Below are 121,896 nucleotides of genomic sequence, written 5' to 3' on the forward strand. Positions count from 1 at the left end.
AGTCGTATTAAAACAGTGCTCTAGTATATTAGCATTAGGTGTCAGAGGTCAGTAAAAACAACATGCAGTAAAACAAACACAGTAATGTCAGCATGGACACGGTATTTCCCACTTTAATGACTTTTAATCCCTTCTCCCACTACACTTCTCTTTTCAGTCCCAACCAGTCATACCCTTCCACATCTACCCAGCAGTGAAAGGATCTGTCAGTGCAGGAGATAACAGTGGGGAGCTGTGAGCCAAACCTCAAACAGTCAGCTCATTAATTAGAAGTGTTCTACTGTCCTTGATATAACTAAAGAGAAACCATTCTAATCCTTAGAAACCAAATGTTTCGGGCCAGCAAGCTTCGAGTCAGCCCAATTTAGGACGATAGAATATTTGAGTTACCTCAACTTAGTTTAGTCAAAAGTTCTGCATCTCAGCTTGGTCAACAAAAACATTAGTAAATAAGTTACAACTGATTTTTGTGTATGATGTTTAGCCTGTGGCTCCTCCCCCTCAGTCTTTTTCACTGCTTATTACCATCTACAGGTTAGAACTCCACCCTATCATTTCTCAGACTCCTGATCATGGAGGTCTGTGTTGTTGACGGGATTCGAAATTATGATCTCCTGTCGCTTGACAAACAGGCAGTTAGACAGTCGCTCCACTATAGAGCTGTGAAGCCATGTACATTTCTGTGTCCATGAAAAGAACCGAAAGGTACATTTACTCAGAACTGTGTTTTTATGTACTGGAATTTCACAGCTGTCAGGTGGCCCAACCGTCTAACTGCTGCTTATCAGGTGTGAGAAGTATCAGGAAGTTCAAATCTCAGCAAGGGCTTAGAAGCATTGTCAAAAGTCTCTCAGTCTGGAGATGTTGTGTGATGGGGTAGTTCTAACCTGCAGGTGGGAATAAACAGTAAACATATTGAGGGGGAGGAGCTATAGACTATCTTATGTTATATATCAGCTGCAGCTCATTTACTAGTGTTTTTCAAGGCTTAACTCAATATGTACTGTTGATGAACTGAGATGCAGAAATAAACATGAGATCTTTTGACAAAACAAAGCTAAAGTAACTCTGAAATCAGAATTGGAAAGTTGGTTTGATTTTGAATTTTACTTATTTTTTTGTATTTTTCCGCAAAAATGCAAAGACAAGACTATTATAGTCCGTTTAAGGCCTCGACTGCACAGTGCTGCTTCTGGATGTCCCCAAAGCTTCCCTAAAGCAAACGGCTGCAATGTGAACAGACCAACAATGCAGTGCATGTGAATGTTTTAAGGCTTCCTTTTTTCTCACTTTACAACCTCACTGACCTCTCTGATGATGATGAAGATGATGTAATGGTGCATGTGCCCCGGTCCAAATTTACATTTACATTTATGGTATTTAGCTGACGCTCTTATCCAGAGCGACTTATAAGGTTACTCGTATTACAGAGGTGGGCCAACGTAGTGTTAGGAGTCTTGCCCAAGTACTCTTATTGGTGTAGCGCAGCAAAGTCACCCAGACCGGGAATCGAACCCCAATCTCCCACACAATGAGGTAGCTCACTAGCAGGTAGTGGTGTTATCTGTTGCGCCACACCAACCACAAAATGAGGGTCTTCACTGTGCTGTGCTCATCACCAGACGCAGGGGTCTGTGGCAGTTAAATATTAGCGGATACGATAACAGTGTAAAATCATGGCTTTATAATATATGAGACTGAGGGTTCCTGTCATTTCTATAATTTGGGAAATGACCAAACCCAACTGACTGCTTATGAATATTTCTAAGATTTCAAATATTTTTGAGCTCTAATGAGCAGGTATAGTGTGAAAAGTGCAGAAACCAATGCACCTGGAGTCATTCACTGAGTAGTGAGTAAAGGTGGTGTTTGTGTGTGTGTTGTGTGTCGATGGCGTCTCCTCTGAGCTGCTATCATGTCCTCCCAGATGGCAGACGACTCAGATTACAGCACTTTACCACACCTCACCAAGCACCCCAACACACACATATACTAATGTTTACTGACCACATGCACACACATCCACACACATGCAGTATGGATTCCTCAGGAGGCCTGTGGTGGGGTTAGAGGTTTTTTTGGGGGCGTCTGTGCGGGAGTAAAGAGTGAGCATGATGGGAACAGCCTTTTATGCAGAGCTCCACAGTAAATCTGATCTAGCTGAGTTCACACTCCCACTTTTGCAGCACAGTGGGGTAGAGTGTTGCGCAGACCATTGGCAATTTTAGGGAGCTTTAAATGTCTTGATTGCCCATTTTAAACTAGTACAACTTTGCATGTAAATACACATGCATCATTTTTAAGGTGTTTATACAAACATATTGCAATGCCTGGCAGCATTTTCATGAGACATTACACGCCAATTAGCCATTACATTAAAAATTCCACTACGGGGTACAGTAAATAACACTACCTAGTCACAAAGGCACCTGTCAAGGTGTCTATATATTGATGCTGGAAGCAGAAAAAATGGACAAGAGTAAGAATCTGAGCCACTTTAACAAGGGTCAAACTGTGATGGCCAATCGACTGGAAGGTCTTGTGTTCCTGGCATGCAGTGGTCAGTACCCACCAGAAGTGCTCCAAGGAAGGACAATCAATAAACGGACTGCAAGGTCACGGGTGCCCAGGGCTTATCAGTGTGATTCATGGAGATCCCACCTCACAACATACAGGACTTAAAGGATCTGCTGCTAGTGTCTTGGTGTCAAATACCACAGGTCACCTTCGAAGGTCTTGTGGAGTCTGTGACTCAACAGGTAAGAGCTGAGGTGGGCCGACACAATACTAGCCAGGTGGTTTTAATATTATGGCTGATTGGTGTATAATGTGTCATCATCAGAATGTTGTCAGGTATTGTGTTATGGTTTTGTCATTTTGCCCAACCCTACTCAACATAGCATCAGTAACGTATCAGTAAAGTTCTCAGCTAAGCCACCACAAGCAGGAAGGGATCACAAGAAGAGGGGGAAATTGGATGAGAGGCAGATGGGTCTGGCTGAGATGAGTTTCCACACAGTGTGTTTAGATGGGGTCAGGTTGAAGCCTAAAGTCTCACACACACTCACGCTCATGGTACATCTCGCTGAGATTACCACTTCATGTTAACACTCTCTCAGTGTTGGATCCGTCCTATCAGATGGTCTGGAGCTCATAATGTTCCCGCTCAGCTAACGGTGGAGCCAGAGGAAATTTCTGCGTCTTATCAGGGTTGGGTTTGGTTCATAAAACAACAATAAAAGCTTTATCGTCTAATATTATTCCACACAGTTAGGTCTGTGAGGTGACAGAAAATATGAGTGCAACCCTTTTTAATCTGGCACTATTACAAAGCGCAAAGTAATAGGTGAAATGTTTTGAGAAAGAAGGAGACAGAGAGAGAAAGAGAGAGACTACATCACAATTAAAGCTGTATAGGGGACTCTATACAGAACACAGCAGATTCATACTGGATATAAATCAGTCCGCAATTATTCGGGTTAAGTGTAAAAATGACACACTATAGATTCATATACTAAAGGTAAAGGTGCATGTATTTGTCACTGTACTATGTACAGCGAAATGTGTCCTCAGCAATTAACCCATCTGTAGTCTGTAATATCATCTTCAGCTCTGCTGCCTTTTTTTGTTACTCTAATTGAACAGCTCAGTGATAAGCCCTTAGAGATTTGACCTGTAGTCTGAATGTGTGCTCACACTCACAGTGCATCCAACAATAAGGACAGCTTCATGCAGTGATGGAAAACCCAGTAGCACACAGCCAACACTGACATGCAGCCCAACTAGTCCGGGGTCAGATCTGAATTTAAAGGGGATAAAGATAAAGCCTCTGAAAGTTTCAGTGAGTGTATGTTTGGTAAGACTGGGTTAAGCTGATAGGCAGGGAGAGAAGGGAGTCCTAATCTAAATGATTCTCGCCACTATAAACTCAGTCACATGCTCATGCTCAGAGAGAGAGAGAGGGAGAGAGAGAGAGCAAAAAGGAGAGAGAGCAGAAGGCAATAAAGAAAATGATCGCATTCCTTGTATGACAGCCTGGGCTTTGCAGATTGGACACACAGTTCAATTCTGCACCTGTTACTGTACAGTACAGGCCAGCCCGAGACCTGGTCGGAACAGGCCGGAACGCTGTACACACACAGACCACATGCTTTACAGCCCCATCACATGTAATGCTCCCGAAACTGGGAGGGTAAGAACTGACACATGCCTCCCGTGCAAACAGCCGCTGCCTCTTTTCAACCTGTTGCCAATTTAATATCACCAGGCAACCAGCACACTTGGAGGAAAGCACCAGGTACCCAGCTCTGATGCATTGGCTAGCAGATAGCCATCGTATCTTTACAAACTGCTACCTATGCAGCATCGCCGGGCAGCCAACGTGCTCGGAGGAAGCCACAAGGATGTGCCGGCAAACATTGCTTTGGAGTGATTTGGGAGAGAGTGCAATCTAAACCCCCCCCCCCCCCCCCCTTTTGAGTGAACACAGCCAAACATGCTCTCTCAGACGATGGCAAAGCGGGTGGCATGGCTCGGGATTTTAACTTATGACCCTCTGGGACATAGTGGTAGAGCATTAGACCACTGAGCCAAAATGGTTCCCCACTATATTTATGAGTCACCCTTTCTCAATACTATATAAAACCCTGTTTGGCTTAGAGTGTGCTACAGAAAGCGCTCTAGCATATTTTATGAATTAGTGGTTTTAAAAAGCCACATCAATAAAGCAGTGAAGTATTAACTCATAATGTACTGCTACTGACTAATAACACAGTCTCACTGTTGGTTCTTCTGACAAGGTCTGTAGTTGTATTTATAGTCTCTGATATTCTACAGAGCACAAGACAAGCTGCCAAGTGCAATTTTCATTTCTACAAACATGGCCCTGCCATCCAGCAGCAAATGTAAACAAACAAATTGCATGGGAACGACTGCAGTGGCATGATCTGAATGATAGTACGACTTAATTAGATCCAAAATAAATGATAACTGCTTTAGTTCCCATTATTGTTTAATGCATCAAATCTGAGTGAATGTTCCTCACGTCCCCAGTATGTGTGTGAGAGTGTGTGTGAGATGGTGTGTGTGTTTAAAGGGACCAGTGCGGCATGGAGGGGATATGATTCTGGAGGAAGGAGCAGGATTTCATGTAACCCCCCACCCTCCACTCAACAGCTGCACTGGGCTAGTGAGCGGCACTTCTAGAAAAAAAATCCTCTTGTGCTTCATTGTTAAAAATGTTGAGTTTTTCGCACCGTTTCCCTCCAACAGAGTCTCACCATTCTCACCATTAATGTGTCAAAGCGTGAGGAACAATGAGGGAGAATATAGGAATACGGAGGGTAGAGGGTCAGCAGGTCTGCAATGGGAAACACACTACATTTCCTGTTTGGTCTCAGTATTGTTTCCTTCCACATCAGTGAGTGCAGAGAATCGAGGTGGATTTGTGTGAATGTGTGAAACTGAGCCCGTCTGCATGCAACCTTTCTTAAGGATGTGAGTGTATGCTTGTGTGTGTGTTTGCTAGATGGAAAGGGTCTGGCTCTCTTACCTTGATCTCCAGCACACTCTTGCTGCCTCTGGGCGTCAGAGTGGGCTTCTGAAACTCTTCAAACTTGGGGTCTTCCACGTAGGTCAAGTCGTACTCCCGCGTCAAGAAGCCGTCAAGCACAAACTTCATCTTGGTGGCGACCGGAGGCCGAACGTTTAGGCCTTTCAGTGAGGGAGTGATGGTCAGCTTGTCTTCATCCTGCGTGCAGGTCTAGACACACGAAACACAAACAGCACATTTAAACCACATCCTCTGCTCCAGATCTGAGCCAGAACCTAAACCATGTCCAAACTAGTTAATCTCACTCTGTTTATCTACTGCTATCAGCAGCAAACAGTGCAAAGCTCAATGTGGTTCTCTCACTTTCATCAGTATCAAGCATCTCCTTTTCATTTGCACTAAATTTCATAACATGTAATCCACTCTGGCCTTCATCTTAACTCACTCATGACGGTCTGAGAGCGGGCATTCATTAAGTCCTGCTATAAGGCGTATTGCTGTCAGATGGTGCGCTTCATTTACAACTCAAAGAAGACAGAGCCATGCCAGAGCACACACTGCTTCGACATTCTGACATTATCATAATGACTTCATACACGCAAGCCTCGGGATACAGCACACACACATTCCACAGGCTCTAAAGCCTCCAATGCTAGCAGGCAATGAAACTGATGCTAAATCAAATAAAAGATGGAATATTCAGCACACGGGATCCAGATGAGGAGCTCCATGAGAAGCTGCATTCGGTCTCAGCAGTGCTGGCATGCAGAAGATAATCTTCAGGGAAAGTGAACAGGGATTCTTTGTGAGCGTTGGGGTCTGACTCCAAACACTGTGTGAGTTATGACTCGAGAGGCCTTGCAGATGCCAGCGGTGACTCTATCTTTTGGCAGGTCTCTTCAGCCCATCATGCCTCCTGTCCGTTCCACACTCTCCTCTGCCCATAACAGAGCTGGATGGTGGCTGGCTTTCACTTTACGCTTGTCATCTTCTTGTCATTTCTAATGTGAAGGACGTTTTGCTTTCTGGGCTTATGAGGTGGCCCTGGAGCTCCAGGCACATCCTGAAGCCGCTGATGAGATTACATTGAAAAATCAGAATGCAAAGTTCTAGTCCAGCTTTTTGGATGAAAAAGGTAATTTTAAAATCATAGTGTCGCTTCAAGTATTGCATGCAGGAATTAATAACTGATATTTTAATATATACCAATCAGCCATAACATCATGACCAGGTGAAGTAAATACCATGGATTATCTTACAATAGCACTGGCACCTGGCAGTGGGTGGGCTATGTTTGGCCACAAGTGAGCAGTCAGCTCTTGAAGGTCATGTGTTAAAAGCAAATGGGCAAGCATAAGAATATGAGAGACACTTTGACAAGGGCCAAATTGTGATGGCTAGACAACAGGCCCCACCTTTCAATATACAGGACTTAAAGGATCTGCTGTTAACTCTGTCTTGGTGCCAGATGCCACAGGACACATTCAGAGGTCTTGTGGAGTCTCATGCCTCGACAGGTAAGAGCTGAGGTGGGCCGACACAATAATAGGCAAGTAGTTTTCAGGAGATCTTGTAGATTCCATGCTTCACACTTCATGTGACTAGTTTTTAGCCACTTGCAGTTACACTGTGTAGATGAATGTGTTTCTATTTAGCCAGACTGAAATTCGATCGCTGTGTGGGATTGAATATTCAAATTCATTTACATTTATGCTATTTATGGTCTTGCCCTAGTACTCTTATTGGTGTAGCGCAGCATACCCACATGGTGTGGTAGCTCAGTGGCAGGTGGTGGTGTTATCTGTTGAGCAACACCAACCACCAAATTCGCCTATTATGCAGCAATTATTATTAGTTATTTACTGGTGTTATATCAAAGTCTTAGATATCTGGTTTAAATGCACCCTTGAAATTCATTTTCTCACTCTGATCAGAAGAATGTCTCACAATCTCCATCTACTCAGACTGATCTCAGCTCACACCTCTCAGCTGAATAAGATTCATATTAGACGTGTAGACAAAGACCTAATTTCTCATAAAGCTCTCTTCCACCTCTCAGAGATCTTTCACCAGTCTGTCAGAGCAGAAGGAGATCTCATGCTTTTCTCATTTGTGTCCAGAACGCCCTCACAGTTCCGCGCTGATGTTGATCTCCTCTTTCCTCCTAAGGGGGAGTTTAGGAGACAGATTTCAGAAAACAGTGAAACAATATTGAGATCTGCTTTATTTTTTTCTCGTTTTTCCTTTGGGTGTGCTCTACTATTACTGTTACCGCTTCACTATGAAATCATTCTGGACATTTAGATTTTTACAGCCACAGTCTTAAAGAAAGCTGTGCTGAACAGCTGTAAATAACCTTGTTCATTTATGCCATGTCATGGACCAGGTCAAATATATTTAAGACCATCTAGGATTTTACTGCTGACCAGCAAACTACTTAAATCATGACTGGATTAAGTATCTTTAAACAGTGTTAATAACAACAGCAGAGTAAATTAAGCAACGAGAGAAACACTGGAAACTGAAGGACACTGGTACATGAAGGAGATGGCTGTCCTACCACATGGGCTGGACGAAGAACTCAAGGAATCTATTGCAAGATCTTCTGCTTTTAAAGTTCTCTTTCTTCTGATGATATGCCAAAATTCAGCAACATGATACAGTCCCTTATGCCCTTAATATGTTGGTGGAAATGCATTCCATTGTTGATTAGATGAGACCCTGGAAGCCCTGGAATTAGTATTGGTTATGCAGATTTAGAAATAAGCTCCTGAGATTTCCCCTCTACTGATTTTGTTGGGGACAAAGTTTCAGCTCTTTACTCGCCTTCATTTTTGTATCTGGGTGTCTCTTGTGTGTGTTAACAAATATCCACTGAGCTCCTCATCTCCAGATCCACGAGCGGCCTGTCACCAACCAGAACCAAGCTCTGGCCCAGAAGCACAAATCCTGAAACTCTAAACCACATTTCTGTTTCTGCCATCACTGAGTAAATAACGGATGACAGGTCCACTCAGGTTACGTGACTGAGACAGATTTGGTGCAACTCAGATTCAAGACAGGAAAAAAGTTTTTTCTTCCATGAAGTTTCCCAATAAAAGCACAAAAACAATAAAACACTTGTTCTTTATAGTTCAGGGTGGGAATATTGGACCCCACGTTGTGTATGGTGAAGAATTTACTGTCCAACAGCTGGGGAACCATCCTAAATCATTAGCAAGGATAGTGTGGCCACAACCTACTCAGAACTAAAGCGACTCATTCTAATCAAATCATTCAGTAAGTGTATATAAGGTTAGTAGATAATAATCCAGCCTACGTATAAGAACTTGTTGAACAGTATTCTGTTCTGGAGATAAGATGGTATCTGGAAATTAGTTCTATAAGACCTTCATCTAACAAAGGGACTGTTTGTCCAGGTTTAAAGAGGGGTTTGCAAATATTTAGGCCACAATTTCCTCAAGTTAAGTAAAGAAGATTTCTGCCTTCGAGACTACGGCCAAATATGAAAAGTAGTCTGTTGCAATTATGTAAAATAATGATTTCAGCGGAGGTTGAAGTTAAGGTCAGATACTTTGAAGGAAAGACACTTCCAGAGAGTGCTGAGAAATCAGGTGAATAAACAGGTTGGCTTCCACATTGGGAGCCAGAGGTGATGACTATATGGAGCATTACGCATGTATTTTCCATTTCCTCTTCACATCTGCAGTTCCAGCACTTTCTTTTTCCTTCATTCTGAGAGCTCTGTCTCCTACAGTGGGATTAATGGCAATAGCACCTGTTTGAAATGGTCGGTGTGGGTTTTTGATATAGTGTGTGAGCACAGTCTAACACACTTACCACATAAACCTCTTTATTCTTGGTGAAGAGAGGACCACTGAGGACCATCTGAGGCTGCATGGCTGAATGAAGGTAGACGCCAGATGTTATTACTGTGCTGCCTCCGCCGTAGCATAAAAAGTACATAAAAAATCAAAAAACATCCAATGAGGCAGATAAAAAACAAAAGTAGAGAATATTTGGCCCAGGCACACAGGATAAATAACCTGCAAGTAATAGTAATGTTTTGCTAGGTATTATTATTCAGTACCTACAATTTTTACGTAACTATATGTAAGATATGTATTTGTGAGAGCATGGACCCAATATATTTAAATTTAAAGCAGCAATATGCAAGAATTGGTATTTCATGCTCATGGGCTCCCCCTACAGTTAGGAAGTGGAATTTGCACTTTGATCCTTCTCTCAAAAAGAACACACTAACATGTATTTCTGGACTACAGAATCTCTACAGTATGCTTCATTCTTCCTCCACCAGACATACCATGGATCCACAGTGCTTCTGGCTCCCCAGGAGTTTTGGAATTCTGAACGTTTTCAGCTTACGGATCAGAAGTATGTCTGGAGGTGAAAGAATGAAGCATACACTGAAAAGAACACTCTGCCAACAGTGAAGCATGGCGGTGGCTCAGTGATGCTCTGGGGCTGCTTTGCTTCCTCCAGCACTGGATGTATTTAATCAAGCATCAGGAAACCCTAGGAGAGAACATCATGCTTTCTGTGAGGAAGCTAAAGCTTGGGTGTCATCGAACCTTCCAACAGGACAATAATCTCAAGCATCCCTTGGTTTCATAAGAAGTCCTGGAAGGTTCTAGAGTGGTAATCACAGTCGCCTGACTTGAACTTCATAGAACATTTTTGGTGGGATTTGAAGAAGGCAGTTGCAGCCGGAAACCCAAGAATATGTGAACTGGAAGCCATTGCCCATGAGGAATGGGCTAAGATTCCTCAGGAGTGCTGCCAGAAGCAGGTTTCTGGTTTCATCATGTTTTCAGAAGGTCATGACTGCAAAAGGCTGCTCTACTAAGCGCTGAAGTTGCTTGTCTTAAAGAGGTGAATAATTCTGAGACTGCATTCATCATTTAAAGTGGTATTTTGTATAGGATTTGGAGAAAACACTTGTTATATTAGCTTTGTTGAGCTATTTTAATTGCTCTTGTTTGATAGTTAATTGTAAAGAGCTGAAAATTTGTTAATAAATCATGCAAATATGCAATTGCAATTGTACGATGTGGCTCTAAGGGTGAAATGCTGCTCTGTAGGAGTGGTTGTAATAGACATAGTGGTGTGTGGGATGTACTGCACCTAATGAAGGAATGTGTGGGCTGGACACCAGGGTCGCTGTAGGGTTAACAATTGATAAACTGCTTTAGTCATTTGAAAAATGCACTTTAGATTCAGTTTATTGGTGATATTTGTTTACAAGTGCTGGTTTTCTGCTTTTGGTGTACTCTTACCACCAATGACAATCCCACAAAGAGATCTGTCCCTTCTCCTACATCTGTGTACTTTGACACAGTGGTCAGAATTGGACACACTCATATGATCCAAGCTGCAAACCCACCTAAACCGGCCAAGCCACCCAAACTAAGACGCAAACATCTCCCACAACTCCAACAATAAACAAGCAGCAGTTTGTACACTTGTGGAGTAAGCAGGCATTAGTGCTGGCTAATTTATCAATGATGATCTTACTACTATGCACAAACAACACAGAAGCTATTCTTTCAGGGAAATTTATCCTCATCCCTAGACAATGAAGTGGCTGTGGAGTGTTGTATCCTGTGTAGATCCAGAGTTTGGTGCATTTGTGTTAAGCTAGTTGGCTACGGAAGCAAAAACTGCATCGTGCAGCACTTTTTGGGCCTTGCAAATTGGACACTATGCTGGGAATGCAGCCAGGCGCCCTTTCTGAAGTGTTTGACACTGTCTGTGGTGCAGAAGAACGGATCGAACCCTTCAAATCTCTGAATGGATAGCGTAAACAAAGCTAAATGTTTGGCTAGGCCATTAGCCCATTTCCAAATCCTGATCTCACAGTCATTTCAACTCCATAAAGAGCTTGATAATTACTAAATGAGTGGAATAGGTGTGTTGGGAGTGGAGAGTAGAAGTTTGATGACTAAAATTAAGCTGTTTTCACACCGAATGCTGTACACACTACTCATGTTGGCTCAAGTTACTTTACACACCATTCACGCTGTGCTTGCTCAGCTCTGCCGAACCATTGAACATTACACTGAAACTCTGTTGACTGTTGACGCATGCCTAGCCTATTGTTACTGTGTATAGTGTATATTTTCAACGCTTAATCACAAAAGATATTCACATTAGTGGCTACCATGCAATATACTGGCAAATTTGAGCTAGCTAAATAGCAAACTAGCTAACTAGCTTGGTTAGTTTCAACTAAATGTTAACTACACAAATGTACTCTGTGTCCAAATATTCATGGACACCCCTTCTAATAGATGAATTCAGCTACTTTAAGTTGCATGCATTGCTGACACAGAAGGGGAAATGCACACACACAGCTTGTCTAGACCCAGTAGAGAAGTACTGCCAATAGAATAGGACCCTCTGGAGCAGATAAACATGAACCTATTGGTGGGCTAAGGGTACATTGAGGGGTACATTGAGTGAAACTGTATTGTCCGGAATAATGGTGGGTGCTCTATCCAATATATTTGGTACAAGTTGGGGAGCTGGGAGTGAGGTGGGGTGGTGATCATCCAACATCCTGACCTCACTAACGCTCTTGTAGCTAAATGCAATCAAATCCTAAAATGAATGTTCCAAAATCTAGTAGAAAGCCTTAGCAGAGACAGTGACTTCAGCAAAACCAGGACAAACTCTTTTTAATACCCTTGATTTCAGAAGATGATGAACAGGTGTTTCAGTACTTTTGTCCATAGAGTGTATTTATTAGCTGGTCAAGGTTCTTACACCACCTAATAATGTATAACTATAACTATATTCAGCATGGGCAGCACTGTTAACATCCAGTGGTTCTCCTTGTTGATGTGGTTGAGAAAACAAAATGTTACCAAATAGAAGAAAATATCAAAATATCTACAGCAGCCAAAATCAGTGAAGGTCAGAGTTTAATCTGTAGCCTCCTTCTTTAAAGTACTCTATGGCATAGCAATGAGGTTTGAGGTTTGGCATGGCAGATCGTTTGGTGATGAGGATGAGGCAGGAGTCCAAGGGAATCGTCCTCTAAGGTGATCGGTTACTGAAGTGCATCATCCCTTTTCAACCATAGCTTCCTCTAAACACATGTCTAAAGACCTGAAAACAAAATTAATCAATACCAAACAAGAAGATAGCTATAAAGAAATTGCAGTTTAGGGGAACTGTGGAGGTCAAGATGAGAACCGCTTGTATGTCGGCAAGACGAGTAAATCCAAACACCCATATGACCACCAAGAACCTGCAGAAAGGTTTAGCTCAAGTCAAGAGTAGTGGTCCACCATTCCACATACATACAGTCACAGTCTGTTTATATACCCTTTCTTAATCAAAAGCTGCAAAATGTTACTTTTCTCCAAAATGCTGAATACAGCAAAGTTTCCTGTAACCAGATGTATGGAGGTATCTGGTCACTGTGGAGACAGCAGGGCTACCTCTGAGGACACAGGAAGAGCATCCCAGAGGAAGTCCACATGTGTGGGAAACCACCACCTGCAGAGGATGCCAAAAAACACAACATAAGCATAAACAATAAAGCATACAAAATACAGTAAATGGCAGCATTTTGTGTCAGCGCTATGATAGAACTGGTCTATTTACCCCATATGTTACATTTACAGGAAGCAAATAACAATAAGTTGTAGGCTAGGAGAATTAGTGCCAGTGACCAAGACAGTGCATCCCAGTTCAGTGTAGCCCAGGCTGTTTCAGAAAATCCAAAGCTTGTAGGTCATAAAATGTTAAATTACAGCTTGAGCACAGGAACTTTCCTCAGGAGAGAACCTGAATCAAAGGCTACAGCAATCCAGAGGCGGCCGCTGTAAAGGGACGAGGCTCTGTTTGCTATGGATCCTATAATAACTGCTGGTTTGCTGTCTTTCAAGGGATGATGACAAATTGCAGCTTGACTGCGGCTGATGGCAGGGAGTGGGAGCAGACAAAAGCCCTGGCCTCAGGCGAAAGAACAAGCTAAAGGCTGCTGCTGATGTGGCATGTTGAGAGGTGTTGGAACACTGGCTCTGTCTCCACACACCTGGACTAACATTCATCATCTGCAATTACAGGCCTCTAAGCTAGGCCTAGGTCTGAATAGAGGATTACAGCATGTTTTCCATTAATGATAACTAGATCCGTGCTTTGACACACATGCGCAGTGAAATGCGTGTGTACGTATTGTGTAGAGAAGGTCTGTACTTGCACTATGTATGTGTCTAATCATGCTTAAGATAAAAATGGACTCGACTACAGCCTTAGAAAATCAACAAAACAGATCAGAGCGAGACTGAAGCCTCAGTTTTACCAAACATGACCACATAGCAAACGTGATATGCTACAAAAAATGAGCCTACAGACCTGGCAAGTGCACGTTCGAATAGACTTTCCAGTAATAAAAGGCAAGAGGCAATAGAGCCTAGTATATTTAAGTCTAGGAAAACCAGAAAGTGGCTATAAATTAGTGGTTATTGTGGGAAGAATGCTGTGCAATCAGGGCAATTACAGTTTGCTTGTAAGGGACTCCAGCTCACAAACACATGGATGAAAGTTCAATCTTTGAGACCCGCTGGGAACTGAGAGAGAGAGAGAGAGAGAAACATGTCCTTTCCCAGTAGAACACTTTCTGTCCACTCATGTACGGGAGCTCATGGTTTTTGGCCTTTTTTGGTCATTTTGCTTTTTCTATTGTCCAGGTGATGTTTATCTCCCTATTACTACAGGTGTTCTCTCTAAAAGTGTGACCTCTCTGTGTGATATCAGACCAAAATAGATGTGTAATGAGTTGGAGTTTCTGGTAAAGGGGTGCTGCAGGTCAGAGATGACCGTGGAGCAAACAGGAAAAGGCCACATTCCTCAAAATGAACCCAGCACCTGCACATGAATTCTTCTGGCAATTTTCGCTGGTCACGTACCAGCATCCCGCCCATTTACAGCACATGTACAATAAAAGAGGGGAATGCTGCTGGCCACTTCAGACTTCTGAGAGTCTACTAAAATATCTGGAATGCCTTCAAGTTTGGTTCAATAGGTTCATGTTTATCTGCTCCAGGGAGTCTTATTATTTTGGCAATACTTCTCTACAGGGAGTAGACAAGCTGTGTGTGTGTGCACTTGCTCATCCGTGTCAGCAATGGGTGCAACTTGAAGTAGCTGAATGTATTCATTAGAAGGGGTGTCCACAAACATTCAGACATATAGTGTCTCTATTCCTCATCTTAATGACCGGCCCACAATGTAGCTAGCATGGTGGTGGTGAGGAGAAGAGGTGAGGGTCAGCAGGTACTGACAGCATCCAGTTAATAGCCCTTCTCCTGTTTTCAACAGCCAGAAGAATCACCATAAAAACTCTAGAGAGGAAGAGCAATGACTTTTCTGTAACTTTGAGAAGTATGATCACATCAGCCATAGCTCTGATTACCTCCACTCTAGGTTGAGATGCATAACAAAAGTGGTCCAATGGAGGTGGAAACTCTTTATGGTTGGTTTAACTGATCTTAACCATGTGTCTTCTCCAACGGAGCTCAGATCATCCTTGCCGCATTCGGATGGCTGCGCTCACAGATGGCAGAAATTCATGAGGAACTCAGTGGAGAGCTTTCGCTCGGTCCAGCTTTCTCTGGCTCAGATCGCCACAACCTGTGGAGCTTGGTGGCTCATCTAGTGTTTCTTGCATAGTTTGAGGGAGACTTGAAGCAGTCTGGTCTCTGAAGTCTTCACTGAGTAGATTTTGACAGCCCTATGGAAAGTTAGGCCGGCCGTTCCAGCTAGGACTCAATGTCTGTGTTTACTCTGTAGGATTCCAGATTACCTGCTATTCAAAGTGGAGAAAGAAGAGACTTGTGGCCCATTCTGTGTTCAAGCCTCAGGGTCACAGACCCCAGCATGAGGGCCAAGGAGTCATCAATAATTAATGAAACTGGAGCCTGGCACTGCAGGCCATGACTAAAGGGCCCAACCAAATACAGGGAGCAGGCGCAGCCACTCTGTACAGCTGGTGTACTGATACACTGCATGATCACTACAGTTGGATAATATAATAACTATGAATCCTTTTTACGTAATACTCATACATAATGATAACATGTAACACTGTTAACATTTGGTGTTTCCTCATGTTTGGTTGATTCGAAACTTAACTAATGTGTCAGTTGGCACCCTTCTCCTGGAGGTAAAAGTATGTTTGTAAAGTCACTTAGTTCTGTTATGTTTCGAAAGCCTATAATTAAGACCAATAAATAACCATAAGAACCAAGGTGAGAGTAAAAAAGCCAGGCACTAAAATTACATTGACACGACACTTACCTAAATTATTGCAATATTTTAATATCAAATATCGGCCAAAGGCAAATAATAACAGGGGCAACCTAAAAGGACTATTGACAAGGGCCATAGGGACTAGCACAAATGTCCACGCATCCCTATGGGTGGGTAGATGGCGCTCCGAGTGGGTGGTGTTGGCTGGCACAGGCGCCTTTTAGCTGGTGCAGTGGAGCTGGGGACCTGGCACTTTCCACCGAACATGTTGGCTGCCTGGCGATGCTGCATTGGTGGCAGCTGGAAAAGAGGTGGTGACCGCCTTCGCATTTTAAAAACATGCAAAAACTAAAACCTTATAAAAAGCCATATAAAAAATACCCACATATTCCCACACAGCCACAAACCATTTTTATGTTAGGATGAGGTGGAAACGTTATGATAAAGCCAAAGTTTTAAAAAAAGTGATAGAAAGGTTTTTTTTGAATAAATGATGACGTGTATCGATCTGTAAATCACATGATTCTCTTATCAGTTGGCACGAGTGGCCAGTAACTGGAGAAACGTCTGGCCATACGTATGATCCAGTCACAACACCTAACTTCCCAGGGATTTCAGTCCTCATTATGTAGGCCACTGCTCGTTCTGCCCGGCGTCTCTGGACTGCAAACAAAACAGCCATAAAGAGATTACAGATGGCTGTAAAGATGATTCTGCTAAAGGTGCACGTATTTGTCACTGTAATGTACAGCGAATGTGTCCTCCGCATTTAACCTATCTGTGGTAGTGAACACACACACACACTAGTGAACTAGTGTACACACACACCCAGAGCGGTGGGCAGCCAACTCCAGCGCCCGGGGAGCAGAGAGGATAAAGGGCCTTGCTCAAGGGCCCAACAGTGGCAGCTTGCTGAGCCCGGGAATTGAACCCACAACCCTGTTATTGATAGCCCAGTGCTCTAACCGCTGAGCCACCACTGCTAAAAGCAAACATTTGCAAAACATTTGAAAAGAAATCAGAAAAAGACTATGACATCAGCTTCGTAGCTCCAGTACAAAACTGAAAAAGGTCAAATTATATCACTTATCTATTGGATTTTTTGGCAAGTTATTTACTACTACATTTACTACTGCAAAACATCCCATACACACAATTACAAGTTCAAACAGTCAGAAGAAGCAAGTTCAACACATGCCAGCCAAGTGAGTGTGAAAAGGAGGAGGTAAAGCTTCAGCAGAGCGGGGCAACAGTACTTACACTAATCCCATAATTCTTTCCAGGGAATTCTTTTCACTCTCTCTCTCTCGTCTCTGCAGTGAGTAAGACATATGAGTCACAGTCAGAGAGAAACCAACAGCTTCATTAGAGGTCACGCCTTAAAGGGGATCTTTGAAGCTACCGAAAACAATACAACCAGGTCAGAAGACCACTGGGCCCAGCTCCCATTACAAGCTTGCGTAGGCTCACTTTCTCTAAACCAGAGCCAGCCACAGAGGCCCACACCATACCCCCACCAGATACAGCCTGACTGAGGTGGCTCTCTGCCCATTTCTTGGTTGAACTGGATCAGTTCTTCACCAAATACAGCATGGTGAGGGAGAAGGGTGGGGGAAAGCTCTAACCTCTGCGATTTTTTTTAGATGGGGACATGAAGAGGAGGTACAGGAGGACCACTGGTGTTATAGTCTTTTAAAAGGACTTGGACACAAGCTTATCACCAGCTGAGAAAACCACAAGATTACATCTCAACTTTATGGCAAAAACAAGCTTGGAAGGATTCTTTTCATAGCCAATAAACACATCATTTGTTTTGTGGCTGGAGAGGAAAGTAGAGAAAATCAAATAAATTAGGTCAGGGAATGAAGGTGGATCAAGGGCAGAAAAACACCTGAGCAGTGTTTTGACAGGCTTCAGCAGCTGTCACACCAAGCCTTTCTCCACCGGCCTGCAGCCACGTCTGTCTCAGAGGGCCTGATGTTGTCAAAGCAGTGAGGGGTTTCTTCAGGTTAAGTATGTGCTTTCTGCACGCCGTCAAACTGTGCTGAACTGAAAATGTGCCTTAATCAGACCTCAGTTTATGTTCACATTGCATCTGAAACTAACACCCACTTTCCTAAAGCTGCAGCCAATCAAGCAAACTGCAATTAAGCTGCTACAAAAGCTTATAGAAGTGACGCCATAGAAGAGCCACTTTGGTAAAAGAGACATACAGTACACTGTCCAAATGTTTGTGGACACCCTTTCTAATGAATTCATGCAGCTACTTTAAATCACACCCATTTCTGACACATATGTGCAAATGCTAACACACAGCTTGTCTAGTCCCTGTAGAGAACCATTGCCAATAGAATAGGACTCTTTGGAGCAGATAAACATCATTCCAAGTCAGGTGTAGGCTAAAGGGTTATAATAGCCCCCAAACATTGAGCTGTGGAGCAGTGGAAGAACTGTGTTCTCTGGAATGATGGCTGGTGCTCCATCCAATACTCCCCAGGGATTAGCTGGGGAGTTGAGGATGAGGTGGTAACAGTGAGATAGTGACTGTCCAACATCCTGACCTTACTGACGCGCTTGTCGCTGAATGCAATCAAATTCTCACAGCAATGCTCCAAAATCTAGTAGAGACAGTTACTCCAACAAAAGCAGGACAAACTCCTTCAACTCCTTTTTTCATATCCTTGATTTCAGAAGAAACAATGAATGAGCAGGTGTCCCAATACTTTGGTCCACATCGTGTATGTGTGAAGAACGTTGCCAATATTAAGGTTCTTTCCCATTTTAAAGGTTCTTCACACTCATAGCCTTACAAAAAATGGTTCTATATTAAGCCAAAAGTGGTTCTTCCTTGGCATCTATCAAAGCACCTTTATTTTTTAAGAGTTTGGGAGCACCTGCTAATTGCACCCTCCTGGCTTTACTCAGGACAAAAAAGAAACTGAAAGTTCAGTGAAAGTTCAGAACTACACACCTGGGTCTACAAGAACACAGAGAGACATTCGATGGCAAAGATATGACTTGTTGCCCATTTTTGTACCTTTGTTACAGTGTATAATGGTGGAGGCCATTGTATTGCCAGGCTCCAGCGTCCAAAAACTATTTTCCTGTTGAAAACGATACCTTAATGTTATTACCTTGATGAAAAGCAAGAGCTGTGGTAAAAGCAGGAACAGCACAAACGTGGCTCTGGTTCAGTGTTTAAAGCAGATCGTATTGTGTCCAGGACAATGATGGGGTGATTGGGTTACAGAGACCAACCTTTGGTGTTTTACAGCTTTATGGCCTTTGGCGTCACCTCGGTGAGCCTAATGTGAGTGAAAGGAGATCTGCAGGCCAAAATGTCTCTTCCACACACTCTCCACTCACCCTCAGGCTGAGATACAGTGAGGTACAGTCTGCTGCACCCATACACAGGGCTGGGGCCAATGAATCTCAACACATCAGCCACCCCTTAATTATTTCTTCTACAGGAGTCTCGGGGTCAGGACCAGCGCTTTCAGCCTTGCTGATGCTGGACTCACATTCGACTTTGTGACAGAGAGATCAGTCGTATCAGCCTTATGCAGAGCAGAGGTTTACAACACATGTACAGAAGCACTCCTGATCCATGCTCATCCATCCAATTGGAGAAAGAGACAAACCAAAATAGATGATAATTTAGTGTTACAACCACTCCGTAAAGCAAATCTCTCATCATTCATTGCTTCAGCATGCATCCGTTCAAGCATTAGTGGAAAATGACCCATTCATTACAGCTGACAAGACGAGCCGCAGTTAAAGGATTCCTCCTTTCCACAGCCATGTTACAACATACAGCCAATCAGGAGGGAGTGGGATGGATGTGGTTGAAGGGCAAAAAGCTTAGCCCCAAAACTGAAGTAGCGTTACAACCTTTTAAAAGATCAAATCCAGCACTCAAAACCAGACAATAACCAAAAAAGGGGACTTTCAAATGTGCGGTTTGCAGCGGCCCAGAATAATCAATTCCACTCTTCACTGTGAGGACTTGGCAGACTGTGTTTCTCTCTGATGATCTCATGGTTCTTCATGTCTGCAAATTGACTAAATGAACCAAGCATGAGTCTTTTTGTAAGTTCCAGGGTCTCTGGACTCAATGTTCATGCAACACAATCAGGACAGTGTGTGGCCCCTCTAGACAGCCACAAACAACCTGGCTCCAGCCTCCTATTGTACTACACATTGTAATATTGGCTCCTGACAATGAACCTACAGTGTTGTGCAGCATGGTGCCAAAATAGACACCTTACACGCTTTAAATTACCTCTTATCAGGGGCAGGTAGAAGGTGGTGCTGGCAGCCATCCCTCAGTAGATAAAGCAGCAGATTCTGTAACTCAGTGTGACTGGAGCCTGTTGGTACTCATGCCAGTGTGCAGACTGTCGCCAGAAAGACCACCTGAGCTGAGGCTCATGACTAGCAACGAAACAAAACAAGTTGTAGTGCTGGCATAAAGAACTGCATCAGCTTCCTCTTGTCCCTACAGGCCTCAGACTTGATTTGAATGAATCCCTGCGGTCATTTTTTTATTCATGAAAAAAAAAACATCAGATTATTTAAAAGTGTCCAAAAGTATGTGGATACCCCCTCTTTTGAATGCATTCAGCTACTTTAAGTTATACTGACACAGATGTGCGATTGTACACACAAACAGCTTGTCTATTGCTTGATGAGAGGTATGGTGGGGTGGTGATCATCCAACATTCTGACCTCACTTACATTTTTGTCACTGAATGCAATCAAATCTTCACAGCAAATCCTCCAAAAACCTAGTAGAAAGCCTTCCTCCCTGGACAGTTCAAAAAACAAGCACTATGCAAATGATCATTCTCTGAATAAACATCAAAGATTTAACCCTTTGGCAAGTGAGTTTCATACTCAGGTTTTGTGACGGGGTGGTTAAATTATCAGAAGCACACCTGACAACATGCAACATTTCTGTGCTGTTTCAGTGAATAAGGAAGGAATACACAGAACTTAAACAAATATATGGAGCTTAGACAAGCAGGGCAGCAATGTGTGGCTGGTATAGCAGTCGATTTACACAGTTTACAGTCAGTAAGTTTTGGCAGTGATTTAGAGACACACTGTGTACTGGGGAAGCAAACTGACTAGATAAACTAACCCTGAATGTTCTAATCCCACGGGTGGGGCCTTACCCACCAGAGGTCAGCTACAGCAAATCCCACTGGTGGGACCAATTTTGTGAACAGGTTTGCCGTGTAATGACTGGCCTGCAAATGCTTTGTATCCCTGTTATCACATTTTTCATCAAACAGGGCATTTCTTATGTTTTATGACATACTGTTGTACTGGCCAGCCTGCAACGAATGGGAAACAAACATGGTGGTAATGTGTGAAACACAGAAAGGTCGAGAAACAATGGCTCATTGTCCAAAGTTTTCACACATGTAAAACCACTGAAACTGGAATCTCATGCAATCGTCTATTTTTCCCCCTTCAGGGGTCTTCGGGGATCGTGTTCAGAATAAGGCATTATAAAAACACATCTGTTTGTTTTCTGCCTTTGAAAGTAAGGGCACCGGTCCAGCATCGCCACGGGCCGGGACAAGTGCTCTGTTCTGGACATCCTGAATTAAACACAACAGTCAGAGATTCTGGTCTCAGTTTACTTCAGTTTATATGTTCTGACAAGCAGGGTATGGACAGAATCAGAGTTCGGAAACACTGAAGAAGGAAGGAACAGAAGCCAAATGTGCTTGCAGTTCAGGGAACATGGTGCAAGAAGAAAATGCAAGAAAAGGAAGAAATCAGTGATGCTTGATGATATTAAGATTAACAATTGCATGGGGAACGGAAACCTAGATTTTTTTTTAAAATTAGGCTAATCTTGCTCTTGTGAGCTAACAATATACAAAGTATGACCAATATATTATATTTCAATAGACAAAATAAATTAATCTTAATATAATGAAGAGAAATGGGTGGTCATAAGCAGTACCCTCACCAATCACAAGGCTCATGGCTAATGTAGTTTGCTCAATTTAACAAAACTATTAATTCCTCTACATTGCACTTCTACAGAAACTTAACTAAGCTAAATGAAGCTAACCCAGCCTGCATAGCCTAAAGCAAGTAATCTAGCTAATCTGACTGTCTCTCAGACTGTCTGTTTGTCTACAGACCCATCCATGCATCTGCTTTATTCAACGGGCCAGGCCAGTATTCTCTGTGTCTGTTCTCTGGATGGAGATCCGGCAGTAAAATTAATAAGAGCCTTACTTTTTTGAAGGCCACAAAGAAACTGGATGTTTTTAGCAAGCGAACACCGGAGTCAGCCTTAGCCCACAAATCCTATATTGGTGCATCCTAAATCAATAATGTGACATGCTTAAAGATCTGGGGCTCTGAGTTGTCCATTGGACTAAGGCGCTGCCACCATGACCTGAGGGTCGCTGGTTCAAGTCCCAGGTCATGCTGCTTGCCATCAGAAGTTGGAGTACGAGAGAGCACAACTGGCCTTGCTCTCTTATTGGTGGATTGATGGCACCCCTAGTATGATGTTGGTCAGCACAAGCGTCTGTTAGCTGTTGAATCACAGCTGGGCAGCTGTGCTTTCCTCAGAGTGTGCTGGCTACCTAGCGATGCTGCATCAGTAGTTCAAAAAGAGGCAGTGGCTAGATTCACGTGTCAGAGAGGATGCGCTAGTCTCCAAAATGTTGGGGGCATTGCTAGTGTTAAGAGTTCACATGAATGAGGATTGGGTAATTGGCCTTCCACATTGGGTAGAAAAAAGATGACCATGCATTACTTTAGCCAAAAATATTAGAAAATAAATATATTTTAAAATATGAAATATTATAAAATAAGTTTTTGGTGCTTCTAAAACAGCTAAATCTCCAACAGAGACCCTCAGCAGGACTATCTGGCCAGGGTGCTCATATCACACAGCAAAAACTGGCATATCACAAAAAGCCCAGGAATAAGCCAAGCAGCAGGCATTCTAATAGCTCAGTCAAGACACACAGATCTGAACAGCTGTCTGACAGGTAGCCCTACTAAAAAGAAATACATTGACCCACAGCACAACGGAGTCATAAAACATTACTGCTCCATTCAAAGCTTGCTTTCCATTCACAGAGCGAACTGGACTAGCTGTGTTTGGCGCTGAGGGATAAGTCTGACAAGGGCTGAGTGACACTGAGAGACACCTTAGTAAAGGTTTGGACAGCTCAGACAAGCCTGGCCATTTACAAAGTGTGTAAGTTTAGGAGTAGATAAAAGCTGAGACAACCTGAGATCATCCATTATTTACGGTCATACATTCATTCACACAGGATCCAACAGGCCCACTGTGTGCGTAATTATAGCTAATGTTCAAACAGTGGGGAAAGGTTTAGTCATTCCTGCTTAAAGGTGGGTAATGTGCTTTCAGAAATAAGAACCGATACTGTACTTAGTCAGGATCACCACAATTGTTTAGTGCTGTAAGACACTGTAAGACCACCGGACAGCAGAACAACATAATTCAACCTTCGGGTTTAACCCCCTTCCGTGGCAGTTAACACACACACTCTTACAGTGATTAGGGCAGTGAGAATACACACACACAGGTACTAATTGGGGGATAGGTGCTTTGCTTAAGGGCACCTCAGCCGTAGATGCCAGTCCTGCATATCAACACAATGACTTTTCTTGTCCCAAGCCTGCATCTCTGAAATGTAGGCTGCGGCTGCCCCCCTGTAGTGATGTTGTGTGTTGCCTGGCTGACCTACTCAGAGTCATGTGCTTTTTAGTGTGTTTAATGATTGAGACACAAGCAGGGGGTTTGTAAGTTAACTTGACAATAAGGAGTGGCATTAAGGATGCTCAACAGATACCCCCCCCCCCACACACACACACCTTCAGCGAAACCTCCAATGCAAGAACTCAGGAAATTGCTACAAGGAAGAAACTCTACAGATTAACAAACATGCCTGTAGGCCAATGACTCATCAAGCTTAGCCAAGAAACCTTTCTTTCATCCGACTCTACATGCATACCTGAATGTAAACAATGTCAGGAATCTTGTGCTGGAGGCACCAGCATAAAGTGCAGTAGACACTAAGGAATGCCGGACATGGTGTAACCACAGATTTTATGGTAAAGACTTACTCTGTTTAACCGCTATGTGACTGATGACTGAATTGTCATCATCTTCAGTCTTCCTACGTTCAGCCATGTAACTTCTCTAGTGTGTTCTCTTCACTGGCTTCCTCAGATTTTAAACCCTGATTGGCCTACAAAACCAAAAAATGGACCAGCCCCTTACCTTACCTGATGCACAATGGCTCAGCTTGGTCTACCACCCCTCGAGATGTATGGAAGACAAAAAGCATCTAGACTTTTCCCTATCATGGAGCCGAGGAGGTGCACTGGACTTCTCCTGGGTGTCCGAACTGATGACCATCTCTTTCAGAAACAGCACTAATCTTGCATATATTAAAGGTTTGTGATTTTTTGGATGCTCATGCCAAGTGTAGTATATGTACACTATATGGACAAAAGTATTGGGACATCTGCTTATTCATATTTCCTTCCAAACTCAGGGGTATTGCTTTTTTGGAGTAACTGTCTCTTCTGTCCAGGAAAGGCTTTCTACTAGATTTTGAGATTGCTGTGCAGATTTGATGGCATCCAAAGATAAGTGCATTAGAGCGGTCAGGATGTTGGATGGTCATCACACCATATCTTCCCCAACTCCCCAACTCATCCCAAAAATACTGGATGAAGCACCAACCATCATTGCTCCTCTGCTCCATAGCTCAATGCTGGGGGGCTTTATACCCCCTTTATACCCATAGCTCATGTATGGAATTAGACATGCCAGATGCCAATAGGTTCATGTTTATCTGCTCCAGAGAGTCCTCTTCTGTTGGCATTACTTCTCCACAAGGACTAGACAAGCTGTATTTGTGCACTTGCACATGTGTGTCAGCATTGGGTGCAATGTAAAATAGAAGACTACATTGATTAGAAGTAGTGTTCACAATGTTTGAAACATATAGTGTTTGTATTTAGTTGTTGAGTATTTTTGAGCATTTTTGAGTTTTCTGCTGACTCCAGCCTATTCACACTAGCTAGGGAGATTTTCTAAGTGACCATAAGTGAGTGACTTCTGGAAGAGCGTCTGCTGAATGCTGTAAATGTATATGTAAATGTAAGTGAGGTAGACATGTACAGCTGGAGCTGACATATAAATCTAGACAAATACTAGACACACAAAAACATAAAGGAGGCTTTACCACAGGTAAATGTTAGAAAACAGATAGAGTAGGGCCTCCATGTTTAAAGCTTCTATTCTGAGGTCAGTAAAACAGGCCGCCACTTTTACAGGTGTTGGCTGGGGTTTTAAATCAAAGGGAGCGTCCTGCACCTGGCCTCCAGCTGCCCACTCTCCTCCTGCTCCTGTTATGGTCCAGAGTCACGCAGGGGCGTCTACCAGGCTAGAGCTGCCAACACCACAGGGCCTGACGCTGTGAGAAAACATGCAGCTGCATACATCCACCTGCTTACAGCTACTACATCAAGGTGTGTGTGTGTGTGTGTGTGTGTGTGTGTGTATGTGTGTCTGTGTGCAAGTATTTAATAACAGCAAGTCAAAGTGACTTACTCAACTCCAGTATAGATATTACACCCAAAGACCTCTGATCTCAAAGTATGATCATACATTACAAATGAACCACAAATGCACCTTCGCAAGGAACAGGACGAGCCCATCAAAATATGATGTTTTGACAGTATAAACTAAAATCAGATGTTTCAACATTCAGCCTTAACCAAAACATACACTGGGAATACTGAATGAATCAGTGAGGCTGAAATCATTCAGGCTTCGGGTTACAAACACAATGATGCTTTTTTTACTTGCACCCGACCGCTATATTGGTTGTTCCCCTTATTTTGCCACAGACACTTTCAACAGTTTGTTTCTTCCACTTGTGTGTTAGAATAACCAGTCATTTTTTATCAAATGGTTTATGGTAGTACTTTATTTTAAATGAATGCAGACTGGAGTAGGCTACTTACAGGCTATTTAGCATTATTTAGATCTATGTAAAGCAGAACCTGCATCTGTGGTGGAAGACGCTCCAGTGAAGTGGATGCACCAGGTGCTTGTAAAGATGTTGGGCAAGACATTAGCCTAAGAGCTAACTCTAGAGCCTCATGAGCACCCAAGGCGGCGGCTTCGCCGGAGCTTATTTGTAACCCAGCCATTACTCTGGGTAAGGATGTTCTGGTGTTGGTTTCTCATCCACAAAATGGTAAGATGATCATCTTCTTTGGACGGTGGTGGATATAAATGACATGGTGCTTCACAGCACACCGATCTTTTTGTGTTGAGAACACACACAGCCTCTATTTTGTGGACTTCACACCCCGGACACTGATGGCAAAGCAGCATGGCTCGGGAATTCAAACTCCATAGGTAGCCCACACATAGGATATGTAAAAGGACCATCTGAAGAACCATCTACTGAAAGGATCTTCTGTGGCAAATGGTTCCTCGATAGTGGATTTTCTACTGCTAAGATACGTAAATGGGACTTTCCAGTAGGAATTTTTTTTAGGCCATTGAGCAACTTTCTACAGTGATATTTAAATGTCTAAGTAGGTCATTTAACAGACACTAGCCCCTAAATATACAGGCTTGTTTGCAAAAGTACTGCACAATTCAGGTTTGGCACAGTTTCAAAGACAGTAGTCAGGGAAGCCCTGTTTGGCCCAATTCATCATATTTCTCTGCAGGCCAGTACTTATAAAACCTGTTATTTATTGCTCTGATAAGGAGTTACAAGAAAAAAAGAGAGTCCATCTAGCATATGGTACTCAACATGACATGGTTATAAATCCAACTGCTGGCACCAAGGCCCTGTCCCCATTGGAAAAAAAAAGATAGAGCTGTATTACTGGAAAGCTGGATCTAAGTCTTCCCAAAGAAGTGGGAAGTTGAGTGCGTCTATCTGATTTTTTTTCTTGGGTCTCCATTATAGAATGTGAATATGTCTTGACACCTCAAAGCATTGACTCTCTAAGAGCAAACATGTCCATTAAAAAAAACTATCCTTGGGCAGAGCACTTATCTAGTGACATTAAAAGCTATTTTGGCCTTGGTGCGTTCATATAATGAAAACTGATAGAGGTTGTGCTGATACTGAGCGGATGACAATGTTTAAAGGAGGGGAAACGCAGAACAATAATATTTGAGGTGGCCAAGAGGACCTCTTAGTTTTCTAATGTGATAAATTGGGAGATGTAGAATTTGGACCGAGGAAGTACAAGGATACTGAAAAACATTCAACAGACCGGAGAGCAGAGGCCATGGAACAGTCCTTGGAACGTCAAACCACCTTCGTTTTCAGTCTTCAGACCACATAAACTGTCAAACCTACCAGTTCAAAGACTGTGACACACAAAGAACACCTGTTGGGTTATCTAAGGTCTTGGCCCGCCCATAGTTTGGAGAATGGTCATTATGAATCAGGATAGTTCAAAGCTTGAGTCCTTCCTGCAGGCCCAAAGCAAACATTCCACAGGAGCTACGACGGACTACTGAAAAAACACTGTCAATGCATAATCAATGACCGTAGCAAACATGGACGTCACTGTTCCATTCCCTTCCATTCTGAAGGAATGAAGCCAACATTGTCCGCCATGTTGTCAAATTTGCAACCAGAGTCTGCGCAGTAGAGACCAGAGCCAGACCAAGACCCATCTCAGATTGCCTTCATTAAGCTTACAGTGCGGAAGCACAGTGTTTTCCCCCCTGGATTCCCAGTTTGTGGATGGGTGGAAGTGAGCTAATGGGAGTTCGGCAACAACTTAGCTACTCCATGTAATTAACAGAAAGGGCACCATGCAGGTTCTGCAGATGACCGGTCTCTTCCAGCCAAGGCTGTCAATTACTTAATTCCTAGGTGTAACTGTTGGAATTAGACTCTGGAGATGGGAAGACAGTTTAGAGGAGAGCACAGTTTGTCATTGAAACATATGGGGAAAGCCTAAGCCCAGATTATCCATTTGTTGTTTTTTGGGGGGCACATGCTTAGGGGCCCAAGCCACTAGTGGGCTCATGCGAGCAAGTTTAACAAAATAAAAGAAAGAAAACTTGCTTTTTTTGGTTACACGGTTAATTGGAAAACATAGTCAGGTTAATTGACAGTAAATGCAGCAATTGATTGGTAAAACAGGGTAGCAGGTGGGTCTAAGATAATTAAGACTAAAGGGTAAATGTGCTCATTGACTGAAGGTGCGTGGAAAGTGGAACACTGATGTTTACCAACTGTTTGGAAGGTGTTTAAAGGATCTATCCTTTCTTTTTGTTGGTGAAGAGCCACACATTTCAGAGTTGTCCCTGCTCATACACATCCACTTCAAGTCAGGGGGCTTGTTAATTAGGGACTAATTCATTGACTTGGACCAGGAGTGCTGGAGCAGGGAAAACTCTATAATAAGGACAGGGATCCCACCGAAAGTCACAGCCAGCAGTGATAATAGCTGTGCTAATGGGCCGCTGAGTGCCCAGGTGACGCTTATCTCAACCAAGCCTGATTTTCTACCAGGCTGCCCATGCCATGTTTTCCTGTCAACATTCATCACAGTTCACAGAGCTTTAGCTATGCATGCCACCCCACTGCGAGGCCCAGTCTGAATGTCTCTGCATGCTCATTACAAGCCATTAACATTTGTGGCTAACTATGCAGATCACGGTGCAATATGGCCATATAGTGGTAACTCATATAACTCTGTTCTGCAATGAACTCTGATTTCTCTAAAGGCTTGTTTGGGAGACGCCAGCAGTTAAAGTCATGAAATACTGACTGATCCAATTCAGGCTGATGGATGAGCCAGCCAGACAGGGAGCTCAGTGATTTATAGCCATCTACGTGGCAGAAGATGAGGCTGAGGAGTGGTGACAAAAATGTCACATCTAACTTATGGTGGTTTGCAACATATTCACTGGTGTTTTAAGGACACAGCCTCCAACCAATTCCAAACTATGTGGGAGGAAAATGATTTCTTTACTTGAGATACACTATATATCCAACTGTTTGTGGACACCCCTTTTAATTAATGCATTTAGATACTTTAAGTTGCGGTCTTTGCTGACACAGATGTGCAAATGCACACACACACAGCTCGTCTAGTTCCTGTAGGGACGTATTGCAAATAGAATATGACTCTCTGAAGCAGATGAACATGTTGGCACCATGCTGCCTAATGCCAGGCATGGGCTAGCAGTGTATAAAGCCCCCAGCATTGAGCTGTGGAGCAGTGGAAGAACGGTGTTCTCCAGAATGATGGTTGGTGCTCCATTCATTACTTTTGGGTGATTATCTGCTCTTGTCTCTGAATGCAATCAAATTCTCAAAGCAATGCTCCAAAATCTAGTAGAATGCCTTTCCTAGGTAGCAGAGACAGTAACTCAGACAAAAGCAGGATAGAGTATTTTTAATACCCTTGATTTCGAGAGAAACAATAAACGAGCAAGTGTCCCAATACTTTTGTCCATAGAGTGTATCTGGGAGAAGGCTAAAAAGCATTGAAGCCACGTTCTCCAGACTGATAAATAGGTTTTTCTACAGGCGGTCAGACCACTGAACGCACCTGCATATCCTACACCTGCACTGCCTTCTGCTGTCTGTATTGCTGTGGGTTCAGTAGAATCAGGCAGCACATAGCACATCTTCTCCTTCATGTACATCTGTCTCCTTGCGCAGGGCACTGCCAGCTTTGGCGACATGTGTTTTAAATGTAGCACCATGTCCTGGAGGAACTGTATTTCTGTCCCTGCTGTTTTCCGCAGAGCTACGCAGCAGCATTGTTTAAATTTATGACAGTAATGGAAGGATCTATGTCTAACCTAAGAGCCCTGGTGTGCTTTCCGGTAGAGCTTTTAAACACTGTCCTCACATGTGCAGGGTGAGGGAACTTTATCACTGGGCCAGAAATGTCAAGGTTCTTCACAATCACACATCATGTTTGCAAAAATGTCTCTTTGCATTTTAGTGATTTCCCAACTCCTCCACATTCCCACACCTGATCTAGCTAATCAGCGAATTAATAAGCTGTTTCTGAGCTGAAGGAAGTATTTTAGAGCAGGAAACCACCGAAATGTGCAGGGACAGGGTCCTCCAAGACCAGGATTGCGAACCACTGTTGTATGGCATGGCTTAAATGACCTTTAAGTTAAACAGAAAGCTTCTGAGGTTTGTGACTTTGAGACAAACATCATAAAATACCTTAAAAAAAACAACACAGTAAGATCATTAGGTGCTTTCTGAGTTCAGGGCTTTTGTACCTGAAAGCTGTTCTTGAAGCACTCCTAGGATCTGCAGTTCTGAACGGCCAGTCATGGATAACAAAATGAGTGAAATTCAAATGTCTAAATTGCATTTCTGTGCTTCAGTAACAACAGCCGTGAGTCACAGCAGTGGCAGCCTCCCCAAATTGCACTGCAATGGCAAGACTAACTTTAGACAGTGTGCTCAAGGGAGCGGTTGATAAACTCAATTAAGGCAGAGAGACTGAGGATGCTGGAGCAGTGATTTATCTTTGGTGGGCTTAAACGCTTTTCACTTAGAGGGTGGTTTTGAAGGGGGATGCAGACAGACAGAGACAGAGAGAGAGAGAGAGATGCTGCTACTGCCTCGGACTGGCAGTGTACTGGAGTGGGCAGTGTACTGTCTCTAATGGGAAGTAACTGTTTAAAAATATTATATAAAAAAAAGAAGCGATAGATTTTAGCGGATTGAGAGACGCTTTTCAGCATGTGCTTAAACTTGTGTTAAGACAGGTGACAATCTGAGGGCGTGTCCCAATTGCAAACTAAGTAATACGAGCTAGTTTTTGAGTATGTAGTATAGATAAAAGTGTCAAAGTTGAGTATACTCAAATATCTACCATGCATCCTGGTCAGTGGTCAAGTGGTCAAGTGTGGTTTTGATGGACAGTTTTGCACAGTGCGGTGCGAAACAGAAAGGGAGGAGCTAGTCACATGTTTTGGAATGAGATCAATATCTGAATGCAAAGCCTAAAATAAATGTGGATATATTAGCTGTGTTGCTTCATTTTCATAGAAATAATATCTCAAAAAATAGATTCTGAGAATCTGACCAGCTTAAAGCATTTTTACACAAAAACCTGAGGGTTAATGCAGTCGGAGTACACACCGACATTAAGCATAACAGGCCAGCAGTACTAACACTAGCAAAAATACTAACAACTAAGAAATTTTAAAATTCATGTTAAAATTGGTGGGGCCTGGAGGGGCCTGGAGTTGTGGGTTCAGTCCTTGCTCTGAATTGTGTGTGGTACCCTGCAATGGACTGGCGCTCTGTCTGATGGTATTCCTGCCCTGTGCCAAACGATTCATGGTAGGGTCTGGAACTGGTGTGACCCTGACCAGGAAGAAGTGGACAAGACAATTAAGGAATGAACGTTACTTACATATAATGCTCCCAACACTGGAAGGGTGAGCACTGACACATGCCTCCTCTGACACATGTGCAACCCGCCACCGCCTCTTTTCCAAATGACACCAGTGCAACGTCACCCGGCAACCAACCAATGCAATCGTAGAACAGCGTTGGCTACCCAACTCGGATGCATAGTCTAGCAGACGCCCGTGTCGGCCAGCATCACACTGAAGATGTGGATTGAGAGAGAGCCATCTACCCTAACAGAGAGAACAAGGACAGTAGTGCTCTCTCAGGCTCCGGCTGCTGATGGCAGGTACCGTGACCCGGAAATTTTAACATTTGGTTTTTTAATTCCAGATTCATTACTGACTTTGAGACGATTTAATAAAGTAACTGATTGTTAAAGATGTTCACTTTGGTGCATTGTTATACCCAGTTTCCTCTACCCATACTGTATGTTCCTAACTGTATTCTGACTGTGAGTGACCCTCCCTATAGCTATAAATCTGCTGCTCTCATAAAGCACAAAGAGAGGAAAGTCACTGCTGTGGTCAGCCTCACTTCTCCACTCAGTAATCAGACTGTGTGTGTGTGTGTGTGTGTGTGTGTGGAATTCAGGAGCTATGACACACTTGGCAAATATGTTTGTTCACTCAGACTCACCACACCACCTGCTCCTGCCCTGCACTTTCAGACTTTAGAACCGTTTGTAATAGAGATGTGTGAGAGTGAAGAACCTTTTAAGGATCACTTGACGTAAAGGTTCTTTACCACACACACTTCTCTGTTACAAACGTGGTGCTTCATGAAACCAAAAGAACTTTCAACACAAAAGTTGAAGCCACCACAGAAAATACTAATATTATAGTAAATATAAAATTTATAAGCAACAACTGTAAGCAGGGGCTGTGTGTTTATGTGACTGTATGAGTGAAAAAAAACCTCTCCTTAAGGAAAGCTAGTATTGATTGCAGTTATCATCAATTGTGGTTAATAAGTGCTTAATTAGGTTAAATCAGGTGTGTTGAACGAGTTCATTACAATATTTTTATCATATTATATCATATTTGATCATTTACCTAATGGCATCAGGGAGAAATCTAGAATCAAACATGTGGTCTTCTAAGTAGAAATAGCCACAACACCACAACTACTACTTTTTAAAAATTCTATTTATTACTTTTTGTATTGAATCTTATGTAATATTGCTATTTCTACAAATATAAACAAGGTTTTGCTAAGGTGCTTAAAACTTTTGCACAGTATAATTAACTAATTAGTAATTAACTCCTTAAAATTCCAAGGCTCATCAAACACCAAGGTGTATTACTCAGTAACTACAGGGACTTCTGTACAAAGTGGTGGGGCCATTCTGTGGTAATAGAAGTTTGTAATAACACTTCCAGCCTGTCGGCGGGCGATAGGCTTTATAAGGGGTTAATATACGAGGGAAAATACATATTTGCAGGAATATGAAATTATGCACATATGATACTGCAGGTATTGTATGTGCAGGCTCAACAGCCTCCACTGGTCATTCAAATCATTTTACTGCCACCTAGTGCTGATAAATACATGGAGCACCATCTACAGTACTGTCTGAGATTCCCCTTCAGGCATCATGAAGTACTATATAAACACTGAATGGATATGTAGCACTGGAGAAACAACAGCCACTTCTCCAGTACAACCAACAAATTCTCTGGGTTTATTTATTGTGTAAAGGTCAATACCCTCCAGGTCAACAGCTGACTAGGCCATTCTGTTAGTGTAACCCCTGATTAATGGTTTACCTCCACCGCCCATCAGCACCACAGTGATTTAGCCATCCACTTCATTAGTCAAGAACACTGTTCCCTATTGCTCTTCAGATGAGGAGCTGGCATGCATGAACTGTCCATCTGGACTCGACCCAGGCTGTAGAATAATATTACTTGGCCTTTAAAAATGACTGTGTTGAGCACATTTGCTCAGACTACAGATGATATGATGCCATGAGTCATTCAATTCAGCTGTAAATTAAACACACAAGTGGCTAAACATTCAGCAGGTCTCTTAAGGATGTCTTTTGTTGTTCTACAGTATGATGCTGCTCCCAAATGCAATATTTTTGGGGTTAAAGTTAATTCTATTCTTAGTTCTCTTAGCCTTTAAAAATGTATATATTCCTTAAATGTTATTATTATAATTCATTGTAATTATTTGTCTTATCCAGTTACGTAATACATATTTTATATTCATATTTGTAATTATTTGTTTTTAACTAATCCTACTTTATTAACTATTACAGTTAACGTTAAAGGATAATACAAATAAAAATATTACATTAATTAATGATGAATTAAAAATGATAGTGTACATTAGATGTCATTCATTAAATTAGAGCCAGAATAAAGTCTAAAAATTAATCAATCCATATTCAATAGTATCCTGGTGCTTATGTTTCAGAGCTTTTCAGAGCGTGAAGATGATGATTATGAGGGGAGAAGGGGTGGCATTGTGGGGGGCAAGGGAAATGAGCATCCTAAATGTAAATGTAAACAATAATATTAATAAATAACATAATAACATTTTTTTATAACTGGTTTAAGTTAAATGGACAAGACTTAATGAAAACACATCCTTCCAAATAACCATGACTAGTGACAAGAAGCTTGTGCTATATGTGCTATATGTGCAAATATTTGATAGAGACAATATATGCAAAATACAATTAGAATATATTTAATTTAATGTTTTAATACTTTTGTTTATCTGAATGAAATGAAGTGTCAGAGGTTGTTTTACTCTTATTTATTTATTTTAAAAATGCAGTTTATCACACATGAATTCCCAATATTCAGCAATTACATGGAAAACAATGCAAATAGGTTAGAGTTACTGGAGTGAGGAATGGAAACCTGGTAGCAGAAGTAGCAAGTGATTGGATCCTCTGTATTGTGTAGCTCTAAAGATCTGTGAGCTCAATACTAAGCATTCACATCTCCCACATACAGGAGTATACACTTTCATTTGAAAACACCTAGCCTGGGGTATCCCGTCCGAATATCTGCTTGTGATCTTCCTGTCAGCTGAATAAACAGCGTTAAGGGGTGATGTTATTGTAGTGCGTTTCCATGGTGATATGATTCAGTTATCCAGAACCAAACACCTGGTGGGAAAACAGTGAACTGGCACTGCTGACGCTCCTCTCTGAATCACAGAATTCTGTCATCACCAGACCCTGAGGTGCGATAAAATGGCACAGAGTGAGGAAATGTTACAGACCTATTGTCTCTGCTCAACACAAACACTCATTCTTCTGTGCAGGACTTGGATCTAGTGAATGATCCCGAAACCCTCTGGCACTGTAATGTAAACATACGACTTCAGAAAATAGCAAACTGAGGGGTTTCACTCTCATTCCATCCTTACAGGATCACTATGACAAGATCGAGTAAACTGTAGGGTAACGCAATGTTTCTGTCAAGCTATTTTAACTTGCATGTATTCAGCTTTGTGTCATTTAAAGGTCTGACTTACACTATACGTCCAAATGTTTGTGGACCCCCCTTCTAATGAATGCATTCAATTACTTTAAACAGCTGAGCTAACACAGATGTACACAACGCAAATGCACACACACAGCCTGTCTAGTCCCTGTAGAGACAACTGCCAATAGAATAGGACTCTCTGGAGCAGTTAAACATGAACCTAATGACACCGTGCCTAATGTCATGTGTGAACTAGAGGGGTATAAACCCCCTCTGCATTGAGCTGTGGAGCAGTGGAACTGCAGTGGAGCTCTGGGATGATAAATGGGGTGATGTGGGGTGGTAGTCCTCCAACATTCTGGCCTCACTAACACTCTTGTAGCTGAATGCAATCAAATCCTCATAGCAATGCTCAAAAATGTAGGAGAAAGCCTTTTTTCCCTGGACAGTAGAAACAGTGACTCCAACAAAAGTAGGATGATGTTTTTAAATACCCTTGAAATGTTTAATGAAGTATGTCCCAATACTTTTGTCAATATGATGGAGCTACTTAGCAAACATTTCTATTATTATTATTGTTATTATTATTATTATTATTATTTACACTGTGTTATGTGTAATATGTAATATATGCCAGATAGATCAGCTATATCGCCACAAAGATAATAAACTCTACCGGCAGGGGGCGCCCTTACACAACACAACCGCACACAAACTATGTATATTTCATAAAGTTATGCAGATTACTAGTACATCCTAGTAAGGAGCCCCCAGACTCCTCCAGCTATGGGCTCTCTGTCCTCTCATGCAATCTTTCTTGCTATCAGATAGCCATAACCAAACCAAACCACTAGCCAGGGTCCTTCTCATCCAGCTGATATCATACCATCCATCCAAGGCCTACAGCCCTCCATTATCAAACAGGGATGACAACATCTTTAGAAGTACCAAAAGTTGGAAACACCCCTCCAACCTGGCCCGAAGGTGCCAGGAGCCGGAAGGAAGGAGCCGGAGGAGCCATCCAGAGGAGGAGATGCTGGAAAGTTAAAAAAAATAATAATAAATCAGCAGGAGAATTTGCTACTTCAAACAAGACAGACCAGCAGAAGATGATGAGGATGTTCAGAGTGAAGATCAACAGCAGGAAGAGATAAAAGAGGACCTCTGAGGACCTTTCTGACCGCTCAGAAAGACAAGGGTGGAACTGATTTTACACCTCTATGGTCCATCTGGACAGGATAAGTGGACTTGGACTTCTTTTAGACACCACTGTCCTGTGTGCACGTGTCGGTCACACTGAGCCTGTCTGAGGTAGAGGAGGATGAGGATGAAGAAGACTTGGTCTAGATCTAGACAAAGTGTGAAGAGTACAAGATACCACCTTCTACCTTGATGTAGATGAACACGTGTATTCACATTAAACGTGTTCTAAGTAACGTGTTCATGAGGGGTTAGGCCTACTAACGACTGAAAACTCCATTACCCACAATTCCCACGATGTCTGTGGCGCAGGAACGCTTTCGTCATCCCTGCGCGCTTTGTTGTTGTGACCTCGTGATGTGAAGCTGCTGTAAACTCACTGTCTGATTAAGCTGATTCAATTGAGAAGCTCTTGGATTCAATGCCACGTTTATAATGAAGCTCCGTTTGCTTTACGGGGTTGTTCGTTCGGTGTACCTGCAGGGCCTCTCAGGACGCTTCACCCTTCAGACTCTCCGAGCGTGTTCCGATTCCTCTGCTGTCCCGAGCAGCCCCCTGAAACAGTGGACTGTAGCAGTCAGTCCCTTTCTCAAAGTCAAATGCCATTTGCACTGCAGTGTGTCAATACGACCACTAGATCCACACACCTTTCCTGGAGCAGATCGGGCGTTTATTGCTCTTCATGGACTTAATGGAAGCAGTGATGGTCAGGATTTAGGGCTGGACAGTTTTCAGGTCCACTATGATGACCAGAGCAAGGAACTTAGGATTAACTCAGATGAGACCACCAGTAGTATGTCTGTAGAAGTGACAACTCCCATTAAAAGTGGTAATTTATTTGTGACTTTCTCCCTTTTTTCATGACTGTTTATACCCATAGTCCATGTCCCAATACTTTTGTCCATGTAGTGTGTGTGGAAATGTAGTTCTTTACAATAGGGGCCTCTAGTTTCTGTATATTCTGTGTATATTTCTGTATATTTAGTTAGTTCTGAATATGTAGAGGCAGTTAGCAGGCTCAGCAGTTAGAGATCCGGGCTATTGATGACAGGGTTCGATACCCGGGCTCGGCAAACTGCCACTGTTGGGCCCTTGAGCAAGGCCCTTTACCCTCTCTGCACCCCAGGCGCTGGAGTTGGCTGTGGCACACACACACACTGCTCTAGGTGTGTGTGTGTGTGTGTGTGTGTGCTCACTGCCCCTAGGTCACTAGTGTGTGTTTGTGTGTGTGTGTGTGTGTGTGTGTGTGTGTTTTCACTACCACAGATGGGTGAAATGCTGTAGAGTAATATCCTGAACATTAATTCAAGCATTTCCATACATTTATGTCCTGACCTGTGCACCTGTGACCTGTGCACATAAAAAACTTGAAAATGGGGAAATTTGTGTAATATTATTTTTATCCAGGTCATTTTTGAGCATTTAAATATGCCCATTAATAATTACAATTTGACACAATGGAACGGACAACAGCCAAAATCCAAATTCTATGGAATTTTTTTGCATAACGGTGATAATACAGTGGTTGTCTAATTTTGGATGTGGTAGTAATCCACTGTCTCAGGACCTTGTCTAATCTCTACGTTCTCTGTAACTAATAGCTTGGCAGACAGAACTGGAACTCAATCAAGGAATCTATCCTTAATCCTTCAGAGGTGGTTTAAGAAGGTTCAGTTATGCACTGCTGATCTCCGGTTCAGTTTTGTCCCATCACAAAACATCCGCACCCGCCTGATCTTTCATGTTTCTGTTTCTGCAGATCTTCAAGTTGTTACTCGAGGAACAGGTAGTGTGAGGATCCAGAAGATGGAAAGTGATCTCTGTCAGGTTCAGACAGAAAATGGTCACTGTGTCCTTCAGTCTGTAAAGGTAATAAATTCTTGAATCTAAAAACTCCATGTTAGTCTGCATTTACACCAACCAGCCATAACATTAAAACCACCTGCCTCATATTGGGTGGGTCCCTCCTCTCATACCTGTCAAGGCATGACCTCCACAAGTCTTAGCTAGCATTAACTTCTGCAGTGGTTTGTGCTACAGTAGAGCTTCTGTGGAAACAGATGGGCTAGCCTTGGGCACCCGTAACCCTGTCGCCGGTTCAATAGCTGTCCTTCCTTGGAGCACTTTTGGTGGTACTGACCTCTGCATACCGGGAACACCCCACAAGACCTGACAATTTGAAGATGTTTTGACCAATTACAGCGTCTGGCCACTAGAATTTGGCTCATCAGAGTGGCTCAGATTCTTCCAGTGAGGGGCGCCAGTGGCCTGAAAGTTAGTAAGGGTGGTTGCGTGAAGCCCCTGAGCAGCCAGGACATGACTGACATGCCTTTAAACAAGGCACCTAACCCCCAACTGCTCCCCAGGTGCCGTAGCTAAGTCTGCCCACCGCTCCGGGCACTTCACTCACTGTTCCCTAGTCTGTGTGTGTGTGTTTACTGCATGGATAAATGTATGTATCTATCTCTGCATCTGTTTATGCAAACTGTGAGGCTGATTTCAGTTTTCTGTAGTAATATGTCATTATAAAGAGCAGTGAATGTTTATATTTTATATGTTTTGCTTATGCAGTATTAATTGATCCTATAATTGATTTAATTTTCAGAGTCACAAAGTACAGGTGCAGTCCAGCAGAGGAAACATCACTGGCATGGGCACTATACACGGTGACATAGAGATCAGTACTGCGGGAGACAGTGTAAATAGCACACCCTTTATTTCACAATCTGTACACATCACTAACATTGAAAAATTAACAAGTCAAGAGCTTCACTGTTTGTGTGACTTTCGCAGAGTGTCAATATTAAAAAGATCCAGGGGACTACCATGAATGTGTCCACAGAGCGGGGGCCACTGAACATCAAAGCCATTTATGCTGAGTCCAGTTCAGTGTCCTCTTCCTCCGGGAAAGTCCACATTGGACATTTACACGGTGAGAACCAGGAGCACCAGTCTACTGTTTTATTTCACATCCATTTCTCAAGCAAACGTGTAAGTGGAACTGCACCAGATTTACATTCTTTCTCACGGATTGAAATGAATATTTATTGGGCTATGGAAGACGTCCAGTAGTTATTATACAATCCAGAACAAGCTTTCCTCTTCCTGTCCTTTTAGAATTTTATAGAAAAGTTGTACTGTGTATACAGCTGTTATACTGTTTATTTGATGGCACAATGGCACTTTTCCTTTTCTGATACCAACACTAAAACCATGACTGTCACATATTTCTATGATATATCTTTATAAATCATTTTGAGATGAATTGAGGTGAATTTCCGATGTCCAGTCCAGCACTTTCTGCTGCTATCAGCCCAATTCTGACACCCATCGATACGGATATGCCATCTCTAGTTAATACTCATAACTTACATGCCGTTATGTATTGAACAGGTGAAGCACATGTTCAGAACAGCACAGGAGACATCATCGTTGGTATGTGAATGTTCTCTCTCAGAAATTCACAAATGTATTATTGTATTTAATATAAGTCATAAATAAGCGCTGTGATTCTGCAGACAGTTCGAGCGGTGCTCTGACAGCCTTCACTGCCGCTGGAAACATGGATGTATATGTTGACCAAACGGGAACAGCTGTACTTCATACCCAGCAAGGTATTTCATCCACTTAGTAGTTAGCTCTGTGTGTGTATACTGTACAGTAAATAATATTCTGCACATTTTTGTACATACTTAGCTCCATATTCACACTGGAAAAAATAAAGGTGCTGCAAAGAGGTCTTTAAACAATGAGAAAGAAAAGCACCCTTTTTGTGAAGGAGCTGTAAGTGTGAAGAACCTTTACCAGGACCCTTCGACTTCCTCAAAACCTTTAAATAGTTCTGCACACACCCATTTACAAATATGTTCCTTTATGGTTGTTCTATGGCATTGCTTATAGAAACCTTTGTAGCAACTTTATTTTTAAGAGTTTGTGTGTTTGTGTGTGTGTTCCAAGATCTTGGGTTTGCAAAATACTGTATAATGTGTTATCAACTGGCATTGCAAAAAATTCAAACCTGGGACCTAATTTGCCATAGAACACCTGTATGGGATTGTGAAAGCAGTTTTGGTAAACTCCAAAGTTTTGTTTTGTTAACTGTTTTTTGGAAATGTTTTGAAATTGTGTACAATTTTCGGAACACAGTTAACTCAGGTATGTGCTCTGACACCTGAGGTAAATTAAACTCAGCATTAATCCAGTGTATGCATTTATTTAAATAGTTTAGATAGTGATGTATTCTTTTCTGAATGTATTGTACATTTTCAATCAACTGCTTGTTATGAAACACATTTACACCAATGAAACATTTTCAAAGTAAAAATATAAAATTGAATACTAGGCTCTTCACTTTATTTTATTATTTTATGTTAATAATGGTATTTCTTCCTTCTACTGGTTTGCAATAGTAAATAAATACATTTACATGTGTTGGCAAAATGTGACCAAGTATACCGTATTTCTGCCATCTCTCATTTTAAGGATTAAATTACTGTAATTCATTCCTTTCTCTGTGTGCCAAACACACACTTCTACAAAGGTGCTGTGAGGATTCGTGTGCCAGCTACAATGAAAGCAGGGGTCCAGCTGTGTGGGACCACAGTGGACATCAGTTCAGAAATCTCTCAGGAGACAGAGCGCCACTCAGTGGATGGAAAAACTGTAGTTATGGGTGAGTATTCTCTTTATCTCTCTATTAACTCGGATGTTATCCCAGCCACCAGAATTGCAGGCCATCTGAGCGGAAACCTTTGGATGTTCTTTTTTATTTATTTATTTTTTTATTATTGTTTTGCTTGGTTTTTCATGCATACACTCAAAGACCACAATCCATGAATAGTTTTGCTTGACATCTCAGTGGAAGTGGGAGCAGCAGAGGTCATTCATTTGAACTTGATGCTATTTTATGCTTTATTTACAGCGTTTTTATTTATAGTGGTTTGTTGCCATGTAAACAGGATCCCACTGAAATGAGACCACTGTTGTCTCATTGGGACTTCCTGTATAAACAGGTAAAGACCAATAAAATAAGGGTAAATAAATGTATTATATATCCCTGAGTAATATCGGTTTTACCATTCAAGTCAAGGAACAAGGTTATAAATGATAGAAGGAAAAAGAGACTTAATACACCAGACCTAGACTAGCTTAAACAAATGTGCTATAATTGGGATAAAAACACACAAAGATTGGCATTACTAATAACACTCTGCCTGTTCTCTGTGCTGTTGATTTTGTGTGTGTGCTTTTGCAGCCCAGCTGAATGGTGGCACTCAGGAGGACTGCTGGATCAAGGCTACTGCGGACAGAGGGGCTGTGAGCCTTAAGACCCAGAGCTGGTTCGAGACACTTAAACTGGGGAGCCGAGAAAGAAATGGCCCTTAAAATCGCACAAATTTCACTGGTGTCAAATGACAACTTACTGAACTTGCATAGAGTCTTATTTGTCTGAGTCTGTCTTATTAGGTATGACCTGTGGACCTGTTGGCTGATGCAGGTGAAATGTAGATTGAATCAGACTGACTTTGACAACTGATCAGATAAATCCAAGCAATGATGCATGTTCATAAGCTCCAGATCCTGCACTTGCCTGCAGTGTTCCTGCTCAGTGGGTGACATTATGTTTATGTTTATAAAATTGTAAGAATTATTACCAAGGCCCAAGCGATGGTTATTGTTTATTTGTGTGGTCACTAAAAGTCACACCCAACTGCTGGCAAAACAACCTCTGTAATAAATGTTACCATGTGATAAATAATGACTACTCAGGAATAAAAAACAGTTGAGAACAAATTTGTGAATTTGCTGATGTGTCTCTGTTCCAGTATTAGTTATCTATTTACATCTAGCAGCAGTCAGCTTTTACAAACTGTGGTTTGTACAAAGAGTTATCAGACCCTGCAAAGGAAATACATGTGGGGTTTTTCTTATTTCAGTTTATTTAAAAAAATATTAACTGAGCTGAGACTGAAGAACGGTGGCCAGTATGGATGTAGACCAATTTTAAAGATCGTATAAGCAACAGCACCCAGTGTATAGTAACTGCAGAAACTGTAAATAGCTGTTCGGAGGTCAGCCTATCATCCTGTAATCTAATATGACAAATTTCCTTTAATTATTTGAATTATTTCCACATATACTGCAAAATTTCATTGTACTAAATAGTGAGTGTTGTGTTCTCCACAAGTCTGCATGGGTTTCCTATGGGTACCCCAGTTTCCACCTCCCACAAACACCTGGTAGGTGAACTGACCATGCTGAATTACACCTGTCCAGAGGATTTTCCATCACTGTACCCAAATGATTTTGGGTAGGCTCGGGACCCACCACAACCCGGTCCAGAGGATTTTCCATCACTGTACCCAAATGATTTTGGGTAGGCTCCGGACCCCCCACCACAACCCGGTCCAGGAAGAAGTAGCTATGAAGATAGATTGAAGGAAGGATGCTGTTAAATCATATGGTCCTTGTGTGTGGATACTACGTATGCCCAGTCTTATGCAAGACTGAGGCAAGAACCAGACAACCCCATGGTCAGTTTTGATTGGCCACCAATGCGCGAGTACAAACGGATGCGTTCCAAACGCCGTACACGTGCCCTAACTAGTGCACTTAGCTACGTAGTGCGTAGCACTCTGGCCTGGTTCTACACTATACCTACGCCCTAGCTAGCTAACATAGCTACCTAGCGCTACCTACAACATACTATTTATTCCAGCCAAATCACACACTGGACCAGTGCTCTACTCGTTTACTATTTAGAAAGCCTAGAAAGTTTAGGTCTTCTAGTTAGGCCACGAAGACGACTCCGATATTGGGCAACAGCCAGAGACTTTGGTAGATATCTAGCTAGCTAGAAACAAATGCGGAGCGGAGCTACCAGGCATGTCAGAAAAGGGCTCCCTTAACAGAAACTATTATTTAAAACGCCCTAATGAAATGCTACGTTGACTGCAGGATGGGAGAAGATGGCCTCATACCGCGGCTGGGTAACGTTAATATGAAGGCTATATTGGGGATCCTTGCAGGAGCCGGAGCCTCGTATGGGCTCTACAAGCTGTTACGCGGGCGCGGAGGAGATGCGCAGATAGACAAAGCGAGCCCCGGAAAGAGTAACGTTACAGCCGTGCAGCCGGGGAGCCTGGTGGCCAAAGTGTCTGGATTTAATGTCGTTAGTAAGAATGACAGAGGAAACCTGACCACAGAAGTCGCTTCAGGTAAGCTGTGAGCTGAATTAGCCTAGCTAGCTCACTGCACTGAGCACAGGCACTCAGACGAGTGGACCTACCTGTCTACTAGGACTGGCTGGCTAGCATGCATATAACACTCCTGGTAGCTGGCGGTTCTAGATAGCTATTACCATGAAGGTTAAGCTGAACTGAGCTTTTTTCATACCTGATGTTGATGTAGTTATTAACTTGTCAAGTCCTAAAGATCATCAAGATTTTCTAAAGATCAAGATTTTCCATATTACAGTTCATAATTGCTAACAGTGACTTCCAGATCCACTCACTTGTCCCTCTTCTTCCTCCTAAGGTGAAATTCTCTCCAAGTCTCCTGGGAGTCTGGAGCCAAGGCACCTCAGCATGCTCCTCTCTCTTCTCCAGAGTAGCCCCAACCCAGCAGAGAGGCGAGAAGTCCTCATAACCTTAGGAAACGCTGCTGCATTCACAGTAAACCAGGTCTCAGCACCCAACACTTGCTTCGTCCAACTTATTGCATAAGCATTGAAAAGCATTGAAAACCTCTACCTGGTTTTAGTTGGACTGTGTGAGGAAATCTGTTGAGGTATGAAGTAAACCAGGTGTCCCCAGTCCTGCTCCTGAAACACACCTGGCTCTGATCTTCAGATGCCCCCTCAAGTCCCACCACTTTATTATTTGGATTAGACAGTTCTGCCGGGTGCTACATCCTCAGCACCGCTGAATTAAAGCCATTTCTCTTTCTAGGACCTTCTACGAGAATTCGGAGGCCTTCACATCATAGCAGGCTTCCTCTCTGACCCTTCGCCTGACGTTAGAGTGCAGACTCTGAATGCCTTGAATAACCTGAGCATGAATATCCGAAATCAAGAGCAGCTGAAGGTGAGCTTCAGGGTCTTGTGTGTTTGTGTGTGTTCATGTTACACAGCTCCTTACAGTAGCTTTTAATAGTGCCTTTTCTCTTCAGATATATGTTCCCTCGGTGGTGCAGTTGATTGAGATGTCCCCTGTGAACTCAGATCTTCAGCTGGCAGCACTGAGGCTGCTTACGAATTTGACTATCACAGATGACCATCAGCATTTAATGAAGAACTCCATCACCCTCCTCTTGTCGCTGCTTGTAGTGAGCAATGAAGTCCTACAGGTACTTTACTGAGTATGGGTTTTGGATCAAAAAGCCGCTCAACTTTTTAACAATTTATTGAATCACTCTTTGTGGTTTCCTTTGCCTACAGATCCAGGTTTTGAAGGTTCTAGTGAATTTATCATCCAATCCAGACATGATGGATGACATAGTACAAACCCAGGTAACGTGTGAATACATTCCCTACAGATTACATACAGTATGAATATAAAGGAATCATTTTTGGCAACACTCTTGTACAGCGTGCAGCAGCTTCCATTTATTGTAGCTGATGTCAGTGCAACCCCTTGTTGCCGTAAGTCTGTAAAAATAGATTTGGCCTGCTATAAAAGGTTGACTTTAGTCGTGACTTGGCCTGTTTACCCCACCGTCTTAACAGAGGTATTCCGACCTTCTCCTGTTTCCCTTCTCTTGTAGGTCATTTTTAATTGGGAATGATCTTTTGCCTTTTAGACAGGATGCCATATTAAATATATATAGTACATGTCCAAACCCTTTGTAATGAGTTCATTCACCTACTTTAAGTTACGATACTGTAGAAAAGTATTGCCAGTAGAATAGGACTCTCTGGAGCAGATAAACATTGAATGTATTGGCAACATGAGCTAGAAAGGTATAATGACCCCCAGCATTGAGCAGTGGAGCTGTGTTCTCTGGAATGGTGGTTGGTGCTCCATTCAGTAATTTAGGAATGGCTTGGGAGTTGGTGGGGGGTAATGTGGGGTGGTGATCACCCAACGTGATGAGCTCACTAATGCTCTTGTCGCTGAATGCAGTCAAATCCTCACAGAATTGCATGAGAAGGTGTCCCAATACTTTTGTCCATGTAGTGTAGTGCATTTCTAGTCAAGTTTTGTTAAGTGCTGTTTTAATTTTGTGTGTTTTTTTTTTTTATAGGCTCCAGCATCCCTGGTGCTTCTTTTTGATGGCTGCACAAGTTCAGATGTGCTCCTTCGCTTGTTGTTTTTCGTGGGGAACCTGCGGGCCTGGAGGCCATCTGCGCAGGTGGCTGAAGCTCTGAGGAGGCAGCAGGACTCTCTGTACTGTGTGCTGCTGGACAGCTCCTCACAGTTCCACAGCAGGCTCCCCCTTCTCCTATCCCACCCAGATGAGGAAATAAAAGCTCAGGTGGCACGGCTCCTTACCTAGTCTCTGAAGTCTGCTTTACCTTTGCCTTCAACTGCCAAAACTTTACGAGGTCTCCTGCCTGGCCAGTGCTCTTAGAAGTATGCATTTTAGAGGTGGTCAAACATACATGTGTTAATATTATTGTTGGGTTGGGCAGAAGTTCTGGAGACCTGTATGTTGTTGAATAGTAAACAATTTATAATATAGGTCTATATATGGACATGATTGAGCAGATTTGTTCTATAAACTTGCACTGATGCAGAGGAGAAGCTTTAGCATTGGTTAGCAGAAGGATTTCTTTACATCTAAGAGATTTTATGGAATTGGAAATGGATGGGAACAAAGAAGAGCAAATTAAAAAGGAAACCGGATTCCTCCAGCATTGCAGGCTCATGTTCTCACTGCCAAACCCATTTCTAACCAGTCGCATGAATGTGTCACTAGCAGGATTCCTACATCACACCAAGTGCTTCCTATAACTTCTCTTTAGTCACTGAGAAAAAGGACTGTAATGTGTGGTTGCTGATATGCTTGCTTTGCCTGTGAACTCATTGAATGATGGTTGCATGAAGTAAAGGGTGACTTTTTTTTCTTTTTTTCTTTTTTTTTTTCTTTTTTTAAACATGGTCCTAGTACTCTATGATTCTCCAAAGCTGTTCTAGATCTGCATGTTCTGAGGATTATTTGGGACATGTCTTTGGATCTCAGCTGCTGATTTTATCCTGTAATGCATAACCACACTCTTTGTAAAGCAAAATGTGTAATTGAAGGAGCCGTTTGGTCCTTTTGTCTCTCTGTAACTGGATCCCAGGTAGCTTTGATCAAATACCAGTTATGTGAAAAAGTATTGTAGTTTTGAGCACTTCACCTCATTGATTGTACTGTGATGTTGCACATTTTGCAGACTAGTGTAACATGATAGTACAGTTATTGCCACTGCTGTTGGAGGTTGATGCTCACGAGAGACAGATTGCTTGCCTTTAAAAGAAAAAGAAAAAAAACTGACATCAGATTTTGAATGCTTGTTAAATAGGTCTGTTTTAATTTATTTGTATTCAACTTTGAAATAAATGATTTATTTTGAATGGATCTCTTCTGCATGTGTTTTTTTGCATTATGTAAATAAAACTGTATTGGCTCACAGGTAGAGTTTGGGACAGAGGTCTAATACTAGTGGAGCAGAATTTTACAAAGCTTTTTAAGAACTGTATGTGAGGGACTGAAATGGAAATCAATGAAGCAGATTATTTTTTGTCACAAATACACTAAAGTCAGAATGATCATTTTCAAATAGTAGAAAATTACAAAATAACACCTGGGCACATAAGTGAGTGGAACTATTTGCTATAAGGGTTGTTTAGTCCTTCCACTTTTTTTGTTAGTATGTCTAACAAACTCAAAATTTAATTTGATCACATCAGTAATTGGTTAAGTGCATTTATGTAAAACAAAAAATTATAACAAATGCTAATATAATATAATATTGCAACTTTGTGTCTAATCACCATATTATTAATTTATATTTCTTATTTTTCAGTATTTCTATATTTGCTGGTAGTAATTACATTAACACAAAATGTTAGTCAGACTTGTGATCTGTGAAAATAAATGCATTTATTTTATTTTTTTTATTAAATAAAAAATAGTGCAGATGTGTGTTTAGTAATCACATTATTATTTCATATTTGTGTTAATATTCAATATTTCAATATTTATATGGTATTACATTAACAAATAAAAGTTTAGCTGGACTTGAAATGCATTTATTTAATGAAAAATCATGTTAATATAATTTTATATATAATATTGCAGTATTAATTATCACAATATTAATTCAGTGATGTGTTAGAAAATCAATTTTTTTAAATACAATAAGTATTTTAGAGCCTATATTCAATGTAAAACACAAAACAAACTAAAAAAAAATTTGCCAACAAAGGTAAAAGCAATTACATTGCCAAATATTGCTAATCTGTGTTTAACCATGACAATATCAATATCTTTTTTGTGTTATTATTGTGTTTTTTTTTCAGCATTTCAGTATTTTAATGTATGAATATATTAAAACCTGATAGACTAGGTGAAAGTAAACATATATAATTATATTATATATAATTAAAAAATAGGATGTCCGTATTTAACCATTACGTTATTAATTAATAGTTGTGTATGATTTAATAATAATTAAATGTGCTAGTATTTTGCCCTGGTTCCTGCCCACCATCAGTCACGTGATGCAACGTTTGGTCAGCAGGTTCAGGGGCTGGCTGCTCAGTCCCACAGTCCAGCGTGAAAACTACACTTCCCAGAAACCCCATCGTGGGCGCACAGCTCGCCCGGAGGACGCTGGAATCACATGAGGTTCATTTCTGTGCAGCAGCTGTAGAGAAGCACTGGGGCTCAAATGTCCACAGACACAGAAACTCGGAGAAGAGCAGGCAGTGACAACAGTGAAAACCCAGGTAAAACTTTAAGTCTTTGCAATAAAACGACATATTTGTTGCTGCATTGTCTGTTTACAGAAACGTCTATCCGTTTAAAGTGAATTTGTGCAGTGGAGGAACCATAATGCACTCTGTCTGATCATGGATGGGTGCAGAAACATCCCAATTAAAGCCATTTCACTGCTGCACCTGTTAAACTACGCTGTTAGTTAATCTACTATATTAACTGTATATTATATTATATATCCTTCTTCCACCACTCTTCTCTCTATTCCAGTAGAGGATGTGTTACAGGTGCATGTCAGATAAGCTCATGCAGTTAAGCTTTACCTTCATGACTATAAATATATATGCTAAAGCCTTGGTTCAACTGTCCTTTCATTAGACTTAGCGGTCAATATTGTCTTGATGTTAGGTAATGTCTGATCCGCAGTGTAGTTCTCGGTTTTGAAATAGCTCTGAGACCTCAAGCCTTTCACAGTTCCCCTGCTGATTTCCTGTACTTAACACCATCGAATCATTAAACACAACTAGGCCTGAGTGAAGAATGATTGATAGGTAATGGATATCTCAGATTATTATATGTGTAAAAATGGAGAGCTGTGAATTAGAGCTCACACTGGCTGTACGAGTGGTTGTATGTGAATGCAATATTCAGCATTTAACAATGTCTTGATTTTACAGAGCTCCACTTACGTGTCATTATGTGTCACATATTCGGTTTAGATCTCAGATCAGTCTCAGTGAGACTACTAGAGTTTGAATTGAGTATGTGATTTCATAAAGTAAGCCCAGTTATTTGAGTGTGGGTGTGTGTGAATAGCATATGGCCTCCCCCCCTGCCCACCCACTTGACTTACTCTGAGATGCACCCAGATGTCATTGACGGTGGAAATACTGGAGGTATCGTTTTTCAACATTCACTTTTTTTATATTATTTTGAAATTGTGAGACCTAGACTTAGATTACACAGCATACAGCAATTGTGAGGCATGTATACATCCTGTGGTATCTGGCAAGCAGGTCATTTAAGTCCTGTAAGTTGGGAGGCGGAGCCTACATGGATCACATCACCGGTAATGACCACTGAGTACTGGATACACCCCACAAGACCTGCCTGCCGTTTTGGAGATGTTCTGACCCAGTCGTCTAGCCATCATAATTTGGTCCTTGTCAAAGTTGCTCACATTGACCCTTTTTGCTGCTTCCCACACATCAGCTGCAAGAACTGACTGTTCAGTTGCTGCCTAATAGATCCACCCCCTGATAGACACCACTGTAGATAAAGATAATCAATGTTTTTCACTTTACCTGTCAGTGGTACTAATGTTATGGCAGATCGGTGTATGTTTCTATGGTCTAAATTGCATTGGAAGCTCATTAAAGAAGTTAATGTTATTGAATATGCACTTTATACTCATGTATGCTTTTTAAACTAAGCTGCTAAGCTGTATTTGAAGCTGATTAACCTAAAAGAAGGAAATGTACTTTATGAGATTTCCTCTTAATCTCATCAACATCTCAACGTAGTTACGTTGTGTTAAGTTCTGGTCTTAGCTAAATAATCTTTACAAAAGCAATAGGTCTGTTCTACATCTCAGAAATGAACAGTCTGTCAGTATACGTTAAGGTATTATGCTTGTCTTAGTAATATCTAAAATAATGCTTATGTCAATCTCCTCCTTTTCCTTAAAGGAGAATTTAAGTGACACTTCATTAATACAGTATTGAGATCCGTTGACCTGAAGAAACATGTTTTTTCTTTGAGAACTTGAATGGGAAAGAAGTTAATTAAGTTAAATAAAGTTACCCAATTAAAGGTCTATAACGGTGTCCATTACTGAGACGTGTTTTTCTTTACTAACCTCAGAACCTCCGTGGGACCATGTTGGAGTTAGGAATAATGCTGGTGTTAGAGATCACCTACCGGGCTCCTGCTGTGACCGTGTGTGTGTGGATCACTCACATGCAAACACACCTGAATGTGTCCTAAATGCACCCTGCAGCCTCCATTCCTGCTGCTCTTACACTCCCAAACACATACACAAAGGTGAGGAGGTGTAATTCATCAATACGGTGGTCAGTGCTGAAAACCATTGTAGTGATATGGCATATAGAAATGGTTCAGTATAGAGGTGGGCAATGTGGCGTTATTTTATCGTTCTATGATAAATGTTGTTATCATAATGAACAATATATTTTTTTATTTATATCTTTTTTCGAAAGTTGATACTGCCAATTGACCCACCCTAGCACTAGCAATGCTCCCCACACTAAGAGGGCAAGGACAAGAACACATTCTTGTGTATATGAGGAGAGCCAGCCATTGCCTCTTTTCACACTGCCACCGATGTGGCATTGCCAGGCAGCCAACACACTCTGAGAAAAGCACCAACTCCCTGTATCCAACACACCAGCTAACAGACGCCTGTGCAGAGGACAGAAAGCACCGCCTGTTCACCTGGAAAGAGCACAGTCCATTGTGCTCTATCAGATTCTGGCTGCTGATGGCAAAGCAGCATGGCTCAGGATTCAAACTCACAACCCTCTGGGCCATAGTGGTAGACAAAATGCCTTTTAAATCATAGTAAGGATATCGTCAGTGTAATTATCCCTGTTTAATTAGATGAAGATCAGCACGGTTTGAATAGAAACACTGTACTGAGTGCAGGAGAGTAATCGTTAGTATAGTAGTGAATAGTAGTTTTTAAGAACGTTATTACTGATGTATTTTTTCTATTATTACATATATTGTGATAGACGTGTATTTGGAAAAGTCTTCAAATATCATGATAAATTCTTTTTATAATTTTGACAATCTATATGACTTGGAATAAAATCTGTTTAGAAACAGTGAGGTTAAGGATGTTTTTGTTGATTGGTATTATGGGTTTTATGCCTGCTGTCTAACAAAGAATGGAGATCAGTAACATTCAGTATACTGCTTCTGTATCTGAGTTAGTTGTTTAGTTAGTGTTTTGCATATGAGTGCCCTTTTCTTCTTCCTCTTCTTCATCTTTCTGTTTGTAGGTCAGAGCACACACTCAGCTGATGAACCATGGGAAGAAGTCCTATGCAAGACCACTATAAGTGCAGAGAACGAGGTGGAGGCACAAAAACTTGCCAATAATTACAAGGTGTGTAACTGCATTCTGTAGCATTGAGTGTTCGTATTGGTCAACATCCACTGACCCTGATTCCATTTTAATGGTCATTTTTGTGTTTCTTCAATGTCAAGTTTGGATTCAGAAAGTGGAAGAGTCATGTGACCGAGCGACCCTTTCAAGACAGATCAGAGATTGTGAAGGAGCTTTACTCAGAACTGAACGTCATAAAACTGAACACAGGTCAGACTCATTTGACTGAACAAAGGTCAGACTCATTCGGCATCATTAAACCCAACTCTGGTCAGACTTATTAACCCGAACACAGGTCAGACTCATTCGGCATCATTAACCCGAACACAGGTCAGACTCATTCGGCATCATTAACCCGAACACAGGTCAGACTCATTCGGCATCATTAACCCGAACACAGGTCAGACTCATTCAGCATCATTAAACCCAACTCTGGTCAGACTTATTAACCCGAACACAGGTAAGACTCATTCGGCGTCATTAACCCGAACACAGGTCAGAGTAATTCACCACCATTAAAACTAACACAGGTCAGACTCATCCGCTACCATCAAAACGAACACAGTTCAGACTCATTCGGCATCATTAACCCGAACAAAGGTCAGACTCATTTGCCACCATTAAACGAAACACAGGTCAGACTCATTTGCCACCATTAAACGAAACACAGGTCAGACTCATTCGCCACCATTAAAACAAACACAGGTCAGATTCTTTCTGTATCATTAATCCAAACACAGGTCAGATTCCTTCTGTATCATTAATCCAAAGACAGGTTAGATTCATTCGGCATCATTAACCCGAACACAGGTTAGATTCATTCGGCATCATTAATCCAAACACAGGTCAGATTAATTCGGCATCATTAAACCGAACACAGGTCAAACTCATTCAGCATCATTAACCCGAACACAGGTCAGAGTGTACTATGCTACTAACAAATAATTTATTTTATGTATTTAGGTATTTAGGTATATTTATGTGTAATAACACTTCTGCCTCTTTCTCTCCCGTGGTCTCTGTTGGATTTTATCAGGCTCTTTACTTACCTGCGGTAATGTTCTGTACGTGGTTTTATTCGGTTGGTGGGTCTCTCTGGTGTACCTTCTCATTGGCATACTGATGTGTATTACCATTATTGGAATCTCACATGGTAAGCTATAGTTCTACTAATGTTATTGTCTGTCTTAAAGCTTTGTCTACCTGAACTCATTAATTTACTCTGCTTCCTTGTCTCTTTTAGGGCAGTTGTGCTTCAGACTGTCTTGTTATTTCCTATGGCCGTTTGGAAAAGCAATTGAGAAGGTTGTACCATTAGCATATCTGTAATTTGTTTCAATGGCTTTACAGTCAAACCTGTTTCAAATGAGGGCAGTAAACCCCCATTGATAGTTATGCTGGCCAGCTTTTAAAACCCTTCATACTGTGTAGTCTGCTGTTCTGTGTCTACTCTGTGAAAATCAGGTATGCGTTATTGCTTGTGTATCACTGTTTTGTGGTTCACTTAGTAGTAGGTGCTGTAGTAGGCTACTAAGTGGCAGCTATAACACTGACTGCTCACCTGTTTGTTTGGGTCTTTACTGAGTTCCTCTGGCTTTCCTCCTCTCAGGTGAGTGGCTCCCTGTCTAGTTTCAGTGTAATCCTCCACAATGACAATCTTCTTGATGACGGTGATGAGGTGAAGGCAACCTCGTCCCTCCTGCTGCCTACCCCAGAAGAAGGGTACGAGGAGGAGCAGCATCAGCAGACGCTCAACTGGGTAGGGAGGTGTGAAATATACAGAATGTAAACTTCAGGGTCCAAGGGTCAAAAATAATAATGATAACAGTGAGCTATAATGCCAGTCATAGGCTAGAGGGGTATTAAGCCCCCCAGTAATGAGCTGTGGAGCAGTGGAAATGTGTTCTCTGGGATGATGGTGCTCCATCCAGTACTTTTGGGCAGTTGGGGGATGAGGTTGGGTGGTGATCATCCATCATCCTGACTTCACTAATGCTCTTGTTTCTTAATGTAATCAAAGGACAGTAGAGACAGTTACTCCAACAGAAGCAGGAAAAACTCTTTTTTTAATACCCTTGATTTCGGAACAAACAATGAATGAGCAATACTTTTGTCCATATACCGTATATGTGTCTCAGTTTCTTTTTCAAATTTACCTTTAGTCTTTACTCTAGTTTAGTTTTACTTTTCTCTTGCAGAAGCGGGTGAGTGTGTATGTGTGGCTGTTGCTGGGATACCCCCCTCTGGCTGTGACTCACTGTTTGCTGGGGCTGTTTTCCTGGCTCCTGGTCTTTACCATCCCTGTGGCGAAAATGAGTATCAGGACTTTGCAGACTATTCTGCTAATACCCCCCGAGCAACTTCGCATCAGCTCTGGCACAGAGGTGAGACACTGTGGAACGTAATGATATAATCTTATATTGTGTTAGTTTTAGGAGGGCACTTTATCACATATAAGATAAGCCAATATATATATATATATATATTATGATTAATATCCAACCTGGTTAACTCCAACCATTTTATCATCTTCACTTTCCATTTAGGAGCACTTTGTGGTTTTATAATTATGTTAGTGTGTGGTGGACTGGTACAAGTGCATCAGACACAGCAGTGCTGCTGGAGTGTTTAAACGGCAACAGATGAGCTTCTGTCTCTGACTTTACATCAACAAAGTGGACCTACTAGGAAGACGTTAATAGAGTGGACAGACATAGTGTTTAAACACTCCTGCAGCACTACTATGAATGATCCACTCGTACCAGCTCAGCACACACTAACACACCACCACCATGTCATTGTCACTGCCATTGAAGAATAGGGTGAATGGACACTAACAAAGTATGCAGAGAAACTACATGTAGATGGACTACAGTCTGTAATTGTAGAACTACAGAGTGCTCATATATGGGAGGTGGAGCTGATATAATGGGCCGAGTTCAAACCAGGGGTGATCATAATATTCTGATATGACTGTTGCTAGTTGGTAGGTCGATGAATACACATTTGAATTCATTCATTTTTCACATTTTACTTTCTGTTCACCCTTTATATCTTAATTGTGAGAGGATTGGCCTACTTTCACATTAGAGCTTTCAAAATGGAATTAGTAAAAGGACAAATGCGAACTTGGCCAACAGTGAGTGGGAGCCGGTAATGCCAGTTGACATGAACCTAATGACTCGTTTACTGTAATATTTCTTTTTTTTTCACTGAACTTCAGGAAGGAGAAGGCAAAGCCATCCTCTGCTGCTACCATGCTGTGAATATCTACTACTACAAGTACACGGTTGATGGGATCAATGTGTTTGCCGTCAGTATCCTTATAAGCAAGCAAATTAAAGTCTGGCCAAGTCATTAAAAACAGGCCCAGTCACCCAACAGTCTTCAGTAGGTTTAGAAACCTGTTGCTACATTTGAATGCATTTGTTTTAAAGGGCATGGACCGCTCTGGCTTAGGACTAATCTAGTGGGTAGTGCTCAGTTTGCATGTTATTTTCCTTAGATAACTGCCGCTCTCTAGATCTCCTGCCTCTAGTCATTGTCGCAATGGTGATTGGCTATGTGGACCAAGGCAACCAGTTCATCAGCTCTGAGGTTAAATTTGCCACAGCTATATGCTCTATTATACCACTGTCCTACTATATTGGTATGGGCATTGCCAGGTGAGCACCCTCCATATATATATATATATATATATATATATATATATATACACACACACACACACACACACACACACACACACACACACACAAACACATCTACAGTATCAGTCAAAAGTTTGGACACACCTTGCACCACAAATTGCTAGGGGGTGACCATATTTTTGGGTTTCAAAAACACATGGGTATCCACCACAGTTAGGATGTCATGACTGGGAGGTTTCAAGTAGGCCTGTGGCAATGTGTGCTTGAGGGTGGAGTACCTCTCAAAACATGCAGCTGTAGTATGCTAATGAACGTTAATACATAAACCTTTAGCAAACTCTTTAGCAAAACCAATAAATAGCCTTAACAGCCTATATAATTTCCTCTCAGTTCAACAAACAACCAACTTGCCAACTTGAAACCAGCCACAACATCCTAACTATAGTAGATGTTTGTGTGTTTGTGTATATGCTATGTACATTATATATGTATATACATATATATTTTAAAGTTACCATTGTAAATTCACATTAATGGAAACTAACCTGTTCCTGTGTGTCCACAGCATATCAGCTCAGAGCAACTTTGCGGTTGGTGCAGTAGTCAACGCCACGTTCGGCTCCATCACTGAGCTCACCTTTTACATCACCGCCTTGATCAGGGGTCATCGCCAGAACAGCAAGTGCTTAGAAGGGATTGTGAAGTCGGCATTGACGGGCACTCTGCTCGGATGCATCCTGTTTATTCCGGTGAGGGATCAGATCATTTACATTATATCATTTAAACGTTACAGTACCACTGTCTACATTACATGAACTGTGATACACTACCTGTTCCTCACAATTAACTCCTCAAACATAGCCTTTTTTATATAGTGCATTTCATATATTACACATAGTGCTTACTCTCTCATACCCTCAGGGGATCTGTATGATCATTGGTGGACTGAAACACAGAGAGCAGAGGTTTAATAGCCGCTCAGCGGGAGTCAGCTCCTCACTGCTCTTCATATCAATAGGAGGTGAGCTCTCTCTCTCTCTCTTTCTTGGTTGCACAGTAGCTCAAACTAAAAATTGTTCACATTTGCAGCCAAATGCTTATTGCGTCTTTTATTGACCTGTTTGCTTTCTTGCGGCAGGTGTGTTTGCCCCCACACTCTTCTCCAAAGCCTATGGGAATCTAGTGTGTGAAAACTGCACTAACTCCTCTGGGACCAGCAGCAGCAATGGGACTTTTACCTGCAAAAACTGTCACTACGACCTGGTAGTACGCTTTCTGATCAGTCATACTCAGCATTTTTTTTATGATGCTGTGTCATTCAGTCCAAATCAGAGATATGATCAAACTATATGACATATGAACTTGACATATCAGAAATATGGATCTGTGTGAGTAAACAGTGTAGTTTAGCATTGTGCTGAACTTGTATTTGCTCTCCTGTGTTTCTTCAGAGTGAAAACAACTACAGCCTATTTCACAGCCATATAGAGTAAGTACCCAGCATACGTTCAAGCTCAGTTCACCTGGTGTCTTGTCTAACCACACCGCATTTATTGCATTCTGGGATTAACTCATTTTTATTTGAGTTGAATTTATTGGGATTTATTTGTCCGTGGATATGACAGATCTTTTCTGTCTTTTAGGCCACTAGTGTACACAGTATCAGTTCTGCTGCCAGTTTCCTACATCATTGGCCTTCTCTTCACTCTGAAGACCCACTCTCACATCTATGACATCCATGTTAGTGATGGACATGGTGAGAATTTTACTTATTTTTACTATCTTGGTCCACATGTGGACCTTTCACTGCCAATGTCCAGTTTCCCACTCAGTACTGTGTTATGTATTAGTTTCGTAGTAGGGAACACAGGACAGTTTTAGAGGTTAGTGAATAGTACACCTAGAGTTATTCATTAGATTTTTAATTAGAGACTGTTAAGGCTGGCCACTGATCAGCTTTATCAGTATTATGTACATTCTTGTGAAGATTGTCTGTGTGTGTGTGTGTAGCTACGGGTCATCTGGATGCAGTGGTGCACTGGTCTCGCTGGAGAGCTCTGCTCATCCTGATTGTTGCCACAGTGCTGATGTCTGCCTGCGCTGACCTCACAACAGAGCACATCCAGCCCATACTGAACCAACCTGGCATCTCTCAGGCACAAACAACCCGCCTAAACTTATACACACACACACACACACACACATACACACAGAGCATATGAAGACCTTATAGAACATAGAAACAGAGGGCAGAACCATAGAGACGCACCTCTCACACAGTACAGTACTGTTTTCAAGATACCACCCTTCATTTCCAGTCAAAATAGACAGACGTTAGGTGTTGGATATTCATTATTCAGCACTAGGAATAGGATATGTTACAGTATTTAGGGAGTTAACCAAGTCGTACCAACCACTTTCAATGGTGTTGAGGTCTGGAGCACACTAGTGGTCAGTGTGTTGTTCTGAGAACAGCAGCAGCTTTTGCCTGTTTGCATATCTCAGTAAGAGCTTCTTGATCAGCTGCACATCCTTTCAGACCCACACCCTAGATCTATCTCCTGTCTCTCTCAAAGATGAAAGCTTTAAATGCTGTTTATCTGAAGGGAGAGCTTTGGTGGTCTACTAGGTCTTGCAAGGTTGTTAGGAGTCCCATTTTCTCTTTTATTTTTTATTTTTACAAACTGAAATTTCATATCTCCACAGAAATATCTCATGAAAAAATAATAACTTGTACTTAATGGCATTTAGAATAGCTTGCATATGCATAAATATCAAATCCATGTTCAACGACTTTACCATCTCACATGTACACATACTGCACATGTGGTAGAATAACAGCATCAAACCTCTTTTATTTTTGCTAAGGGCTTCATTTGATCCCTCTGCCTGTGTTTTTTCAGTACTTTATAGGTGTGACCATTTTGGCCATGGTGCCTGAAATTCCAGAGATAGTCAATGGAATCCAGTTTGCTCTGCAGAATAACATCAGCCTCAGGTGGGTCTCTGAATTAGCCTTGGACCAGTTATGCAACAGAAACCCGGTTCTTTTGACCTTTGTCAGGTTTCTTTCTTCCTCTTTTAACAGTGCAGACCCGAGTCGTAGTTCTGCTTTTGTTCGTATGCGTCTTTGTTAGCTGTAAACTGAATTGCCTGTGTCTCCATATATAGGATGTCTGGTTGTTTGCCGCCACAGCTGTTTCACTGCCATATTGTTGTCATTTTGCAGTTTGGAGGTGGGAAGCTGTATTGCGGTGCAGGTGTGCATGATTCAGATTCCAATCCTGATCCTGTTCAACGCCTTTTACGTGAGTCACTTCTGAAAGTCGTTGAACACAGCTGCCTCAGTGACCTCATACTAATTCACAACATTTAATTAACACTGCATCAATTATTGACCAACGTATTTAATTTAATATTCACTCTGGGCATGTTGTTTTTCATCACTGTAATAAGAAAGAAATACATTGTCGTTTTTATCAATTTGTTAGCTTAACCATTTTTAACACTCTGCTGGAAGAAGGCCAGTATTACCAGATCTCATCCAACCTCTAGTTTGAACTGAACAAATCCATACAGTGGCTTGAGTTCACAGAGAAGATCAGCAACCAAACCTGTCTTCTCCTAACTGTGTTCCTCTAACCAACATACACTATATATCCAAATGTTTGTGGACACCCCTTCTAATGAATGCCTAATGTGAGCTAAAGAGATATCAAATCTTCACAGCAATGCTGTGACGGACCAAAAACACATTCTTTACATCTTTCTATTACACCGTACTGTACATACTGTATTAAGGCTTATTACTACAATTAATTTTTTAGTAACTCATAAAGTAATATGTACGTTATGTTCTAAGATTGAATTGAAGGTTGGACCCACTCACAGGCCTCTCTATCATCAGGCACAGAAATCTTGCTAAGAGATCATTTAGTAAAACCCTATTCCCATATACTCTGGCCCTGGAGGTTGCAGCAGATTTCCCTGCACATCTCCAGGACCAGAACTGAGGAACCCTGCTTTAGGGAATAAGAGGATCATAGCTCAGCCTTAGTCTGACTGTGTCTGGTGTTTTCTGTCACACACAGGATGTTGGCTTTGTGCTCATCTTCAGTGACTTGCATCTTTGGGCCAGCATCTTCAGCGTCATCCTCGTCAACTACATCTTCATGGATGGAAAGTCGGATTACTTTCAAGGTACGAGGTGTCAGGCCTGGAGTATGTGCAATATAATCTGAGCATTGAGCTTCTCCTAAATGAGGGAAGACCTATTAAATTATGCTGATTAGTATTGTATTTAATATATGCTGTAAGATTTGTTTCTTATTAATTTTATAGATTCATAGGAATTGGTGGAGATGGTAAACAACCAATGTCAGATGCTGGTTCTTTATCTCTCAGCTTGTCAACAAATGCATGTGTACAACTGTCCACAAGGAGGAGCTCATAGTGTCATCTGTATTTACGGCAGTGGTGTAAAAGTAAATGACATTCCCAAAATGTAGGAGGAGCCAAAGAGCAGTGTTCAGTGTTCTAGAAATATTGACAACACCGCAAAATACCTATTATAGAGCAAATCAGTAGTTAATCATTCTTGCCATTAAAATGCTAATGTTTTGGGGACTTTTGGAGGGGGGGCAGAGTGGTTTGCCAATATTGCTATCTCTGTGTAATGTAGGGATGTCTGATAGTATCTTTCTGTGGCCATATACAGCATCGTAATACTCCATCTCAGCCACAGTCATTAATTCTACACCCCCACCTTTCTTTTCTCCTCTCTCTCTCTCAGGTACTGCTCTGGTGGTGGTGTATCTCATCCTGCTTGCACTCTACTTCTTTGCTCCCTCGCCCGCTGGCTGTTGACGAGGTGAAGCCTTGACCAGCTCTTAACCTCAACTTTCCTGTATCAGACTGGCCAGTGGTTACCGCATTATTACTTACTCTCATCATGTTAGATATTCTTGAATGCCGCTGATTGTTACAGGAAGTGAAGGTAAAGGTTTACATGAGACGAGATGGTGAACAGCTTCTCATCGTCTGTCTTCTCAGAGAGTGCTGTTTTAGGGCATGATTAGGTTACTTTTACGTCAGTTTTACTATTACTTCAGATTTGTCTGAAGCCCAGAGATTGCTTTGCACTGTACTGAAGTAGCTGTTGGAATTGTTGTGTAAAATACACTATATGTCCAAATATTTGTGGACACCCCTCCTAATGAATGCATTAAATTATTACACCCACCACTGACACAGACCACTCAGCTTGTCTTGTCCCTATAGAGAAACATTGTCAATAAAATAGAGCAGAAAAACTTAATCCTTTTTGCACCATGCCTATATAGCCAAGCGTGGGCTAGGGAGGGTATAAAGCCCCCCCAGCATTGAGCTGTAGAGCAGTGGAACTGTGTTCTCTGGAATAATCGATGGTGCCCAATCCAATACTTTTAGGATTAGCTGTGGATGAGATGGGGTGGTGAACATCCAATATCCTGACCCCACTAACGCTCTTGAGTGTCCCAATGTCCATATAGTGTACAAAATAAATGCACTTTATCTTTTACACGGTACGCAAAATGTGCATCTTTAAATGCATTTAAGTGTTAGGGTTATCATGTGTGTGCTGATCTCTTGCTTGACCCCTGTTGTCCAGCTTGTTGTAAAGAGGAATACTGCTCTTTAGTATCACTGGATGGCTGGGAATGGTTTACATGCAAATCTGGTCTCTAGAGCACAAACGTGTAAAACGCAAAACTGGATGTCAGCTTCAGCTCTTTTGCTGATTATCTATATTACATGAGAAATATGATGGCAGCGCTTTGGAAAGCCAGATGTTTTGTTATCTGATGTTGTCAAACCACAGTATTGACAGATATCGTCCCTGTCAGGCAAAAACCCTGTGTCTATTTTTTTTCCTGTTTTTGACATGATGTGAATCTGGCAGTTGTTCTTTATAGTGTTTTGGATTTTAATGATAAATGGACCAATAGAAATGCTCCAAAATTACTTGCAATAAAATAATGATCACATTGACGTCCATTGAAAGTTAAGGTTTTTTTTTCTTCTCCTATGAGGTTTTGGATATACAAGGTTTTTGCATGCCGAGATATTTCTTTCCTCATTAAAAAAATAACAAATTGTTCCTATGTTCTGTATTATATATATAATGGATTTGAAATTGAATACTAAATAATAATGCACTTGTTTTTTTTTTTCGGATTAAGTGACATTCTAATTTAACAGTAATATTTTAATAATAATAATATAAAAAAATTTTCTTTGTTTCTCTCTCTGTCTAAATTATTTTTTAAGAACTCAAGCTGCTAATGAAATAATCATCATCCATGAAACACTTATATATATTTATATAACTACACAGTTGACAGGTACCTGAAGATACCCAGTGTTTGTTCATTTATTGGAGATCACCAACATACAACCCCAGCTAAGCGTGATCACATGTTCTTTCTCCAGGTGCAGATTTTATTTGAGTAAACAATGTAGTGTGTAAATATGAAACTGAAGGAAGTATTGAAGGGGTGAATAAACAAAGGTAGCACAGACAGCAAAGCTCTAGTATTCCTTTCATCTAGAAGAGTTCATTTGTGCTTTGCTGCTGCTTATCATTTTCCTCACATTTGTTTTGTCTTTATTTCTGTATCTAAAGTTGTATTTTTACAGAACAATGACAGAATGAGTGATAATAAAGTTTAAACAGATGTTTCTCAGTGGTTTGTAGTGCTTACTGTAGGATGGAGCGTCAGAGCTGACCTCTGCCTGTGGATAATCAGATATAATAGTGTATGTTTCTCTAGTGTGGGTCAGCTTTCTAACATTCAATAAATGTATGTACCAAAAAAAACACTTGCTGTACGTGTAAAACTGAGAAGTTAACAAACATATACAATACACTGATGAGCCATATCATTAACAACAGTGCTGCAGACAAGACCAAGACCAGGACTTATCAAGTCCGAGTCAAGACCAAGACTTTTAGTAGTCGAGTCTGAGTCTGAGCAGCCGAGACTAAGACAAGACTGAGACCAGCTTAAGGTTTTGTTCATCATATAAAAATAAAAATAAGAAACTGGAAACAATTATAATGAAAATTTGTCCAGTTTCTGATTACTAAAGCCCTGGACTCCTGCAGCACTGCTGTGTCTGATCCACTCCTACCAGTATACCACACTACCACTGCAGTGCTGAGAATGACCCACCAACCAAATTCTACCTGCTTTGTGGTGGTCAGTCCAGTGGGGTCCTGACCATTGAAATAAGATCATGGCGAAAATGGAGTGCAGAAAGTGAATGAGTACAGAAACAAGAAGGTGGTATTAATGTTATGGCTGATCGGTGTGTATACAATATAGTGTATATTCAAGTAGGAATAATGTTTGGGATGGCTCCACTTTTCAGATCATGGCTTTGCACATAGGGCTTTGCATTTGTTCTTCAGGTAGTAAAACTCGTTGTGGAACTGAGGGTTCACCGCTGCGTAAATGATGGGGTTGGTCAGTGAGGTCATGCAGGCAATGCAGACCGCAAGAACCTCCAGCTCGTGAACGACTTCCACCTGGAATAGCAAGATAAAGTGAGATTAGGTGTCAGTTGTCCTCACAGTGAAAAGGTGAAAGATGAAGGTGTGTAACAGCACAGTTACCATGGAGATTATTAGGGATGCACCAAAATGTGGGGATTCTGGACCTACATCCAATATTTTTCACGTACAGGGGCATGATTAGACCCAGTTTACTGGTGAACTTGTGCCCCAAGCTAAATTGTGCTGTGCCTCATTAAAATCAAGGTGGTAAAAAGTCCTACAGAACACACCAAACAAATTCACTAAAGGCACTACATTTCCCATAATGCCCAAGTATCTTACCAGTCAGTGTCAGTTTATTGGTGTTTTGAGCGAAGTAATGGACATTTGTAAGGATTTAAAAGAAACTCAGCCACAAGGAAATGATAGGGCATAGCTGTATAACCATGTGACCTACCAAAATACATATAAGACCACTAAAGCAAAGTAATTAATAACACCAGCAAAGACATCAGTTGTTAGCATAGGCTTTATTTCTGCAAGCTGGTAAAAGGGGCATTGCAAAATGAGTGTCATGTTTTAGCCACTAAAAGATAAAGTGAAATCTGTGGTAGTGAACACACACACACAGAGCGGTGTGCCAGCTGTAAAGGGCTGTGCTCAAGGGCCCAACAGTGCCAGCTTGCTGAGCCCGGGAATCAAACCCACAACCCTGTTATCAACAGCCCGGCGCTCTAACCGCTGAGCCACCACTGCCCCTTATAACTATGACATTCAACTAGTCACTTATACAAATATATTTTAATATATACATATATATTGTTACAACCCTGTGTGTCTAGCAGGTGGGAGGTGCAGTGATTCGGGGATGCACCTGGGGTAAATAGGGGAATATTGGTTTATAAGGGACTTGAGACCAGCAGTGGTGTGCTCTCTCAGATCCAGGGTAGACTCCCAGGAGTGTCTGTAGATCTTGGTTCCCAGGGTATAGCTTGGATGGTTGTAATATTGACCATCTGACCACCTTAGTTTTAATTTCTCTATTGCAGAACCTGAAGACCCTAGATGACCTTGGATCAGAAGCGGTGACCCTTATACCCCCTAGACGTCCAACTAACAGTATTATTAACATAATAATAATAATTATTATAATACTAATAATCATAATAATAGGCAAGCTGAGGGGTCCAGTTCTAGTCTAGAGACGCCCCTGGCTGATACATTTCATAAAATGTACAAATTGGCACTCCAATTAGCATCGAATCTAATATAATACCAATACTGCTGTTTATCCCTGGATATTAATTAGGCTTATATTAATTAGACTTACGCCTGGACTCTCTTTTCTGTTTAGAAAGTTGTTCAGCACTATTGTGCCCATCAGTGGCAGCCAAAAGATGAGGAAGGTGAAGATGATGTATGCGGAGCGCTTGGCCAGTTTGCTCTCCTTCTTCTTATTTCCTTTGTCCCTGTTGGCGAAAGACGGCATCATGCACACCGCCCCCATTACCTCCTCATCCTGGGGGGCGCTCACCTGTGCGCTCTGGCCCGTGTTCTCCTGCACGTCTAGATGCGTATCGCTGCTGTGCGCTTTCTGCTGCGCGTCTTGGAGCGCGTCCTCGTGCGCGTCCTCGTGCGCAGTCTCTTGGGTATTCTGTTGCGCCTCCTCGTGCGCGCTCTGAGCCTCGGCTGGAGACGCCTCGTCGCCCTCCACGTCTAGGAGTTCAGGCGCGTCTTGGTGCGCGCTCTGCTGAGCTTCTGGTTCAGGCGCGCTCTTGGGCCTCACGGACCGCACGCTCTGGGTGCCACCGGGCGCCGTGGACGCGCATTCTGTGACAGTTGGCTCCTCCCCTCTTCCCACTTCTGTGGGTTCAGGCGCGTTCTCGCGCAGCTCGGAAACCAAAGTCACGCTGTCTTTGGTGGGAGTTTGACTGTCGCTGCTCCCTGGCGCGCCCTCTGCAATGGCACTACCTGCCCCGTTCAGCTCTGGTACCAAATGAGTTTTGGCAACCTCGTGCGCGACCACAATGTCCACCTTCGACCTCGCCTCTTTGTCCTTTTTCTCGCCCGTTTTCTTCCCGGGTGGGGGGAACACGCCTTTGTCGAATATCTTCCTGCCGTGCGCTCTCACTACGATGAAAATATGCGCGTAGCACACCGCTATGACCACCAGGCACGCGCACCACGCGGGCAGTAGGACGTACCGGCCGAACGAGTCGTAGGTGTGAAACTCTTGCGCGCGCACGCCCCTGCACCGCGCGTACACGGGTGAGTCCTGTGCGTAACGCGCGCACAGCCCAGATGCGAGTGCCGGCGCGGCCCACGTGAACGGGATCCATGCGGTCACGCGCTTCCTCCGCTCGCCGCCGCCGCCGCCGCCGCCCTCGAAAGGTCTGGCGACGGCCCGGTGCCGCTCGAGGCTGATCCCCGCCACGGTGAGCAGCTGCGCGCCGCAGCTCAGAGAGAAGCAGGCGAGCTGCGCGCTGCACAGCGCGAGCCCGAGATCCGCGCGCCCCCGCGCCCGCAGCACGACCAGAAGCAGCAGCGGGCAGTCCGTGACGCAGCGCAGCAGGTCCACGAGCGCCAGGTTGACCAGCAGCGCGTTGGTGGCCGTCTGGAGGGACTTGTGGCGGCGCACCGCGTGCACCACGAACACGTTGGCGGCCGAGCCGAGCAGAAGCGTCACGAGCAGCACCACGCAGTCCGCCACGATCAGGACGAACTGTCCTCTACCTGTCCACACGCCCCCCTCGACCACCCAGCTGAAATTGGCGCTCATCTCCAGATGAAGAGCGTGCGCGGCTTTAGTCCCATCATTCATTTCATCTTCAGCAGCACCAAACAAACGCTCGCGAGGGTCTGTTTGACCTTCACTGTACGATCACACAACACACCTGCTTCATTTGACCCCCCCCCCAAAAAAAAAAACCATCATCCCATCCACCCTGCTGACGTATACAGGCCGGTTTTCTGTAATTAACACCCCGCCAGGCTGCGGCCATCAGGGAGCTGCTGTTGGTAAAACTTCACTCGTTAGCTGATATTTATAACCATCCTGATGTAAAGCCAATTACACACAGAGGGGGAGATGAGATCAGACCATTTCCTTGGGTATAGAAGATAAACCAAATAATAATAATAATAATAATAATAATAAAACAATGCATGTTAGTCTAAAACGTATTTACTATATTAGTCATTATTAAAAAATACAATAATAATAATAATAATAATAATAATAATATAGAACAATGAGTATTAGTCTAAAACGTATTGACTATATAAGTCATTATTTAAAAATACAATAATAATAAAAAAAAAAAAAATAATAATAATATAATGATATAATAATAGAACAATGAGTATTAGTCTAAAACGTATTTACTATATAAGTCATTATTTAAAAATACAATAATAATAATAAAACAATGCATGTTAGTCTAAAACGTATTTACTATATTAGTCATTATTAAAAAATACAATAATAATAATAATAATAATAATAATAATATAATAATAATAATATAGAACAATGAGTATTAGTCTAAAACGTATTAACTATATAAGTCATTATTTAAAAATACAATAAAAAAAAAAAAAAAAAAAAAATAATAATAATAATATAATAATAATAATAATATAGAACAATGAGTATTAGTCTAAAACGTATTTACTATATAAGTCATTATTTAAAAATACAATAATAATAATAATAATAATAAACAATGCATGTTAGTCTAAAACGTATTTACTATATTAGTCATTATTAAAAAATACAATAATAAAAATAATAATAATAATAAAAATAATAATAATAATAATATAGAACAATGAGTATTAGTCTAAAACGTATTTACTATATAAGTCATTATTTAAAAATACAATAATAATAATAATAATAATAAACAATGCATGTTAGTCTAAAACGTATTTACTATATTAGTCATTATTAAAAAATACAATAATAATAATAATAGTAAATCATTCTCATCATTGTTGTGCTATTTTCTATATAGTTGTTCTGTTGGGGTCGTGTCATACCTGTTGTTGGGCAACTAGGTAGGGGGGTCTAATTGTTGTTATTCTTGTTGTGCTCATGTTGTGCCACAGTTGTTGCCTCCCTGTTGTGGTTGTCACTGTTTTTGTGCCACAGTGTTGATTTTAGGTCATTGTTGCATCCTTTTTATGGTTGTGTCAAATGTTATTTTGGATATAAAAAATAAAATCCTTCAGAACTTTACCAAACCATTTACAGTCCTTTAAAATGCAGAATTCATCACCTAAGAAGAAGCACCCCTGCTAGTGATGGTGGCGACTGCAGAGCTACACAGAGCTATCATCAGGGCAGAGGCAGCCAGGCTGTGGATGATGCTGCTCATGGCAGTGAGACAATGCATGTTCTTCAGAAACACCAGAGAGTTATTAAAGATGGAAAAAAGAAGTGTTGATGAACGGGAGGAAGGGAATAATGCTGCAGGTCACTCTTGGTAAAACAGTGGGTGGTTCGGTTCTCTGCGGTTATATGAAGCATCAGTGCAGCTCCTTTAACAGCAAACTATATTACAAATAAAACGATGCCACTTCTGGTTTTGTTTTATTATGCATGCACAAGTGGTTCTTTTGGGCTCTGAGTGGCTCAGTGGTCTAATGCACTGCCACTACAGCCTGGGGCTCACTAGTCCAAGAGAGCACAATTGTCTGTGCCCTCCCCCCCACATTACTCTTAAACGACGTTGGCCGGCACAGGTGTCTGGCAGCTGGTGCAGTGGAGCATCGTTGCACCGGCAGCAGTTTGAAAAGAGGTGCAGGCTGGATTCATGTATCAGAGGAGACGTGTGTTCAGGTCCATTAAAAATCAGTAATTAACAGACAGCAAAATATTTAGATGCAGTAAACAAATCAGGGTGATAAAAGTGCAGAACATAAAAATGTACTTATTAAAAAAAAAAGAGAGACAAATCTACAGCTGGTGTGAGCTTATTTAATAAATAAAACACACATACACAGAATAACCCACACCGAACAACAGCCAGTAAACCACCAAGTTAAACAAAAACACAAAAATCAAAACAACCACAGAAAACAAGGATCATTCAAGGCTTTTGCATGAAGAAGGTCCAGCACATCAACCTGTCCTTTTTCCTATATGACAAAAAGCTAAAATTGTCTTCATTGTGCACACAAAAATATCTATATCAGATTAAATCTGGAAAACTTATATCGTAAATATATCGTATATCGTAAAGCTTTTTTCAGTACCTTCATGTGTGATAGGCAGATATGTTGTGTGGTGTGGAAATCCGGTACAGAAAAGATTACATTTCACAATGCACGGATTATTAAACTGAGCAAAATAACAACCAGAAACAGTAAAGCACTGCTGTCATGCAAAAACCTTGTATCTTCATTTTTGTCGTTTTTCACATTATGTGAATCTGGCAGTTGTTCTTTACATTGTCACATTTTCATGACGAACGGGCCAATAGAAATGCTCCAAAATGACCTGAAATAATAATAAAAAAAATATTACACTGACTTCCACAGAAAGTTAAGATGGTTCTTTCCTTTTCCTGTAAAAGTTGCCGTTTGGTGATACAAGGTTTTTGACAGCAACAGAATACATCAGACTGTAGAATAAGAATTACCACATTTCAACGTGAAGCTCTAATTATTCAGTACTCTATAGTCCATAATCAGCAATACTAACCTACGTTCAGCAGAAAGCACTGTAAAAATCAATACACAAATAAATGCATAAATAAAGCAAATAAAAGCCTTTAAAAGAGAACTCCAGGTTTCTGCAGTATCATAGGCATCTAAAGCATATATGTGCATTTTTTCATGAAAAAAAAAACGTTTCCAGAAAACTTTGTAACTCACAGTAACTTGTGCGCATCAAATATTATACTCAGAGATGTAAATTATTATTAAACTATTATTAATTATACTCAAAGACAGTATAGTTCAGATTGCTGTTCGCTTTGGTGGCGTGGTGTAAGTAACTTTATTTTTGTTGATCTGACACCATTCTGAGGTTTTCTAAAAAGAATATCACAGTTTGGTCATTTCCCTACTGTAATACACTTGATGCTCCTTATCAACTAATTATTGAGCCTTTAAAGCAACCTTCAAATTACAGTTTCAGAATCCTGTTGATGCTCCATTGACTAATAGAGAGAATGGCATAGCAATGACTGGGACACCATTCTCCCCTCATTAGTCAATGGAGATGCAGCCGGTTCTGCATCTCTCAACTTGTCAACAAATGCACGTTACAACAATTCTCACATAATGAGTTGAATCAGCTTATAAGAGCGTGGGGGGGGGGGACCCACTAAACTGTGAAGTGCTGTGGCTCTCCAGAATAATCCATCCCTGAGTTAGGGTTCAGACTTGGGGGTTGCTGGTAACATAGCAGAGCAAAAGGGAAAGCTACACCCTATAAATAAAACTGCTCTTTTAAGAAAGCGAAGCCAACTACATAATGTTTCCTATGAGCAGAGCACCTTAGGCTCCTTAGGCTTTAGAGATGCACAGAATACAGAGCAAAGCTATTGCTTATTTGCTTAAAATCTCCACCGCACTTGAGGCACATTCTGATAAAATAGCAACAATTTAATTGAACAAATTAATTAATATAATAAAATGCAAAAATATGCATGTTCTCCAGTTAATAAAGAGAGACTCACTGAAGACACAGAAAACACATCATTCAGATATACTGCAAATATAAAAATAAGGTATTGACAGCTTAAAACACTAAAGAGCTATAACTGCATTTTGTGTCTCATGGATAAAGATCCATTGTCACATTCTTTTTTTTTAAACATTCAACACTGAATGTGAAGCTATTACTATTAGTTTAGTGTAAGAATGTACGACTGCTACACCTAGAATAGCTGAACTCTACTAACTTAGGGAATATCTGGGCAAAACATGCTATTAAAAAACAAACAAAAAGGACGTGATGGTTCTTGTACAGCGGTCAAATCTACACGACTACTTTGGTAGCTGTGCGGCACTTTGACTGAACGAGGCCACTCAATCTCCAGCATCAGTCAGTACCACATTCATGCAGCTGTGATTTGTCTGCTAAGACACTGGTAACAGCAGCACCACTGTGGTATACAGATCATGTTTGCAACCCATCACCTGTCCAGTCTTAGTCAGAGCCTGCCCGCTGGCTCTGGAAGGGTATGTTCATGGCTCCTGCACTGGTCTGCTCTGGCCAGAAAGGGGCCTCATGCTGCAGCGGGGTGCGTCTGGGGTAGAAGGTGTGCTGGAGATCGTAGTTCAGCAGGCAGCTGATGGAAGCCATATAGATGTCGGCGAAGCGGGAGAGGCGGCGGGAGAAGTAGGTGGGATTGTGGTATGTGCGGAACAGACTTCCGAACTGACCGTTAAAGATGTCTTTCGCCCGAGACCTGCGACAAAGTACAGCAGAGAAGAGCAATTACTGTGTATTCGCATAATTTAATATATAGTGTATGTCCAAAGGTCTGTGGACATCCTATCTAATGAATGCATTCAGCTATTTTAAGTTGCACCCATTGATGACATGTGCAAGCACACACACACACACACACACACACACACACACACACACACACACACACACACACACACACACACACACACACACACACAGCTTGTCTAGTCCCTATAAAGAACTACTGCCTCTCTGGAGCAGATGATGTGGAGCAGATGGCCTACCCATGAACCTATTGGCACCATGCTGCCTAATGCCAGGTGTGCACTAGAGGGGTATAAAGCCCCCCAGCATAGAGTTGTGGAGCAGTGTTCATTGGAATGATGATTGGTGCCCCACACAATATTTTAGGCATGAGCTGATCATCCAACATCCTTAACCTAGTAGCTACATCGACAAAACATGTCATTTGAACAGGGGTGTCCAAACATTTGCATTCAACTGTACTACTGTATGCACATTTTACACCATTGAGTTTATCAAAAAAACAAATGATCTTAAACCCCTGTGCTGTTCACTACCTTGCTTGGCAGAAGCAATTGTTTATTGCAATTATTATTAAGTATTAATTAAAGTCATTAATGTCATTTACTGAACATTAATTACTGTTTATTTGATTAATTTAAAATATTGTGGGGACAAAACATTAAATGTGGTGTGTACAAAAGTATTTCTTAATATATTAAATTTTGCAAATAATTAGAAAATTTGTTTTATTTAAGTTTGCTGTGGATTTGTTTACTTTTTTTTACTTTTCAGTTTAGTTTCGGCTACTTTTTTTAATTTCACTTCTCGATTTGAGAACTTTGTAGTTCCCTGGTGACCAATTCAGAAACTGGTGCATAATTCCAAATTGGAAGAGTTGTGTAGCTCTACAAGCTATACTCAAACACTGCCACCTGCTGCTATAATGTTTTACACAGAAAGAATTACTTTCGAGACTCTCCCTCATGCACAGACCATCAAAATAAACATTTTTTTTCCATTCTTGTTACCTTGTTTACATCTGAAAATGCGGTTTGTATTACAGTACCACTGTTTTTTTTTCTCCTCTTTTTTTCTAATTCGTTTTTGTCCACCCCCCTTCTCCTAATCTGGTTCTGCCAATTAACTCACTTGTTTGTAACTCCCCCTAGCAAAGCTCCGACATTAGGAGGTAGGGACATAACACATCTATCCCCAGAAACGTGCCACCGGGCAGCCAATACACTCTGAGGAAGCCGCTGGGTCTTCGCTCAGCTGCACCAGTTGCCTCTTTTAAAGCAAGAAGCTACTTTAAACTTTCAAACGTAGAGCAGTAAGCCATGAGAGCAAGTTTAAAGTTTTTAACACATAGTTACCTCATATCCTCTCTCTCTCGAACCCACTGCTGAATCACTGCCTGTGAGGCAGAATCTCGATGCACCTGCCACAAACACAGCGAAAGAAAATCTTTAGGAACATCCTGTTCGTCTTAAAGAATGTTTGTATAGCTAGACCACATTACATATAACATATATACAAACATAACATATATAGAAGCAGGACATGCTAAAACCCCCCGTGCCACCCCAACAGATTTGACCATTCAAAAGCATTGACTTCACAAGATCTCTAAAGACGTCCTGTGGTATTTAAGCTATGAGGTGACACCTTTGTGCCGTCCATGACCCTGTTGTCGGTGCACCACCTGGTGCTAATGTTATGGTGTGTACATTACAATGACACCAAAAATATTCCTTGTTTTCACTTCATGAATCATCATTTCAACAGAACACTGACTCTCCCACTGAAGACCCTCTAAAGCTGTGTTGGGCTCCTGAGTGGCCACTAGTGGTCTGACCTGCATGTGTTCCAGCAGGCTGGTCAGGCTCTGCAGCCAGGTCATGGTGTGCACATATTCCTCAGTGTTCATCATCTTGATCTCCTTCCGTAGCTCAGGAATGATGGCTCCGGTCCTCCAGCCATGCTTCAGAGTCAGGTCCTAAAAACACACGCACACGGTTTTCCTAAAATAAATATTATACTGCCAACAGTGCAAAAAAACTACATGAACCCCAAGTCTATTCGAGATTACTCAACAACTTTTGCTGTTTGCGGCAAGTGAGTGAAGATTTAGTCAGGCAGTGTATTAGCCACATAGCTCCAGTGCAAAACTGGAAACTAGGTTGATAAATTAAATTACATCTAATTAAATAAATGTAATTACATTAGGTGTAGGGGGGGAAAGTGGGACCATTTGATTCTTTGCCATAACACAGATGTATTGTCTCGTTATTGCCTGCCTGCTTTCTTGCTGTTTTGTCTTGCACTCTCTCACAAGCCCTGCCTTTACTAACATGCCAATATTCGCCCTGTTATGTGCACTCAAAAAAATGCTAACTGCGGTAATGCAAACACAAGAGGTCAGGAGGTGCCCAGCAGCAATATTTCTGCTATACCCGCAGTTCAGCAGTGTTCAGTAGCTTAGATATTTGTGTGGGTGTGGGCGTGCTGCTTACAGCAAGGTCACTGTAGATGTGGTCTCCGAAGTACAAAACCTTGGAGCCCCTCCAACCAGTGAGTCTCAAGAACTCGTACAGGTTTCCCTGGAAACAGAAAATTGCAGACAGACAATAACAAACAGTCCGAAACAAATCCCCACATATAACAAAGACCAAGCACTCAGACTTTAGAATGTATAGGACAAATGACCTATCCATGCTCTGGCCCACAAATGCATTCTTTCGAAGCTACTGCTGAGGCTAGACAAAGTTTATTCTTCTCTTGTTGGAGTAACTGTCTCTACTGTCCAGGGATACCAATAGTTTTTTCTATTGCTAATTATATTTCCCAATTTTTCACACCCAGTTCTATTTCCGAATAATCCTTTTCCCATTTCCAATAGTACAGAATTTCCGTGTTCCATATGTCTTTTCCATGTTGTGCAGCATTTTCTATATACGTTTTCCATCCCATTTACATTCTTCAACTGTTGTGCCTTTTCCATTTGCTATATTTCAGAACTGTGTAGGACCAATAATGTGTCCTATATGCCCTTTTCTATGTTGTTCCAAATTGTGTTTGAGTTATAGGTAATATTATAATTTCTACAAATATTTGTGGAAATTATGATATTACCTATAACTCAAATACTATTTAAGTTAGTTATAATTTTACCTATAACTCTTTTGAGTTTGAGTTATAATAATTATAATACCCACAAATATTATAAAAAATTTTGGAAGGTTTTCCAAACGCAACCGTATTTTCCTCTGTCTTTCTGATTCTAATTTTTCCATCGCCAGTTCTACTTCCCAAATGCCTTTTCCATTTGCTGTATTTCAGCTATATGTCTTTTGCCTTTCCAGTAGTTTTTTTGCATGGATAATGAAATTACATTTGTGGGGGCAAAGCACGGATAGGCTACTTAGAAAGAACAGTACGGACCAACAGTAACAATATACTATATCGGCGCGCTCTGCCAATTTTAGGTTTAGCCCAGAGGGCATACAGCACCTGTTTATAAATCTGCCCTTTCTCCAGGTGGTGAATCCTGTCCCACAGCAACACTCCTTTATCAGTAACTCGCCTGAATGGCCTTTAGGAACACACAAGCGCACACACACACACACACACACACACACACCATTGGTGCTCTGTTTTGGGCAGTATTCCACAGTTGTCATGGATAACTTCTCAGCTTTTTCACATGCGACTATGTCAGAACAAAAAGTGTAGGGGTGCTGTTCTTGTGTCAGAGTATCATTCATACTAGTCTAATTCACTGCTGCCAATTTCTCGCTGTGTTTCCAGGAACTCACTTTCTACGGTCGTTAAAGAAACTTGGCTTGTCAGCCTGCACGATGACCACGTCGAATAGGTCCCTCCAGTCTTCTCCAACGATGTAGTTCATTCCTCGATCTCTAAAGAGTGAGAAGACCGCAAACACAGAGCATTTTAAAAACATGGTTTCAGTCTGATTTATGAAGGAAGTACAGATGTGGGGTCTTGCCAGATGTGTTGTGTAGATTTACAACAAAAGTCCTGAATGAAAAACACCTTTAGCTTTGTACTTACACAAAGTCTAGGGGGCTGTTGGTGATCAGAAACATTTTCTTTCCATTTTCTGAAAGCTTTCTTAGAACAGCATGGGTCTGTTCACCATAACAGATGTACTTTTCTGCAAAATCAACAAGGCAAAGAACAGGATAAGATAAGATAATCCTTTATTAGTCCTACAGTAGGGAAATTCTCAGTGTCACAGCAGAAAAGGGATAGCAAGACACTCAGATGCAAAAACGTAGATAAATTACATTATATACACACACACAATATAAATAAAAGAAGTAGAAGTAAAAAGCAATAAAAATATTATTTACAGATTATTTACAGATAATTGCAAATGGGGGGTATTGCACATTCTCTGAACAGGAGTGAGTTATGGACCTAATTAAATCAATTTATTTAATAGTCTAAAATTATTAATTAATATTAAAGTTTTGTTTATAGTTTCCAGACCAGTCGAGAGACCAGACTCGGGTACTGCCTTCTCATTTCTGCGTTCATTGTCCAATTGTATCAGCTACACTTCCCATAAAGGAGCACTCTGTAGTTCTGTAAGTCCAGACTGTAGTCCATCTGTTTCTCTGGATACTTTGTTAGCCTCCTTTCACCCTGCTCCTCAATGATCAGGACCCCACAGGATTGACCACCACAGAGCAGGTAGTATTTTCAGCACTGCAGTGACACAGACATGATGGTGACATTATTAAACACCTCAGCTGTCACTGCTGGACTGAGAACAGTCCACCAACCAGAAATATCCAGACTAACTGCGTCCTGTGAACAGCATCCTGTGAGCACTGATGAAGGGCTAGAGGATGACCAACAAACTGTGCAGCAGAAGATGAGCTTCTGGTCTTTGCATTTACAGCTATAAGGTGGACCAACTAGATAGGAGTGTCTAATAGAGTGGACAGTGTGTGGACACTGTGTTTAAACACCGTCTGATCCATATCGTAACAGCGCAACACACACCTACAACTACACCACCACCTCTTCAGTGCTGAGAATTACCCACCACCCAAATAATACCTGCTTTGTGGTGGACATGTTTGGTCCTGACCTTTGAAAAACAGGGTGAAATAAGGCTAACGGAGCATGTAGAGGAACATACAGACTACAGTCTGTAATTATAGAACTACAAAGTGCTCCTATATGGTAAGAGGAGCTGATGAAATGGGCAAAGTGCAGTCCAAACCAGATATGTATTCTGATATTACTATAAAATTGTTATAAAATATATTAAGATATAAAATGTGAAGCCTTATTGCTTACATATTCCCAGAATTCATATATACACATTTATTCGGTGCTATAAGGTTGCATAAGACACAGTATAGTACTAGTGTCACATTAATAGCTACTAAAACACAAGAAAATTATGCTGATTGAAACATGCAGTTCATTAGTGTTATTAATGTATATTAATTAATATAAATGCCCTCATTTAAAATTACTGTATTACTGAATTTAACAGTAAACAACACTGTATAGTCATATCGCCACCCCACCTTTTTTGTGATATTCTTTAACATGTGTATGGTATTTATATCAAAACTCACAAACCTACAATTGAGAGAAAGCTATAGCAACATGCATTGATTCAAGATTGACAAGCAATATTTTAGAATTATAAACACTGCGTTTTGACGCTAAAAACATCAGCACTTCAACGTTACCAATATCCGCCTCCACAGCTCGATACATGATTCCTTTTACATGGACGTCCCCTATGGCCTCCTGGAAGCATAGGAGAGAACAAAAGCACAGTGTTCTGCATCAGAGCCAAATGGACGCAGCAGCCCTGCCAGTCACCCTCCAGCGTGCCCTCATTAGTTTACCTCATACAAAGTGACAATTACAGACTTTTTTTCACACTGAAAGAGAAGACAAAGATGAGTCTGTTCTGAGACTTTCCAATGTAGATCCTAAAAAAAAAAGCTTTCAAGACTGGGAGCTGGTCAGTCATCAATCTTCTCTGAACCCTCACCTTCAGCGGAGTAGGTGCAGATGGTGCGCTCCAAAATTAGACTGCTGCTTCCAAAGCAAAAAGCCACACTTATTACAAAGTGTTCATACACTATATGTCCAAATGATCATATTCGGCTACTTTAAGATGCACCCATTACTGACACAGATGTGCAAATGCGCACACAAAGCTTGTCTAGTCCTTGCAGAGAAGAACTGCCAATTGAATAGGACTCTTTGGAGCAGATAAACATGATCCCATTGGCACCATGTCTAATTTTAGGCGGAAGCTAGAGGGGTATAAAGCCCTCCAGCATTAAGCTGTGGCGCAGTGGAGCTGTGTTCTCTGGAATGATAGTGTTGAAGGTGGGGTGGTGATCATCAAACATCCAGCCCTTACACTCTGACCTTCTGAATGCAATCGAATTCTCACAGAAAGACTTCTTTGGATAGTAGTTGCTCCAACAAAAGCTGAGAAACAGAGACTGAGCAGGTGTCCCAATACTTTTGTGCATATAGTGTATCTGCCTTTTTTCATTTAGATTAGCTGACATGAACTGATGGGAGTTTTTCCACATAGTGAACAGCTAGCTGTGGTAATCTGGACTAACCTTGACATCTTTGTAGAGATGCACGGGCTCGTAGTCAATATTGTGCTTCATGAAGTAGTCGCTGACACATGACAGGAGGGTCATCTCAGGCAGGGAGAAGATGTCCATGAACTGCTTCATAGTGTGGCCATGGGAACTCTAAACAACAGTGGACAGGATATTAGCCAACAAACTTCATTAAGACGAGCCAAATAAAACACTATTTTTAGACACGCTGGCGGAAAAAGATCTTCAGCTTACAGCAAGTGTTCAAATGTTCCTAGCTATTAGCCTTTAGAAAACTCAGTCCTAAATAATTCACCAACCTTGCCATAGAAGTCACTCATGATCTCCAGAGGTACATGGCAGCCCTCATACATAGCAATGACTTCTTTATCCGGGACTGGGTGAAGTCCCCTGGAAGAACACATACACAGTGTTAAGTAAAGCTGGGCAAAGACAAAGACAGAAAATCAACCAAGTTTACCATCTGTGGTGGACATAGATGGAATCTGGCCTCCGGCTTTAACCCATCCATGCAGAACACACATACACAATAGTGAGCAAACACACACAGTGATTCAGTGAGCACACGTGCCCGGAGTGGTGGGCAGCCTTCACTGCAGAGCCCAGGGAGCAAAGAGGGTTATGGGACTTGCTTAAGGGCCAAACACTGGCAGCTTAGCAAACCTGGATATCGAACCAGTGCTCTAACCACCGAGCCACCGCAGCAACACAGCACCAATGTCCATGGGTTCCACTGATGGAGACCTTTGATGGTGTCTTGTGGTCTTTGGCACCAATATATTGGATTTGACTTGTTTGTCCCACAGATAGACTATCTGATTACAATCTAGGGAATTTAAAGAACACATTTCAGAAATATCTGATACTAGGAGACGTTTCTGCATTGCACAATCTGTATAGTATCTGGGATACTATATTGCTACTGTATTATTACCGAACTAATATCAGCAGAAAATCCTAGATCAGATATCAGAGGACAGAAATATTAAATCAGATCCAATACTGTATAAGCTCTATCCTGAGACAGGACACACTCACACTGTTGCTGTGTATTTGTGCATTTCCTGTTTGAGTAGTTAAGCACAACAGCCTAATTCAAGAGGCTTTGTCCTATATGTAGTACAAAAAGTACAACTGTGCTTTTTAATTCTAAGCAGTTAGAATGGAAAAATGGACCACTTTAAGATTTTATAGGTCCCCTTTGTGCCACCAAAACAGCTCTGAACAGTCGAGGTATCTGGTACCGAGATACTGGATTTTACTTGTTTGTCTCAACAGTTACTATATCTGATAAAAATCTGGAGAATTTAGAGGCCATTTTTCGGTGGGCACCGACCACTACATACCGGGACACCCCACAAGAACTGCCTGATGTTTTGGAGCTGCCCTTATCCAGTCGTGTAGCAATCTCTTATAAACATTTGACAGTACATTTGATTGTGTCTGATAGGTGTGTACACACAGACAGGCACACACACGGACAGACAGGCACACACACGGACAGACAGCTGTAGTTGGTTGTAGTCTTCTAAATTTAGTCTGCTCGATCATACCACTTACCTGTATACTGTTCCAAGCTGGATGTAATGAAAAGCATCTATCTTCATCAGTAAAGCCTGAAAAACAGGAGCTTAAAGTTAAAAGATCCAAACAAACAAATCAAATCCATCTTTTATAAACCTATCAGCAATAACTACCTACCTTCTGAACATCATAGTGCAGCCCCCGAACCACGAAATCTGGGATGTACTCGTATTCTTTTAGTCCTTCTGGGTACTAGACCAAAGGCCGAAAATAGAAAAGGGTCAAATATTTCTGTGGACACTTTCATCTTAACCGCTCGATATCCAGTTAATCCTACTTCCAAGTAAAGAACGTATATCAACAACTTTAATAGACCTTTTAAATGACAAGGAGTCTCAGGAGTCCCTGCCTGCACGTGGATCACACAACAGTCACACTGTTCTGGTGCATTCACTAGTATTTTCACTATTCTATATAATTCTAAATAAAACTCAGCATTTTCAGAACCTCTGTGCTCTCACCCGGTGTTCTTGGATGAGAATATCCCGAGCGATGTTGAAGATCAGGGTGTGGAGATTGCTGGAATAGAAAGCTAACGTGTAGTCGTAGTCAAAGCCGTAGATTTCAATATCCTGCAAACTCATCTCATTGTTGGCGAAGATGGTGTCCGGATTCACAAAGTTGTTTGAGATCGCTGGGATTAAATCTGAGGAGAAATAATTGCAGAGTTTTTTTGATTCAGAGATTTATCAGAAATCTATCAGAAACCATCAGTTTAAGAATAAAATAACCTCCCTATTGTCTGCAAACAGGGCTAATCAACATGACCGGCTGAGCACTGATCCTCTGGAGATGCTTATATACTAAGAGCTAGTCTGAAAATGAGCTAGTCTGTTAACCATATCCATCTGTAAAGATATCGTCACAGAAATACCTTGTATCTCTTGCATCTGCTGTGGTTTACAGAAGAAGGAATTTCTAGGAGCATTTCTATTGGTCCATTTATGATGAAATTTTGATACAACATAGAAAATATAAACTGTGATTTGTATCATGTTAAAAATTTTAAACAGCAAAAATCAAGACACAAGCTTTTTGTTTAATAGTGACGATATACTTTTTCATATTAATGGATATTATGTCAAATCCAAAATAAATGTAGATCCTCTCACACACACACACACACATTATATATATATATATATATACACACATACATACATTATATATATATATATATATATATATATATATATATATTGTGTGTGTGAGGATCTACATTTATTTTGTAATGAAATATAATAAAGTTTTACTGTGATGTTAGACATACTAGTTCATGTGATTTATATTGTATTACAGAATGCATGTATATATATATATATATATATATATATATATATATATATATATATATATATATATATATATATACACATATAGATAGATAGATAGATAGATAGATAGATACACACACGCGCATTCTGTAATACAATATAAATCACATGAACTAGTATGTCTAACATCACAGTAAAACTTTATTATATTTCATTACAAAATGAATAGTATAAATAATAATAATAATAATTATAAATAATAATATTCATAAATAAAAATAAATAAATAGTATAAGCATACATAGAGTAAATATAGTAAAACTATAAGGAACTGTTGTTTTTAGTGCTGTAGAAGTTGTAGTGATGTTACAGCTATATTTTCAACTCTGCATAATACCCATATAGAGCTGGTTTACAGTAATATGATGGTTGTGCCTTTTCTACAATCAATAACTCAGGAACCTCTGAAATATCACGATATATTTAACTGCAGGCAAACAGATCTGGCAACCCAAATTCAAGTGCGCGGATGTCCCTCATGTGTGGTGACCGAGGTCCTCAGAGGAAAGCGACTCAGCCCACCAACCTTCAGTCTGCCGTTTGGTTTCATGGTAAACAGACCACAGCCAGCTGGGCAGGTCTCCGTCCGCGGAGGAGCTGGTGCTCATGCCGGCTGTGGGGATCCGAGCCAGGGGGGCTTGGATTCGGAGAGCCGGATGACGTTTCGGAGGAAACCCTGACCCACATGGCGGGCGGCGAGCCGAACAGCGAGACAGCAGTTTCCCAACACCGCTCCCGTTCCTGACGAGCAGAGAGAGGGGCAAAGACAAGGCCGGCATGGTTCCTCTCTCCACCACGACCCCCAGTCTCCCCAGTGTAGGTCCTATCACCCGAGAGCGGCCACGGCAGCTACATGAGGCGGCAACTGAGCTCCCCTCCGCCGGAGTGCCTGCTGATCCACACAGCACCTGCCTTTCACGGGTAAAAATACAGCGGGTTTCCGTTTTCACATGCACGACTTTTCATAATAAAAGTCTCCTCACTGCAACGACTCTACTAACTACAAGACTCTTATGTTTCTCTCTATAAATAAAGATACGTGTGTGTAGTTGGCTGACCATATTTTGATTTCCAGAAAAGAGGACATTGAGGGACACCGGCGGTTTCTGCGGACAGGGTGTCATGGCCTGGGGGCTTTATCGCAGGGTGAGGGGGGGGGGGTAACTTACCCCAGCATAGTCACTTGTATTAGGAGGAAACCCACGCGGACACGGAGGGGAAAATACAAAATATTAATATTTATTTTGTTTATTAAAACTTTTTAGGGCATAAAGGTAGACCACATTACCCGGCTGTGTTTTTATTAATAAAGTAGAGCCCATATAGTCAGAGATCCCATAAAAATCACAGCACACCCACCTATGTTACATAGTTAGTATTACACCTTCAGAAAAAGAAATAACCTTCAGTGAAGTGCTGTGACTGTCCGAGGATAAAGAAAATAACATTAAAAACAAACAAAAAAATAAATACTATTTTTATAATAATTAAAATAAATTATATTTTAAAAATGTGTATTAAATATACAACATGTAGAAAACTGACCTTTTATAAAAATAATTAAACCCAATTAACCCCCCCTATATATATATATATATATATATATATATATATATATATATATATATATATATATATATTCGGTTTATTCATCCGTCTTATACTAATGAATAAATAAATAGTATAAGCAACACTATAAATAAAGCATACATAAAATAAATATAATAAAAACTATAGGAAACTGTTTTTTTGTGCTGTAGAAGTTTTAGTGATGTTACAGATGTAATACTCGTATAGAGCTGGTTTACAGTAATGTGATGTTTGTGCCTTTTCTACAATTAATAACTCTAAATTGTGCAGGAACCTCTGAAATATTACGATATATTTAATTGCAGGCAAAAAGATCAGCAGGCAGAAAACTGACCTTATATAAAAAATAAAGAAACCCCAATTAAACCCCTAAATCTTTTTTCTTTATAATGTCAGTTTTAAACATATATATATATACATGTATACACACACACACACACACACACACACACACACACACATATATATATATATATATATATATATATATATATTAATACATACGAGATGATAATTAAAATAATTTGTACTTAAATAAACTAATAAAACAAGTATTATAAGTATATGTAGAGATATGGAAGGAAAACATGTAGAAAACTGCCATTATAGTCTATAAATAAACTTTAGGGAAATACGAGGTAAAACATGAGGTTGTGGTTATGAGCATAGTATAAAGTGCAGTGTTCAAAATGTGCAAGTGATTGTGCTCCGAGATCAACAGTGGAAATACCCGGCTCATATGACCGACACAGGGGTTACTCTCAGCTAATAACTGCAACACGTGTAACTTCAGCTGTGAATCAGATCACAGCCCAAGCACACGAGACCTCCTCACAAATGTTCTGACTTTAGGACCAGAGCAGGAAGCCCCGCCGTTAGGCAGGGCATCAAAAAATTAGTTGATACTCATAATGTTCCTCCCCACGGAAATCTTTAGTAAAAGGCGAAAGATTTATACGATCTGAAGAGAAACAAGAGTGTACTGAAGAGCAAGACGGGAGAATCACCACGGCACCAAAACAGACACACTTCCACTCCATGGTTCCCTGATCACCATAACGAGATTGTACGAATAGACACAACAAAATACAACTAATCTGACCTACAACTCTGTATTCTGGACACTTGGCTATTTCGCAAAGAAATTACGATAAATACTTAGAAGAGTACGGCGTTTTGGGCTCGCAGAGCACCATGGGTAACACAGCTCCGCCCTGTTATTGGCTGCTTCTCGGTCTGTGTCTGAAACGTGAGACATGCTCCCTACTCAGGCAGGATTCTGAGGCAGGAAGGCACGCAGTCAAGTCTACATCGAAGTGGAGTTATCTAACCTTGGCAATGTCAGGACATATTTTTTACAGATATCTTTATCACTCCACTGCCTTCTGAGACTACTGGTTATGCCTGTTAGTAGTATGCATTTGTATTTCTACAACTCGCCCACAAAAGTGTATAAATTATATAAATTCAGCCTAGTTATCTTTACTATATCATAAACTTAAAAAAAAAAAAAACAGTGGGAAATTCATGAATATGCAACTATCGGTGATTAAGGAGTGAGCTATTAGCAGTTACCCTCAACAACTCTTTATAACAGCTTTGGCCTCTGTCAGGGAATCAAGCCCCGGTCTTACTTGAGCCAGGCTAACAAGGATGTATGAAAGCACATAGATCTGCTATATAAACAGATATATGGCATTGAGGCAGAGGAGCAGTGTGTGTATGCCTGGGCCATCTGCAGCACCCAGGAAGTGAAGGGCCTTGCTCAAGGGCCCAACAGTGGCAACCTGCCGAGCCCAGATATCGAACCCACAACCCAGTCATCAATAGCCCAGAGCTCTAACCACTGAGCCTCCTTTAGTAAGGTGTTGATACACCACAATTCACCAGCAAGTCAAGGCTGGACTTACATTTATAGGACAGCACACTGAAGCTGTGCACATCTTCATGTCTCTGGGACTGAACTAGTGGAATCCTCTAAATGATATTCCCTCAACTGATGTTTTGATAATGGTCAAATCTCAGACATGTGTTCAGGGGGGTTAAGATATGGTGACTGCGAAGGCCGTAGCATATGATTTCCACCATTTTCATCCTCATCAAACCATTCAGTGGAACAGACCACTCAACATAGAAATGTTTATCTAGGATAAGAGTGACCTGATGCAGAATTTGTATTATTATTATTATTATTATTATTACTACTACTGTTCCTATTGGCCAGTTGATCAGTCTTTGTGCACCAACTGTGCACCAACTGTGCATTTCTATACAGTCCACAGAGCACGTTAGGATATGAACACACATATTTGGCTTTTTGGGAGAATAATAATACTCGTAGTTTTCAATAAGGACCAAAATATCATTTATGCATAAAAACAGTTGAACAAACATTTTTGTTTATTAAATTATTATACAAATAAGGACTCAAAAGTTACAGCGTTGTTTGCAACATGTTTGCATCAGTATAATTTGTGTATATGTACAGTGAAATACAAAACAAAAACATCAGTGTTTTTCTGACGCTGCATGCCTCTCCTTTATACCGAGCAGCTCTGTCCGCAGTTCTCCAGGCTTTGGGGGAACGTCTGGAATGGTCTATAAAATAATAATCACAGTCATTAGTGTATTACTATGTGCAATACCCCCCTCCCACACACACGCACACACACACACACACACACACACGTGCAATTAAGAGTCATTTATAATAACCTGTATATAATATTGCTATTGCTTTTTAAATTCTTATTTATATTGTGTATATAGTGTAAATTATTTATCTACATTTTTGTAACTGAGTGTCTTGCTATGCCTTCCTGCTGTGACACTGAGAATTTCCCCACTGCGGGACTAATAAAGGATTATCTTATCTTATTAACAAAAGATGTTTCCATATATTGGTTTAAAAAATCAGGGGAAAAAACCTACCAAATCTGGACGGTAGTACTGGTGGACGACCTCAGCACCAGCAAACATGGACAACATGCTGGCACCAAACATTTTCAGGTATCTTGGCCAAGACACACCAGCCGGCATCTTCAGACCTCAGATTATGAACAGGAACGATAGTACCTGGTGAAAGAGAACAGTTATTACTTAATATATATATATATATATATTTCTCATTATATTACCAATCATTCAGATCTGCAGGTATTTTTTTTTTTTACAGGAGTTCAGTAGTTCAGTACTGAAGACTGTAAAGTTTGGGTATCTGAGATTTCTGAGGCTTTTACTACACATCAATACATAAAATTCAACAAACCATAGATTTAATCCCTTTTCCATATTTCCACATAAAAAAATCACGACTACAAAGTGAGCTACATGACAAAGACCAGCTAACGTTGGTCTGACATTCAGCAGTCAGGCGTCCTCAGTCAGCTAACTGTAAACAGGCACAGGTACCATCTCTGCTCCCAGTCAGACAGGAAGTCAAACAATACGTTTATACAACGTTTGTTTTAATATATAAAGAACCAAATGCGCACACAAACCTCTTTCAATCAGTTTGAGTTTAAAGACTCGAGTGTGATCCTACATGATCATATTTCCAACACCATGTTAGCAAAAATCTGCATGTGGGTCGTTTGTCCAAACCTCTCGCCGTCACGGTCGATTCCATTGCTAGCCAGGCGCGGGGGGCAGTAGCTGTAATACTCCACAGATTAAAAGTGTCCTGTTCTATAATTAATTATGAAGTACATGTTGGAGTTTTTTTTTTAATCCAGTAAGTGCCGATATATTTAAACAAAATTAACGGCGGTAGTCGGGACATAAATTTATTGCTAGCGTATTTGTAAACGGCCCCTCTACTGTTATAAAATGCTATAGCTAGCTAGCTAACAACATCTCAGACGTCACTCTAAAAAGTTGTAGGGTTTAAATGAGGACAGCGGGAACATATTTATCATGTTTATCCTCTAGCAAATATAAAAGTAAATAATCAACACATTTAATGTACATTTTACATAAACGCATAAATAGTTAGTCGGACGCCACCGATGGGTTTAAGGACTTTTATTTTGAAATTTTCATCAACGCTTTGTCTTGTTGATACATGTAGGGAAGCCGGTTGAAGCTCTAGCATTTTATTTTTCTATTTTCTGATTAGAAAGTCTTGATATATACAGATAAGAAACCCTGACAAGACAGTCTGTGACAGGTAAGTCTTATTAAATTTATTATGATTATGATTTTTTTAGTGAACGTACAGTATTACGCTGATCGGTGTAGCCGGCTAGCCCTGTGGTTTGCTATGCTGTGTAGCAGTGGATCATAGACTGTGGACATTGGCAGCTGTACAATAAATTTTCTTTAGTTATGAAGAAATTACGGAGCCTTTAAAGTATCAAGGTAGAAAATGAATATGTAGAGACTTAAATGAAGGGAATGGGTTTATTAAATTGAGGGGATGTTTATTGTTGCTATTATTTCCCCCTGATTTTAAGGGGCTCTGTAAGAAACAGATTCTTCTCCTAATACAGAAATAGAGAAATGGATCAAAAAAGAGGTGATTTTAAACAGAGCGAAACAAAGAGCCATTTGCAAGTAAATCATGTCAGTAACACCTACATAAATATTAATCTATTAAAGTAAATCCACCAGTTAAGATGGAAGAAAAGCAGTATGACTATGAATATCAGACGGCTCCCATGGATTATTTTCAGCACTGGTAAGTAATCCCAACCTTCAGATCCAACCCCACATGTTTACAGACACCACAAAAAATAAGACTACTAGTTGATAGTTGACTGATATTTTGTAGATGTCGGATTGCGGTCCTGTAATGTAGTGGAATAGATCTAATCCCGTTATCATACATGATTTAGTCCGATTATTTTTCAGCAGCATAAAAAAAAACCTCAACAAAAGCTGTGCCCTGATGACTCTAGCTACCATAAAATAATATAATGCGATGCAAATGTTTACAATAAAATGTTGTCTTTTATTTTCATACACAATATTATGTGATTTGTTAATGATTATCTTTGTTAGTTTGTTAGGGACCTTTGCATCACCCCTAATGAGCAGTTTTTGACAAAGTATGATTGACACCATTAATCATTCTGTCACACCCTCTCTCTATTTGTGTTTTCCTGCTTTTCACTTCTTAGGTACCATTCCAGTGAGCAGTTTCAACCACAGCCAGTTCCTCAGTACAGCCAGATGGTTAATACTCTTCATCACCAGCAGGAACTCGGAGAGGAAAGAATTATGAGTGAATTAGCAGTGTATAAAGATCAGTATCCGGCTCAAGTCAGTCAACTCCCCGTCCAACCTATAGGTACAGCCCTACAGTTTTCAGAATTGCTGGATAATAATGACCATCAACCAAGACCAATGGATTACAATCATATGTCTTATGTGCTTACTCTAGCTGTTCCATCAACACCTGAAAAAGGGAAGAAGCGAGGGAGACCACCAAAAAAGAAGCCAGAAGAGGACATGGAGCAGTATGGAGCAGATGCTAAAGATACTGTGAAAAAACCCAAAAGGACCCTGGACAGATTTAATGGGATGTCTGTGGAGGAAGTCATGGCCAGAAAGCTGCCTGATATCATCACCTACAACCTTGACATTCTAATAGTGAGTATCTAGTTTTCGTTATAATTACAGAGAAGAACAACCATTCATTGATTTTCTTTTCAAAGCTTAAATAAACCATTTTCAAAGTGTTTGAAATGATCTTGGATTCAGTTGTTCTTATTCCATGCATTATTGTAGATTGGGATTAACCCTGGACTGTTGTCAGCATACAAAGGACGCCATTACCCCAATCCAGGAAACCATTTTTGTATGTATTTGTTTTCCTTTTCATTTGTTTACTACTTTTTATTTTGATTTCTGTTGCTATTAATAACTGCATTTGCTCTCCCATAGGGAAATGCCTGTTCTTGTCAGGGCTTACAGATGAGCAGTTGAACTACATGCATGATCAGACTCTTCCAGACAAGCATGGTATCGGCTTTACTAATATGGTTGAGAGGACTACGCCGGGGAGTAAAGACCTCTCAAAGTAAGAAATGTAAAATATTATTTAAAAAATCTCAGTTCTAAACATTCATACTGAGAGTTTGAAGGTGTTTATTTTACTTAGGGTTCAGATATGTTCCAATGACCTGTTTTATTACAAAGAAAGCATAATTATATTGGATTTACTGCCATCCTTCATCTTTATTTAGTAAAGAGATTCGAGAAGGCGGCAAACAGCTTCTGGAAAAGCTACAGAAGTACAGGCCACGAATTGCAGCATTTAATGGCAAAGGTAAGGCAATTTTAATTTTAATTATTCATGAATATTTCCCTAAACCTTCATGTTTTATTTATCAGATCCAAATCACTGTTTTTGGGTTTTTTTTCTTTAGGTATTTATGAAATATTCTGCAAAGAAATCTTTGGAGTGAAAGCCAAGAACCTAGAATTTGGACTGCAGCCCTACAAAGTTCCGGAAACAGAAACAGTACGACCATCAGATTTGACTGTCTTGCCTAGTACCAGTAATTATCATGAAATGCTTACTGATGTGTAATTTTTCTACGCTTCTGCAGATTTGTTACCTGATGCCATCCTCCAGCCCTCGCTGTGCTCAGTTCCCCCGTGCACAAGACAAAGTTCATTTCTACATTAAGCTGAAGGAGCTCAGGGACGAGATGAAGGGTGTGGTGCAGAACCCGGAAGTCGAAGAGACCAAGTACACGTTCGATTTGGGCATGGCCAAAGGTAACCCACTATGTGTCCAAATGTTTGTGTATGCAGCTACTTTAAGTTGCACTTATTGGTGACACAGAAGTACATGATGATAAACATGAAACTATTGGCACCATGCATAATGCCAGGCGTGGGCTAGAGAGGTGTAAAGCCCCCCTGCATTGAGCTGTGGAGCAGTGGAACTGCGTTCTCTGATGGTGCCCCATCCAGTACTTTTGGCATTAGGACTTGGGGGTGACCGCACAAATGCTCTTGAATGCAATCAACTCCTCACAGCAATTCTTCAAGATGTAGTAGAATGCCTTCATAGTAGACAGTAGACAGTTACTCAAACAAAAGCAGGATCAGCTCTTTTTAATATCATTGAGTTCAATAAAGAAACAATAAATGTGCTAGTGTCCCAATACTTGTGTCCATATAGTTAATAAGTATGCTTTCATTTTCAGCACAGACTGACTTAACACACATGTTTAAATTGTATATTTTGCATGTTCTCATTACAGAGGATGCTAAAAGGATGGCCATCAAAGAAGAGCAGCATGACCCTGGCTATGAGGAAAGCTCTACTAGTGGGACACAGCAGGCCTGCAGCTTCTACCCTGCTAATGAGAGAGGTAATAATCTCTATATGGTCTGTTTATAGCCTCATTATTTATAGTCTCACTAATAATCACATGTAAATACAATAGTATTAAAAATAGTAAAAATAGATCACTGTAATACAGGCTGTGATTGTCCTGGGGAAATTTCCATTGCGTATCCTTAATCTAATTTTCACACTAGGACAACAAATTATTAAAAATGCCAGCCGTGCACATTTCACTTTACTGAATATGACATACAGTGGTTTAATTAAACTCACCTTGTTGCAGATGCGGCAAATTCAGAACATTCCTCACTCATGGATGAAGTAAGGTCAAGCCAATGGACGGTACAGCCATTTGAAGACCAGATCCCAGACATTAGATGCCCCAACAACAATAGGATATCTTGATATAAGTGACTGGTTGAAGGAACTGCCTTATAAGCTCTTCTGAACTAAATGGAGGACCAAGGACGAAAGGTCTTACAGTACTTTCCTGGCATTCCAAGGTCAGTATCTTCATGTGGTAGGTGTAGCATTGTAGGTGACTACATTACTTTCCCTTTGGCCGACTAGGGTTCGATTCCCTGGCTGGGCAAGCACACCACGCTACACGAGTAAAAGTCTTTGGTCAAGACTTCTAACACATTCTCCTACCTTTGAAACTTGGCTCAAATGTAAGTCACTCTGGATAAGAGCGTCAGCCAAATACCGTAAACGTAAATGTTTGTATAATGAATGTCTATGTGGAGAAGAAAAGGTTTCATTTGAGTTCCTCTTTACTGTGAGAACTGTGTCCTGAAACCCTTGCGTTTCAGTATAATGTCAGATCTCTTAGATTAGACATATATATATTTTCTCCTACTTAAACCTTTCATCTCAGGGTTTTATTGGTTAATTTGACTCCAATGTATTTACACTTGAGGTCATGCATGATTTCCATGCATGATTCTGTAAACTTGCACAGTATTCCTCCATGTTGAATCTGTTGGTGCTTATTTATGATTTTTAACTCTTACCTCAGTTGAATGATATTATGTGTTTTATACCGTTGCAATGTGTTGTCATGTACTTGGACCGTGCGTGAAATGTTGAAAGCAGGGCTCGCAAACTGTTTCTGAAGGGCCACATCGTCACACAGCTACTTGGTAGTTTCTCTGTCCAAGCTCACCTCTTTTAGTCCTTTTGCTGATGAGTTGAATCATGCTTACAGAGAAACACTAAAACATGCAATGCTGTAGTCCTCCAGAATTTAAATTTGAGAAGTGCTGATTTAAAAATCTGCTGTGAATTATTGTTTGAGATTGATTGTGTCCCTTATACATATGCATGTAAATGAGAATAAAATGTAATGTTTTGAAACTTTTTTTTTTACATTTACAGTAAGACGTATTGTGTAATAACTCATTATGGACATATAATAAAATATACACTTTTTTTTAAACACCATCGAGAGCTGTGTATTGAAGGAATTATTGCATTGGTAAAAACACTCACAACTGGGCTGTTAATTAATACAGTTTCTGATTTCAGTAACTTTTTATGTATTGTTCTTTTTTTTTTTTAATCCAAAATGAGACTGGAGTTCAGTTTTCTACATCCTTCATGTGTGCTGTAGTAAAAATATCCATAGAAAATAAATGTATAGAAAAGTTTCGTTTTTGAGTCTGTAAAACAATTCAGTATTAAAAACAGTTAACATACATGATTTTATCATGCCATGTTTTATTTATATATATATATATATATATTCAGCGCGTTTATTTGACCTTCTTGACGATTAATAAAAAATTAATTAAGAAATTAAATTAAGAAATTAAACACTTAACAGCATATGACTCTTATTTTGTATCACATTTAATTAATTCAGAATTCATTACTTACAACAAAACAAATATATAGAACACAAAAAATAGTATTTAAAAATGAGAAATCTGAATGTACTAAACTAAAATATGATGCACTTGCTTTTAACGTGCAATAATAACTTTATTATAACTTTATTATGAAATGTCTCGCAGAGGCAGCGGCTCTTTCACATGAGCGAATGACGACCAATAGAAACGCTCCTTTGAAACGTTTAAACGTCAGGGGAGAGGGGCGGCTCATAAATAAGGGGTGTTTTGGAAATGTATAAATAAAAAAAAAACTTCACGCTAGTAATAACCAAAAACTCTACACATTTGTGAATAGTAATACTTATTTATCGTACAGTAATGTTGGAGTAAATCAGACATTTGTTTAGTTGTACAAATCGTAAGTGAATTGATCGTCCCCGCCCCCCCTAAATCTCTCATTGGTATGTTCCAGTGCCGAGTTGCGCTTCTGCTGTGTGCGGGTCTTTGTTGCCTTCATCAGGATTTGTTTTGCTTGGAATAAAAGCGATTTTCCGGATTAATATCGACCTTGGTTTGTTTTACAACGGTATGTATCACTTTATTAATGTATATACATTTATTATTATCAATTCTGCAGCTATTTAGATATTTAGCCCCGTGTTAAGCGAGCAAACGCAGCTAGCAGTAGCCTAGCAGGCGTCCATTCATTAGTACAGGATGCTAGCTAGCTAGCTAACGTTAGCTTGACATCTGTCCGTGTTAGCGACGCTGAATTAACAGGAATTTCGATTTTAGAGGTTTTGCTCATGTAAGTAAGCTTCATGTGCATCTCTGATGTGAGTAATATCTTAATACGTAAAGATGTAAGTGCTTGTAAGTGTCAACAAGGCGACTTGGCTAGCTAGCAGTCTTTAAACACTAACGCTGAGCTAAAGCTAGCTGAAGAATCAGGCTGCCCTTAGTAAACGTGGGGATTGTAGCTATCTACAGTTTGTACACTAGGTAGTTAGTTAGTCATTAAAAACAAGGTTGTGTAACTGTCAGTTTGTGTTTATGCGAAAGGCAGAAAGGCATTTTAGCTACCTGCTTATCAAATAGACTGGTTAGAAACATCCTCCATGATCTAGAGCTATGTATCTCCCATAATATTTGTTTAAATGAATATAAATGTTGGTTTATCACGAAGTACCCCAAAGATGGAGGAAAGGAGTTACGGATCTTTACCCCATGCCCCCTCGGATTATGTCCAGCACTGGTAAGTTTCCCCCCCTTTGTCATCAAATGGCGCCAGGATTTCACTTTGTTCCCATCTGCATTTCTAACTCTTGCACATGGGATATTAAACACTGTGAAATGTAGTGAATGTTACTAACCAGCCTATGATCTGTGGCAGGTATTAACATAATGTAATGTGCTAATTTAAGAATTAGGTTTGTTGTTTTCCTGACTAGTCTTTTACATAATTGTAATAATTATGAGCGTGTTGAAGTTCTTGCACAGTCGCTGTCCTGCAAAAAGGCATCCCAAACAAATCCCAGTGTTAATATAACTGGGAATAATAGAAATTGGGCCATGTCCGTTGGTCTACTCAAAGTGAAAAATGATGAAAGTGCATGTTTTGTGTGTCAGCGACAATATAATGTAGCGAGTCCTTAGGCAATACTAGGAGTACACTACATTTTCCTAGCTGCTCGACGCAAATGTAAGTTGTTTTCCAGATAAGAGCATCAGCCAGATTCCTTAAATGTGAAGTTCTGTCACAGACACATAGGTTAAAACCTCAGATAAACTGATGTTGACTGCCTCTGTGTCTTCTCAGGGTTCAGTCCGCGCAACAGCATCTCCAGGCCCTCCACGCTCAGTATTCTCATATGGCTAATGGCAGTGCCGCCCAGTACATGGAAGGACCCAGAGATGATGGGGTCATGGCACACATGCCTCTACAGCAGCAGGTTGCTGCCCAGCTAGAGCCTGCCGCTCCTCCGCAAGGTACTGAAATTATTTCAAGGACTAGGTTTAAGAACCCCTCCCTTATGTAGTCAAGTCTGGAAGTATGAATAACAATCGTGAATTTGTGTCCTCTGCTCATACATGGTCTTAGCTGTTTTAGATTTATATTAGAAATTGTTTATCTGTTTCTAATCAGTTTTCATTTACTATTGTAGTTTAGCAGCACAGTAACGGTAAAAGAATATTTAACTGGTTGATTTACTTGAGACAAGACATCCATATTTACCATAAGTGTTGAATACGGATGCAATTTCGGGCTTCCGCCTTTAACCCATCCACACACACACACACACACACACACACACACACACACACACACACACACACACACACACCCACACCAGTGAAACACACACCGCAGACAGTGAGCACATGTGTCCAGAGCTGTGGGCACCCATGGCTGCGGCATCCCGGGGAGCAGAGGGGGTGAAGGGCCTTGCTTAAGTGCCCAACAGTGGCAGCTTGATGAGCTCGGGTATCGATGAGCCACCACTGCCCCTCATCGTTGTTGAATGCATACTGGCTGAATAAATCTGACTTGTTTGAGACAAAGTTTTTCTTGCTTTCAGCCACGGCTCCTGCTAAAGGGAAGAGAGGCAGACCAGCAAGCAAAGAACCCAAAGCTAAAGCAGAGCCCAAGCCTAAGGCAGAGCCTAAACCCAGAGCTAAACCTGGCCCCAAGCCTAAGAAAGCCAAGGTAGACAACGATGGCCAGCCAGTTGAAGGAGGACAAGAGAAGATTGATGAATCCTTCAAGAAAGTAAAGAGGAAAGTAGATCGCTTTAAGGGCATGTCAGAAGAGGAGGTCATGAAAAAGACTCTGCCAGACATCCTCGCCCCCAATTTGGATTATGTAATTGTAAGTATCCTTGGTTTCTGTGGGAAATATCTGGGCATGATGGAATAAGTAAAAAAATACTAGGGTGACTTGTGATCTACCTGTCCTACCTTTGATAACATTGATTACATTGTTGTTGTCTTTTTCTCATTAAGATTGGAATCAATCCTGGATTGATGGCAGCTTACATTGGAAGATGGTTTCCTGGACCTGGGAACCACTTTTGTGAGTTGCATGCAGTGTCTAATGATTACCTCTCAAAGTCTTACAGTTGACTATTACATTTCATAAATATGGTGCCTTTTTATATCTAATCATTATATTTTTTACTTCAAGGGAAGTGTTTGTTCCTGTCTGGGTTCACTGAGCAGCTACTGAACCATATGCATGACGACACTCTTCCTGAGAAATACGGCATTGGCTTCACAAACATGGTAGCCAGAGCGACCCCAGGCAGCAAAGATCTCTCAAGGTGTGACTTATGATCAGTTCCACACTTCATTTTATGCAAAACAAGTATCGTATTGTGGCCCCCTTGCTGAATTCTGTTTTCCCTGCTTCTACAGTAAAGAGCTTCGAGAGGGTGGCAAAATCTTAGTGGAGAAGATTAAGAAGTTCAAGCCACTCATAGCAGTTTTCAATGGAAAATGTAGGTATCTAATGAATAAAATACTGAATGTGGACACACCTTCTAATTAATGCATGCATATACTTTAAGTTGCACCCATTGCGAACATAGATGTGCAGTTACACAAACATGGCTTGTCTGGTCACAGTGCTTACGTTTTCACTGTTTTTACTACAGGTATTTATGAAATGTTCTGTAGAGAAATATTTGGGAAGAAGCCCAAAACTCTGGAATTTGGCCTGCAGCCTCACAAGATTCCCGACTCGGATACGGTAGGACATTTACATTTTACGTTATGTAGAGGATATAACGTATATAATTTCTTTGTTGGTGTTGCATTTGCCACTTTAAAGAATGGATAGTTCTGATTAATTCTCTACTGTGGGTCTTTAGGCACTGTACCTGATGCCCTCCTCCAGTGCTCGCTGTGCCCAATTTCCCCGAGCTCAGGACAAAGTACACTTCTACATCAAGCTCAGGGAACTCAGAGATGAACTGAAGGGTCTAGCTAAACCCAAAGAGGTGGAGGAAGTCAATTACACCTTTGATCTTGGCTTGGCCAAAGGTGAGGAACCATGCTTTTTTTAAGCAGTTTTGGAACATGATTTGTTCATCCACTGAATTTAATATTTTTTAAATGTTTTTTTGACGTTGTGCTTTCCTTGTTTTTTGCAGAGGATGCCAAAAGGATGGCCATTAAGGAGGAGCAGTATGATCCTGGCTACGAGGCTGCTTTTGGAGGGGCATATGGAGAACCTGGATTTGAGGAAGGCCAGAGTAATGGCCATTGCCCATTTTCTTCTGGAGAGGCAGGTTAGTATCCATTTCTGGTCACTGAAGGTGATGTTCTGAGTTGGGTTTCCGAAAGTATCTTAACTCAAAGATGATTGAAATTGTAGAGGGAGTGTCACGCTGAACAAGAGCTTAATTTACATGAAATGAATGCTGTTAAAATAGAAGTGCTTAAAGAAGATTACTTGGGTATGAATTGTTCTCACACGGGTGCTCCTAAATTAAAATGATGCTCAATTAAAAAAAAAAACATCCTGTCCTGGACTATTGTTTTTGGGCTCTATGTAATTGTGAGAGCAAACCACAGCCTTCAGTACATTACTAAAGATTTAGGATAAAAACTGATAGAAATTGTGCTAGAAGCACAATCGGTATCCAGTTTGTTGACATTTTCTCTGTATTTCCAGAAACCTCAGAGAAGGAACCTAGAAATCAGAACACAGTGGGTCAGGTTCCAGGAGGCGAGTGGATGAACGAGTCCTTCACTGACAAGATTCCAGACATCGGAAGCTCTTCGCAAGCTCCCGCAGGGGCTGTATGAGCCTTGGTAAGGGACTTTATATGCAGCCTTATAGACAGAGCTCCTGTGTTCATCCTCAGCTCGGATACAGTGCCTCTCACCAGCTTCATCCAGTTCAGGAGTCCTCAAGGAGTGTGCTTACTTGTCTCCTTGCTCATACATTATAAAGTCCTGTTACAGTCCTGGGCATATAAAACAACCATCATTGCTGTGTGCAAAATCACCCAGCAGAACGGATGTCAAAAATCATGGAGGTGGCTACTTGAGCTACTTACAAGGGGAAATCAGCTGCTACTCCTTTATAAAGAAACTGTACCTCAGTCTTTTAACTGAAGACCGTTAGCATGAAACACTCTTCATCTAAGAAGAGACACATAAAGATGTTTTCCTTTGCAATGAATTTGAAGTAGATATTTTAGGACTTAGTCTTTCTATGGAACTTTTTTTTTTTTGTTTTTCTTATGCTTTTGTGTCAAACATTTTGGTCATTCTTGTTTAGTGTATAATGATCAGCACTGCTGAACTGTTTTCATGCTTTATGTGATATCAGGGACTGATACTTGATTTTATAATGAGAGGTCAGTGTGTAATTTGATTTATTTTAGATGGGTAAAATTCCTCCTTTTTTTTCATTTCTTGTGCAAAACATTTGCACACATTCTGCAAGATGCGACATGGGAACAGTGAGGGTTGCATATAATAGCGTTCTTTGTTGACTCCTTTTCACATATAGAGATATAATGTGATTGAACAAGTGGCACAGATGAAATCATGCAACAATGCCATCGCTTGTGTCGAGGTACATTTTTAGAAGAGGTCTGTAATTACTGGTAGCGCTGGTATTTGTGAAATTGTGAAAGAGTACAGCACATGTAAAAGACAGCCACTCATTATCGTCACACCTGATGCAGTGTGGATTTTAGGATTGCAGTCAATGTACGGTGCTTTTACTGTTTATATGAAACACTATTGGTGCTATTTTGTTACTGCCATTGTAAACATGAGTACATGTTTTTTTCCTTGTTTCCTTGTTTATTAAAATTTTATTGCATTGAACTTTATCTTTACACATCTTTATCACAATTACTGATTGCCCATCCAGTTACCTGCAAGGTGAATATGTTCTATGTAAAGTCCAAAACATACTTCGCGCAAGAATGCAAACACCTACCCGTCAAGCTGCAAAGACTGTGTTTTGCACATAGTTGCATTCAACCCAATGCAAGCATGAGCTGCATTTGACCATTGCTGCAAATGGCACTACAGCGACAGCCAAGTTTCGGCGTGCTTTCTTCCAAGCTGTGTTCCAAAGCCTAGGCTGCAGCTGAGGTGGGGAGGGTTCTCGGTAGGACTGTCCTATGAAAACTCCTTTTTAATTGCAGTCTAACCAGACTTTCTATTGACCGCATTGGAAAGGTCCCACCTCTTATAGTTGCGGCAGGAAAATTGTTTGCTTTTTCATTTCTTCATGGAAATGAATTATAATTATGCCAACTTTTTAAACAAACTCTGCTCTGGAGACCTCATTTTCCAACATTTTGTGGTCCCCACCTCTTCTTTCTTTTCACTCTGACGTAGCAGGCCGAGAAATGCAGCCTAGGCTTTGTAAGGCAGCTCCAGTCAGCTGTCATGGTGGACTTTTGTTTTTGATTTGTCCTCTATCGTTCCCCCTGATTACTGAGTGTTTGAACTGCCACAGTAATGCAAGAATGCATGTTGAGTTTGCAAGCCTTAACATTTACGATTGCATACTTGTGTTGAGCATGTTTCTGGCCTGAACGTTAATGTGCTGTTTTTTCTTCTATGTTTTTTCTGGGCATTCGCATTCTAAAAAATTAACAAATTTTAACAAGTCATTCAACCTTAGTGAGCGTTTATTATTATAAAACATCTTGTTAATTCAGGAACACGCCTATGGATGTATGTGACTTTTAGAGGTGTTTCTCTGAAAGACATAAACAATGAATCAGTTATGTGGATTAATATCGGCCACATTAAGATGTTCTACAGTAATGCATTGCAATGACATGTTGGCGTCTGCAGACCTTTACCCCACAGTCTCCTCCACAGCAGTCCAGTCATCTGCATGGTCAGCCCCCAGAGCCACAGCATATCAGAAGGCATCTCCGGCATCCAGGCAGCAGCTCTGATTGATAGACTATTGTTACAGCCAACCTTATATCTACAAAGTTGGCCAACATAAACAACATATCCCAATATCTCCTATTATGCATGAATGGTGTCCTTACCTCAGAAGCATGAAGTAGATCATCTCTACAGGCAGAGCACACACCATCAGTATGGATGTGACCCACTTCACTACAAATAGTTCACCTATTCCTTCATCTTTCTTCTTACTGGCCTCCCAGAAAACTGAGGAATGGACACAAACAGTAGTCTTTCAGATGGTTATGTTGATCACTAATCTCCTGTTGGTAATCAATTTGTACTTTTTTTTGGTTTTGGCTCACAGCTTAAGTGATGCTAGAACCATGTTTTAAAGCCTAAAGAAGCAAATTTGAGCAAACGTAACAAACTGTACAGGTTTTGTAGCAGTTTTGGACAACAAACATTTTGCCAGCTTTATTTTGAAGGGCATATTGAGTTTTTTTGTACCTGTTTGAATGGGCTCAGAAAGCAGGTAACCCTCATGTTTACCCAGCAGACAGGTCTGTCTCCTCATTGACCCAGACTCTAGAGATTCACTGCTGTCTTGCTCTCTGTCTACTGTAGGCTGATGACTGAATGAGCACCATTTGTTTTTCTTTTGAATTATGAAATTAGTCAGAGGTGAATCCATTGCTAGAAAATCTGAAACCCAAGAAAATATTACATACAAATGTGTCCCAGATAATGAATGCCCCGTTACATTGTGTAAAATGTTCCTACCATTTTGCTTCAGAAACTCTAGAGCATCTCTGTATCCCTGTTGACAGATCTCTGCCATAACCTATGAAAATACACAAAACAAAAAGGCTTCACTTTTTTCATATGTTAAGTCCTATATCAAGCCATTCATTCAAAGCTTAACAAGGGAACGTTGTCTAATAATAACATAACAACATAATTTATAAAAATGTCCTTAAAATTAATATATGTGGGTTTACCTCAGCTTTTACAGAAAAACAGTAAATCACACAAAGCTGTATTTACTAAAAAAAGGCCAGTTTTAGCTTTTCTACAAAGGTAAAGGGATAATGGGCCGGCAGCACTAAGAGTTCTGACCTCAGGTTCCGGTGGGAAGAAGGCCTGGATGACGCGGTGAATGTTAGGAAGGTTGACCTGGATGCTGACGTTGCTGTGTCGTACTTCATGAAAGTACAACGGGTTATCATATGGACAGATATCACTTTCCCCAGAAAATGGTGAGACAGTGATGGTGTTGTTCTCACTGAAATAAGGAAGGTTATTACTCAGAGCCCCATCCACGTAGCGCTGCAAAGGAAAGATTGAGGTCAAAGCAGAGGTAGACAGATAACCGCATTTTAGGGAACGCTGCATGAGTAGGGGTGGGTAATACAGCAAAAATGGAATATCACGATATTTAAAGGCAATTTCACGACGCGTGAAAAAACACTAGTTCCAGATTTTTTTAAACTGCTACCAAACCTGATTGATGATCAATAAACCATTACATTTGCTGCTGCATCCAAACACTACAAACTAGCTGTTTTGTAAAAGTACATTTTACCACGATAACAATATTTATCATAGAAATAACAAAATCAGTGCAAAACAATCATATGCTAATTAGAAAAACACAATTTACTGATTTTTTACTGAAAGGATTTGTTTAGTTGTGTAGGACTATTGGATGGGAACTGTAAAAACTGGGCTTTCTCAAGAAGAGGAGTATATAAAAGGGAATATAAATGCCTAAGCAAACACACCCACACCATAATTCCACTTTGCCTAAATTAAATATGTTTGTGTTTTTCCCTAAAGAAATAAGCATTTTGTCACTGTTGCACAACACCATAATATGAATAATGGCAGTTGTTTTTTACAGTGTGTCAAAACTTCATAATGAATGGACCAATAGAAATGACTTCCATTTGAAGTTAAGTGTTTTTTCCACTTGTCCTGTAAAGTTGCCATTTTGGAGATACAAGGTTTTTGTGTGACAGTGATGATTTACATACCAGGTAGATAGCTTACATATTCTCATTTTTAAACCCATACAGTACATTCATGCAGTTTTAAGGGCTACTGTATATTTCGATCTATACACTCTTAACAAAAATGGTGCTACAAATGGTTCTTTAAGAACCTCTTTTGGTTCCGTAAAGAACCAATGTTTTTCATAGAGATGTGAGAGTGTAAAGAACCTTTAAAGGACCCAAAAACTTTCTCTTGATATAAAGGTTCTTTATCAGTGTAATGGTCACATATCTATTACAAAAATGGTTCGTTATGGAACCAAAAGTGGTTCTTCTATGGCATCATTTTTAGTGTACAAAAATATATGCAGGTCTTTTGTTATTTCTTTACTACTTACAGTACCATGATAACTTGGTGGCACCACCCCGCAGTAGATGGGGAAAAAACAGCTACAAACTAGAGCCTAGACAACAACAACAAAAAAACAGTTAGAAACTGAAACAAGGGCAAATGAAAATCTACCAGTGTGATGTAGTATCCTGTACTCTGCTCTACCATAGCAGTAAAAATGTTTTTAACTGTTTAAAAAAATTAAGAATTCAAACACTGTCTGCATTGAGGATCCTCCTAAGAGGCTATTTAGCAGGACTCGGGAGTTTCCACATATACTGAGACATTAGTGGCTGAAAACTACTAGATCAGGGGGATGAAAATGTATTATATATTAATAACCTTAACCTTAATCCTAGACATTTAATGTAAAAATGTGTTGGAAATCCTGAAATCCAATCCAGAACTGAGTATGTTCTTAGTATGCACTTTTTACTGGCACTCTATGTAAGATCTCAAGTTTCAGCCAGTATAGTGTAAAGTTGGTTCACCTGGATGAGATCATTTCTGCTGTCAAATTCAGACACCAGCACATTCTCCACATCTGAAACGCGTGTTAGTGACACACAGAGTCTCCCACTTGCCAAGAGGTGAGCATTACTGGGCAGCTCTCGTTCCAGGAGGTCCCTGGTTAGCTTCAGCAAGTTGAAGGATGGGTGCATGGAGCCCAGTGTGCCCTTCCGAGCCTCTTTGGCTAGTTCCATCAGATTTTCACAGCACTTTGCTACAAAATAAAAGGTAAGTTTTTACTTGGATGTTTTTGCTGCTTGTCTTTCTCACTAGGGAACATAAATCATTAACTGACTGAGTCAACAATGACTATGAAGAAATAAGAAATACTACACATCGGTAATGTTGTAACTTTGTAGAATTATTTGTATTAATATCAGTTTCAATTGGGGACTACGAGCCTGATTTCTAGAATAAAGGCCTTGTTTACTGTTCGGTGGCAGGTTTATTAAAACACCATGCAGTTAAACTTCTAAGTTTGTAGAATAATTTTAATCTAATCAATCTTAATTCTAACAATAATACAGTAAACATAAGCAGAAACCATTAGAAACTGAAGAAATTGAAGAAGTATGGGCCCACATACTCTACTTTGCAGTTAATGTGGCTTAACAAAAAAGAAACTCCAGTGCCTTCACTTACCCGGTGATATTTGGCATGCTATCATTGCTGCTATCAAAGCTCCAGATGAAGCCCCGCAAATCTTTGTTGTTCTGTCAACCAGGTCACGGGCCCATTCCAACAGACAGCTATACACTCCAAAATAATAGATGCTCAAAAAACCACAACCAGCAAAAGAAATAATCCACTCTTTGTTTGAGGTGAGCATGTTTCTCATGCCCAGCACCGAGTCAGGACCCCCGAGCAGCTGAGGCTTTAGGGAAAAGACAGCTGCAAATGAAGTGAAAGGTCAGTGTAGTTGACAATGCCCACAATAACAGTTATGCAATAGTGGCATAACTGAGACTTTGAACCTGCCATACTACTGAATCGTCAAAACAGACTCTATGCCATAAAGTATTACATCATGAGTTAAATGCATGATATACCTCAGAATTATACCGTAGGATTTGCTTTTAGAAAACCTTTTAGAAACTGTCATTAAAGTCATTAAGCTGTTTTTTAAGCATTAGATAATTTCTTACTAGTTAAAAAAATATATATTTTAACACTAGGCCTAAAGTAAGACTAGGACAGAAATGTAGGTTTTTGTGCATTTTTATTAGGTTTTTGTAAAGAAAATACATTTAATAAAAGTCATCCTTGCTCTTCCAAAGTAAGTAATTCTAGGAAATATTCAAATTCCTAAAAAGTTAAGTAATTCTGGACAAATCTGTATTCCACACTTTAAAGACAAAGGCGAAGCTGTGCTGCTTATTTTTGGAAAATGGCTAAAAATTCATTGTACGAAATATCTCCTGAGATGTTCTTGTCAAAAAAAGATGCAAGATGAAAGAAGTCTTCCTCCGAGAGATTTACACTGTGCTCTTTCAAAACCTGTTGAGATAAAGGCTTAATTTAGTAGTAGTGGGCAGAAACATGTTTGCTGCGAGTGCATTTCAACACTTCCATCTATAAAAAGTCTGAAGGCAAGCAGAAGTACCAAATATTATTTACCTTTCTGAAGTCCTGGAGAGAAATCTTCCCTGTGCGCTCTTTGTCGTAGGAGACAATCGCTCGCCTGATGGACCTCCAGTAGAGCTGGACAGGAGCACACAATCTGAGCAAGGCATCATTACATTGCCTGCTTAAGTGCCCGGGACTCATCTGAGGAAGACAGACACAGATGTACAGCTGAGTAACTAAATCTTTATGTTACGTCCATTTCTACACCACTGTTTCTCATAATCTATATTCCACTCATCTGAGCAACAAAATATGAATAACAGTCAGTGCAAAACGCTGCTGTCATGATGGTGCAGTAATGAGTGTCTGACCGGAGTTCTGGGCAGGTGCAGCTTGTGTCTGCCAGTGCAGGTGTTGGCTTTAGGTTTGAGCATTAGTACAAAGTGCTGCAGGAATTCTGGGTAGGAGAGACGGCCCTCGTTTCTGATGTTATACTTCTCAGACAGATGTTGAAACTGGGACTGGGTTAGGTCTACATGGAGATCCTTGAGTATCTCTGTAGGAAACACACATACAAGCAAGGTTATGTAACACTGAAACCACTATTGTATATTGAAGCAAGCTCAGTAGTGTAAGTGCATGAGCATCAACTTGTGCTGATTTGCAATGTAGACAACTAGTTATTCCTGCAAGTGGTTATGGATAAGTACATGTAAATAACAGCGTGCTGGATAGATAAGCAGTGTTTCACTGGTACCTAGAAAAGCCTCTATTTCGATTTCTCCAGTCCTCTCAGTGTCAGCTTTCTTGCACCTCCTCTGGACCTCCCTCCAGCAGCCGCGGATCTGGAAGCGCAGCCTCCGCTCCACAGTGCCAGAGTCCAACGGATTGATTACAGAAAACCTACCACATACTGTGGAGGGACGCTTCAGATGCTCTGGGCTTAACTGGGATCAGGAGTCAAGAATTTCATCTAACCATCTGTTCAATTATGAAATCTTGCTATAAACCAAAATATTTGAATTGTGTAGTTATGAGTGTGAGGAGGGAAGCCTGGACTTTTTTTTTACCTTGCTCCGTTCAGGCATGCAGGATGCTGTTTTGGGGCGCTGCAGGAGAACAGCAGACGAGCTCTCTGATAGTAGTAAATGCTCAGGGGATGGCGATGCTTCAAGCTTTTCCTGCCCTTCTAGTTCTCCGCTGAACTTCTTCAGAAACTCACGGTAGTCTAAGTTGCCATAGGCATTGACTGGCAATAATTTCCAGAGCTTTTCAAACTGTAAAATTTTGCATATATTATAGCACATAGCACATCATTCAGAGTGATGATGTAATGCTTTTCTTAATTTTTATTAATGTATACTGCAGTCCCTTATATAATTAACTACCTGATCATCAGAGAGTCTCATGAAGTGGAGGTCAAAGAAGACCTTGAAGTCCTCTTTTGAAATAGTTTTAATGCTGGCATAGTCCAGATCCACCAACTCCTTAGTGATGGTGTATAGGCGGGCAGAGACTACCTCTTGGATCCGTCTCAGTACGTCACTGATTGGGAGAGGACGGGTCTGGTTAGGGATGCGCAACTTCTGGACTTTCTCCAGCCATTCTTTGGATGTCTGAAAAGAACCAAAACAACATAACTTGATATAATAGAGAACAAATACTGTGTGACAAACAGGATACAGACACTATTCCACACAATTAACCAGGTAATAGTTTCTAATAACTGAAAAACATGTGTAATGATTATATTTCTCACCTCTTGATTGCGAAGGTCAAAGATATTCATAAACTCCTTCCAGTCCACCATGTTTTCTTCTCCATCCCTGATTGACAGTTTAGCCAGAAGCCTCCTGAACTGCACATCAGAGAGCCTGACGCAAAAGTGGTCCATCACTCGCCGAAACTCAGGCTGCGACAGTTTGCCATTTTCAGATTTATCAAATGCTTTAAAAGCCTGGAGTCACCAAAACACAAAAAAGAGATTTTTGCTCACCTCACCACGATTTGACTTGACTATTTAAGTACAATTCTGAATCGTATACTGAGTTAACAAGTCATTGTCTTTTGACACCACAGTGGAATAGACAATAAAAGAATAATAGATGTAAAAAGATACCAATAATCTAATTATAATTGATTATAACATTCATTTACAACAGTCTGTTAAAACAATCAACTGGATACCTTGGAAAGAGTGTATGAGGAGGTGGTGACCAGTTCTCTGACCCTCTGTAAAGCTCTCTCAGGGCTGAGATCTCCTACATCCTCTCCAGCTAAAGGAGACACTCTGGGTTGACTGAACTGAGGTGCCATTTCGGGCCTGCTACTGACTCTAGGACCAGCAAGACACTTCAGAAAGTCAAGGTACGACAGCTTACTGTGACAGACTTCGACTCCAATACTGCAGGAGAAGCAAGGAAAGGGAAAAGAGGAAAAGAGAAATTATCTAAGGCACTGATGCTCAGAACCAAATATCATAACATTACGTGCTGCTGAACTCCAAGGTATCACCAGGACATCAGAAATGTGTATGAATCTGATCATAACCACAAAGGTTGCTTTGTTGGAAAGGTGTACACAGATTATTTGTGTGGATGTCGGTCATACCTGTTGATTAGGTGCAATAACTGACACTCTTCCATCTGGAAGCCATGTCTGTGTAACAGAGACATCAGGTCCGCCACTGTAACATTACCATCATTCCTTTTATCCATTGCCACCAGGCTCCTGCTTACTTCCTCAAAGCTCATCTGTAACCAGTCCCTAAGAAGAGAGAAAGATGCTAATAATTTTATGTACAGTCTGCCTTTATGTACTGCCAAGAATGATAACTACGTAAGTAAGGCATGCCAAAACATCAGTGACACTAAAATAATATTAGACTTATTTATTGCCATTAATTCTTTCATTCCTGTGACAGTGACTTACTGTAGCTTGTGCAATGTGGTCTCCATCAAAGGGGTCATACAGGACATGTTTAGGGTCTGTTTTGGATCCAGGGGTCCCTGTGGCTGTGTAAACTCTTGTGGTGTGATATTCAGCTTGTCCAAGAATTCTGTCTGAGTGATGAATCCTTTTCCATCTTCATCATATCTAGTACATAAAAAGTACTAAAAAGTAAATGATACGGACAAAAGTATTGAGACGTCTGCTCATTTATTGTTTCTTTCTTTGACGGTGTAACTGCCCCTAACAAAGGTAAGACGTTTTTACTAGATTTTGGAGCATTGCTGTGAGGATTTGATTGCATTTAGAGAAAGACTGTTATTGAGGTCAAGATGTTGGATGATCACCACTCCACCTCATCCCCAACTCCCCAGCTCATCTCAAAGGTATTAGATGGAGCACCATCTAGCATCATGTTAATCTGCTCCAGAGAGTCTTAATCAATTGCCAGTACTTCTCTACAGGGACTACACAAGCTGTGTGTGTGCATTTGCACATATATGGGTGCAGCTTAAAGTAGCTAAATGCATTCATTAGAAGAGGTGCCCACAAACAGTTGGACATATAGTGTATCTGGGGTCAGCTCTCCTTATAACCGTCAGACTTGCAGATCTGATGAATGGATAGACTCACCTTGCCCATATTTTCTCAAACTCTCTTGGAGTGATGGGTAAGTAGTATTTGTAAAGGATATTCTTCAGATCATTCTTGGTAATTATGGTTTCACCACTCTCACCATACTGGCAGAATGCCTGGCAAAAATACATGACAATGCTTACAGTTGCTGTGTGTGAGTTCTTAATCATTCTACTAACTGACAGAGAGAAGCAAAAAAAACCTAGAAACCTATACTACCAAGTAAAAACTGGAAAATAAAAAAGATGACAGATGCAGTACTAATTGTTCCATGTTTTATGAGTACCTATAATACAAATGTGTAAGTCTAGAAAAAGGATCTTTTAAGAGATTTATTATTATAGTTTTTCAGAATTCCTGACTCAGACCCCCAATAAGCAAGCCACTGTTTCATAGCAGCAACTATACATTTTGTAGACTTGTAGAAATACACAAATTACCTTTGAAAAGTCTGACCAGCCTGTGCGTGCATTGGCCACCAGGTAGGCGTGAACCTGATCACATGCGTGCTCAAGCAACTGATCATTTCTAGGTGCAAAAATGCATTAAAGAAAATGGTAAATGGCCGTTCTCAGTAATGCTGCACCTTTTTACAGTGTGTAAAGAGATTGAAGTCCTCACGTCATGTTAGCGATGAGCTGTACTCTGTTCCTTCCATTAGGCCGGATCTTGCGGAAGAACTCAGTGTAGTTAAGATTGTAGCCAGGCTTAAATCCCATTAGCTCCAGCAGCCTCTGATACTCCTGCTCTTTGGTGACAAACATCAGGCTGTCAAACAGAACTCGGAAGTCATTCTGATTCACCAGCCCGTCTCTGTTCTTGTCCATCAGCCGGAAAGCTGTTAAAACATCCTAAGAGAACATGATAGAAGACTTGGAGTTTCCCAGTATTTTTAAGGCTTGGTATTGAGGCCCACACGTCCATAAATGAGTTTATAATAGTTACTGAATAGTTCATACATTGTTATTGGATTATAAGCCTTTAAATAACTAACTGTTGAACTAAACCACAGAAAGAAACGTACCCCATGATATTCCTTTATTCTCTTCTCAAGATGACTGAAACAGTCCTCTGCAGACATAATGCTGTTGGCTTCAATATTGTTCAATCTTATTCTTTGCTCTTCATTATTTTCTCTTTTTATGGCATCTATGAAGAAAAGCAAGACGATTTAGCTAACTATGCATTTGCAGGTTTTGTCAAAAGGATATTCTGAGGCTTTTACTACAGAGCTCTTACCCTCATATTTGGCCACAAACTCAGAAAAGGAGATCTGACCATCACAGAAACCAAGAGCCTGGGTGAGAGTCTGAAACTGTGGAGCTTGTAGAGAAATTCTACACTCATCCAGAACCTAAAATGCCCAAAGCAGGTAAAGACAATACAGTGGTCTTGTATATTTTCTTCTAGGCCTTGGTGTCTCATGGGTTTAAAAGGACTGGACAAGTATGTTAAAAAATAAGAGGTAAGTTGAGGACATTAAAACAATTTACTATGTACAGGCATGTTAGAGTTATTCACCTTCTGCAAATCTCTCAGGTCAAGTATTGCTGCAGAACTGCTACCGGTAGCCATCAGACAGTGCTCAAGAGTGACCCCACGCATCTGCAGCCTGTCTCTGAGCCTCCTCAAAACAATGTCCACCACTGCTTGCCTCCTTATGGTCTCTACATGAGGTCCACAGGCACCCTCATTTCTGTAAAGCAAACAGAGCATTATAAGGGTTTTCATAGGTTCTCTAAATGGTTCTATACAGCACCAAAATGATCCCACTACTGTTACAAGCCAAATAACCCTTTTAGCAAAGAGTGTAGAACAGACCTCTCTCTAAAGTTTAGGCTCTTGTTAGCACTCTTTATCTCTGTGTCACTACTCATGGTGATGCCAAGGCTCATCAGCAACAGTTTGTAGTTCACTTCTCCAGACTCCATAAATGGTTCACAGAGCCTATAGGGGAACAAAACAGGTAAACATTGGCATCTGTTGTAGCAGCAGTCCTGTGCTAGGCTACAGTGTAACTCGGTTGGGCTCTCACTTGTTAAAATGGCTGTCAGACAGTGGCAACCCGTACTGCTGGAGTAGTGTTCTCAGGGCTTCAGGAGGAACTTTGCAGCTTTGAGTTGGGTCTGTCTGGCTTAGGGATTCCATCAACGAGTCAGACTGCTCAGTCAGCTTCTCTTTAAGAATCCCCTCCACCTACAAATGATTTATGTGATTTGTAAACTATTGAATATTCTCCTTGAATGTTACACAGAGGCTCAAGACACTTAAATTATGAGATAATTATCTTAGAGAACATCCAACATCGCACACAGGTTAATGATAAAATTATCATTACATGTATCTCAAATGTGTTCCTTGAGTAACTGAGAACATCACACAGAGCTCATGATCCACAGCTAATATAATAAAGGAAAGTGAACATACTGCAGTCCAGGCTGCAGTGGCTGATGGAGATGTGGTAGAAAGTTGAGACTGGATCTCTGGCTTGTCTGCAGACTTACTGCTCTGCTCCTGAACCTACAAAAGAGACCCATACAATACAATACACTTAATTCACTATAACTAAAATTTACTGTGCTAAACGATATGAATATGAACTGTATGATTTTGTGAGTATTTTCATTGGGTTGGATATGTACTGTATAATAACAATAAATACAAAAAATGTAAATGTATTACCAGTGATGATCTTTGCTGCTGGAAGAAGTCCAGGAATGGCTGGTAGCAGATAGTTCTTGAGTTTGCCACACAAAGGAGATCTATCAGCCCTCTAAACTGCTCATCCGTGAGCCTGAAGGTCAGACCCTCCAGAACCCTCCGCAGATCAGCTCTGCTGACTGCTCCAGTTTTGTTCTAAGAGAGATTAAATAGCCCACACGTACAAAATGTAATTGAAATACATTCCAGTGATATAACATTTGTTGTTTTACAGTTTTACATATTAATTTTGCATCATATGAAAATGACTAACTGAGATTTTAGATTTTTGTCAAACTACAGCAGACTGGCTATGTGTCCTATGCAATACAAGTGTGTGGTACTATTAAAACCTTTAACAAACCTCATCAAATATCAGGAAGCCTCTCTTCAGAAGAGGAAAAACTTCAAGTGTCAGCTCACGTAACCTTGGCAAAACATCTTCAATACTGGAGAAGTCAGGGGTGACAGGACTTGTGTCTTTTCTGGTAGAGACAAAAATCAAACCATTTCACCTCTCGAAAATGTCCACGGAAATGAAATGAAACACCTGATTTCAATGATTAAAAGGTGTAATCAATAATTACAATACTTTTGATACAATAATTACCCAATACTTTTGTCCATATAGTGTATGTATACTCAGAAAATCAACGAAATCTCCGTTAACTAGAAATGCCTAAACATACAACTGTGTTAACCGACACTGGATCTGTAAGGGGTCTGCAGTCAGTGACACTGGCAAACATGTAGTAATCACATAAATCAACTCTCTTATTACTGAGTGAGTAGTTTGTACTACTGTAACTACTATAAAAATATAGTTTCGTTGTTGTCATGCAAAAAACCTTTATCTTTCTTTTTTTCCATTTTGTAAACAATGTGTGTCACCATTTTAGTAGTTGGCAGATGTTCTTTACAATGTTTCACAATTTTATGAGGAATGGACTGATAGAAATGTTCCAAAATTGGAATAAAATGTTTACACTGACATTGAAAGTTAAGAAAGTGTTTTCTTCTCCTTTATTTTTGCATGAAAGTGATAATGTTGTAAGAAATGTCATTTCTTCTGATGTTTGCTAAGTCAAAACAGAAGGAAAGTACCTCTAGTGCTACAGTGTCCAGCGACAACATAAATAATTATACTTTCTATTATGGGAAAATGCAGTTCTTTCAGGTTCTAGAAGTACTAATGATATTTAGAAAGCCTACTGTTAAGTAATTTGTCATAATAACAATAGGATATCATGATATTCCCCACCCTTACTGACAAGTGCTTGGAGGTAATTAGAAATGTCAGGATCTCGGCTCACCCCTCACTTAGCATCTCCTCCTTTTCTCTGAACAGATCAATGAACTTTCTCCACTCCACAGGTCCTGTCGAGTTCACCCCAAATCTAACCAAATGTAAATGCAGACCAAAAATGTCACACAGAATCAGCTACTATTATACCACCATATCTTATACCACAATCCTCATACCTGCTCAAAAGCTTCAGTAAAGTGCTGTCACTGATTGGAAAAATGAAACTGCTCAGGACTGACTTCAGGTCATCATGAGAGACGACACCACTGTGTGTGATGTCAAATGCTTGAAGTGCTCTTTCCACAAGGGCATGGTTTGCACCCATCTATTGCACAAAATTAACAGTATGTGGCACATATTTGTGTATCCTCAAAATATGTGCCATTTTGTTCATGTAAAATTCTGAATGTATGTATGTATATGTGTGATCTATCACATACTCACCTTTTTCAGAAACCTGGTGTGGATCTCATCCAAAGAATCCGCTGACTCAGCTGAAGTAGTCCAAGCTGCTGTCCTGCTTTTGGATCTAAACCGTTTAGATCGGTTTACAGCATCCCAATTTAAAGCTTCAAGAAAGCAAAGGAAGACCAGGATTAATAAGTGCATCATAAACCCTATAAACCCTATAATAATCTGCTGGTCATTTGACCAGGTTATAGGCCTGTAGTTGTAGTGGTGATTTTGGCCTGATTACAAATCCAGTAACAGTCTGTTTGACTGGTCATTTAACTAAACTATAGTGATTTTCTGGACCAGTTATTTGACCTGTTTGTAACCCCAATAGTAATCAGTTTGACAGGTTTTAACATGGTTATAAGCCCTGTTTGGCTGGTTATTATACCAGAGTAAACACCTCCTGCAGCCAACCTCTCCCTTCTCCACCTTAAAGCATTATAACAAGCTCTTAGACATTACCAAGTTTTGCAGAGTCAGGTACAATCTTCCTGTAGTTCTCACAATCAACACCAAGCCTCTCAAGAAACTCCTTGTAGGACATTGTATGTGAGTTATTTGGACTGTAAAAGGACCATAGCCTGTAATCATAAGCAAATGACATTACACAGTGTTGCAGTCATACAAACTGCAGTATTACAGTATTCCTGATGGTTAGTAACAGGATTGGATTCAGACCTGTGGAACTCCTGCTGGCTCAGAGGGAAGCAGTAACTCTCCAGAACTCTCCTCAGTTCATGCTTTTGAATCCGCCCATCTCGATTATAATCGAACAGGCGAAAAGCCCTCGTGATGTTTTTAAGGTTGCCTCCAATCTGTTAGGAAAACATGGAATAAAAAAAAAACATGTAAGGCACTAAACAACATTACAAACTCAAGGTGCAAAAAAATGTCCCACCTTGTCCTTCAGGTGGCACTGTAGCTCTCCCAGTGGCCAGTTCCTGTGACTGCCACTTACGGATGGAATTCTGTAGTAAGAGACGCTAATCAGTTTCTTTGAATACTCATACAATCAAATGAACAAAAATATGATCTGCTGTTACACACAATACCTAATTGATGCTGACGTGACCTTGCAGTATTGTCGCAGAAATTCCATATAAGGTATGGCTCCATTTGCTCTCTTTGGAACCTGGCATGAATACAATAATACAACTGAACTGAACTGGGTTTAAACATTTTGACCAGGATCTCCATATTTTAGCTTGTTTATAATAGCAGGTACATTAAGTCAAAGTACAATAAAGGCAGTATATACTTCTTTAGAATTTCTGCATTTGCTCACCTTTGCCAACAGGGCTTCAAACTGAGACTGAGTAAGTGGCAAAAGGAAGCCCTCAATGACACGACGAAATTCCCCTTTGGTGACAGTGCCCCTCCTCTCCTGGTCAAAGGCACAGAAAGCTGCCTTCAGGTCGTCCTTCCTGATCCTCACTTTCTGTGAGAGCATGCTCTCAATGTCCGCTAAAGACAAATTCTCATCTGCCACTGACAGCACAGAGGAGACTAGACAGAAGAAGGAAAAGAAGACGAAATTACACATTTTCTTTAGGTTCAACGGACTACTTTGATTGCAGCTGCTATATACTGGTGTGAGGAACTGAAGTGCAGGCTTACATTCAGGCCTTTGGGGTTTGGGAGGCTAAGATCTAGTAGTATTATCTAGCCAACCCCTAAGGTTCTATTTCTAGAGGTGGGTAGAGTACTCCATACTAAATCCATATGTTGTTACTTCTCTGTACTGATTTGCTCAAGTAGAAGTAAAAATACATTTCCAAAAACAATACAAAAGTACCAGTGCCAGTTCTACTCAAGTGCGGAGTAACTAATATAATCACAACATAACTTCTACCATTTAGTATTTAGCAGCATAGGAGCTGATCTTAGTTTGGGGCATTTGTCTAAAATGTTCAAATTAAAAAGTGGGATCGGTCACAGATCAGTCCAGGTGTTTTCACCAATGTAACATTAAATTACACTCAAAAAGGAATGGCTAGAAACATGTATAAATATGAATGACTAAAATATAATTGAGTAGAAGTGGACGTGTATAGTTTAAAAAAACTCCATCCTTACCAGAGTCAGATTTAAGGTCATTTTCCCCCTGAAGGTCTACGCTGGGTGTGTGAGAGGCACTCCTGATTCTGGGGATGATAGTGATTCCTCGAGACGTAGGCCTCAGGTCCTCCAGGCCTGGGCTGAGAGGTACTACCAAGGACATCAATACTGGGTTCCTTGAGAGTCACACCATAAGTTTATTGATTAAGTTCATTGATTTCATTGCTGAACTTGTTTATCGGTCAGTACAGACACGTCCCAGCTAAAAAGAGCATAACACCAGAGCATAAGACCTACAACCTGATGCGTTTGCTTGGTAATGGGGATTGGCTCAGTAGTTGGAAATCGCCTTTAGATCCCAAAACCACCAAACTTTTTGTTTAGACAGATTATTTGTTAGCTAGTTAAACCATAAGAGCTCACAAAATACTATTACTGAGCTTTAGACGTTATTAGGGAATATCACCACAAACCAACAGACACATTTATCTAGTGCTAATGGTTTCTGTTGTTTTTGTAGGCCTAATTATTTTTGTCTGTTCCTTGCTTTAAGTTTTTACCACTTTAATTAAACACAGAATGAACTTTTATTGTGAAAAGCATGTCAGGCCTAAAACAGGCTTCCCAGGCATGGTTTTAATGAGTTAGATAGCTACTGAAAAGCAGGAAATAACTACACAGCTGTAGTATAAATATAATAATATAAATAATAAATAAATAACTAAATGTAGGAAATGTAGGAAAGTGGAAACTGTGAAATGCTCACCCAGTTCTCCGAAAGCAGTGAGAGACTAGCTACTAGCTAATGTCCTCTGTAACCAACCAACGACGCTCCGTGTTGCCATGGAAATGGTCGCGCCACGTTCATTCTGTCAATCAAACACAGACCCCGCCTACTGATTCTACTACTACTCTAACCGACAGATCACTGGCTGGGTCCCAATTATGTCCCAGCTCCCTACATAGTGCCCTTAACAGGTTACGAAAGTTTCTAGTATTTGTTTCACAACAGGTTTATTCTGTTTTAGACGATCACATTTTAGACTGAACTCCACCCTCCTCTCGGGACATCGTCTTGGGTTCACAACAAACACACCATGACTTGAGAAAGTTAGCTGGCTCTCTGGGATGCTCTGGCACCGCACTCCTATCGTCCTATCGCGACTCTCTTGCACATGCGCAGAACGCAAACACTAGAACCCTGCATATCACTACAGACACAAGCTGTAGGTGCCAGACTCCTCTTCCTCAGCATGCGCACAGCACATCCCTGCTCCACATATTTATTTAGTCCATCTTACTGTTAGTATTGTAACTTATTTTGGGCCTTCATGCACACATTTGGATTTTTATATCTTTATATTGTTATTGTTTTGTATTTATTGTCTATTGTGTTTTGACCTTGACCTTGACCTTGACCTTGACTCCCTACCTATTCTGGTCCTTTTATCTCCTAAAAAGTCCTCTATTAAAGCTTCTGTGTCTGAGCTTTGAGGCTAAAGATCTCAAAACTACACTGAGATATTATAAGGGGAAAAGACACATTCCTCGAGACAGTTTATTAGGCATATATTAGACACATTTACTTGTTCTCCTGTTCAATAGACCTTTGCACAGTATTGGACTGCCACTATTATGCTAAAGACAATTTCAAAAGTAAAAAAATATATATATATTTGAATTTATTAAGTCAACAGATGACCAGTTCATGTATTTATTTGCTTTTCTAAGTTACCACTAAACACTGCAGCACAGGTAAACTTAAGCCTATCTTTAAGCCGTCCACAACAGACATAAATCACTTTTATAGCTAGTATGTACATATTAACATTAAATCTGAATTAATATTAACGTTTCAAAATATACTGTTCACTCCTAGTACATACAGGCCAGAGACTAAGCTAGCTTGATGAAAAAAGTAAATAAATAAATAAATAACTAAATAACTAAATAACTAAATAAAAATAAATAATAATAATTTATAAATATATATTTTTTAGTTTTGGTGCATTTAAATGTTGGAAAATGAGTGTTTACGTAAAAAAAGAAAGAAAGAGCGTAATGACGTGTTGCTGCACATCTTGCCCGTCACGTGGGGGAGGAGTGAAGAAGTGTCATGGCGGCCTCCTGGTGAATGGCTAGTGTGTTAGCAGGAAGAGCCGCGGAAATTTCCCCCTAAATCATTTAGGAGTGCACGAAGTTTTAGGATCATTTGAATGTAACGGTGCTTTTAGACATGGGGACCGTGCATGCCAGAGTAAGTGCGTCTCTTCTTTCCGTTCCTAATGAAGAAACCAAAGCAATGACCTCTGACCAGGGCCAGCCTGGAGCTCCCTGCTCCCTGCTCCCAGCTCCCTGCTCCCAGCTCCCTGCTCCCAGCTCCCTGCTCCCTTTAGGCAGGTTGTTATTGACCGATCAGACTGGAGGGTTTGCGCACCTGTGGGTCAGAGGATCATGGGCTGTTATCAGATATGTTTTGATCATGGCTTGCCATTGTCAGCGCAGTCGAGCCAGGCGATATTGTGCATGAAGGAAGTGGAAAGCAGGGACTGTGCTGGAATTACACGGGACCTGTTTTCTGCATGACCAGTATCATAAACTTGATGGGTGTTGGGTGTACAGTTCTGTTAAAAGGTTTAAGCGAGATGAATGAACGTGTTTGCATCACTCAGGAAGACATGTTTGATCATTCACTCAGTTAGAAGTACAATTTAATGGCACATTTTTATATTTTTTGGAATAATTTAGCACTCTTTACTGTAAAATGTTCAATTGATCTGCTAATAGAAAATGAACAGAACATTAATTGTTCAAATGTTATGATGGTTTATTATATTAAATTTTAGGAAGCAAGGTTAACTTTTTAAAATTTATTAAGTTAAATAATTTCATCTTCTCTATTAGAGTTTAGACCCCCTCCCAATGCAAGGGCCTGAACTGGGGGTACAAGCAGATGACCTGGACCTGGTGGAACCGGAGCATGAGCCCCAACAAGAAGTACTTGAAAACAAAGATGTGAGTAATATTTATTTATTACTGAAAGTAAGTGTGTTTTATTTGGATGTGAGTAATTATTGAATCCTCTGTAATTGTTAAGGTCATAGTCCAGCATGTGCATATAGATGGCCTTGGAAGAACTAAGGAAGACGTTTTGACGTATGAAATTGCGGATGTTTTCCGTGCCAAGAACTTGATTGATGTGAGTATCATTTGTGTGCTTCTTGTAGGAATACTGTGATTACGTTAGAGCTGAACACAGTGGTCTTGTGATGCTTGAATCTGTGCCCACAGGTGATGAAGAAGTCCCATGATGCCAGACAGAAACTGCTGCGGCTGGGAATATTCAGACAAGTAGAAGTTGTCATTGATACTGCAGAAGGTATGTTCAGAGACGGTGCTTGTTTGCTGGAAAAGTGTCAAAACATTAAAATTAACTATGAAATATCCTTTGTCCCAGGTGAGGATGCACTGCCCAACGGACTGGATGTGACATTCGAGGTAAAGGAGCTCAGGAGAATGACTGGGAGTTACAACACCATGGTTGGAAACAATGAGGGGAGCATGGTGAGTTGTATATGCACCCTAATGCTGAATTTGCTACTTCCTTTATCACAGATGCAAATGCTAAATAGCGGTACGGATAACAGTTAGTGCCCCACAAGGTTCCTACCCTACATGTCTTCATCTGTAAAAGTTAATTGGTAGAAAATATCCTAAACAGTGGTCTTTATTCCTGCTCCTGGAGGGCTAACTTCCCACAGATGTTGGATCCACCTCATGCATTCTAAATAATTACTGCTTGAATGGCTGTATGGGGTGCATTTGATTTGAAGGTAGCTCTCCTAGGAGAGTATTGGAGACCACTGGCTTTGAGCTTTGAGGAAAACCTGTAAAAATGACTTCATTATAAGAAGTGAAGCATGGCTGCTTTTTTCTGATTTGATTTCAGGTGCTGGGTTTGAAACTTCCCAATGTATTTGGCCGTGCTGAGAAGCTCACCTTTCAGTTCTCCTATGGCACCAAAGAAACATCCTATGGCCTGTCCTTTTTCAAGCCCCAGCCTGGACACTTTGAACGCAAGTACGCTTGGTGACACAATCCATGTCCTTGTTATTACTAAACTCCAAAACTTCAGAACTCCAAATTAGTGTTCCACTATTAGTCCACATTTCCCACAATAAAGTCCATAACCTCTCAGCACACCTGTACCAAGCCATCAAGAGCTGTAAATAGCTGGTACAGAAGTCCTGGTAGTTGAGAGAGAGCAAACTTAAAATTGTGGAATGTATGGTGGCTATACAGGATTTAGAGCATTGAGAAACACTGGTCTTCATTGTAGTTTTTGTTAATTTATCTTACAGTATTCTCCAGTTTCTGTTTTTGAAGGTCTTTAGTGTGCCAGATGTTCATGGGTTCCAAGTGACACTCAGATTTGCGCTTTCAGTTTCTCCATAAACCTATACAAGGTCACAGGGCAGTTCCCATGGAGTTCTCTGAGGGAGACTGATAGAGGGATCTCCACAGAATTCAGTGTAAGTGTTTTACTCTTGCTGTTATTTTCATAACTGTTGTCACAACATGTACATCAATTTAGATGCTGTTCTGTTCTCTTTGGCAGTTCCCAATCTGGAAGACGAACCACACACTGAAGTGGGAGGGTGTGTGGAGAGAGCTGGGCTGTTTGGCTCGTACTGCCTCCTTCGCAGTCAGAGAGGAGAGTGGCCACTCCCTCAAATCCTCTCTCTCGGTATGATAATTTCTATAAACCTTTTTTTGTTGTTGCTTAATGCGAATCTGGCAGCTGTTCCTCACATTCTCGTGATGATGAATGGACCAATAGAATTGCTCAAAAATGTCTTGGAATAAAAATCTTTCCACACTAAGACTGTATACATACACTTGAAAATCTGTTCATAATCCACAAACTGCAGTTATCTGATTATTCAAGTGGTCATGTAAAGAGCATACTCTGATTCTTTTAGTTTGGAGTAAGGTCTAGAAATCTGATTAAGAAATCTGAAAAAGCGAACTGGATTAAAGCCCAGTAATCAGATTTCTCAATGTGTGCATGCATGGTGGCTCGATGTATGAAATAAATAAAAAGTCACAACGTGAAGTTTGGGTTTTGCATGACATTTACATCACGTCTTGTTCTGTGAGATTATTGACTGATTGCAAAGAACTCTAGTTACTGCCTGACTGTAAACCTAGAGGTTGTCATTATCTGATTACTCAAGTGCATGTTGATCAGATTACTGATTTATATATTAACTGCTGATTATTCAGGATCCTTCTTTGCTTCCTTAAATTAAATGGAATTTCTCATCTCTTGATTTCTTCCTCTATTTCAGCATGCAATGGTCATTGATACGCGCAACTCTCCAATCCTTCCCAAGAGGGGTGCCTTACTAAAGATCAATCAGGTGTGTATTATGACCACAAGTCACTTACAGGTGCATATTTTCTATACAAATAGAAACCTTAACCGGAAACACTGAGCCAGCTTTCTGCCATCCTAGGAGTTGGCAGGCTATACGGGTGGAGATGCTAGCTTTTTGAAGGAGGACTTTGAGATTCAGCTGAACAGACGTCTCCTCTGGGACTCGGTGAGCAGTAAAAACACAGCTCAAGCTCTCTCTGGCAGTGCATTATTGGGTCTTTAAATAGATTTGGGGAATTTTCAAATGCTGTCAGTTTTTGAACCATTCTCTTCCCTCTAGGTCCTCTCTGCCTCTCTGTGGGGAGGTATGCTGCTACCCATTGGAGACAAACCTACGTCCATTGCTGACAGGTTAGTTGATGTTTTTCTGCTGCATATTAGTCTTGTAATGAGAGTTTGAGTGGATTTGCTTCTTTAGAAGGATAGAAGGTTATGCTCCACAGGTTATTATTGTGTGAACTGCATGTCTAAGTCAACACACATTTGCACTTGTACAGATATGAAGATCCTTTTTAGGTTACAGTGTTAAAACCACATAGTCTAGGCTATTTGAGAGCAGTTGACAGTATGCTATCTTTACTCTGTAAAGCTGTTTTTTAACTGAACTGTTCTTTTAAAAAAAGGTAAAGGTGCACGTATTCGTCACTGTACAGTGTGGACTGTACAGCGAAATGTGTCCTCCGCATTTAACCCATCTGGTAGTGAACACACACTCACACACACACACGTGTTAGGGGCAGTGAGTACACACACACACCCAGAGCGGTGGGCAGCCAACTCCAGCGCCCGGGGAGCAGAGAGGGTAAAGGGCCTTGCTCAAGGGCCCAACAGTGGCAGCTTGCCGAGCCCGGGAATCGAACCCACAACCCTGTTATCGATATCCCGGCGCTCTAACCGCTGAGCCACCACTGCCCCAAGAAAGCGGGATGTAGTCGTATTTTAAAGTTGAAAAAAGACTACAACCAACATCTTAACATTGGTAGGACTGCAATGAAAGATATAGTTATTATGTTTGAATGTTAACAGGTTTTATCTGGGAGGTCCCACCAGCGTGAGGGGCTTCAGCATGTACAGCATTGGACCACAGAGTGAAGGTAAAAATCTCAGTACTTACACTTAGAGGTTATATAGGTTATATAGGTTAATATACTACCATAAATTATCTGGTGACTACTATGAAAGGAATATGCAAGTTATTCAGTCTTGAGATTGAATAAATAACTCTATAAGTCTATAAATAACTCTATAAATAAAGAAACCTATATGCAGCAGCATGTTTCATGTCCTGAATGTATATAAGTGGGGGGAAAATACAGCTGTTGTGTCACCCTTCATGGCAGGTGATTATCTGGGTGGGGAGGCATACTGGGCCGGTGGGCTCCACCTGTACACCCCTCTACCCTTCAGGCCAGGCCGAGGTGGCTTTGGAGACCTCTTCAGGACACACTTCTTCCTCAATGCCGGAAACCTGTGCAACCTCAACTACGGTGAGTTCTGGAGCCACAGTGCTATAGCAGTGAGAATTCTTTGGCAAGACTCTTAATACATTCGCTTCTGGAGTAAGCTGTACTTATGCTACAGCAATGAGGTGGTATTCCATTGCAGGTCTTTTACTCTAGCTGTTGTTCCTGTTTAGGTGAGGGGCCCCGAGCCCACCTGAGCAAGCTGGCAGAGTGTATTCGCTGGTCGTATGGAGCAGGCATTGTGCTGCGTCTTGGGAACATCGCTCGGCTGGAGCTCAACTATTGCATTCCCATGGGTGTCCAAAGTGGAGACAGGTACACGCTTACCTGTTTTGCTGTTTAACCAGTTTGGATGTGTTACCTCACCTGTTAAGTTCACCTCGCTCACCATAATGCTCAACCAGTCTGGCTGTATGTAACATAAGCAGAGGTCCTGTGGAACCAGTTTGACTTGAAACATGATTTAAAGGCTATGTTTGCAACAATGTTGTTAGGACACTAAACACTATGGACAGCCCTTATCAGATGTGTAAATGCTCACACAGCTTGTCTATATATCACTCTGGTCCAGTCAATGTTTGTAGACACACCTTCTAATCAAGGCATTCAGCTAGTTTTAGTTGCACACATTGCTGACACAGACGTGCAAATGCTCACACACAGCTTGTCTATATATTTGAGTGATATAAAGCGCTCAGCATTGAGTTGTGGAGCTGTGGATCTGTGCTCTCTGGAGTGATGGTGCTACGTCCGGTACTTTTAAGAAAGTGAGGGTCGGTGTTGATCATCCAACATCCTGACCTCACTAACACTTATTGCAGAATGTAATCACACAGCAATGCTCCACAGTCTAGTAGAGCGCCTTCCCTGGACAGTAGAGACATTTACTTCAACAGATGCAGGATGAACCCTTTTTTATACCCTAAATTTCAGAAGAAACAGTGAATTAGCAGGTGTCCAAATACTTAAATATAGTGTCCGTACCGCATATAGTGTAGCCTAAGTGTGTGTGTGTATATATATATATATATATATATATATATATATATATATATATATATATTATTATTATTATTATTATTATAATATTTATTTATTTATTTATTTATTTATTTATTTTTTTTTACTATAATATAATATTTTTTGACAATATAGCGTCTTCAAGCCTCTTGTGTAGCACAAGCTTTAAGTATTTATGGACTCATAATAATCATGTATTTTTTATATTCATACTTGTACAGGTTTAGAGATATTTATACAGATATTGATACTTGTGCAGTACAGTAAATGTTTCTCTTTGGATACACCACCTTGGAAAGCCAGGAAGCCCCTGGAGCAGAGAGATTAAGGGCCTTGCTCAAGGTCCCAACAGTATTTAGTATTTAGATGTGCACAACATTAATATACTAATACAGTTTCTGAATAGGATTTGTGCTGGAGCTGCAAAACTCTGATTTTATCTAGGGCACAGTTACAGATCTTCTGTTTAAGCCTCAAAAACGTGATTTGCAAAAACAGTAAAGAACACCACAGATCTTATAATTGACCAAGCACTGTTATGGGGGTAGGCTGCATATACTGTTGGCTAAATTAGACGGTTAGCCAAATATTTTTGATTTTTTTTTCTTATTTTTTTATGATCGCTCTATTATATTAACTCATCGGTCATTGACCACGTTGGGATTCAATTATCCTTGTATTGCATTTTCTCTCATCTGTGATTTAGATTTTTTTAGTCATGTAATACAAATGGGATGTGCAAACAGTATCAAGCCAACTAATAGATCATATGATATTATATATTAAAAAATAGATTATAAACCGATAATTCAATAATAGTTAATAATGCAAGTACAATACAATTCTGCACTTTATAAAGTTTTATGCAAAATAACATATTTGATTGCATTATTTAGTATTAATGAAATTGCATAAGATGCATGTATGCACTAAATTATCTGTAATTTCATTAATTAATGAAACGTTTAGTTTCAGCTGTCTTTGCAGTAGCACATGTCAAACAAATGTCCTTCAAGAGAATCGGTTTGTGCTTGTTGTAATGTTTTGTACTATCCCCCCCTCTTTTTGTCTCTATAGGATATGCGATGGAGTGCAGTTTGGAGCAGGCATTCGCTTCCTGTAATATCCTGAGGCCATCAGCATGTCAACTTTGGACAGAAAGAAGGCTTTTTACATGTTGGTAAAATATGCTTGAAACTCCAGCATGGAGCTCAAAGCACTATGCTTCAGTAGTTCTGTTGGCAACAGCCAGATGTGTCAAAAGGACAGTAGGCTATCACCAAAAACCCATTGGAGATCAATAACAGCATGGTTGTGTATGGAAAGAAAATGACCCATCAGTGCTCTTATGACTTGTCATATTTATTTGTAGAAAAGCAAAAGCTTGAATAAATAACCATCCTTTACTGTAGTGTCATGCCTCTTTTTTTATTCCATTCTTAGGATTCCCACTCTGTGTTCCAGCTCAAAAAAATGTTGTTTGTCTGCATAAATTGTGCCAGTCTTCTGCATAATGTTCTGCTCCAGGCTGCCTGTCTGCTCCAGTAAAGTGATGCAATATTGAATATAACATCTGCATCTGACCTGCATCCAGACACACCTGCTCACAGCAGTGTTTCAGTAGACATGAAGTTCTCAGTTTAAACAGCAGGTGTCTCTTCTTTTCTTTCGGGTTGCTAAGAATGATCTGCTACTTTTTCCTTATTGTGTATTTTTATTGGTTCATTGTTTTGGTTTGCTGCATGAACGCAAGCAGAATGATCCATGAAGGTGCAAAAAAAAGATTAGGACACCATTATATCAAAATTCATATCGGGCAAAGAAGACCCCTGTCAGTACTTTCAGCTCCAACACCATGGTCTTCTCAGGTTGGTCATATTGAGTCCAGATGTTGCAAGAGTCCTTGATCACTTCGGCCTTGTAATAATGCAGGTTTCCAGAATTGCTTGTCCACACTCTTGAGTGGGTTTGGCAGCACCATTTCAAAAATGGACCATCCTCTTTGTTGCAGTTAGGATACAAGTAAGGAATGTTCAGCAAATTCTTCTCCACCTTCCCCGTGGCTGTCAGATGTTCTCCGCAACAACCGTAGAGAGCTAAGACTGGCTGAAAGGAAGTGGCGGAAGTCACAACACGACTCCGACCTCCACTCCTATCAGTCTCTTCTCTCCAGGTTTAGAACGGAAGTTGCTGCCGCCAAAGCATCTTACTACAGGGGGAAATTGGAATCCTCTGCATCTGACCCACGCAAACTATTCACCATCTTCTCCTCTCTCCTCAACCCTCCTACTCCCCCACCTCCCACTACCCTGTCTGCAGACGATTTTGTCTCCTTCTTTGAAGAAAAGGTTGACAAGATCCGCCGATCCTTCCCCCCTGCCTCTACCCAGCTCTCTAGACACTGCCCTCCTCCTCCCTCTTCTCTGACTTGCTTCTCTCCTCTTTCCACAGATGACCTCCTACATCTTCTCACCTCCAATAATCCTACCACCTGTCCACTAGACCCTATTCCATCCCCTCTGTTCCAAACAATCGCTCCAAACCTCCTCCCCTTCATCTCCTCTATCATAAACAGCTCTTTGTCAT

At 40.8% G+C, this 121,896-nt stretch overlaps 10 protein-coding genes and 1 non-coding gene across 16 annotated transcripts; 6 read left to right on the plus strand and 5 right to left on the minus strand.

Annotated features, from left to right (window-relative positions):
• The first annotated feature begins 36,287 nt into the window (after nucleotides 1–36,287).
• Nucleotides 36,288–41,738, plus strand: fam185a (family with sequence similarity 185 member A). Its single transcript, XM_072663566.1, has 8 exons — nucleotides 36,288–36,774; nucleotides 37,705–37,814; nucleotides 38,551–38,643; nucleotides 38,739–38,877; nucleotides 39,339–39,380; nucleotides 39,464–39,559; nucleotides 40,486–40,617; nucleotides 41,200–41,738. The coding sequence occupies exons 1-8, from the start codon at nucleotides 36,381–36,383 to the stop codon at nucleotides 41,328–41,330; spliced, it is 1,137 nt and encodes a 378-aa protein (XP_072519667.1). The 5' UTR covers nucleotides 36,288–36,380; the 3' UTR covers nucleotides 41,331–41,738.
• Nucleotides 41,739–42,594: 856 nt separating this feature from the next.
• On the plus strand, nucleotides 42,595–46,504 carry armc10 (armadillo repeat containing 10). The gene is made up of 6 exons (XM_072663355.1): nucleotides 42,595–43,162; nucleotides 43,482–43,627; nucleotides 43,895–44,029; nucleotides 44,115–44,291; nucleotides 44,383–44,454; nucleotides 45,189–46,504. The coding sequence occupies exons 1-6, from the start codon at nucleotides 42,880–42,882 to the stop codon at nucleotides 45,438–45,440; spliced, it is 1,065 nt and encodes a 354-aa protein (XP_072519456.1). The 5' UTR covers nucleotides 42,595–42,879; the 3' UTR covers nucleotides 45,441–46,504.
• Nucleotides 46,505–47,739: 1,235 nt separating this feature from the next.
• On the plus strand, nucleotides 47,740–61,370 carry cax2 (cation/H+ exchanger protein 2). 2 transcript variants are annotated; one of them, XM_072663627.1, is made up of 20 exons: nucleotides 47,740–47,881; nucleotides 49,734–49,913; nucleotides 50,894–51,000; nucleotides 51,102–51,210; nucleotides 52,037–52,153; nucleotides 52,244–52,305; nucleotides 52,610–52,759; nucleotides 53,199–53,384; nucleotides 54,224–54,317; nucleotides 54,524–54,665; nucleotides 55,216–55,399; nucleotides 55,572–55,671; nucleotides 55,789–55,913; nucleotides 56,102–56,139; nucleotides 56,294–56,406; nucleotides 56,661–56,806; nucleotides 57,554–57,648; nucleotides 57,880–57,958; nucleotides 58,742–58,850; nucleotides 59,443–61,370. In XM_072663627.1, exons 1-20 carry the CDS (start codon nucleotides 47,824–47,826, stop codon nucleotides 59,514–59,516), a joined length of 2,268 nt encoding a protein of 755 aa, XP_072519728.1. In that variant the 5' UTR covers nucleotides 47,740–47,823; the 3' UTR covers nucleotides 59,517–61,370. The 2 variants fall into 2 exon arrangements, with proteins under 2 accessions (XP_072519728.1, XP_072519729.1); XM_072663628.1 differs by lacking the exon at nucleotides 49,734–49,913.
• A 5,784-nt stretch (nucleotides 61,371–67,154) lies between these two features.
• Nucleotides 67,155–80,123, minus strand: nt5dc3 (5'-nucleotidase domain containing 3). Its single transcript, XM_072663793.1, has 14 exons — nucleotides 79,729–80,123; nucleotides 78,330–78,514; nucleotides 77,986–78,060; nucleotides 77,845–77,900; nucleotides 76,584–76,674; nucleotides 76,279–76,416; nucleotides 75,379–75,439; nucleotides 73,715–73,817; nucleotides 73,459–73,560; nucleotides 73,154–73,235; nucleotides 72,157–72,243; nucleotides 71,499–71,639; nucleotides 71,017–71,081; nucleotides 67,155–69,611 (listed from the first exon to the last, which is right to left on the minus strand). Exons 1-14 carry the CDS (start codon nucleotides 79,979–79,981, stop codon nucleotides 69,350–69,352), a joined length of 1,701 nt encoding a protein of 566 aa, XP_072519894.1. The 5' UTR covers nucleotides 79,982–80,123; the 3' UTR covers nucleotides 67,155–69,349.
• A 1,534-nt stretch (nucleotides 80,124–81,657) lies between these two features.
• On the minus strand, nucleotides 81,658–81,773 carry LOC140541614 (U5 spliceosomal RNA). Its single transcript, XR_011977941.1, has one exon. It is a non-coding gene; the product is annotated as a U5 spliceosomal RNA (small nuclear RNA).
• A 1,407-nt stretch (nucleotides 81,774–83,180) lies between these two features.
• On the minus strand, nucleotides 83,181–84,408 carry uqcc6 (ubiquinol-cytochrome c reductase complex assembly factor 6). The gene is made up of 3 exons (XM_072663956.1): nucleotides 84,293–84,408; nucleotides 83,724–83,867; nucleotides 83,181–83,390 (listed from the first exon to the last, which is right to left on the minus strand). Exons 2-3 carry the CDS (start codon nucleotides 83,829–83,831, stop codon nucleotides 83,301–83,303), a joined length of 198 nt encoding a protein of 65 aa, XP_072520057.1. The 5' UTR covers nucleotides 83,832–83,867; nucleotides 84,293–84,408; the 3' UTR covers nucleotides 83,181–83,300.
• A 399-nt stretch (nucleotides 84,409–84,807) lies between these two features.
• Nucleotides 84,808–89,533, plus strand: tdg.2 (thymine DNA glycosylase, tandem duplicate 2). Of its 3 annotated transcripts, none has more exons than XM_072663247.1 (11): nucleotides 84,808–84,960; nucleotides 85,392–85,470; nucleotides 85,913–86,082; nucleotides 86,176–86,384; nucleotides 86,523–86,592; nucleotides 86,679–86,814; nucleotides 86,981–87,063; nucleotides 87,164–87,258; nucleotides 87,347–87,518; nucleotides 88,010–88,120; nucleotides 88,379–89,533. In XM_072663247.1, the coding sequence occupies exons 2-11, from the start codon at nucleotides 85,409–85,411 to the stop codon at nucleotides 88,498–88,500; spliced, it is 1,230 nt and encodes a 409-aa protein (XP_072519348.1). In that variant the 5' UTR covers nucleotides 84,808–84,960; nucleotides 85,392–85,408; the 3' UTR covers nucleotides 88,501–89,533. The 3 variants fall into 3 exon arrangements, with proteins under 3 accessions (XP_072519348.1, XP_072519349.1, XP_072519347.1); XM_072663248.1 differs by having other exon boundaries at nucleotides 85,404–85,470; XM_072663246.1 differs by having other exon boundaries at nucleotides 84,808–85,470.
• Nucleotides 89,534–90,411: 878 nt separating this feature from the next.
• Nucleotides 90,412–95,785, plus strand: tdg.1 (thymine DNA glycosylase, tandem duplicate 1). Of its 2 annotated transcripts, XM_072663206.1 has the most exons (11): nucleotides 90,412–90,513; nucleotides 91,114–91,182; nucleotides 91,747–91,916; nucleotides 92,507–92,796; nucleotides 92,931–93,000; nucleotides 93,112–93,247; nucleotides 93,342–93,424; nucleotides 93,581–93,675; nucleotides 93,797–93,968; nucleotides 94,079–94,216; nucleotides 94,603–95,785. In XM_072663206.1, exons 2-11 carry the CDS (start codon nucleotides 91,124–91,126, stop codon nucleotides 94,734–94,736), a joined length of 1,347 nt encoding a protein of 448 aa, XP_072519307.1. In that variant the 5' UTR covers nucleotides 90,412–90,513; nucleotides 91,114–91,123; the 3' UTR covers nucleotides 94,737–95,785. The 2 variants fall into 2 exon arrangements, with proteins under 2 accessions (XP_072519307.1, XP_072519308.1); XM_072663207.1 differs by lacking the exon at nucleotides 91,114–91,182.
• A 786-nt stretch (nucleotides 95,786–96,571) lies between these two features.
• LOC140540880 (patatin-like phospholipase domain-containing protein 2) lies at nucleotides 96,572–100,580 on the minus strand. Of its 2 annotated transcripts, XM_072663326.1 has the most exons (9): nucleotides 100,359–100,580; nucleotides 99,698–99,930; nucleotides 99,214–99,279; nucleotides 97,941–98,150; nucleotides 97,605–97,665; nucleotides 97,332–97,526; nucleotides 96,965–97,088; nucleotides 96,761–96,861; nucleotides 96,572–96,660 (listed from the first exon to the last, which is right to left on the minus strand). In XM_072663326.1, exons 1-9 carry the CDS (start codon nucleotides 100,552–100,554, stop codon nucleotides 96,647–96,649), a joined length of 1,200 nt encoding a protein of 399 aa, XP_072519427.1. In that variant the 5' UTR covers nucleotides 100,555–100,580; the 3' UTR covers nucleotides 96,572–96,646. The 2 variants fall into 2 exon arrangements, with proteins under 2 accessions (XP_072519427.1, XP_072519426.1); XM_072663325.1 differs by having other exon boundaries at nucleotides 97,332–97,665.
• Nucleotides 100,581–101,090: 510 nt separating this feature from the next.
• On the minus strand, nucleotides 101,091–112,210 carry efcab6 (EF-hand calcium binding domain 6). Its single transcript, XM_072663324.1, has 31 exons — nucleotides 112,154–112,210; nucleotides 111,406–111,563; nucleotides 110,615–110,835; nucleotides 110,387–110,461; nucleotides 110,228–110,299; nucleotides 110,008–110,144; nucleotides 109,792–109,910; nucleotides 109,318–109,442; nucleotides 109,050–109,198; nucleotides 108,881–108,964; nucleotides 107,932–108,052; nucleotides 107,550–107,723; nucleotides 107,295–107,387; nucleotides 106,903–107,063; nucleotides 106,689–106,814; nucleotides 106,389–106,563; nucleotides 106,107–106,221; nucleotides 105,892–106,016; nucleotides 105,489–105,718; nucleotides 105,308–105,395; nucleotides 104,865–104,983; nucleotides 104,214–104,378; nucleotides 103,893–104,048; nucleotides 103,470–103,686; nucleotides 103,042–103,239; nucleotides 102,671–102,898; nucleotides 102,353–102,559; nucleotides 102,040–102,229; nucleotides 101,654–101,838; nucleotides 101,334–101,483; nucleotides 101,091–101,213 (listed from the first exon to the last, which is right to left on the minus strand). The coding sequence occupies exons 2-31, from the start codon at nucleotides 111,548–111,550 to the stop codon at nucleotides 101,091–101,093; spliced, it is 4,473 nt and encodes a 1,490-aa protein (XP_072519425.1). The 5' UTR covers nucleotides 111,551–111,563; nucleotides 112,154–112,210.
• Nucleotides 112,211–113,485: 1,275 nt separating this feature from the next.
• On the plus strand, nucleotides 113,486–120,716 carry samm50 (SAMM50 sorting and assembly machinery component). The gene is made up of 15 exons (XM_072663905.1): nucleotides 113,486–113,644; nucleotides 114,292–114,402; nucleotides 114,485–114,586; nucleotides 114,679–114,766; nucleotides 114,845–114,951; nucleotides 115,337–115,467; nucleotides 115,832–115,919; nucleotides 116,006–116,134; nucleotides 116,739–116,810; nucleotides 116,907–116,993; nucleotides 117,108–117,178; nucleotides 117,854–117,921; nucleotides 118,168–118,314; nucleotides 118,464–118,605; nucleotides 120,388–120,716. Exons 1-15 carry the CDS (start codon nucleotides 113,624–113,626, stop codon nucleotides 120,431–120,433), a joined length of 1,410 nt encoding a protein of 469 aa, XP_072520006.1. The 5' UTR covers nucleotides 113,486–113,623; the 3' UTR covers nucleotides 120,434–120,716.
• The last annotated feature ends 1,180 nt before the right edge of the window (nucleotides 120,717–121,896 follow it).

This window comes from Salminus brasiliensis, chromosome 19 (genome assembly GCF_030463535.1).
Source record: "Salminus brasiliensis chromosome 19, fSalBra1.hap2, whole genome shotgun sequence".
Lineage (NCBI taxonomy): Eukaryota > Metazoa > Chordata > Actinopteri > Characiformes > Bryconidae > Salminus > Salminus brasiliensis.

Excerpts from the sequence above, each read along its gene's own strand:
- fam185a (XM_072663566.1), top strand. The coding sequence starts at position 36,381 with ATGAAGCTCCGTTTGCTTTACGGGGTTGTTCGTTCGGTGTACCTGCAG. Across the intron at positions 37,815-38,550 it reads GTGTCCTTCAGTCTGTAAAG|AGTCACAAAGTACAGGTGCA; the intron begins GTAATAAATTCT and ends TTTAATTTTCAG. Across the intron at positions 38,644-38,738 it reads TCAGTACTGCGGGAGACAGT|AGTGTCAATATTAAAAAGAT; the intron begins GTAAATAGCACA and ends TGACTTTCGCAG.
- armc10 (XM_072663355.1), top strand. The coding sequence starts at position 42,880 with ATGAAATGCTACGTTGACTGCAGGATGGGAGAAGATGGCCTCATACCG. Across the intron at positions 43,628-43,894 it reads CTGCATTCACAGTAAACCAG|GACCTTCTACGAGAATTCGG; the intron begins GTCTCAGCACCC and ends TTCTCTTTCTAG. Across the intron at positions 44,455-45,188 it reads ATGACATAGTACAAACCCAG|GCTCCAGCATCCCTGGTGCT; the intron begins GTAACGTGTGAA and ends TTTTTTTTATAG.
- cax2 (XM_072663627.1), top strand. The coding sequence starts at position 47,824 with ATGTCCACAGACACAGAAACTCGGAGAAGAGCAGGCAGTGACAACAGT. Across the intron at positions 51,001-51,101 it reads AACTTGCCAATAATTACAAG|TTTGGATTCAGAAAGTGGAA; the intron begins GTGTGTAACTGC and ends TTCAATGTCAAG. Across the intron at positions 56,140-56,293 it reads CTATTTCACAGCCATATAGA|GCCACTAGTGTACACAGTAT; the intron begins GTAAGTACCCAG and ends TCTGTCTTTTAG.
- nt5dc3 (XM_072663793.1), bottom strand. The coding sequence starts at position 79,981 with ATGCCGGCCTTGTCTTTGCCCCTCTCTCTGCTCGTCAGGAACGGGAGC. Across the intron at positions 78,061-78,329 it reads TTCTCATCCAAGAACACCGG|TACCCAGAAGGACTAAAAGA; the intron begins GTGAGAGCACAG and ends CCTTTGGTCTAG. Across the intron at positions 75,440-76,278 it reads ATCTCTACAAAGATGTCAAG|GAGGCCATAGGGGACGTCCA; the intron begins GTTAGTCCAGAT and ends CTATGCTTCCAG.
- uqcc6 (XM_072663956.1), bottom strand. The coding sequence starts at position 83,831 with ATGCCGGCTGGTGTGTCTTGGCCAAGATACCTGAAAATGTTTGGTGCC. Across the intron at positions 83,391-83,723 it reads AGTACTACCGTCCAGATTTG|ACCATTCCAGACGTTCCCCC; the intron begins GTAGGTTTTTTC and ends ATTATTTTATAG.
- tdg.2 (XM_072663246.1), top strand. The coding sequence starts at position 85,409 with ATGGAAGAAAAGCAGTATGACTATGAATATCAGACGGCTCCCATGGAT. Across the intron at positions 87,064-87,163 it reads TGCAGCATTTAATGGCAAAG|GTATTTATGAAATATTCTGC; the intron begins GTAAGGCAATTT and ends TTTTTTCTTTAG. Across the intron at positions 87,519-88,009 it reads CGATTTGGGCATGGCCAAAG|AGGATGCTAAAAGGATGGCC; the intron begins GTAACCCACTAT and ends TTCTCATTACAG.
- tdg.1 (XM_072663206.1), top strand. The coding sequence starts at position 91,124 with ATGGAGGAAAGGAGTTACGGATCTTTACCCCATGCCCCCTCGGATTAT. Across the intron at positions 93,001-93,111 it reads TGGACCTGGGAACCACTTTT|GGAAGTGTTTGTTCCTGTCT; the intron begins GTGAGTTGCATG and ends TTTTACTTCAAG. Across the intron at positions 94,217-94,602 it reads ATTTTCTTCTGGAGAGGCAG|AAACCTCAGAGAAGGAACCT; the intron begins GTTAGTATCCAT and ends CTGTATTTCCAG.
- LOC140540880 (XM_072663325.1), bottom strand. The coding sequence starts at position 100,554 with ATGAGAAACATGCTCACCTCAAACAAAGAGTGGATTATTTCTTTTGCT. Across the intron at positions 97,666-97,940 it reads TCTTCCCACCGGAACCTGAG|GTTATGGCAGAGATCTGTCA; the intron begins GTCAGAACTCTT and ends GTATTTTCATAG. Across the intron at positions 97,089-97,331 it reads TTCTGAGCCCATTCAAACAG|TTTTCTGGGAGGCCAGTAAG; the intron begins GTACAAAAAAAC and ends TCCATTCCTCAG.
- efcab6 (XM_072663324.1), bottom strand. The coding sequence starts at position 111,550 with ATGTCCTTGGTAGTACCTCTCAGCCCAGGCCTGGAGGACCTGAGGCCT. Across the intron at positions 110,836-111,405 it reads TGACCTTAAATCTGACTCTG|TCTCCTCTGTGCTGTCAGTG; the intron begins GTAAGGATGGAG and ends TCTTCTGTCTAG. Across the intron at positions 104,049-104,213 it reads ACCACATTGCACAAGCTACA|GGACTGGTTACAGATGAGCT; the intron begins GTAAGTCACTGT and ends CTCTCTTCTTAG.
- samm50 (XM_072663905.1), top strand. The coding sequence starts at position 113,624 with ATGGGGACCGTGCATGCCAGA. Across the intron at positions 114,403-114,484 it reads AAGTACTTGAAAACAAAGAT|GTCATAGTCCAGCATGTGCA; the intron begins GTGAGTAATATT and ends GTAATTGTTAAG. Across the intron at positions 116,135-116,738 it reads CCCTCAAATCCTCTCTCTCG|CATGCAATGGTCATTGATAC; the intron begins GTATGATAATTT and ends CCTCTATTTCAG.